Consider the following 144,179-nt stretch of genomic DNA (forward strand, 5'->3'; position numbering starts at 1 on the left):
GATAGCGAAAAAACTATTAGCAGATTTGTTGAAATAAGTACGCAATTTTCTGCATTAAATAATCTAATTTAAATATTAATTTTGATGAATTTAACGAAAGTAAAGCTAACAGTTTCAATCAATAATGTTTTTATATATTTTTTGTAACCGTTTTTATAATGAAGTAACCTTTGCAAAAACGGCTCCCATAAAAAATAAATCCCAAGTTGCGCGATGACTTTATATAAGATTTTATTAGATAACAAAAATCGAAGATATTTTATTGCTTTCCATTTTGTTGATCTTTAACCCCTTGACAGTGTGGCCCGCGTCCCGTTCGGGAAACTCAAACGTGCAGTATTTGTGTGAGAAATATGAGTTTTTCTATTTTGTGAAGCCCGAACTGAGTTCGTTTTCTTTTTCTGATAGACATTTAACACCTTTTTCACTATGTTCATAATATATGGCGATACTAGCTCCCTATTTTTCCATTTCAGTAGAGTTATCTTCTACAATTAATGATTGGGAATGAGGATTTTGCGTATTTAGTCGGTTCTCGTTATCTTTTTCGCGAATTTTATAAAAAATAAAAATAAAAATCTGCAATATCTGATACAGAGGATGATAAGTACTTTATAGGTTCTTCAGGATCAGATATCAACATTTCTAATGAAGATAAATGTAGCAGGTATTAAAGATAAATATAATAGTTATTGTAGTCATTAAAAAGTAAACGTAGCAGTTATTACATTTTAAAACTTCATTTTTTTAAAAAAATAACCGTTTTCTAACCTTTTTATTGATGCAAAAGCAAAATTAGGCAGGAAAAAAAATTTCTTATTATTTATGCATTTTTCTAAAATATATGTCACTCTCAAGGGGTTAAAATGATAATAATGAACAAAGAACAGCGGAATTGATTGAAAAATGTAAATCAATTTTGAATAAACAAAAAGACGTTCTTCAGATCATTCCTATTCCTCCCATTTTCATGTTTTTTTTCACAATTGAAGGTGTTTTTCTTGTAGTTTTAGAGACATTTACAACTTATCAACTGTAAAATTATGATGCAATTATCAGTTTACAAAACCAATAGCGTTCTTTTATTTCTGTATTCTAAGACACATCACATTAAGCGTAATTTCATTCTAGTTAAATTTTGTTCAAAGAAAGCGAAAATCAAAACACACACACAATGTTCATCCATAGAAATAGAGGGAGGAAAAACGTGACGTTTTGGTTTTTAAGAATTTGCAAGACACACACAACACAGTTGTAATTCCTAAATTATCATTAGCATGAACAATATTTCTTAGTTTCCGCTGCTTGTGGCGTGATGCCGAGTTTAGCACGTTACTTTCGTTAGTAAGTAAGTTTTGTTAGCGGAATATGTAAAACAACTCAAATTTTAGCATTTTAATGACTTTTGCATCGGCAAGAGATAGTTTGTTTTTAGTTGATGTTCACGTCATTCAAAAATTACAGATGAGTTGTTAATAGTTGTAAGAAAAGGCTACAAGATTTTTCCGATACTGTATCGAGCAGTATCGAGAAAATAATGGTTTTATTATTGATGCCATCTTCGAAGTAGATGTACATGAAAGAGAGTCTGAGATTCTTGTATATATATTCCAAAAAAAAAAAGATACACCGCAAATGATCATTATATCGATTGCAATATTTAGTTCGAAAAGTTAGATAAAAACACGTGATTAAGAAAAGTGGAAGTACTACGAAACAACGAGTTTATCGATTTCAACTCAAGATATCGTATTTACTATGCATGTCGATATTGATTGCATCTCATGTATAATGCGCATTGCTACAAATACTTCAAATGATGTGTATCATTAACTACCCTCACATGCGGATATAATTTAATGCACATCGTGTATCATTAGGATTACAAAGTACATGCATGAACAAAAAGCAGTATAGTCCATGGAGAACCTCAAATTTAGTTAGAGATATACCTTCTATGATTACTTAATGAGCGATATAGCTAGTATTGCAGTGAAAACACTACACTAAAAATAAAATGAATGCAAATTCAATAACTTCACGTAATTTCAATATGAGAGAAGCATACTTAGTTTACCATCATACAAAAACGTTTCAAAATTCTTGGAAAATATATTCAAATTCCAAAAAAGAAAAAAATTGAATATTTCGGGAATCCAAAAATCCATTTTTTACTTGGAAATTCCCAATCAATGATCTAAAATAACATTTAAATACTGATAATGCAATAAGTTAATATAGACATTCAAATTTAGGAAATCCACAAGAAGTTCATTGTGAACTGAACACTTCTCTTTCAAGATTGATTTTGAGAAAATTAATGAATATATTAACTATCTGTTACAGAACTCCTTCGCGTTCTTCCAGTGATCATCGTATCGTCAGATTTCACTGTAACTTTTCCTTGGCTAAGGTTGATAACAAAAGACTGGTTCCTTGTTTTCGAAGAACTAACTTTGATGTTCTGAGAGGAAGGTTAGCGGAAGTTTTCAAAGACCGGTTGGGATCAGAAGGGGTGGTAAGTCAATGGGAGGAATTTAGTACGAAGCTGTCCTCTGTTTTGCACGACGTCATTCCCTTTGTTCGAAAAAAGCGTGTTTGTACATCGCACCCTCTATGGTTCACGGATAGCGTGCGGAACCTATATCTTGAAAAGAAAAGAGCATTCAGAGTGTATGAAAGTGGACGAGGTGACCCATCAAGGAAGTTGAATCTAGGTTGGCAGATAACATTGGCTCTGACCCAAAATCATTTTTTCGATATGTCAATAATAGATGTAAGTGGACGGTTGGCCCCCTCTCGATAGGAGGCTCTAGGTTACAGAGCAATGTAGGCATGTGTAATGCTTTCAATGACTTTTTCGCGTCGGTTTTTAATGGAGATAATGATATTCGATGTACGGGTGTTGCATGGGGTAATAAAACCCTCAACGATATTCAAGTAGAAGACGTGGAGGTCCTAAATCTTCTAACAAATGTATCTGCAAGCAAAGCACCAGGACCAGATGATATCTATCCCAGGGTCCTCAGGGAATGTGCTAATGAATTGTTGGGTCCACTCGCACAGATATACAGGAGTAGTGTTGCTGAGGGTATCGTCCCGAGAGATTGGAAACTGGCTAACGTTGTTCCGATATTTAAGAAGGGTAGTAGAGAAGTGGTGTCAAATTATCGTCCAGTGAGTTTGACGAGCTCCCTCTAGAAAATTTTGGAAATTATCATCAAAAGTCAGTTTGTGAAGTGGATAGACGAGAATAATGTATTGTCGGATAATCAGCATGGGTTCAGGAAGGGGAAGTCATGTGTAACTAACCTCCTTTGCTTTTATGATCATGTGACTAAGGCTTTGGGTAAGAGCAAAAATGTAGATGTTGTTTACCTTGATTTCCAGAAGGCATTCGATCGGGTCCAACATGGTAAACTCTTGAAGCGTTTACACGAGATCGGAATTGGGGGTAACTTGCTGAATTGGACAGAATCGTGGTTAAGAAATAGGTCGCAGCGAGTTATGGTGAACGGGGAATTCTCTGGTTGGACAGACGTCAAAAGTGGAGTTCCTCAAGGAAGTGTCCTTGGCCCCATAATTTTTTCACTTTTATTTCTTTCTTTGGGATTACTAGCGAATTCGCAGATGATGTGAATTTAATGGGCGTAATCGGGAATCAAAGCGATAGGGAGTTGCTCCTGACCAGTCTACACAGGATTGCAGAATGGAGCATGACGTTTAGCGTTGATAAGTGCATGGTCGCTCATTTTGGTTCGAACAACCCACAGTTCTCTTACGAGTTGAATGGTGTCACTATCCCGGATGCAACTAATGTCACCGATTTGGGAATTCTCATTGACGAGCGGCTTAGGTTTTCTGAACATTGTTCAGCGGTGGTCAAAAAAGCGAATAGAATACTTGGTCTCATTTTCAAGAAGGTCTCTTCGCGTTCTCCTGAAGTCATTCTTCCGCTTTTTCGAGGTTTAGTTCGTCCTGGACTGGAGTATGCTGTAGGTTTTGGAGACCATACCTACAGAGGGACATAGACTTGGTTGAAGGGGTGCAGAGAAGAGCTACGCGTGTCCTTATTGGCACACAAGGCTTGAGTTATGAGGAGAGACTTCATTTTTTGAATATGTTCACATTGGATGAACGCAGGTGTCGAGGAGATATGATCGAAGTGTTCAAAATTTTCAATGGGATGGATAGGATGGACCATGGACTTTTAGTACACCGCCAATCGACTGCTTTTACAAGGGGACACCAGTATCGATTGGTGAGGGACAATGCAAGGTTATGGTGTCGCAGAGAATTTTTCTCTAATAGGGTTGTTAACAAATGGAATAGCTTACCCCCGGAGGTAGTAAATTGTAACACAATTGACATATTCAAAAAGAAATACGATAAACATGTTGGGGTAAATCGAGAAGCTTTCTATACTTAGAATAAGACAACCATAAGTATTCTTTATGGGCATTGTATAATATTTTATCACGTGTATATATTGTTTGTAATTTTTGTTAATTGTATTTTTAATTGGGTTGCTGTATTTTTGAAATATATGACATCCATATTTTTATGGGCATTTTTTTCTCAGCCACCTCGTTGGGCATTTTGCCTGTTGTGGCGTTGTATTCGTATTTGTGTTAGTTTCTGCGCAATATAGATAGCACTGCAGTGAAAACACTACACTAGAAATCGAGCAAATGCAAATTTATTAATTTCATGTAAAATTAACATGAAAAATTTATTAATTTACTCTCCTTATAACATCATATAGAAGTTTTTCTAATTTATTATATTCAAATACTAAGAAACTTAAAAAAATGTTCAAAAAATTTAAATCTAATATACAGGGTCTTTATAATTAATGTTTTACTTTGAAATGGCCATAAAAGGAAAACTACTGGACAAAATGCTATCAAACTTGGGAAAAATGATTTTAAACATGACAGAATGCTATCAGGTGTCATGGGATTCAGTTTTCCGCAAAAAAGAATAGTTCAAATACTCACCACGAGCGGGTAATGGCGCTGTTTGCAATATTGTTAAGCGAAATAAGACGAAGACATCGGTTAAAATGTTTTTAATCGTTTATAAAACGGGCTACAAAGCACGTTCAATGTGCCGTCCACCATTTTCTGAAAGCAAGTTAAATCGCATTACTGCGTTCTCAACAGTAGCTCTTAGCATATCAGGAGGAATGTTACGAACATGTCGGTGTATCGCATTTTTCATTCAGCCAAATTGTTTATGTTACCACCATAAACAGTGGGTTTGAGGTAACTCCATAGCCAGAAGTGACATGGGTTGAGGACTAGTGACCGGAGTGGCCAAGAAATGGGGAAGTGTCATTGCTATCGCATTCATAATAACACTTAGAGAGAAAAGCACCGTCTGGCGTGGATACAGACATCGTCGACTCGTAGCAATGAGAGCTCTGACGAGGAGGCTAAATTTTATAGCTGAAAAATGAAATACGTGTAAAACGCATTTGCATAATTCTAATATGAATTCCTCCTGCCATAAGCCATATAACCATTGCGATTTTGTATAACCCCACAAACAGTTTCGTTTTATAAACGATTAAAAACATTTTAAACCGATGTATTTATGTCTTATTTCGTTTAACGATATTGCATACAGCGCCATTCCCCGCTGGTGGTGAGTTTTTGAACTATTCTTTTTTTTTGTGGAAAATCGAATTCCATGACCTCCTATAGACTATTACCAGGTTAGATAACATTTTGTCCAGTAGTTTTGTTCTCCTTTGATGACCATTTCAAAGTTGAATTTTAATTATAAAGACAATGTGTTTGAGGCCTCAAAAAATTAATTTCTTACTTTAACATTCTCAATTAATAACCCGAAATCATGAAAAAATAATTTTTACGGCAAAGAAATTAATACAGTGACGCCTCACTTCAATGATACTCGATATATTTATAAATCCTTCTACAACAATATCTTTTCAAGTCTTGTTTGGAAATGTCTACACTCTAATGTTAAGCTGCTGCTTCTCGATATAATGGCAATCCCTTTACAACCATATTTTTCTTGGCAGCAACAATATGGTTGTATCGAGGTTTCACTGTAGCAAGAATTGCAGTAAAACCACTACACTAGACATCAATTAAATATACATTTATTAGATTTTACGCAATTTTCACACATGAAAAGTCTATTAATTTACCCTCATAGCATCATACAGAAATGCTTCAAAATTCTTGAAAAAAGAGATACTGAAACTCTAAAAATTAAAAAGAATTAAAACGAATATATTTCGGGTTTCTAAAAATTAATTTTTTACAGAAAAACTCTCAATTAACAGCATTAATCACACTAAGAAATTTTATGAGGCAAAAAAATAAATATAAAAATTCCAGAAATCCAACAAAAATTCATAGCAAACTCTTTCAGAATGATTTTGAGAAAATTAAGGAATATTAAAAACCAATTCTAGAAAATTACATTAGAATTGAGAAAGGCTGATAAATATAATCAAGCAAATGCATATCAAAATCAATATCGATCAATTCAAAGGAACAGTTAAATACAACGCAAATTTGTTTTCCTAATAATGTGTTCGAAAATTTCTTTTTTTTTGTATTAGAATATCAATGTTTGGCCGTAGGAAATTAATTTCCAATATGGAAAAACACAAAACCAAGATTATATTTTAAAAAAAATTTCTCCGTTAGAAATCAGAATATTGTTTTTTATGTGTCAGAGAACGAGAACTTATGTTGAAAATATTACAAGTCTATTCATTTACTACCCCCCATAACATCACACAGAAATGTTTCAAAATTTTTGAAAAAAGGTACTCAAGCTATAAATAATTTAAAAATTGTTAAAAAAAATTAAATCAAATAATTTGGGTATCCAATTACTACTAACTTTACTGTAAAACTCTCAATTAACAACATGAAATCAATCATATTACAAATTTTTGTGGCGCAAAAAAAAAAAAAAAATTATAAAAATTCAAGAAGTCCACAAAAATTCATTGTAAACCATAAAAAGCTTCTTAAACATTAAGAAAAAATTAAATATCAATTTTAAGAAATCGCATTAGAATTAAGATAATCAGGCAAACGCATATCAAAATCAATATCAATCAATTCGATGAAACATTTGATTACAACGCAAACATATTTTTTATAATAATGTTCAAAAGTTCCTTTTTTTTGATATCAGATTTCAATGTTTGGTGATGGTAAATTAATTTCCAATATCGAAAATCCCAAAACCAAGATTATATTAAGAAAAATCTTCTTTAAAAATCAGAATATTGTTTTTTATGTGTCAGAAATCTTATATTGAAAATCGCGGAAACTTAAGAAACGGAGAGATTTCCAGATACACGGTATATATATGCTTAGCATCAATTCGCAATATCGATTTTGTTTGACCACCGCCATCGCACTCCTCCGATTTGCACTTCTGAGTCAGTAGATGGCAGTAGATGCAAAGCAAGTCCTAGGAAATCTAGAAGCTAAAGTTAGACAAGAACCAACCTCCTTAGTGAAGCAGCAGCAGCACCTTGGACTTGGTTGATGAGATTGGCGTTTGGAAGCCTGTTGGGGGCAAAAACTTCTGCCGCTCGTTGCAAAAGTTCGTTTTTGCTGCAAAAATCTACCTCTTTCTCTCTCTCTCTCTCTCTCTCTCTCTCTGGATCTTTTTCGCTTTAAAGTAAAAGTTTCAAACTTAAAGTTGTCTGGAAAAGTGAATTAAAACTAACAAAAAAAACTTCTCTTAAACTTGAATTTAGAATTTTCTCTTCGTGTTCCGTGTGGTTCCGCAGATTTTCGAAGTCCAATAAAACTTTCTCGAGACTCGTATTTTAGCATATGCCTATATTGGACAAGTGGTCATTAGAAGAAATATTACGTAATTTGAATAAAGACCAACTTTTTGGTAAGTTAGTCAATTAATTTTTTGTTCATTTTGTTTCAATTTTTAAATTGATGTTTTTAGTTCTTTATCCATGAAAAATCTAACATTTTCATTGTTAAGTGAATTCATAATTTTTCTTTGACATTTTTATCTGCATATTTATACAATTTTAATCATGAAAATTATAAAAGAAAACAAACATATTTTGATAAATTTTTACTTCGTGCTAATGATTTTTTGTGTGAGTGGTATAAATATATTGAAAAATAATGATTAAGTGTGTTGTGTGTGAATATTTAATTATATAAGTTAGTTTTTTCACGTTTCCTTTAGTTCCGATACAATATTACTCCAATATTTCATTACATTTCTTTCAGTGTAGTTTTGATTACAGTAGAAGAAGAAAGTGAATATATTAAATGTTCTTTAATGACTTTTATGCATTTCTTATTATTATTCAACGTTTGAAAATTTGAAATAATACGGTATTTCTCATTTTTTTCGTATTTTTATTCATTTAGTATAATTTATTTTAGCATCAAATATTGAAAAAAAAACCACTTCTTTTAGTATCAAATAATGTGTGTGTGTATGATTGAGTCTTCATATTTAAATTTTAAATTAGTGTTGGAGTCTATTTAATAAAATGCATATATTCCTAAATAAATTGAAACAATTTTTTGATAGTTTTGATAACTATCCATCTCATATGTACGAATACTTATATTTATTCGATCAAAAGTTATTAAAGTACGGTAAAGTTCCATCTCTGATGAAACTCCTGAAGTTTAAAATATTTTCTGAAACAAATCTGTCATCCTCAGATGAGGATTACATGCTAATAACATGTAATTATGGCCGGGTAATTGTAAGTGAAACTTTATCTGTCCCCAGAGCGTACATAAAAGGGTTTAAACCTAGACTTGCAGTTTAAAGCCGATTCTAATGTCTCTTAATATGAAGTTGCACAAGCCTAATCAGATAACTACTTAGCAAATAGGTGGCAATATTTTAAAGCAATTTTGGCATTTATAAATGCAAATTGCAACAAAATGCTCGTATGTTCTAGGCAAGAGAAATATTACTTTTAAATGCCTAGAGTATAAAAACCACTTTTATAAATTTTCTTCAAATGAAATGACCTTCTTCAGGACCTTCATTTTTCATTGCGAATTAACTGTTTGTAGGAAGTGCTATATGCCTCTTATTAATTGTTTGACATTTGTTTTTAATTCACAATTTTTGTTCATGATAAAACTACTATACATACATATTTTATGTGATATTGGTTCTTCAGATTTTACAAACAAATTACAATCGCATGCTTTGCGACAGTCTCAAGAGAAGCTGTGTGTGTGTGTGTGTGAGCATCTTTTAAATAAATTTTTACGGCTCTAGCAAGATATTAGAGCAGTGCGATTTTGCTTGCAAAAATGGTTGCAATGTCAAATATTTTCACTTTCAAGAGTTCAGAGTTCGATCACCGTTCATAAATTTCTTCCTCTGACTTGGAAAATTACATTCGATTTAAGTTTTGATGTTATTTTACTTAAATGATAAGCTTGGGCCAACCTTATGATCAATTAGCCAGTGGTTGTCAAACCTTTGCTAACCGCTCCTCCTTGCCATAGTGATCGTTTAACCACGGCTCTTCAGAGTAGTTTAGAAAAGAACCATTTCAACCACGGACCAATTAGGTCAATTAGGCCAATTGGTCAATCCAAGCTTATCATTTGAGTTCAATGCAGAAAAATTTGAATTAAATGTTTTCGCGAGAGAAAAATATAGTTATAAACGATGAGACTGTGAATCCTAAACTTGAAATTGAAAAATACCCGACATTCCGATCATTTTTGCCAGCATATCACACTGCTGTCGGTGAGGGGCCATTCTAATATTTCGTCAGCATCGAGGTGGGGGGAGAGGGGATTTCGGATTTGCTGACTTTTGATGACAAGAGGGAGGGGGTGATTTGAATGATGTTTACGTCATTAACCATCCTTTATAAAAATATGAAATGTTCTTAATGACATCTTTACTGGGAATGCCAAAAATTGGAAAAAACCTTCCCCATGTTTGTGGGCACTTTAACCTACATTCCCCCTATTGATATAAGTCCTCTACAGACGTCTACAGAACCTCCTCCCCCCCGTTATGTCTCTCTAATTGGGGGGGGGGTCAGCTAAACTGGGTTGTGTCTACTCGGCGCGTTACATCCTTGAGTGATTTACTGGACTCGAGCACATAAGCGTTTACATGCTCTTCGAACTAGAGAGTTGTGGTCACCGATGGCGTGTGCATGGTAATCGGGAGGGGGGAGTGTCTGCTTTCACCCTGCCGCCACTGCTAATGATACAATTTTTCGTGAATGGTGGATTGCTGCCGCCCCTCCCCCTACCGTCTATGCTCCTGCTTGATGGGAAGGAGAAAACAAGCTGCGATGATTTTAATTAATAATTTCATAAATCGCATTGATAGCTAAATAGAAAAGAATTACTTCAAATTACTCATATGGTTGTTTTAAGCAACCGTCTGATCAATATCAGTAGAATTTAGAGAAACCATGATGAAGACGAGAGCTTAATGCTCTGCTGCAATATAGGTCGGTGTCAGAGTCAACGGGCGTCTCGTAGATCATGGTTTTCAGGATCCCCCACAAGAAGAGATACAGGCTAGATAAATCGGGCAATCGTAGTTATTTTTTGTTTATCATTCATTATTCGTTTATCCTGCAACTGATCTGGTTGAGGTTTCCAATCATATATTCCTATGTGATTCTGTTTTGTTTTTGTGTTTTCTACCTCCCCTAAAATTTGGACGTTGAGTTTAGAATCGTCCTGTATATAAAACAATAAATATAGCCATAAAATATTTCGAGAAAACTGTCAATATACCGAATCTAAAGTTTAAGATCTTCTAAAATGCATTTCAAATTCAATGGCATCATTCAAATACGATAAATCAAAAGTCAATTTCTCTTTTCGACAACTGAAAACTTCATGATATCAAAGATTCGAATTTCGAATAGCGTCTAATAAGCTTCTCTAAGCAAGCGTTTCTGGAACTTACAGAAACGCTTGCTTAGAGAAGCTTAGAACAGCATAAAACAGTACCGACAGGTAAACATTTCTCTTGCAAATTCAAACAGAGCTTACTGATCCATTAATTAGTTGTCCGAAATTACACGAAACAACAATGCTTCAATGATTTAACGAAGCAACTCCAGATGAGATCCCAAGAATTCGAGCATTACTGCCCTTAATTAGACACTCGGGAAATCTTTGATGAATTCTTCAAATAGACCATTCCAGAAGGCGGGTAAATAATCAAGAATGAGCCACCGTAATATACTTGTGCACAAAACATTTGCGATTTTTCCGTTTCTAGATGGTGCTTACTTCAATATGAAACACACATCCCTTCTTTCAAAATAAACTTTTATTTCTTTTACTTTATTCTTGACAATGGTTGAATATCACTATCTTCTCGATTTCAGGTACTTTTTCAATTTCAGCTATTGACCTTTTTTTTTCATTTTGGTGTATAATGCAAATTTCCCTCTTTTTCAAAACTAAGGCTCTCCTTGCACGGGAGTACTAATGTTCTTATGTATATCGAAAAACTCAGTTATCTAGGCGACCCAACACTTGTATTTCTACGGCACCACTGACTCAGATGAGAATATTAGAGAATTGGTGACCAGAATACCTACGCGACCGGTTGACCGATGGCTTCAGATGCTAGTTTTCTATTCAAGCTACTATAGAAACTCTGAAATACTCCTTAATATTCGTAGTTGGCGTTTTCACATATAGATGACGTTTCCACTCTCACGCTTGTTTTTGTGTATGTATGTAACTATGCAGTTGCTCACTTTTAGCTAGTTGTTCGTGTTCACCGTTCTCGTGTCAACATGTCTCACTGTTCTTTACGCTAATAAATGTCCAAGTTTTTGATAAATTTATCATCTATCTTCTCACTACGTACATGGAAATATCCTTGTGATTGTGTAGAAGTAAGAAACTGAAATATGCGTAATTTTTCCTCCGTCTCATTGGTTTTGAAGGGTGTTCAGTAGCACGGTGTGAGAAAAAAAACGACGGCAACTTGTGTCGTTTAGTAGACCCTTGGTCTTCGGACTACTCGAGATCGACTTGAGTATCTCCGTTTGAAGAGAGTCCATTTCTGCGAATCGACATAATAATTAGGCATATTGATCATTGTGATCAGGCTATCAATTTGATGGCTGCTAGTAACCTTCAGCAAACGGTTTCGACTTTAAATCTTTTGATGCATAAATTCGCCAAAGCACAGAAAATCTAAGCGATTTGGAGGCTGTTCAGGTTGTTGGCTTTAAATAGTTTCAGCGGAAGAATCTTCATTGAGGAAGCAGTTGTTGAGAATGTTTCATAAAATAATACTAGCTTGTGTTCTCTAAAGAAAAATGTTTATAGCTATTTTTTTAGCGTTTGAGTTTCTCATCGGTGGTAAACGTGAGTAACTCGACCGTAAATAAACCACTAGATTTGACCATTACCCACTAGCCAATCACCTACTTTCCTAACCCAATTTTCACTTATTTCCGGGTTCTATTTTATGAACAGTCTTCCCTTCGAATCGGAGCATGAAATCTTACCAAAAGAATGATGAGAAGAATATAAATGGGTTAAGTCTTCCCATCATCGGCCCTTAGGGTTTGCAGCAAGATGTATAGAAATGTGAGAGGGGGAAAATAAAGGAGTTGATTGGCTGAAAGTTATTTATTTGAGCCAATCAAATACTTCAATACATCTTTCGACGGAGGAAATGTAAATGCAAATTAATCATCCGCTTAGCAGATCGATCAATTAGGTAATATAGAAGGAGTTCTTAATGAAGTATTACTTAATGAATGAGTTCAGGGCTCAAAGTATGGTGATCGGGTTATTGAGCAGCAGAAGTTTTTGCTTTTTGTCCGGCTCGACAGGTGAACTAATACATAATATCGTAGGAACAATCTCTTGAGAGACTGAAAACTTGTGAATGAGTCTGTATGCATATTTTAGAAGTGCACCGCTTGTCCACGATTGTGCAATTTTTTTTAGTGGGAAAGCCCTATTTAGCCAATCACGTCGTTTCTTGGTTTACGATAATTCCCATAGCCGCAATATTGCACGATCTGTTGTGCGTTCGGTCACAAGGCTTCGTTATGTAATTACTAGTACAGTATTTGCACTGCCGTTCCGCAAGACATTTCAATGTGCAATCGCGCTATTTTCAATGCAATAGAAATGATTTTATTTTTTAAACCAACAAATTAATACATCTGAGAGCACTAACTGAAATATAAAAACAGCTAAAAGCGGATCACAGGATTTAAAGTTTCTGAAAATGTGATAGGAATTTATTGCAAATTTTAATTAAAAATTTATCAATGCATTTGTCCATAACAAATCGACTAAAAATAAACAGAAAAAATATTATGTGAAAAAATATCATGTAGGATAATAATCGTAAACAGCTATAAAATATTTGAATTTCTATTTAAATATCGGAAATAAAGATGCTAAAAAATTATGTTCGGATACAATTATGACGCTAAACTTAAAATTTCATCTCACACATTTGTCATGTTTGGAATGACAAATTTTTTCGAAATACATTTTAATCCCTAACGAGTTGTCGAAGCGCTTAATTTCGCACTATTTACTATTTTAGCGATAATTGAAAACTTTTCTAGCAGAAATTAGCGACGTCCCGTATTTAGGATCCCGATTTCCTGTATTTTTCTCGAGGAAGTAAGGTCAGCCTACGTTGCATTATACACACCTACGTCAGTAGATACACATGACAGGTAATTGGATAAGGATTTGCAGTTCTTGAATCAAATTTCAAACAGTTCATGATTCCAAGCCTTTCTCTGGAAACAGAACCGAAGGTTGGTGCAATAAAAATTCGATTATTGCCAGATTTTAAGCTTCATATCGAAAGTTTTATCTGTTTAACGCGTTCATTACATCCGAACTAACAAAAGTGATGTATTTTGGGGTTGGTGTCAAATTTCTGAGCAACAGAACACAGAGTTTGTAGACTTTTTTCAATCTTAGACGACTTTGAGAGACCATCGAAGGCATCTTCAAGCACTTTATTTCTAAATAGTTGAGGACATTTTTGTAACAAACTTCATTTTTTGGTAATAGACTCATTTAAATTTCAACAAAATATTTTGCTACTTGGTATTTTAATATTTTCTCCATAAAACTCCATTAATATGCTCTCCCTTGAAAATAAACACCATTTTCGTACAAAAATAATGCTTATCAAAAATAATAATAGATGTCAGAACGATGGTTTCTTTTTCAATATATTAGACACACCTTGGAAAATTTATCTTTATATTCAGCCCTGAAGCCATTAACTAAAGCAAAATAAAAAAAAGAAATATTCTTGCTTTTATATTTATCTCAAAGTTAATAGATTCAAGCAAGGGAAGTGTTAAATTGTATACGTTAATTAATGATTTTTTGGTTCAAGAGGGAGGGTAAAAGAATGAATCTAGACGCATTTTTCATGCCCAAGTGGTCAAGTGGCACGAATTTTCGCCGCTCGGGTTATGAACAATTATGATATGTTAGCTAATTAACGATTCTACGAAATTACGGAGACTATATTGTTAGAGAGAATAGCTTGTACTACAACTTGTAATAGCAATAGGTGAAGAAAAAAAATTATGAGAGTTTCGTGTTGCTTTATTTGATGTTGGATGTAAAAGAATACGCTTCTAGTTTACGCTCTACGGTAGTTTAAAATCTGCTTAATTTTATTCCTATATTTTTGCTCAAAAAAGAATTTATTTCTCGGGACGTTAAAATTTTTAAAAATGTCTCTGGAACTTTAGAATTTCCTCAGAGAAAAGGTCCAAGCCCCATTAATCCCTACCTTCGTTGAACAAACAGCGTTAGAGATTTTTCATAAAATTTTAATCTAAAGTTGCCATTTCGAATTACCGTAAATCCGCAAAATAAACCAAGTCATAGGAAATGAAAATATTTTCATGTAGTTCATTAATCTTATCGCATTTGATAAGCTTCAAATCGGGAAATTCTTTAATGCATTGAACTCGAATCGATTATTATATTTAAAGTGAGATGCCTCAATAAATCATTTGAAAGTAGAATTATGCTGTAAAAGCCTGTCTTTCTATGATTTTTGGGTTTTGATGACTTTTAATTCCATCTTAAGAGAACACTTTGTTAAGAGCTCACTTAACCCTGTGTCTTTTGAAACTCGGAGCTGTTGCAAAAACTTCAATGACTTTTTCAATCATCAGAAAAGGCATAATTTGCATATTTAGTTGAGATGCTGCAATTCAGCTAAAAGGCAGATACGTAATTCTCACACACTCTATTAAGTTTGGTTCTGAATCGGGAGTGTCACTTCCGATTATTACTCCCGAGAATTACGTATCTGCCTTCTAGTTAAATTGCAGCATCGCAACTAAATATGCAAATTATGCCTTTTCTGATGATTGAAAAAGTCATTGAAGTTTTTGCAACAGCTCCGAGTTTCAACTCCCCCTCAATTTATTAAATTTAAATATATTGTGGTATGAAATGGAATGTGTTGTTTTGAATGACGACGTTTTAAAAAGAAGTATGGTTCTATTAAAATTTAATGAAAAATGATAGTGACTTAACAATCAATATTTTGGATTAGAATCTCTAATAGGTATGATATTGTGATTTAAATGATTTCTCAAATGTTAAACTAGCGTAAGAAATCTCATTGTTATAAATATAAAATTCATATTGCAAAAATATCTCAGATTCAATTGTAGAAACTGCCACCATAAACAAGAGAGTTTAAACGAGTAATTACAGGAAAACTAATATTCCGCGACAAGCCTACGCCAAAAATTGAAATTTCTGGATAATTAAATATGCATCAATTTAAATTTTAAATAAAATCGAGCATATTCGTGTCGTACATTCAAACTTCATCCGTGAGAGAGTTTTGAACTCGATAAATGACTACAGCTCGACTAAAAAAGCAAACCGTTTTTTGAGCAACATGGGCTCCCGGGTCAAGTGATTTTTCTGAGGTCCTACTTGGCAAATTCTCAAAAAATTTCAACCAATTCTCATTTTTGTGAGACCCCCAGACACGGTCTGGGTGGGCCCATGCATTAATGCAATGACACTGACTGATGGTAATCACCCTTTTTAAATGTTGAATGTACACCGTATAGATGCATACTATTTCTGACCCATCTGACACTTATGGGTATTTTACTCAAAACATTAAAAAAGAAATTCACCTATATATTCATCGGTTTTAGAAGCGTATAATTTGTTTGCAAGTAAAAGTGATCTTGGCAACGGCTCGATTTCTTGTCCAGAATGAACTTTTAAGCATCATAAAACTCATTCGCACGCACACACCATGAGAAATTTATTGAGCGCGAATCGGCCTTGTTAATCTGTTCAAGCATTCAGTGTTCGTATCTGCATGTATCGATTTCCACTTCTATCATTAATATCTGTTATAGAATGGTGTAACTATTGAACACTTCTGTCTCCTTATATTGTATGTATTATCTCATCTAAGCAAATCAACGCGGTGGTATCTCCAGGACTGTCAACATCATTAACCTTTCCGGGAAGTTATCGGGTACCGTATGTGCCGTGATTGTCTCAACTGAGTCGTTAATTTATCACTTATAGTCGGAAAATTAATCTGCGATGAAATTTCGATTAGCGTTAGTTCGAGGGGACTTCAGCGTGAGTTTTACATTCTTTCCTCTAAAGTCGAATCTTTTCCGGTAATTTCAAGTTTAGCCCTTTAATTGGCATGCAATGAAATATCCAGAAGAGAACATTTTTGAGGGGCTAAATTTAGCAAATGAGGTGCCCTGAATGCTATTACATGACAAAAAAATTATTCCCCTGCGGCCTTCGGCGACCAACCTTCCTTACTCTTTGCATCATATCTTGTTAATTTCGTCCCACTTCGTCAGAGTATCACGAAAGTGGCACATAAAAGCACCAACTTACTGACGAATTTTACAATATTAAAACAACAAAAAAAACCAATGAGATTTATCAAGAACTCCACCCCCCGAGATGAGTCAACTTCCCGCATGGGGGGTCCCCAGCCTGGAGCTCTATTGCACCACCCATCCCGTTAGGACCACGAAAAATTTTAATTTGTAGTCATTTTACCAATGGTTAAAATCCAAGGCAACCAACCAAGGAGCGGGGAGCCAATACGCAGATTCTTGGTGGGCACCGTAAGTGAACTTATAGCGCGCTTCCGCTTTAGCAAACTCTTTACTCCTAAAGTAACAAAAACCAATGAGATCCATGAAGGACCCGTCGAAATGAAACATGTCAACTCCTCCATGGGGACCTTCCAGCTGGAGCCCTGTCACACTTCCTCCTGTGAATGTCACGAAAAAAAAATTGGGGGGGTCTCCAACCTGGAGGCCTGTCGGACTCCCCCCCCCCCCTGTGGGGGTCACGAAAATTTCCACTTATATTCATTTTACCAACAAATAAAACTCAGTATCTGGGTTAAATTTTCCCATGAAGGTATATGTCAAATGCTCCGCCCTAGGTAATAGGACCCTATTTGTTGGGAGCGCTGGGGATATATACATATAGATACTTCTCGGCACACACACATAATTTGGTCCCGATGGGTCAAACGGTTCTCGATATATTCAGGAGTTGAATGAAAACGTGACCCAAAATCGTAACCTATTTCCGTCACCGAGTTCCGTTGCATAGAAACGAGCATTTTTCAAGTTTGTGATTTTATATTACAGAGTAGATTAAAAAAAATATGGGCAGGGAACACACTGTACTATATGATTTACTTAGATTTGAATATAGTATAGAAATGTCATTTGCTGTTTGCAACTTACTTTGCTATGATTGTTGATGAATACACAGCAACATGTCTCCTCCACACATGGCATTTCTATCCAAAATGCAAGGGTGAAAAATCTTTCTTGCTTGACTTGTCAAGAAATAGGAAAGGAATGTGTCAGAGCAACACCATATATATCAGAAGGACTCTGCTCGAAGATCGTGACGTCACTGAAGTTATATATTTCACCTATAGTCATTGAATATACCGCAAAAAAAGGTGAAGATGTCGCATGCGTCGGACTGCTATATCTAATGGCTACGGGTGAAATAACTTCTTCAGTGACGTCACGAGCTTCGCGCGGCGGCCTTCTGCTATAAATGGTGTTGGTCAGGTCCATATAACAAGGGTGGTCTCATTAAACGCTGGAGTCGGTACCAGCCGACGTCACTCGTGACGCCATTACCCTGCAGAACCGAGTTCACCCGCTTTGACACCTTTGTTAGTTACGGTAGTTGGCAAAATCATTGTACTGCCCATTTTACAGAATTGTTTCCAAAATTATCATTTCAATTATTTCCATCGGTATCTGTTTATTTATTGGCTTAATTCGTTCAGCCATTTAAAATAAGAAGTGACAACTTACTCCATTGAGTGAACAACAACTCAAATGGAGTTGCACCTTCCATTAAGAAAATCTTTTTCGGACCCATTTCAGTTGAATCGAGGAAGGCAACTTTTATTGGGTTGATGGAGGGCTAACACGAGACAGATAATTTCAATTAACTTCTGAACTTTCTAATAATTTTTAATTACCTTTTTGTTTTCATTTGAATTAGGTGTATCTTTTAAAAGCCTTAGTTTAGACTTCATTATTACCAGTACAACTGCAACATAAAAACATGAGAAGCAAATATAAGCGTACTTTCAGTTTACTCGATCGAACATCTTATACTTGGACGCCCATATTTTACTAGTCTCTGGATCTTCAGGAAAATTATGATAAGCGACTTGCCAAGTTTCTTTGTCTTCCGAGAATTGTTCTTGCACGTTTTAATCGCACCAGAACTCATATTTGTTTATCACTGATTTACGCAAGAACCGCAAACAATATTAAAAATATCACCCGCGCATACCAGTGACATTAAAAAAAAAACAGTGAAAAAAATAAGCAACTAAAATTTAAAATAATCCTCTGCAATATAGCATTTTTTCAAGCTGATGTCGTCTGCGAGAAAAAAGTAGCAGGACCGTGACATCACAAAGCAGTTCCGACTAAGCCAAGGCGGCAAGCGCAACATCAAACAGAGGGAACAATCCTTACTATATAGCCCTGTACATGTGTACCTCTGACCCTTTTCTGCTGGTAATTATAAAAACTTCATGAACAGTTCACAAGTGAAAATCGAATGTTTAGGAGTTGCTTAAAAAGCATCAATGCAAAAACGAGCTCTAAATATAAAATGCGTTTACTTGAAAAATACAGACAATTCGCGCGATAAGTCCAACTCCGATAACTCGAATAGCTGTTTAAGTCGAAATTTCACTGTGAGCCCCAGAACTTTTTCCGTATTTTAGTGTAAATATTTTGCCTTATCTCGAAGTTTTCTTCTTTTAAGTCGAAGTTTTTGGAAATTTAAAGAGAGAATAGAATTTGGTACTTAGCAATAGAATTTAGCATTTGGCAATAGAATTCAGCTTTTAGCAATAGAATTTAGCATTTGGCAATAGAATTCAGCTTTTAGCGATAGAATTCAGCTTTTAGCGATAGAATTCAGCATTTTTATCAATAGATTTAGCCGATTGATTTAGTGGATTCATTTGTCTGCTTGAAAAAAGTGAATGACTTTCTCACAAAATAGAGACAGTCAGAAATCACTGCATTTTTTAACAGATATAATCATGTATACACTTTATTTATAATTCGTTTCATTTCTACGAGTATCATGTATGCGTCTGTTTCCATGATACGGTATGTACACACACGTCTAGTTTATTCCTAAATATTTTCTCATTCAATAATTAAATATTGTTTAATTAGAAAAACTTATCTTTTCAAATCTCTTCATGTCTAGCACTTTGGCATGTTCTACTAACATGATATTCGTAAATAGCACGGTCATTTTAATAAATATTTTTATTTTTTCGAATTCTTAAATTGGAATTCAGGATAAGTCGTACTAACGAAAACTCGGAAGTGTTTTGCCGGCCGCTGCACATTCGACTTATCAAGATTTGACTGCATAAGAAAACCAGGTTTCTTGAGAGGGACATTGCCAAATAAAGGGTTGAGGTAAAGAGATGTCCACAAACAAAAAGAAAGAGTAAATAATTCCCGGAAATCACGGTCATTACTATTTCTTTTCTTTTCGAGGTAACTTTCGAAAATTATCTTGAAGTCAACCATCAATTCAAAAAGGTGTCTGTCGTTTCCCTTAAGTATCTCGGGGACTGCAAAAATATATTGCTGATCGAATCCGGAAAAGAAGACAAATTGCAGATAGGGTAGAAGATAGCGAACAAAAAATAAATTGGAGTGCGAGAAATCTCAAATGATCTTGGAATGTATCTCTTGAGATTTGTTTCGCTTATTCTAGTTCAACTGGAAAAATAGCGTCAATTGAAAAGTTGCAGCTAAAGATTCTGTCGAAGTTCGGTTGTTCTGGTCTCTTCATTTCAATTTCACGATAGGAAATGAGAAATTTTACTAAACTTCCTGATAATTTCACGGTCGCTCAGGTCCAAGGTAAGAAACATCGATTTTGAGCACAATGTTAGCGATGGAACTTAATCCACATAAAGCGTGAGTTTCATTCTGATTAAGCCTCATAATTGTTTGTGACGAGTCTGACACCTTTTTCGTCTCGTTTACGATACAATAGTAATTTTTTGGTGCCATTATGTATCGCTAAGACAGATGACATTTTTGTAGTTGTTTTTTTCACCCTCAGCGATCATGTTTGTATGTTATTGCCTAAGATCAGTGGCATAAAAAAGCAACGATAATAAAAATGAGTACGTACCTACTCAGTATCTAAAAAACATAATCTATCGTTTTTTTTAAATTCGTATTTCATTATCTTTATTTATATCTGACTTTAATTGATAATTAAATACTGGATACGCATTCTTAAAATGCCTGAATCTAGATTTTGTAAGATCTCTTATCTTCATTTTTTTTAGTAACTCAATTACAGAAAATAATTTTAAATGGGCCTCAGATCTCAAACTTCTCTTGGAAAAACTCTGGATTTGCCTTTGTCTGGTTTTCGCAGTACCCTACCATAGCTGCAAAATATCTACCCCAGATTTTACAGGTTTATATTGACCAAAATATTCAAAAGGATATGAGCGCAATGGAAAATAGCATAAGAAACTCACACTACAGGTTTATTAAAACACATATCTTTGCGGAAGATTACGTACTCTCAAAAATTGATTTGTCGATTAAAAGGGTCCTCTTTCAATTGTAACACAATTGACACGTTTAAAAAGAAATACGATAAACATGTTGGGGTAAATCGAGAAGCTATCCATACTTAGAATAAGACAAACATAAGTATTCTTTATGGGCATTGTATAATATTTTATCATGTGTATATATTGTTTATAATTTTTGTTAATTGCATTTTTAATTGGGTTGCTGTATTTTTGAAATATATGACATCCATATTTTTATGGGCATCTTTTTCTCAGCCACCTCGTTGGGCATTTTGCCTGTTGTAGCGTTGTATTTGTATTTGTATAAGAACGTTGCAAAATTCTAGGGCAAAACTTTTAAAATATCCTGACAAAGATTGAAATTTCTGTAATTTGAAAAAATTGGAAACATGGTCTCATGTAATTTTGGAATGTCCGACTTACTACAGGAAAAATATTTTTCTAATATCCTGATAGATAATAATATACATTTCTTTCTAACATACAGACATAAAAAATACCACCAAATCGTAAACTTCCTCCTGTCTATCCTAAAACTAAGAAATTTCATTTTAGCAGAGAGCGAGCGCATATAGATGTTCTGAAAAATTCCTGAGAAAAAGAGAGTTAATATATATATATATATATATCTGCTATTTTATTCCCCTCAATCCCGCTTTCTATTGTTAATTTTCCCCCTTGGATAAATTTGTTTACTTCTTGTTCATTTTTTTTCCTTATTAATTTTTTTTCATTCTTTTTGTATTTTTCTGTTCAACTCTATGTTGCATCTCGGTTTTTAAACATGTTTAATGTATATGTCTGTATATGTGTATGTGGGGCCACAACTGGATGCTTGGTCACCCGGGGCCGGTGCGCACTTTGGCGCTCCCTTGTAGTGTTGAAGGAGAGATCTGAGAATAAATTCTGTGCCCCCTCCGGTCCAGGGCACGAGGCCCGCCTATTCCCCCTGGTTGCGGCCCAGTGTGTGTTCATTTATGTGCACAACTTTCTAGTTCTGACACTTGTGTATTTTTTTTTCTTTTAATCTTTAATATATATGTGTATATATTTCTTTTAATTTAGTCGAATGTGTAACCATGCGTGCTTCTCACCTGTGTCTATTATTATTATTATTTTTTTTGTTTTTGTTTTTACTCCCTCTTTTTGTTTGTACATATATTTATGTGTATATATATATTTTTTTTTCCATGCATGTATTTTATATAAAACAAAAATTTAACTGTTCATCTTGTTTGCTTGTAACGGGGCAATTGGCCCTAAACAATAAAGATTATTATTATATCTGACTTTATCAACAATTTCGCATTAATAACAACGATAGAACCACAGATAGAACCACAGAAATATATACAATTTTATTTATTCAATGCCAAAAACAAATGGATACCTCATTAAAAAAAATTCGAAACTACATGGGAACCGACTTATTTGGAAAAAAAATTATTTGACGTAATAATAAATAAACAACTCACAAAATGAAATTTTTTTATATTTTCAAGTTCTACATCAAATTTTTAAACATTCATTGCAAATATAAATAGGTACCCAAGATAAAATTTGTATTAATTTCTAAAAACCTGAAATATATCTATATAGCGTGCTGTTGCTTATCGTTTACAGAAATTTTGTTAGGCTCCAGGACGGATCGGTTGACCCCTAAGAGTTGTACAATGTACACTCATGTCCAAAAGTTAAGCATAATGCACAAACCACTACTCTGCACTGTACGTTCTGAGGCGTAAGCAAGATAGAATTTTCTGAGGGGGGCACACAAGATTAGGGAAGGGGAAGTACAAGAATCTCCTCTAAAGAAATTTTGAGTTACTAAGTTTTTAAAAGTATTTGTATTTGAATGCTGTTTTATTTATTTCATTTTTTTGTAATTACTTGAAATAAATAAATAAATAAATCTGAAATTTACAGAAATTTTTATTAAGATGACATGCAAAGGTGTTTTGTTTTGGTACTTTAATTTTTGTTAATTATTCAGAAATGTTTTCAATTTCTGATGGTTTGTGAAAGTGCACGTGTGCTTCCCTCTCCCATATGTCCCTCTTTGCGTACCTCAATGACCACGTCTTCGTCTTTTCTGACGGGGAAATCACCAAATGCAGTATACACCAGTGTTTCCTAAAGTGAACAATATCGCCCTCTGCGGGAAGAAAATAAATGCGGATACAATGCAAGATGTCGCTCAGGAACGGGGGAGCAATGAGAGAAAGTATTTTCTGATAGTGAACAAAAAGTTTTGGAAACTACTAATGATCTGCAATCTACACAAACCATATATGTACTGTACTTGGTGATTTCCCCGCCAGAATAGGTGGGGACTTGGTCATAGGAGTACGCATGGCGGTAAGCAAAGAAGGCATATGGGGGCGCCTGCTCTCTCACAAATCCATCAGAAATTTGAAATATTTTTGAGTAATTAAAAAAAATAAAATATGAAAAGAACACACTTTTGCTTGTCATCTTAATGAATATCTGTAAATTTAAAATACTTTTGGAAGATTAGTAACTCAAAATTTCTTTAGAAAAGATTCTTGTGCTTCCCCTTCCCAAATCTTGTGTACTCCCTCCGGAAATTCGATCCTGCGTACGCATCAGAATTATATGCACTTCTTTCCGAGTTCACCTCAGAATAACATTCCGAAAATAGCTGTTTCCGTGATTCCATTGTGCATAATGCTTAATGAATGTATGTTCTACTTTCGTTGTATTGTCTTTCTTTTGTACAGTCGAATCCCGTTTTAACGAATACAGTGATAGCGAAAATCTCGTTTTAACGAACACTTTTCTAATCCCCCAGATAAGTTTACATAGGAGCAATGCAAAAAACCTGGAATTCCTTTGTAACAAAATTTCGTTATAACGAAATGATTTTCCAGTCTCTTGGAATTCGTTATAATGGGATTCGACTGTATTTTTTTCTTGTATTGTATGTGCTTTCATGTGTTGTTTTTGCATTTGAAAAAGTGAATATTCAACAAAGGCGTTAATATCACTTAACGATTGAAATACTCACGAATTTTATGATCTCGTATTCTTTAATTTACTCGTCAACTACACTGGTGAAATAAATTAAGAGAATTTGCATATTTTATCGAATTTCATGAAAAGAACTGAACTGAATGTAAAACCACTGCTTCTAGACAAAAATGCTAATCTTGTACGTCAAATACGTAAGCGTACACGTGTGTGTGTAGACGGAGCCAGTAGAGAAACAGGCTTTACAAGCGCGCGTAAGTTAAGACGCATTTCGTTCGCTAGCACACCTCGGCGAATTTCTTGGTGTTATTTTGCAGCAATCGGTTAATTTCAAATTGTAACAGTAAAAATGAGTAACCACCAACGTTTAGATGATGGAATGAGGTGGCGAATTGTGGGGAGGCTAGAAGCAGGCCAATCTCAAGTCCAGATTTGTAGAGAGTTCAATTTAACGCCCAGCGTCGTGTGTAACTTATGGAAACAGTTCCAGGATACCGGATCCATCGAGAGAAAGCCTGGGCAAGGTCGTCCAAGAGCCACGACGGGCAGAGAAGATCGACATTTGTCGATTATAGCAAGGCGTAACAGGAGTGCTACAGCTTCTCAGCTCTCTCGTGACTTGTATGCAGGCACAGGAACCCGTGTATCAAGGGTGACTGTTTCCAAAAGACTTCATGAGAGAGGGTTGTTTGCAAGACCTGCTGTTTGCGTCCCGCTCACTTCTACGGACAGGAGAATCCGTTTATCATGGCGCAGAGAGCATAGAGATTGGAGTATGGATCAATGGGCGACCGTTCTCTTCACTGATGAGTCCCGGTTCAGCCTAAGCACCGATTCTCACCGTACGTTGATATGGAGAGAACCAGTTACCCGCTACCTACCCTCCAATGTCCGCGAAATCGACCATTATGGCGGAGGAGGTTTAATGGTCTGGGCAGGCATCATGTTGGATGGCCGCACACCTCTCCATGTCTTTGAAAGAGGCACTGTGACTGGTATGAGGTATAGGGATGAGGTCTTGGAGCCCTATGTTCGCCTTTTCAGGGGTGCAGTTGGCCCTGAGTTCATTTTAATGGACGACAACGCGAGGCCACATAGAGCTCTTCTGCTCAACGATTTTCTAGAGAGTGACGATATTCGCCGGATGGATTGGCCAGCCAGATCTCCAGACCTTAACCCTATAGAGCATGTCTGGGACGCTCTGGGGAGGGCAATTGCAACTCGCAACCCCCCCCCCCCCCCGGGAGCCATCCAGGTAATGAAAGCAGCGTTGCTGAACGAGTGGGACCAATTGCCACAGTAAATGATAAACTGCCTTATTTCAAGTATGAAATCACGCTGTGAGACCTGTATATCTGTAAGAGGGGACCATACCCCCTATTACCCCATCTATTAACCCATTATTTTGTTTATTCTGCAACCGCTGTTTCATACCTTCCGACTCCAACGAGTGTTACGTACGATCGTGCGTGTGTATTAAACAATTATTGAATGGTTATTTGTTTTGTATTGTATCAATGTATGTACATATCAAATTTCATTAAAATCGGTACAGTAGTTCTAGAGATAATCGACCAAGTCTGCAAATTCTCTTAATTTCTTACACCAGTGTACATTAAATATTGGTGATATAATGCATTGAAACTGAAAAATCTGGTCTGGTATAGAATGCAAAAAAAAGCTCGTTATAGCTTTAAAACTTTCTTCACAGCATTGATTTAATCTTCTTATAACTCCATATTACTTCAAATATATAATGCAGTATAAGTATAATTTCCCTCTTTATTATTCTTTTGAGAATTTCTTTTCTAAATTTTCTATGACATGCAATAAGAAGATTTTTTCATCATGTTTTCTTCTCTCATGTCTTTTCTCTTTAAGATAAATGTGTGTTAAGCTACAAATTCCAGATAATTACTTAATTAATTTAGTTTCTTAAAAAATGCAAGATAAAAAGAAGCAGCGAGTTCAGTCTTGCGATAAAATTGATTAGTATAACAGTTTCTTTGATTGTCTGATAGAATAATTTTTTTGGAACCGAACTGAATCAGTTTTCTTCAGGAATATCATACTATTTTTTATGTATTTTATCCAACTTAAAGCTGATTTTATTCATATTACAAGATTTTCATAGCCGAATTCTCGATCACTTAGCAAATACTTATCTTTTATAGCCACAGTGTGTGTTCTCAGAGGTGATGGTCAGTTCTAACAGAATAATATGCCACGAAACACGGTTTGAATCGTCAAGGAGTGATTTGAGGAGCAGTCTAGGTAATTTGGTGTTTGCCTGGTCTTTAAATTCATCCAAATGAAGCCATTTGAACATCCGTGGTTTAACCAAGTGGATTTGTGCTAATATACCCGCAATTTGTGAGAACTAAAAGACCAACTGGTATTATTGTAGTACCTGATGCTCCACGCTATCTATCTACACCTCATTAAATCCATATCTTGTGACGTAGACACAGTTTTGCCAGTTGGTCTTACAGCACATTTAATCTAGGAATTATTTTGGGAACTAAGTTGCCACAAGAGAGCTCAAATTGAGGTTAGAACACAAAAAAAAGTTGATATATTGAAGGGAAAAAGCAAGTTTATTGATTTATTGTCAAGAAAAACACCACCACGGTTCTCTTGAGTGGCCATAATGAGCAGGAAAAGCTCTCCAAACTACCTTCAAGAGACTCTGTAAATCATCTTTGGAACCGTAGTAAGTTTTCAACTCAATAAGGCACAATCCTTATATAAGATACATCAAAACATCCTCAGGTACTTACTTGTCCAATTGATCAAATGCTGCTATTAGGACTATCATACAGTCATTTCTTTTATTTCGCAGTATTTTATGCATGCTCATCCATGATCGAGTAGGAAATTGTTTACGAGTAAAATCAAGATATATATTGATACTTATCATTAGCGTCTGTCTAACGATGGTGCTGATGGTTCTTTGAATGAATGTCAGCAATTGTGTACGTATTTCAATTTCTATGAACTTAATACAGGGTGATTCTGAATTCATGTTATTGATCAAGTACATTAGAACAAACTTTTTCTCAACCGGCCTGTTTAGCATTATCGAAATAGAGTACTCTTAGGTAAAAATAACACAAGGAACTGCAGCAAATACCTTGTTCAAGGGTTTTTCTATTGACACACTAAAAAATGCATTTTATGTCTTTTAGGGTGGAATATTCATCCTGAGAAACTATGGTTATCATTTGCAACCTTGGTTTTGCACATGATGAAAGTATATACAAATCCTCAGAAGGATTTAATTAATTGAGTATGCGAACGCCCAAATATTTTGTAAAGTTGGTTTCTCAATGGGGAACATTTTTCCCTATTACTTTGCACCCACTGATAATCGGTAGAAAAGCTACTTCATTAAAAAAAAGTTATGGCATTTTAAAAAGGGTTTTAACGATTTCTACAATGCCGTGGAAAGGGTAAAGCCGCACAATGCCATCTATTTATAAAGAAATGCATTATAAATATAAAAATATGTATAAGGCATTTTAAAAAAAGGCTTTGAAAATAAATGCAAGGAAGTTTTATGGCAGTTCTTGCGTTCTTTTCTTCTCCAAATGGCACTTTTATCCGACATCACCTAAGTAGGCCACAAGAGCCTAAAAGCGTCACTCACGCTCATCCACTCTCTGACAAGAAAGATTTATCCTAGTGTGTTCTCTATCACCCCTAAAAGTTTGCGCACTATCGGTCCAGAATCTGCAGGCATTATTCTCAAATTATCTCTTTCAGTAACTTTGCTGCAGAACAATTGTCCAATTACGATACTGCTGTTCGTCTCAGTACATACGGGAACATCTTATGATGTTGTCAAGCGAAAACGTGAAGCTGAATGTCGTTCCAAGACAGCGCGTGGGTGTAGAAAGAGTGTCTTGTAACGCATTAAGCTCATTGTATAAGCGCAATAAATTATTGAAGTTCCCTGCTGAAAAGGTTATAGTTGGTGTAGTGTAACTTTGTTGAAAATTCATGACTTTAGATGCATCATTGCTCTTACGTGCCATGGACTCAATGTCCGCCTTAAGCTTATGCTACTGCATATAATAATTTGTCTCAATCAGTTTGTGAAATAAGCATTAGTTTTAGTCCTAACTGTTGAATATGTTAGATTTATTCCGTTTTAACAAATTTTGAACGTATTAGACAATGTTTTGATGATTTGAATGTTATTATTGTTTTTTCTTTCTTTTAGTAACATGCCAAATTTTCTCAAGTTCCGTGAATTAAACTAGTTTTTTCTTTCAGAGATATAACTGTTAAAATCACATTGAAATATTTCTAATTAAGTGAGCCGTAAAATGCTGAGATCACGTGAACTAAATAAGGACCGAAAATAGTCTTTCCAAATATGCACTATATATAGACAAATTAATATAATATTTGCAGACAAATAATATACAGGGTGGGTACTATCGACCGTTCAATCATTACACACGTGATTGTTTGGGAAAACTAATATCGAAAAGTGTTTCCGTTTTAGAATAGGATGACTATTCCGGGAATTATAACGTTTTGAATTTTTGCGACGTGTCATCAATTTTGTAATGGTCAGTTACGCGCCAAACACCCAATGAAGGCCAATTTGCCCCCCCCCCTCCCCCAGCTATCAGCGGGTTGTGCTTCTTGAAAGTACTCTGAAATATTCAATCCCGTTAGAAGCCAAGTTTGGTCTTCTTTCAAGAGATTGGCGCTTTTTCTTTTCATGTGGACTAATGTAATAACCTTGTTATTACGTGTTACCTTCATCCACTATATAGGAAAATTTATCAATAGATTTGAAAAGTTTAATGAGATCTATTCGAATTTTTTTTCCAACCATATCAACATTTTTTTTGCCAAAATATGCTAATTTGTTCTCTTTTACTGTTAAATGAAATCTTTTGAGGGAAAATGTATACACAGTGCATAGTGTTTACTGCGCTATCAGTTTTTTATCCTGTCGCCTTAATTAGACCACATGTTTATCAATAAAACAGAGCAATTTCAAAATTTCATTGAAATTTATGCACAAAAACTTCAATGACGAATGTAAAAATGGTAGCATGACAAAGGTGACTGGTAGAAGCAGGAAAATAATAACAATGATATTCAATCAGAAACTTTCAATCAAACTAATTATTTTATGAATTGACATATTCAAAACAATTAGTGGATTAATTAATTGGTGAATTAATTAATAATAAGTTCAGATTTTTTTTCTATTGATTATTCATAGAATTACATTTTCATACTAAATTCTACATGTTGCAATGGAAATTTTTCATTCCCATGTGACTGTAAGTGATTTTTATCGCGCTGAGATGTTGTCTTTTATGAAACCATGAAACCATGCTATGTGTCTTGATAAATTTACTTCATTTACTACAACTTTTACTACATTTTCACAAGAAAAATTTTGACGACTTCGAAATTTATTCCTGCCTACATGGTTCCGCAGAACTTGGTCCTTTTTTCATATGGAGGTTCATTTATCATTTATGGGGCGTATATATAATATGCCATTTTTCCACCCCTTTGAGATACTCTTGTATGTCGTTTCTCAACTTTTTCACGAAAATCCCCCTTCACTCTCATTTTTCACAATGAAAGTCCTCTCTATACCGTCTATTCTTCTTCATATGGCTTTGAACATTATTTCTTATACACACTCATACCATAAATGACATCCCACAGAAAACTTTAAACTGTATTTTTTGACTTCGTCATGATAATTTGCAACTGTGATCGATTTCATTCGACAGACTTATTGTGTTAATCTACTTAATTGTATTGCAGAATTACAATCAAAGGACGTGATATTGTGGCCTTTGTGTTTGTATTTGATACAACATGTAAATCTTCGAAAACTTCTAAATTGGAACTGGAAAAAAAATATCGTCTCAAAATTGTTGGTGATACTTTATTCATTTAGACGAGACAAATCAAATAAACAACCGACGTTGTGCAACACTTTTATCAAAGCAAAAACATTTTTAGTTTTGGGTATAACAACCGTGAAAAATTTGAAATATGCAAGGGGAAGAAACGGGTTTTCACACCCCAGAAGCACAACGATATCGATAGGATATCACACCGATACCGGTCTGACATCGGAACGTCGAATGGATACCGAACGTCGGAAAGAGGTAACCGAAATATCTTCTTTTTTTCCCCCAAAATAGTTTTACTCTCATTTTTACAGCATTTTGTTTCGAAGGAGAATATCTTGTACGATAGTTTAGTCCCTTTTAAAATAATCCAAATTTCTCCTGATTCTCTATGTCGAACTACGTCGACAAATGTATGCCATTTCTACGTCGAACGGTATCGGTAACGACTAGAGTGGTATTGAAATCTCTACATCGTTCTATATTGGTGTGCTACTGGGGCATCCTTATCTTTCTTCATTTCAGTTAGGGTCAACAGCTTTTTATCAGGTTCAAAAACACCAAGTTATACGTTCGGTTTATGTTCGGCGAATTTGGCAGGGTTATGAAGTAATGTTATCAATTTTTGAAGCATTTTTAATAACTCCGGAATCAGTGGTCAAGTCAAAAAACTCGAAAGACTTTTCCATATTAGTTTTTCTCAAGGAATCACGCGTGTAGTTATTGGGTGGTTGATTGTATTCAATAAGTATATTTTTTCGTATAAAATACTATAATAATAAGTAAAATACTATAATATTTTTTGCTAGCTTCTCAATTTAGTTACTTTCGAAGGAATAAGCACAAATTTTTAAATTTTCAGTGAAAATGAACTTAAAAAAAAATATCGTGTGATGTAAAGCGAGACATTTCAATTTTGGATCGTTACTTAGCATACTACTAGAATGATGAAAGAAGAGAAGAAGAATGTGATCAGAACCTTCGATCATAATTCTACAAGTTTGGTATTAGGGTGCGATTATATATAGTATATCCTGGTTTTTTTTCCGAATGAGGTAGTGGGTGTGGTTTACTCGTGTCTGGAAGGTGCTCATAGTGCATTTCTGCTGCTCAAACCGGTGGGAGGGGAAAAAGCGAAAAAAAAATGCTGACGTAAGGAAAAAAAAAGCAGATTCGAATGGGCTTTTACACTGTCGGCGTTGTATTCCCTTTCATCTTCCGAGCAATATTGGTTGCTCATTTGGTTACGTTCCCAGCCACATGTAATGCATCAAAAATTAGTTTCTTCTGCAAATTATTTCATCAAATCTATTTATAGTTTGAATTCTTCTCACATTTGTTCCAATTTTTTTTGCAATTACTATTTGATAAAATAGGCAATTTGCCAAACGATGTGGCAGAAAAAGTAGGAAAACAAATTGCCCACTCTTGTCGAGTTTTAGGTGCAGTATGTGCCTTCGAAAAGGTATGCTGATAACCAGGACCCGAATGTTGATAACATTTGGATTTTTATATTTTTTTTCACTCTGTTAGAGCATTTTTTTTAGTTTTGGGACATTTTTGGCATTTTCACGGTATTTTTTCACTTTTCAAATTTTTTGACAAGGGGAAAGATTGAAATAATTATATGAATACTAATTGCAGTGAGCACTAATGAAAAAATATGCTTGAATTTCTTTGAAAATAAAATAAAGGATGTGTTTTGGTTTTTTCGCTTCGTAACCATTTTGGCATGCACACACAGGATTTCATCGGTGGGGGGGGGGGGAGGAGGGTGTTTAATTTTTAGTTTTTTACTGGAAAAAACCCTATTCCCCCTCCTCCAGTACGGCAGTCATGTCCCCTTCGCATCTAGCAACAGAACCATCCGATCAGATGCTTCACGAGACTCCTAATACTGCATTTATTGTGAAAAAACAAAACGTAAGATTCGTCTTGGGCCCCCAAGTCGAAACCCTGCAACCCTACCCTTGGAGAGGCCATAACAACAGTTTTCCTAATCGATTCACGAATTATAACTCGTTTATTAGAAAAATTGTTATTTTTGATGAATCTAAACGAGAGAGAAAAAAAAAACTTGAGAAAAAAATTATTCTATAATTTTTTGATGCTGTCAACTCTTTCTTTCGACATATCGAAAATACTCAGTTCTTCAAGAGAACTTGTTTTACTACTTTGATAGCATTTTCTAGTAATTATTCAAGATTTTTAGAGCAACATCATCCGGGCGTTGGTGATAACATAGTAAATTATTTTCGTCACTAGCAATAATGAATGTAAGTAGTTTTCCGCTGAACGAGAATAGCTCGAATAATGATCACAAATTTGATTTAACACCTTGTAAATTATTAATTTTAATTTGATAATTTTACCTTGTCGGGCACCCGTGGGCCAGCTGTTGGCCACCCCTGCCATAAAGTATGAAAGTGGGGGGGGGGGGAGATTTATTATTTTTCCCCATCTATTCTAGGCCCAGCAAACTCGCCTCGAGAGAGAAGAGGTTCAGTTTAATAAATAATAATAATAAAGTTAATACAAACGTTTTTTTATTCGTTAATTAATAATATTTATAATTATAATCAATCTGTTGGATGAATTTAGAGGATTGAAAATCCCCCGATCACAAAATGGATGCATGTCAATGGTAAGATTGGTATGGTATTTACCTTTGACGGGTTTTTACCTCCTTTGAAAAAACCAAATATAGGCCTGGTATAATTATTTTATAATTATTAAAAATATTTCGATTATATAAGTTCTCCTTAACCAAACAAAAAAAACCAGATGTGGTGAATATCGTCATGTTTTTTCCTAACCACGAGCTGGTGTTGAACGATTCTCTGGATATTTTCAAATTTGCGAGAGTACCAAGTTTGAGTTTTCAAATGAAAATTGACAAATATCATTTTATTTTTAATCAATAAATCATTATCTTCTATCGCTCGCAATCTAGCTCAAATACAGTAGAACCTCTGGATAGCGGACACCCATGAGACCAAAACTTTTGTCCGATAACGGGGAATGTCCGCTATTGGGCAGGTACGATGAACAGTAGAACCTCTTTTATACGACTTTCACATTTATACGACGTTTCATTTCGGTCGCAATTGGTTCCTACACGTTACTGTATGTAAACGTGATTCGCCGGTGGTTATGCATAATCATCAATCGTCTCGATAAAGAAAGTTTGATTAAATTCACTTCAACTATCACTTTTACCGGTGATTATGTATAATTCCCAAATGAGGTTGATAAATATGGGGAAAATTATAACCTTTCCTGTCTTCATTAAACCCATTAATTATTTTTACCCGTACATGGTATGTGCACTACACGTATTTTACAATAAAAATTAAATTAAAATAAGTTTCAAGACGAAATAAGCGTTCATAACATTATCAATTATGTTGGCTTTCTTCACACGTATCAACATGTGCAAATAAAACCAACATTACCATCCGGAATCAGCATCCCGGACCATAGTTATGTTAAGTTAATCAAATAATTAATTGACGAATTGTCATATTTACCAATACAAGCTTGGGATTATACATAATCATCGTTGAGTGTGATAAATTCTCGATTTATGTACAAAACTTCACAAATTAGAGTTTGAAAAAAAATTAAATTTTGATTTTACTGTCCGCTATCGAGAGTTGTCCACCACCACAAATCAGAACATGGCTCCCAAAGAGGGATATAAGCGGTTAACGAAGTGTCCGTTACGGGGAATGAAATATATTAAAGCCCTATTTCACGGGACCGGGGATCCGAAAAGTGTCCGTTAAGGGAGGTGTCCGCTAACGGGGGTTCTACTGTGCTAAGTCTAACAAATGCGGAATCTTTAACCGGAAAGGAAAGAGATTTTCTTTCCGGGGTACTTTCTGCTTCTCATAGCCAGTTCACGTAAAGCGACGACACGCTATGTACATGAGTGGAGCATTTCCTTATTTCGATTGGCCCGATCGCTACTGATTGCCGGAATATTGGAAACATCAAGCAGTTTTTCCCGTTAGTCGCCCGCTTTAAAAGCTAATAAAATGTTGAAATTCTGATTTTTAAACAATAGGAGACGAAGCCGGGTTTCCAGAATCGGAAATACGGATGCACTATGTTCTCACCCTTACATTAAAGATGCTTCCGATTAGGTTTCTTGTCTGCATCAATAATGAGACGAATAAATATATGGCAGGTAGCTGATCTTCAGTGTATAGCTCCTGTCTTGTCTTCAAAACTTCTTGACTCTCCAAACTACAGTATATCGTATATTGTGGTGTCCGACTTCAAGGTCTTTTATGGTTTTCACCTTTGGGGCGCGAATACGCGACGATTTTCCCTTTAAAAAGTCTCACCACAGAGAGAAACAGGCCTACAACGGTACAATTATTCAACCATTGCACTTCACTGATAGTTAGAAAATTTGATGGCAGATGGCACATAACAAGCATTACGCAGTAATAAACTTCACGTTAGGTTCACAACACGTGCACACACATTCCAACTTGTGACAATTCGTTAGAAATTCCGCAAACGAATGTGGACGAATTGCAGATATGGTTTAGTAGTAGTAGTATAGTTTTAAGACAACCATAAATATTTTTTATGGCCATTGTATTTATATATAGTTTTTAGTTTTTATAATTGCATTTTTAATTGGGTTGCTATATTTTAGAAATATATGACATACGGGCATCTTTTTCTCAGCCACCTCGTAGGGCATTATGCCTATTGTGACTTTGTGTTTGTACGTCGTATACTCAGCAATGTCGTTTCACGCAAATCACCCGTATTCGCCGCGGGTTGATCAGTAGGTTCCTCTTATTCTCCTAGATAATGGGCAATTGGCTATTCTTAATTCCATTTACGATACAAAAGCCATTTTTTTAGACATCTAATTATATGGATATATCAGGTGCTTCGTATTTATTATCAGCCGTGCTCTTCCTACGAGTAACTAAATTCCAATTTAATGCTTCATGGTTTTTAGAGTATTTTGTCCCCCCCCCCCATGTTAAACGATCTCTATTCTTTCTTCAGTTTTTATGTAAATACTAAATCCCATGTTACCAATGAACTAGTTGAGATAATAAATACTTTTCTAGTTCTTAGGTGAACCGTTCATCCTTGTTTGTCGGTTTTTAACCTTTTGCATGCTACGCAGCAATCAATGAAAATGAAATGCGAGTTCCAAAAGAAAGCAGAAGTAGCTAAAAGTAGTCCCTTGCTGATTGTCAGTTTTTTTCACGGGCAATAGACAGACATTATCTGTACTGATTGATCAAAAATAACCGTTAGCATTTTTCTTTTCATTTCAATGTTGGAGCTTGAATTATTCTTCAACATAACTCCTATAAAGTTAAAATATTTTTCTGATATGGTATACTTGCATATTTGGTATCTGGGTCAAATATTTCAGATATTATATATGTCTTTCTTGCCCCGAATGAATATTCGATGGTGGAATGCCACTGATTATGAGCAACCTTGATCATACAAAAAGCGAAAACTGCAGAGATGCATGAAACTCTAGGCTATTATAGCGAAGCTGTCACTATGCGTAGCTTTTCGGTAAAACATATCATCGAAAGAAGTAAGTATATCATTCTTACACTAAGGCTTTAAGCAACTTATGCTTTACGAGACCTCATTACAGAAAGGGAATAATATTCAGGTTCACCAGATCCTGATGTATCCATCATGGCTGTCAAATTTAAAGCCCTCTTTAATATTTCGTCTATCGTGGTTCTTTTTTAAGCTTACAGAGTTTTCTCTTCTCGACAAGCTTTGACAAGAAGCCGTGTACTGATATATTCTTATTATAACGTATGTTCAGAGGATCGGGAAAAGCGATAATCCTTGGCACATTCAAATAACAGAGTTAACATTGCCGTCGAGGTTATACTCGTCATGTATATACATTAAAATGAGCTGATGCACCTGGAAAAGAGAGACGACTCCCGCTTGCGATAACAAGTGGTGCATATCGTCGTTGACGATGCCCCAAGGACGACATATCTATTCATCATCCACGAGATGCTCCGGCGTCTTGGCGCCCGGGAAAAAAGTTTTCTCGGGACTCTATATAATAGAGCCTTTTTCCCGTTTCTTATCCAAAAGCATAGATTGGTCCCCATTTTATTTTTATTTGACTCGGATATAAACCACCGCATTCCGGAAAAAGGAGCAAAGACCTGTACAATAGGTCGAAGGAGTAGATTTTTCTCCTACTTTTGTCACATTGCGATTCCTTTACGAGAACAAAATGTGGTTCCACTACATCTCCTGCCATTTCCAAGACCGAGGATTGAACAGGAATTGTTGATAATGGACGTGTAATCAACATTCAATCGTAGGCATTCAGCCAAAATGAGTACGAATAAAATTTATTGTGTGTGTGTGTAAGTTAGTCGTCAATGACTAGGGTATCCAAGTTCCTAAAATTCCAAAAAACGAGACACGTTTATCTTGAATAGCCCTTAACTGATAATGTAGGTAATATAGATGGCAGCAGAGAGAGAGAGAGAGCTACTGACACAAATAATCACGTACAATGGTCACAACATTTTAAGCCGTGTCCACACTCACAGAGCTCCGCAGAGCAAAAGCTAGTTTTGAGGCGTGTTTAGCACACGGGTGACTTTAATGGTCGATTTTGAGTAACCACACCCAAAACTTGCTTTTACGGTGTGGAATACCGCGGAGTGGGTGTGGACACGTTTTGACAAAATATGTTTAACTTTGTCTGCAACAGATAGTTTCACCAAAATAACTGTTTTTTCTTTTTAATATTCTTCCATTGCTGGGATTCTTGTATAAGAGACTCTTTTCCCTTAACCCTTTAACTGCTCCCATCGCTTTCGAATGATAACCTTAGTAGCCTGCTCACTCATTCATTGATGATTTGAATTGGTTTTTTTTAGATGAAATTCTCAAAATGAGGTATTGAGGTATAGATGTCGTACGAATATAAAGTATATTGTTTTTTCGTTTATTATTTCCCTTTGACAGATTTGCTCTTATTGTTCATTTATCCGATATTGCATGCATTCGATGTGTGTAGCATCTGTGAGTTTGATTGTCATCTATCTGTCACAAAAGAAAAGCGAAAAAAAATGTGTTTCGCCAGGGGCGTCGGAAGTGTTTCGAACCTGTGGGTGCCCGTCTTGAGATTCATGTAGGAAATTTCGATTTTTGAATCAATTCTGTGGGTGCTCGGACCCTTTCTACAAACTTCCGTGGGTGCTCGAGCACCCACAGCACCCCCAGCTCCGACGCCGCTGTGTTTCGCTTGAGCAGAGAAAGAGAAGCATATCTTCGACTATTTGCGCAGCCAAAGGGTTAATGTCTCTGATAGTCATAAATAATAACTCTTCTAGTTTAGAACGGCTTAGTTAGCTAAATTATAAGTGGACCTTCTAGTTTAAGCTGAATCTTGACGGAAGTAGCAAATACTATAATGAGGCCTTCGTATAAATTAATATTGTTCTGCAATTATTTACATTTTAAAAGAATATTTGTTTTCCATTGACAATGCAAAGGAAATGTAAATTTGAAAGTGTTGAATTTTTTAAAGTTTTTATTAAGGATCGAAAATTTTATTTTATTGATTTTTTTCTATCGAAATTGAAATACGGAACAAACTGGGACAATTTTTTACCGACTGTGAGAAAGTCCTGTATATACGGGACGTCTATACACCTTATGAAATACCTTGGCTCGGTTTTCTTTAAACATTTCTAAACCAAAACAAACTTTCCCAACTTGTGTTCCTCACAAAAAAAGATATTTTAAATATGATTAAAAATGCAATGAATAATTTATGAATGATAAGTTCCATGATTTGCATTTTTGCCAGCGAGTGGTTACATAAAGAAATCGTACACGTATTTGCATGCTTGAAATTTTCTCCCAGGAAACAGAAAGTTCCCATATGAGTGAGTGGATTGCACTAGAGACGCTATCATGCGGTGCAATCTATGGTTTGCATATTCTGCTCGAAAGGAGAGAAAGCTTCGGATATAAGTTGTCGAGTTTTCACAAATAGATTCAGTCTAGTTGCGGGAGTTTCGAGGCTTTCATCGGTTGAAATAAGGATATATATATAGTTTTTGGGGACTGAAATTTATCGCATCTCTATCCCTTTGTTTTGAATGTTTTTACCTCATTTGGTTATAAAAACATGAATGAAATAGTATTTCAATTTTTTTACGTTCAAATCAAGTGAGTTCGTTGACTTTTTTTAACCCTGTCATTGCCAATGACGGATCAACCATTTCTGAATTCCCTGACGTAGTTTTGTGATTTGACTAATTGAGTAAATATATGGACATCAGGAAAGAGATATAAGCCTAGTTGTTTCCGCTGTAAATTTGTATGCTCATGCTTGATATCACGAGAAAACAAATACAGGGATTCGTACCTACTTGTGTGGACGTGAAAGAAATATTACCAATTAATACAGCTGAGTTCTATTATTGTGACCATTTCCTGTGTGTTTCTGACACAGACTGTGAAGTAGCTAATGAAATAAAGGAATATTCGCGAACTGGAATGTTGCACATATAAAATGAAATGTTAGCTTTGGAAACGTTTTCTTATTGTCGTAGTTATAAACACACGATCAGATTCCGAAAAGAAGATACGAATGTCAAATTTAGCCAAGTATCACAATATATCTAAAACTAGCAGTTCGTGAAACATTCGCCTGCACCACCCACTAGACAAATGGCATCACTGCGATCAACTGAAGTACAGACAGTTGAGCACCAAGTGTTGTTTACCACTTGTGGTCACATTAATGTGACTCAATTGTATATATAATAAGCGTTTTTTCTCAGGAGAGATAATTTGCAATGAAGAAAAAACTTGGATTTTTGACCATTTTTAAGATAATAGGGTCATTCTTTAAACAACGAATGCCAATTAGACCAGGATCTAGTTCTTATAAACGATTTTTAGCATCATTTTCTACCAAGTCCGTCATCGAGAGATTGGTGTGCTAACTGCTCGGTGTAGAACCTATTTTTTGTAGCCATACGCTTGTTCGATCGTTCTGGTGCCGTTGTGTTTCGTCGAGTGGGAAGTAATACCACTGCATCAGACTGACATTTTGACAAGGACGGAGTGAGTTTCGATCGTTCTTGAGCGCATTAGAAGAATGTCTTATCGACTTGGGCTTACCACGCCCGAATAAACTTGGACCACGATTGGTTGACATAAGAAACTAAATGGAAGGATTAAACGTTGGCTGAAAATGGGATAAAGCAAAGCATCAACTGACAGCGGTTAATCTGCAGTAAAAATAAAGGAAAAGCGTCTTTTGATCTCGTTGATTTATTCTTGTGGCTTTAGTACAAGCTTTGGCTTTATCAACGGGATCAAAGTAATGTTTTTCCCTTGTCCAGCTTTGGAGAAGAGAACATTTATCATGTGTCATGGAAAAATGCTTTCTAGTGCCGGATACTCCCACATTAATTGCAACTGATCAAGCTACCAACTCGTACATGCCACGGGCTCCATTATCCGTTACGCCGTCATTAAATTTGGAAAAAAAAAGGTATTTTTTCTTTTAGTTTTGGTTTCTCCACTGGTTACGGTGAATTCAATCCCCATGATTATTCAGTAAAAAGGTTTAATTATCATTTTAGTCTTACATTTTGAGAAAAAAGAATGGACTCGACTTATGTCTAGACGACTTTCAAGTCCGTTCCGAGAAAATACTTTCTCCAGAAAGAGTTTATGGGTTATTTTCGGACGTATTTCGAGCTTATGTCAGCGTTTTGTTCATCAAGTAGCCATGAAAGCGAGTACGATTACCTTTCTCTTTGCTGGTATTAACTGTCAGAGCAAGGTGGCTGGGTCTAATAAATGGACTCCAAGGTACGCTTCAAATGTTTCCTGTAATGGGGGGGGGGGGGGCAGAATCAATAACTTAGCATTCGTGATGGTGGTGTCTTTTATGCTGACCTTAACTGATAGGCTTAATACACTTTTTTTGTATAAATCTAGGTCATCGTCCTCTTAATGCATGTAATTCAGTTATGCCCATGCAATTAATAGTTCGTTTTAAACGCCTCGGTAGAATTTCGGCGAAAGCTTAGTAATCACATTTGAGTTCAGATGCACTTAATACGATGCAGAAATTTGCTGAAATAGCAAGTTCAACAGGAAAGCAATGATTGAAGGCAATAATTTCAAGATTTTTTCAATTGTTTTGTATTACATGGCGATATTTTAGATATCATTTCACAGTGCTCTAGATGAGTTAAAATTTTCAAAATGTGATGAACATGGCATATATGCTTTTCCTATAGCGATTCCTTCTTAAAGAGTCTTTTTGACTGTAATGAGTGAATTGTTCGGCTCAATTGAAGTCGATGGATGAATGGTGCGCTCATGGTTTAAAAACATTGGTAGAATATCTTTGAAGAATTTTTTAACCAACTGCGTTACAAAGCACAGTTCAGTGATTATTAATAATTCTCCGCGTGCGTATTTAAATTATTAATTTTAGTGAGGATGAACAGCAAGTCAAAATACACATGAAACGTAGAAACAACACATTCTTATATTAAATAGAAGCATCAAATTGACGAGGAAGTTTTACAAACAATTGAATTCGATCAAAAATTACAATAACTGAGTTTATCACTAAACCTAATCCTTTACAAGGGTATAAAGGCGATATATCTCGTGCAAGAATAGCTGGAAAATTACTTCAAAGCTCTCACTTCTTTCCCAAACATCATCGTGGCGTTTCGTTGGTAACCCTATGAACGGAATTTTAATTTTTCCCCTTTACCTCATATTATTTTTTATTTTCTTTCTCACTCCCTCCTCTAGCGTAAGCAATGTGTAAATTGGTTTTCTGGAGTGAACATCATCTGAAAAGAGAAATGGTAAAAAAATAAATAAATAAATAAATAAATATATATATATATATATATATTACAGTCCCCATTACCGTTTTTACAAATACCGTTACAGTGAAAAAATCTCGTTTTAACGATAACTTTTCTAATCCCCCAGATAAGTTTATGTAGGAACAATGCAAAAATATGGAATTCCTTTATAACGAAATTTCGTTATCACGAAGTGATTTCTCTGGTCTCTTGGAGTTCGTTATAACGGAATTCGACTGTATTGCATATACAGAGTGTAGGGGAAATGTGTGGTGACGTATGGTTGATAAAGAACGGAAAATCTGTTTCACTCATCTCTATTACTTTTATTTACTAAATGTTAACAAAAATATCAATTTCCGAGATATGTCGCTGGTACTTCACTACAACAGCCAAAAGGTAGCATGTAAAGGGGTTAATATTGGTAAATATGATTGGAAAAAACACGTAAAAGGAAACATTTTCTCGTCGACTTATACAATGGTATTCCTAGACAAACGACAGAGGCTTAGTATGTAGTCTCATACTGAGATTTGACTGATGAATGAATCCCGAGGTAAAGATGACAATATCTCATATTGATCCATAGATATTGTCTGGAATGAGAGATCTTCTCTGGTGTAGATGAAGGACAAAAGTGAAGTCTCTCAACGTAATTCGTTTCCAACAGTACAAAAATACAAGCGTTATGACATAGTATCGAAATGCATCATTCTTTCCGAAATATAATCCTTCGCCAGTTCAGGATCGATATATAAAATTGATAAGCATTTAATCAAGAACCAAGGATAGTTTTTTATAATGTATATTATTGTAACAAGGAAATCCATCGAGAATTTTCTTCTTATACGATATCGATTGGCAGTCTGTAACTTATTTAGTCGAGCAAATATAGAAGCAGGTATTACATGGTAAGAAAAGATGGACTCTAGGGTCCAGCACGAACCTAGATGAGAAATTATAACTTTGCAGAATCGTTTCGAAAGCATTTGAAGTATCTGCTTTGGTTAAAAAGATCAAAATAAATAAGAAAATATGATTTTTTGAATCTAGCGTATAAAGATGAAGAAATCCCTAAGAGGCTTAAAATTCGATCTTTGAAATGATTCTAAGGAAAAAGACAATTTCTGTAACAATATATGATTGTTTTATTTTTTGAATACTTACTCTTTTGTTTTTGTATTTTACTATAAGGTATGTAGGAATGGATTTATAGCTCTGGAAAATTCTGAAAATAGGGAGTTGGCATATGAACTTGATTTCTTGCAATATTCAAAGAGATGAAGGATTTTTTCTATTTCATTTCTTAGGACATGTATTGCTTTGACCGAAATTTATTTTTGATGTAGTAAAATTATCTTGGATTGCTTGGGTTAGTTATATGTATATACCTATTCATATTTCATTAATTTTTCGTTCACCAAGATTCTCTGTGGCCTATCCCTTAGCCACGAATCAATCCGATTCAACAAGCAACATCTGATCCCAATCTCATGTAAACGCTTAAGAGTTTAACGTATTTGCCTCAATCGAATGCCTTTTGAAAATCCAAGTACAGAACCTCTAAATTTTTGACCTGCCCTAAAAATTTTATCAGGTCATCGTAAAAACAGAGGAGGTTGTTTACTCACGATTTTCCCTTCCTAAACAGATGATAGTTTTCCGGCAGTCCATTATTATGATCCATCCACTTCACCAAAGCTCCCCTTTTAATTACAATTTTCAGAATTTTTCAGACTTATAGTGCCTTTTGAAAATTGAACGATCTGAAACAAGAGGCGCACCGTTCAGTTAGAAACTCATTTTCAATAAATTCTGATCTTTTTTTCGGGTGATTCTGATTCCTCCATGTTTTTAAAGGACTGAATCAGTCTGAAAGAAATCTTCAGACACGTTTTTTGAATTCTCTCGCCGTTTCTCACAAAATGGTTTTTTTCGCGCTATTCAGATTATATATATAAGGCTATCTTGAAACTGCAGCATTTCCATATAAAGCTATTAGTTGAATATTAATGTAATATTTACAAAAGTTTCTGAAGATGAGTACTCCGGGATATATGGCTCTCGGAACATACGTTGTGCGTGTGTGTGAGTATATATACCAAGCTAGCACTTCTAGGAATACGTAAAATCCGCATAACAGATAACCAGAATCCGATTGAGATATCCTCCGGACGACGCATCAAGAGCATTGTGACACCATCAGCTTATATTCGGATTGAAAACTTTGTGTATTACTCGATAGAAATTTTGAAATGTCCGAAAATATATTTTGTATATATCGTAACTAACAAGAGAGAGGGATAAAAGGATATGAAATATATCGAAGATTATATCTATTCACTATATATTTCTGTTACTAGTAGACATCGACACACAAAGTTTGACATGACAAATACAAACTTGTCCGGTGAGAAATATATCGAAATATCATCTATTATTTAGCAGATTTATGAGATCGATTGTGTGAAAACTGATTTAAAAACCAAGTTTCTTTTTTTTCTTCTTCTTTATATATCTTTATACGCAGAATAATTTCAGAGAAATAATGTGACAATAAATAATTCAATCATGTAATTTTATTTCATCCAAACAATTAATTCTAATTTTTTTTTCTCTGAAAAATTATTCGAACTACCGATGTTGATACCAGTGATGAGTGTCTGTTTTCGTATATAAAATTGCCCAATAAAATTCAACACACTATATCATTCTGAGACTAAAAGTAAACATTTGCTGTGCATCTATGTTTAAAATACTTAATGATGTAATTCATTGTTCTTTAAGTTTTATGAACTTAATGTTGCCAAATTGATAAAGAAAATAAAAGCAACTCGGTTGTATAACACTCTTCATTGCACAAAAAGGTACAGTTTTCCCCTGCATTAGCCGGCATGCCGCCAAACTCGAACGACACCAAATTTTGAATGTTGGGGTCTGGTCTGTTCCTGACATGCCGGGAAAAGCGAGGTTTTAATGAAGATCGCAGTATGCATTCAGTCTTTCCAACAGATACCCTTTACGTTAGAGGTTCCGTAAGGAATATTAACGTGGGTATCTGTCTGGTAGTTCAAGTATGCATTCAGCCAATTCAATGGATTTCTATAATAAAGATATTTAAGAATTTTCCAGAATCTGTGATTCAAATTTCCCGACATGCCGGCGAATGCCGGGGAATACAGTATAACAGGGGAAAGACAATTTTAAAGTTCCATCCTTTGCGAATGTAACAATATTCAGCATTGAAAGTGCTTTTATTTGCAAAATATGAAATTGGTCTTTGCCACATTAAAATGAAAATTGTTTGAAGATTTTTTCAAACAGTTCGTTTGTCTGTCAGTGTTACATAGTTTCACCAACAACGAATGAAATAAAGAGGAAAATAAATGCATATATATTATTGATTTGACACTTGTTCTCTATTCTTATTGAATTAATCGTTTCCTTAAAGATCTTATCCTAAAAAGCTATAAGAAATATAGGATGGGTGAAAAGTTCATGACACATTTTGAAAATTAATCGAAAATCAATCAAGCGACATAAAAAAGGTGTTGCAGGTGTTGCATTAAAATATTTATTATGACGTTGAGTTTTTTAATAAGTTAAAAGTCATAAATATTTCCTCACAGATGGCGCTGTATCAAAAAGCTCGACATAAAACAGATTATGACACAAAAAGTGCATAGTAGTCTCTCAATGTTTGTTACCATTTTAGTTTATAATAATACTACATTTTAATATAAGCACCCTTTGTAGTTCTGGCTACATCTGAACTAAAAACTTGATTTCTACACACGTGTCTGCTAACATAGATTGGGGATGAGTATAATTTCAGATACTGAAACGCTGATTTCATTTTTCACTAATGATGGGTTCACTAATAAATGGTTCACTAATTTTCAGTCTTTGTGGGCCAGAAGACCCCTAATCCACACCATTTATATCACTTTTTTATGTGTTATGTCAGGTTATTTCGCTGCAGTGTCATCTGTGAATGAAATTTTGAACTATTCTGTTAAATGTATTTTTAAAAAATCTGCCCGCTATGATTAAAGTATTTTGGTGCAAACCGCACTTTTTATATGTCAATTTGAAAAATTTTATTATTTTTCAAAATGTGGAATGGACTTTTCACCGATTCTGCATTTAAAAATCTCTCTCTCTCTCTTCTTTTCCTCTAATCATCGCGATATTTCAATGGTTTTTTAACATATGAACGGAATTTGATTTCTTTACGATACGAAAATTAGTTTTTTGGAGTAAAAATCATGTGAGAAGAGAGGATACGGTTATAGAAGAGTCAAATATAAAATGTAAAAAAATAAAGGTAAGGGGGGCATATGAAAGAAGAAAAACCCCACTCCACTATGTTTTTTCGTTTCATTTCCTAAATGTTAACAAAGACATCAGTTTCGGCGATATATCGCTTGCAACATCGAGGTCATTGTCAACATCGTCGATGCAATACATTGTCGAAGAACCCGTAAGTAAAGGGGTTAAAAATAAAAACCAGGTTCTTTGATCCTCAACTTTTTCAAGATAGTCGATATTTTTAAATTAGAACGTATCTTAACAAGTAACTTTAGTAATACAACATAACGTTAAGCTAATTTAATTGAATATATAAAGTTAAAAAAGTGAGAATTACGTTTTTTCCTGAAGACAGACAAGCATTTTTGACACGGTGTCAGTAAAAAAAGTCACTTGGTACCGGTCCTCCGGAAAGTTTCTAAATCAATTTTCGGGAACTCTATAAGTTTATTCTCTTAAAACTCTTCTTCTAACCCATAAACAAACTCCAGTTACTCTATCAATTCTCGCGAACCAATTTATTTTGTACTAGAGAAATCCTTTCAAGTTCTATTTTTAGAAGTGTTAATGGGAAGAGTACAAGCTTAGTAATTACGAGATCAGACTTGGACGTGAATTGAATTTTTTTTACAGAATTCTTTTCGATAGATGTGTTCTCATTTCAATTTGAATGAGACCCACTTTCACTGTCACAGATATCTTACGTGACCTCTGGGAATTCCATTAAAAAAATGTGTAAAACAAGTAATTTGAAGATCGAATTTTTAGAGATTTTTTTTGTCAATGGGCAACCGATATTGAAAATATATATATCTATATTTGGGAGAATGGAAAACCCCGAATAACACTTCAGTAAAAAGTAAAGATTGTTTCTTTTCTTTGTTGTTTCAAAACCGTTGTGGGTATTATGAGGTTTCGAAGGTTTTTAGCAACTGGCTGTTGCGAAGATGAATTTTTTGGAAAGAGAGAAAATTCATCTTCGCAACAGCCGGTTGTTAAAAACCTTTGTATGGTAGCGAAGAGTGACGTCATTCTTGCATTATGAGGTAGATTTATTCGTGTTTAACTTTTAATGAATGCGATTATTTTTGGTTAATGCTCAGAATTTAAGGCTATGATTTCTATTAGATTAAATACAGTCGAACTTGGTTATAACGATCTAGATTGGTAACGTCAGTCATTTGTAAGGTCACTAATTGGTAGTGTCAGCTGATTCCCATGAAGAAGAATGGTAACGAGCTTTAGAAATGCAAATGCCATAACAGGCAAATTGCCCAGCGAGGTGGCTGAAAAAATTTGCATATAAAAAATATGAATGTCAAATAAAGCCAAACTACCCAATATAAAAGCATATATCAACAAAAAGAATTTGATAATATATAATACACTACCCACATAAAAAATATTATGGTTACCGTAACTAAGTATGGATAGCTTCTCGATTTATCCCACTATGTCCCACTCAATGAAAGCACAATGACCTCAGATGTAACGACACTTTTACGTCGCTTATGCTTGCATTTTTCCAAGAAAGTTTTAAATTATAGCTCAGAACATTCAATGTTTGTCTGTGGTTCTATTCATATCTAACGGTAAAAAAATATTTATTACATTTTTAACGCTGCAACTAACTTATTGGACTCAGAGCTGTCTTAAGAGCATCATGGGTTCCCCAGCCCAAGTCATTTTTCTGAGGCCCTACCAAGCGAATTAACTTGCATACCCCCGAAAATTTCAACTCCATCTCATTTTTGTGAGCCCCTGTTCTCTTGAGGGTCATGCCCGGGTGGGCCCATGCGTTAAGACGACACTGATTGAACTTGCTTATGATCGATATAAAAGACATTCCCGTATTTTTATTAATTTTCAAAACAAAAATTTCCCGTTTTTTAGTTAAGTTTACGCTAATTCTCAATCTTTACTATAACCGATGAAGATAATTTGCCTAATTTATAAATTATGTTGCCAAATGAATATAAATAATCATCTCACATATTTCGTCATATTTAGCTGTTTTTTTCCCGTCAAATACATTTTCATTCACTGCAATTTGCAGTAGCTCTCAATTTCTCGACGAGAGTTATTTATAAGAAATAATTGGTGATTTCGCCGACAATCGATGAAATTTTTGGTAAGAACCAGCACCTACCTGAATTTATGATCCGAATTTTTCGTTTTTTTCTGCATAAAATATGGTTACAGATTACATTTTCATGATAAATATTTGATTGCGCCTGATTATATATTTTATACATAAAAGGTCCTAAAAACAACAGACTAGGTAGCTTTTACTTCGGTTATAACGAGTATATCTTCTGTTATAATGAAAAAAAATTCAGGAAACTGATGTCATTTTTACCGAGTTTCAGTTTAAAAATTAAAATCAAAGTTGCATCATCGAAAACCCAAAATAATCTATAGATTATTTTGGGTTTTCGATGCTGGGACTTGTGCTGACCAGTTTAGAATATTTGATATTTCGTCAAAAATTACATTGATATCAACCATATTTTCAAATAAGTTTTCCACACGAGAGTTACTTTACTATATGCAATGACCGATGATATATATGGATAGCAAAATGACCCATGGTGTACGAACACGTCCATATCCTTGAAAATTCAAGTGTCTCTGACAAAAGAAAAAATAATAACCATTGAAGTCCAGTTTCTTTATTCCTCAGCACGTTTTCATCGCTCATATCGCATTCGATAAATACGCATGCAGCAATAACGTGACTATCGACTGCGGTATTTTCAACCATATTCCATTGACGGGAAACGCGATAAAACCATAAGCAATAAAAATCTCTTGAAATATTATCGGCTTCAAAGACATATGAGTATTCTGTGAAAATATTTACTTTTATGGATCTTATACGATTGATTTCGGAAACATTACGTCGTAATAAAACTATTTGAAAAGACTCTAGAAAAGAGTTCCGAATTCTTGGGATCTCGCAGACAGACGTCTTAGAGATTGGTAAAAATATAAAAAAATATAAATTATTGCCAAAATAATGGTGAATGCTATTCCTAAGAAATAGAAAGTGTGTATGTGTATAATTGTTTGGGTGTAACAGCGCAAATGGAACTCACACTGTGATATTTTAATCAAAAACATCAGGAAATATGCTGTAATTATTTAGAAAACGAAAAAAAAAACTTGACTAATGAAAAAATTTCCAAAGATTTATTTTATAAATCAACTTACTCGATTATTAATTACGCAATCAGTGTCCGGGGAGGAGCACATTACGACAATATCCGGAAATTAGATAGCATTTATAACAGAATAAGATCTCAAATAATAATAGATAATACCAAAATGCAGTGCCATACTATATCTCTAAGACAAAAAAAAACTACTTACACCGAATTATTAAATTTTTACAAATGATGAATATTTAACAAAAAATCAAACTAGAACCACAACTACAGGGTGTCTCAGCGAAAGGTTTACAAACTTCTAGGACGGGTAGGCTACGCCTAGACGGCTCGGAATCACATAGCAGTGCATGGTTGGAAATGCTTCCCTGATGCGGTAGGGTTCACGGGAAATATCAGAAGTGAAAGGACACCACGTAAGTGAACACGCGTTTTAATAAAAAATGTGCATCGAAAAAGTAACAGAGGTCAAGGGTGTGAAAAGTGTCATCCACGAGCTGTAATGCGGGTTTCACATCTCGGGCGCGTTGAATTTCAAACATTCTGTAAGATTCCGGGCATATCTAGGACTTCCCTGCAATGCTGGCAGCAAGTTCCTCGGTGCTGTCAACAGGGGTGTCATACACCAATGCTTTGATATGCTTCCAGTTTGGGGAAGAAGTAATCGAGGCATAATCCGGAGATCGAGCAGGCCAATGCACCAAACGCCCGGAACCACTGTTCCCGTACAATGTCATAACACGCCAGGGAAGATATATAAAGAAATATATGTGTAATGTTTATATTGCATTGTACTGATGTTCACAATGTAGGTAATTTAGTTATACTGTATAACTATATGACCTTTTCACAATGAGTAATTTAACTATATACAGTATACTGAAATCGTAAATACATGAACAAATATACAATATATCGTATCTAGTCTTTATACAAGGTGTTCTCTAAGTGCTAGCACGGCCTTTATCTCATCAACCGTCCGTCGTAGAGGTACGATTCATGTTTAAAAAAGCTCAACAGGCGTTCACAAATTACCCTGTACCAGTTTTGACAGTGGAAATACAGTATGTAACAAAATAAAATAAAAAATTATACGGTCCCCCTGCACTCCAACTTCCAATTAGAAAGTTGTTGTCCTGTATCTCTCTCCTGATGCCAATAACAAAAAATTCCATGTTTCCAAGTACAATATTCGCTTAGATATTCGAATTCAAAAATTGAAAAAAAAGATGGGGGAAAGAGCATGAATGAGGGAAAGAGCATGAATGAGGGAAAGCAGCGTTGTCCGTTAGTTTTTGTGTTCTTCCATAATTTTTCTCTGAGTTTTGAATACAAATATCTTGCCGAATATTGTTCTTAGAAACATGGAACTTCTTCTTCTGTCTTTCGAAGCCTCAGGAAACACAGAACAACAGTTAAATGCGGAAAAACTGTTTTATCCGCATTTGACGCTGTTCGTTCCCAAAATTCCTCCATTTTTCTAATTCGAATATCTCTGTGAATATTACACTTAGAAACATGGAATATTTTGTTGTTGGCATCAGGAGAGACAGGGCAACAACTTTCTAACTGGAAGTTATAGCACACGGGGCCGCATAAAAATTCAGATTTTTTATTTCGTGACACACTGTACTTCTACTCTCAAAATTAGTACAGGGTAATGTTTGAACGCCTGTTGAGCCTTTTTTAAATATGAATCGTACCTCAAAGACGGACGGTTGATGAGATAAAGGCCTTGCTAGCACTTACAGGACACCCTGTATAAGCTGAGCAGTTGCTTGAAACATATTCTAAATTCTAAGCCTGTAGACTTGCTGGAAGGACCTTTGGGTCCCTTGAGGTCACATAGTGTATATTTTTTGCGTCTGTATGCTTGTATTTATGTATATGTTTGTGCTTTGTTATATTAAAAAATATAGGTATATATACAAATAGAGGTGATGTTTCTTTAAAAAAATTGTGTATGTGTATGTTGGGTTCCTAAATGAAATATTTTTCATCAACCTCTCTCTCCATTTGTGATTGTAAATCATGACAATTTGTTTGCAAATTTGACGTTACTTTCGAAATTGATTTTTTCTTGGTATGTTTCTCTTTTATCGAGTAAGTGAACGACGCCGTAAGCAGATAATGAGCAGCAAATATTCCTCTCCGACTAATAATCGAAACTAATTTCGCTGTTACCGCAAAAAATCTCTCGCTCTTGCTTATCTGTAATTTGTGGATATAATGGGCAAAGATATTCGATTTCTCCGATTGCAACACCGATATGTCCTACGCCGAATATTTGGCTAATTTTTCCGAAGGCTTTTAAAAACAGTTTTTTTTTTCATTCCCAATCTATAATGAATGGCAGTTCGCTGCCATTAGAGAGAATCTTAATTTTGAAGGAATTCTAGATTTATAGAAATATTTCTTAATCATAATTTATAAAGAAAAAGTGCAATTTTTAACAATCGGAATTTCATAAACGAAGTAAAAATAAGCTATACTTTCGATAGCAAAATAATAACTAAATAGAAGTATTTAGTGGAAAATGCAGATGTATGCGGCAATTATCCTTCATAATTACTGGAGTATTTCGCAAACGTTTGCCAAGAAAAATATTTTTAATTAACAGTTTATACAACGGTGTCCTAACGTTATAAAATGACGTTCCTGTGACGGAAATGAATGAGAAATTTTCTCAGCTTGGGATTAATAAAATGTCTACTACTAATACTACTGTAGAATGCGCAAGCACTTCATAAATATATTCAAGGAAAAAATTCCAGAACATATTTCCATTCCGCAACAACTTTATCAGCATAGAACCATATAATTATGCAACTCATGAGAAATCATGCCACCCTTTAGCATTAAGAAAAGCGAGCCAAATAAGATTTAATTTTAAACCAAATGAATCTTGATTTAATGCTAAAAAAAAAAAATTAGCCATTCAGCTGTAACAAACTCATTTGAAATCTCTCTGAGTAAATAATGACCTCTTGTACTGCTTTTAATATTTATTTCATGAATTGAAAGAAATTGCCCATTACCAAAAGTTACCAATTGGCCATTGAAATATCCACTTAATTATTCACAGACCGCATCATTTTAATTACATTAATTCCTTGACTACAAGTTAAAAAAATGGCGTCATCTTTCTGTGAAAATGAACAAATAAGTCACAAGTAAGGCTAATTTAAGATTTGAATTTTTGTGGAACATATATGTCCTGTTAGTAGTCAAAGGATTAAATTAAGTTTAAAAATTGTTGATGCATATGTCAAACTGTATACAGGATGATTCAGAAAAGACGGGAAAAACTTTAAGAGGTGATAGTACACACCAATACAAACAATTGTTATCAAAGAATGCATAGTCTAACATGGAACGCTAACGCGCTATCGCGTTTCGAAACAGCAGCTCCGCAAACGTCAAAATGGCATTCCTGTTGAAATTTATCGGGAGAAAAAGAACACCATGCATGCAAATGTAACCTGGGGAAGAAGAAACCGTATGCAAATCTGGGTCACCGTGAATAGAAGGCGTGAACTCCAGCCCTGTGATGTTATTCCAGCGTGCAAAACCGTTCTAACAGTTGTAACGTACGGGGTAATAGCGCACTTTAGTTATACTGAGTCCGCGCCTTTTATGTGTGATGCAGATTTGCATACGGGTTCTTCTTCTTTCCCAGGTTACATTTGCATGCATGGTGATGTTTTTATCACGATAAATTTCAACACGAATGCCGTTTTAACGTTTGCGGACCGGCCGCTATCTAGCGGAGAGTGACATCATCCTCGGATAAGTCGCCATCTGGTGGCAGTGTCAGCAATTGTGAGCTTTGCCTGAGTAAGATCCGACCGTCCATGTGTGGTCCCGTTCAGTGCACACAAGCTTCGAAGAAAGATTGAGATATTCGTTCCCTTTGAGTTTAGTGGTCTAGGGCGTCCAGTCGGAAAGTGAAAGGACGTAAGTTGGGTTCCCCGCAAGGGCAGTTGAATTTTCTCTCGTTCCTAAATATATTTTCGCATCAGCCAGCTGTTAAAAACCTTCGTATGCATTCTTTGATCACAATTGTTTGTATTGGTGTGTACTATCACCTCTTAAAGTTTTTCCCATATTTTCTGAATCACCCTGTAAATCGATAATCGAAATGTGTTAACGGATTAATAAAAAATACAAAATTTTACTTTATGGGAGAAGTTAGTTTATGTGCTTTTAATTATTAAACTAATCACTTCTTAATCTTTTTGGGTGATTCTAATACCTCACAATTTTTTTAAAGGCACTAAATTAGTCTAAAAGAAATCTTCAGACATGTTTTGAATTCTTTCACCCCGTTTCTAACAAAATTGCTTTTTCCCGAGCTGTTAAGAGTGTGTATGTCAAACTATCTTAAAACTGCAGCATTTTCATATAAAGATGTTATTTAATATCAAGTACGTGTCATATTTACAAAAGTTTCTGAAGATGAGTACTCTGGGATATATGAATCTCGGAACATATGCTGTGCGTGTGTGTGAGTATATATCCCAAGCTAGTAGTTGTAGGAGTACATAAAATCCACATAACACAGACAACCGATTGAGATATTCTCCGGACGGCGCATCAAGAGCATTGCGACACCATCAGCGTATATTCAGATCGAAAATTGTGTGTATTACTCGATAGAAATGTCCAAAAATATATTTTGTATATCTAGAGAGAATGAAAAGAAATATAGAATATCGGAAGATTACCTATTCACTGTATTTCTGTTACTAGTAGATATTGACACAAAATTTAACATGAAAAATACAAGCTTTAGAAGCGGAGAATTTACAAAAGCGAACGAAATAAGATTTAATCTCAAATTAAAAAAAAAAATTTTGATTTCCCGCTAAAACAAAAAAAAAAAAAATAAGCCATTCAGCTGCAGCAAACTCATTTAAAATCTCTCTGTTTAAGGAATGACCTCCTTATACTGTCTTTAATATTTATTCGTAAATTGAAAGAAATTGTCCATTACTTACCAATGTTCATTGAAAAATCCCACTCAATTATTCAGATCCCATCATTTTAAATCCATGAAACCGAGTGAAAAAAAAGATATTCGTACTCTTGATATACATGACATCGATTTAATGTAAAACGTTGAATCGAACTAATGAAATGTTAACAGATTAATACAAAAATACAAAATTTCACTTTCCGGAAAAAGTTAACTTCTGTTTTTAATTATTCAGCTCATCACTTGTTAATTGACATTTTCTTTTACCTTTTGCAGTCACTCAAGTATGAAACATTCATTTGAATTTATGTTTTTCAATGTGAAAAATACGAAAAAAGCGTATGACTTAGATCAAATAGAAACATTAAAAAATTCATATTGCAACAACAGCTACTAAATTATTGAAGCATTTCTAGCGATTATAAATTTGCATAATTTCAGTTTAATTAAAACTGTGACAGATTCTTATTTCTCATTTGTTCTCTTTCGATGAAACTTTGGTATATTTAATATTATGAAGGATTTCAACTTGATTTTTTAGTTTTTTTTAATATAAAAAAATTAAAAATTGCAGAAAAATTTCATAAAACTTGAGATTCATCATATAACGCGTGTAGGGCCAATTACCAGTATTAAAAAAACGTATAACAGCGTTATTTCTAGAGCGAGTTTTCGAAAAAATTTGAATGATTATATGCAGATAAGAAAAACGAAATCGAGACTAATGTAAAAGCATTTTAACCATCGATTTACCATTTACTGTAGAAAAAACATTCAAAAAATATGCGTGTTGTTTTCTTTGTTATTTTTGTTTAGAATTACTTTCGGTGAACATTCTCGATTTTGTTTATGAAACCTCAAAGAATTATCGCTTAATAATTATTTCTTGAAGATTTCTTTAGGAATTATCAGTAACGAACGCTCGGTAGAGTTGTGTTTTTACGGATTCGGTTTGTATAAAGTAAGATTTCTAGGATATCTGCATATTCTATTCGTTTCATGTTTAGTCATAATGATTACTATTATAATCATATTATTTTGTTTCCTTTTTTTTGTTGGATTAAGAAACTTCGGTTTATTATTGCTCACGAATGTGAAGAGTATAAAAACCAAAAAAATTCCAAAACTATTATTATAGTAATATAGCATTCAAAAACTATTTAAAATACACTTACGTCAATGGCATGCAACGTTAATTAAAAAGGTAAATACTTTCATATCACTCATTTAATTACACGAAGGAAAGTATTTTCCAGAATATTCTATTATTATATTTTTTTGTTTGATTTTAAAACACAAGTATTGTCTGGCTTGGAATATTACCTAAATTGAGTGTTTGACTTGAAGACATCCGATTTCTTTATTATTGTAGATAATTATTGGGGAGAACTTAAAATAGGTAGTATGTCGGGTACTATTACTACTTAATTAATCAACTTAATTGGTTAGATAAACCTAAGTTCATTTTTCGAGTCATATTTCTTTCATGGTTACATAAAAATCCTAGAAAGAACAAACAAAAACAAGAAAATATCTCTTTTAATCTCTAAATTTGTTTGGTTTTTTCTTAAAATTTTCCTAACTTGGTAAATTAAACTGGATATGAATAGTTGATTGGAATTTTCAAAATGAGATAAAACTAGTTTCATCTGCTGAATTGCCGGAGATAATAATTTATCCTTAGTTTACCTTAACAAGCAATTCTCTTGTGGTTCTACCCAATCAGAGAACTGGAAGATTTATTGTATAGAATTAAAAGACAAATTGCTTTCTCTCTGTGCGTGTGAGTTTAAGTATCTTCTCTTTGGAACTTTATACTTGTTGTCAGAAACATTTTAGTGGTGTTTATTTTAGGAAGTTTCCGTGAAAACTCTCTAATAATTAAGATATTGAGGGAAATAGAGAGAGAGAGATTTGGTTTAGATTTTCATTTCTGCATTGAAATAGGATAGGTTTTCGTGTTTTCTCCTGATTTGTTTTCTTATGCATTTTTTAAAACTTAAAATTCATCTTTAGCATGCGGCAACCTTTGATCTTTTGAAGAGTCTTCAAGTTCTAGTTCTATCTTACGGGCGTTTTCAGTCCAAAGAGAGAGAGAGAGAGAGAGAGAGCAATTTCTTTTCAGTTTCGTTAAATTATTTTCGGTTGTAAATTTAATCTTACACTGAGGAGCCATTAAAGCCGTACAGACGAGCGTATGCAAATAAGGTAGAAATGCAAACAATCAACGTAACTCGATGCGGTGGTCAGCAGCACCTACTTAAAACAACAGGTAACTGGGGAAGCTGCTAGATTAGTTGATGTTGCTGCAATGGCAGGTTATCACTATCTAAATGACTTTGAACGTGGCTTAATAGTCGGCTCTCGTGAGATGGGTCACAGTATTTCCGAGGTAGAGATGAATTTGGATTTTCTCGCACGATCATCACAAGAGTTTAACGTGAATATAAGGAATCTAGAAAAAAATCAAATTTTCGACAAAGGTGCTGGCAGAAAAAGACCCTGAAGGAACGGGACCATCGACGGCTAACAAGAATCGTTTCACGAAATGCAAGTAGAAAGAGAGAGAACACTGCCTCAAATAGCTACAGATTTCAATGTTGGGGCATCAACAAGTGTCAGCGTGAGAACTGTAAACCTCGATATGCGCTTTCGAATCCAAAGGATCATTCGACAAGTTTTTTGTGCACTAGTTTTTCTGGCTTCTCGGTGTATTTGTCTTTTTGTAGTAAAAATATTAATCAATCATTAATTTTGTGACTTTCTTGAAATAAATCACGCGTTTTTTCTATTTAAATTTATTTATGCAACATGTTCTCAATTTCCTTAGTTTTTGAATTGCTGTGGACTTTCCTAGTTAGAGAGAGAGAGAGATCTCATTGCTTATTACAGTAAAACCTCTCTTTTGCGGACACCGACGGGACAAAAAAATTCGTCCGTAAAAGAGGGGTGACCCTCAGGTGTTTGAAATGCATACTTTTATTATACAGAGGGAAATTATTATTTGACCGTAAAAGATGGGTGACCGTAAAAGAGGGGTGTCCGTTAAGAGCGGTTTTACTGTGTATTTATAATATTTCATAACTGATCTTTGTTTCTGAAAAACCAATAATCAATTAATACAGGGCGGGCGGGAAACTGAGCAGAACAAGCTGTACATAGCTCACAGTTTATCGCCAAAAAGCAATTTTTGCCATTGTCTTCGATGAATGATGAAAACTAGAGATATAGAAACAGAAAACTATAATTGCAGCCCCTTTAGACCAGAGTCTCCCAAACTTTTTGTTCCATCGCCCCCTTCATCAGAAATTTTTTTCTCTCATCACCCCCCAACTCAAGTAAACCCATAGGATCCTATGTTAAATCAGTAGGTTCTATTGCCCCCTGGGACCATTCCATCGCCCACCAGGGGGCGATATTGCCCACTTTGGGAAACACTGGTTTAGACGGAGAGTTTCCTCACCAGTTGCACAATTCAACTATTGAGGTGCGTCTACATCTGCGTGCTATGCGTTGTCTTTGAGTGGTTTGCTGAAATTTCCCATCAACGTGCACGGATGCCACGAAATATTTCATTGCGAGCTAAGCAAAGTGCACTAGACGAACGTCAATCTTGGGAGAGCACATGAACGGTCAGTACACCAAAGAGACTTGAGTTAAGCCTATTAGATTTCGTATAACGGAGGCAGCGGTTCAATCGCAACAAGGTTGTGCGCGGTGCGAAAAGGAATTGAAGAAAAAAAAAGAAGGAAAGAGTGTGTGTGTGTGTGTGTGAAAGTCCACAAGTCCACGTATTCCTTTATTACCCCCACGGTCAACGAGTAAGCATATATAGTCGCACCTTCTTAAAGAGTCAAGGTTATCGACGATGGAACTGTTTCTTATCACTTTTATGAGGACAAGAATAAAAAGAAACAAACACGAGTTAATTACTATAGCAGTATGCTACAGTAACGTTGGCAAACTTGCACTATAGGTGCATTTGCACTATGAATTGAAAAAGCCGCTTTTTTTGACTGCAATCAGCTTGCACACAAAGTGTTAATCCCTCGAATCATAGATCGCACAAACATCAATGCTTCCGTACTTATTATAAGGGAAATATTAACCCTTTAAGCGGTTTTTAAAATTTTCCTGAGCATCATTATAACTGCCACAGTAAAACTTACTAAACCTTCTAGAAATTGCCATCCATTTCCAAGAAAAATATTTCGATTGTTAACAGCTGTTAAATGCTTTCCCTCCCCCCAGAACACAAAATAATAACAATAAAGACAACAAGGAAGAGAAAAACTATCCCTTCTGTTATTTATATGCTGTACAAAATAACACTATACTTTCTTTAAGGGAAAGGAAAAACATCGTCTCTCTTCCCTTCTGTTATCAGACTTTGAATAAAAGCTGACTCCACCTAAAGACAGTTGATTGACAGGACGGGGAGAAGGAAAACACATGTTATCAGGAGAAGAAAACTTAAACCGTAGCTGGGCTCGTAAATACCAAAATAAGAGTATTTTAAGGACCCGAGCTGTTTCGGAGTTGCCGATATGAGAGCGTTTTAAGAACCCGAAATATCTCAAGAGTGCCGCGCTGTAAGGGTTAAGAACAAAAAAGTTACGAACACGTCAACCCCCTTAATTCGTTTGGCCTCCAATGAACCTCTTATCTTCATAATGTGGACTGGTCATCCTTGGAACTACTCCGACGGTGGCTTCACACAAGTGTCACTCAAATAACACACTATAATCAAAGATTTGCAAGGATGAGAGAAATAAAAATGCCAAAATACTTTATAAAATAGCTTATTAACGATCTTATCTCATCAAAACTTTTCATAGCATGGAATTAGAAACATATATAAGAGACGTTCACTTACCTTATTATATTACGACATTTTTCTAGAAGAGAATATTATCAACAGTAGGTAGTTAACGCGGTGCAAAAAACAATTACTCTGAAAAAAGCATTTTCTTTCTTTTTTTTTTTGACATAAACTAAGAGGTAGCATTAAAGTTAATGCAGCAAGAGTACGGAAACCCTTAATTATGGTAGATTTTCCTTTTATGCAAATGACCTTTTTTTTGACATTTCATTAAATGGAGTCCCTCTCCTTTTTGTAGCAGGAAATCTCAAAGAAAACCACCGTAAAATGTATAATTAAAAACTTTCAACGCAGAGGTGTCTCAAACAAACTACTGAATTTACTTGGATTTTTACCGTAAATTCCAAAAGGGGCAGGAAAAACTAGTGAAGTAATCCCCACACAATCTTATAATATATTCTTCTTAATTTTAGTGTTTTGTATACTGAAAATTGATCCCAGCAAAAGAATTCATCATTAATTATATTATTGTTTTTCACTGGAGCATATTTCAGCATGGTATATTTATTCATCAACTCTTGCAGAAATTCTCATGACATCGAGCAATTACCATACTTGTAACAAGATATTGGATGAGCTTGTATGCATGTATTGTTCGAACATTTTGAAACGATTTTTGAATAAAAATGAACTTGAGTGGCAAAATTATCCTTAGAAGAGAGGTATATTCAAAACATCTAATTATATATTTAGTTGTAATACTTGCAAGAGAATTAAAATAATAGTTCTGTTTTGATTTAATTTGAAATCTTTCTGCACGTGTTTTGCCAGAAGGTGTACTGGGTAATTTCAGCAAGTAAATGTTAGTATATTTTGATAGAAATTAAAATTTGCAAGCGGAACAAACATTTGTAAACACGAGGATGCTCATTATCATGAGACATAAATTTGTCACGTCGTATCTTATGCATTTGTAACTATCTTACTTCTCAAGCCATTCATTTTCATTCACTTGGGTATATGAGGTGTTTAATAAAAGATGAGCTAAACTCTTGAAAACTAAAAATGAGAACACATCGTAGCATATATTTCTCCCATTTGAAAGCGCCATCTATACTGTAGCGCCGTACTGTATTTGCATGCTCCGAATTTTTTTGTTGAAAATTATTAATTCACGCGGATCCAATGGGATTAGATGGCAGTCACTACGATTATGATCTTCACATTTACGAGATAAAAAGACGTCAGGTTGACGTCATACGGAGAAAGACGACCGAATTTTCCCATTTTCCCGTCATACATAATTTTTAGGTTGAAGTTATTCAAAGGTGACCAAATTTTCGCGTCATCCACAACAGCAGGCTATTACTTTGATTGTAATCGTGTGAGCCAACACTATCTATAGCAAAAAGCCTCCGCGCGAAGCTCGTGATGCCACTGAAGAAGGTCATCTGACCTATAGCCATTCGATATAGCAGGCCCATAGACTTAAGATATAAATAGACCGCGCACGCTATTCATAAAACTTGTCGAACGTGAAGAAAAGATGAGCAGTATTGTCGGGGAAAGAACAGGTTCTGCGCTATTACATTTGGCGCGTTTTCGCAGAAGCTAGGATGTTGCTGTAACGAAATTTGACTCAATTCGATCAAGTTGATGAAAACTTTCCTTCATTTTTTCAATGAATTTCACTCATTTTTATGTGAAATATTTAGAGAGTATCAGATTTGAAAAAATAAATTCTATAAAATAAACAAATATTGGAAAACGGAATTTTTTTATTTTCCATTAAGGGATAATTCTTAATAATTTCTTAACACATGGGTTTTTAAATTTTAATTGAATATATAATATTTGAAGGAAGTGAATATAAACAGTATAAATTTCATGAAATAAATTTTTTTGGCACAGTTTTTAATAGCTTTCTAAATATCTATACACACACAGGAAACAAAATATTGTATACAACAAATATATAATGTTTATGTTACTGTAAATTTGATAAATCCGTAGTGCGCGTTATCTTCAGAAATTATGCATAATAGTTGGTAAATATATGCATAATTACCAATATTTTTAGTAAGTTTGATGAATTTCGTAGCATTTATCACTTTTTACGAATGAATCGAATAATTCTCAAAATGAAGTTAGTAAGTTTAATGAATATGGAAAAAATCCATGCTGAAATATCACTTTATTTCAACAACTTAGTTCTGTCCGTATGAGATGCGTGCACTACACATATTTCGCCATAAAAATTAAATTAATAATAAATGCGAAGATAGAGAGAGATTTTTTTCATCGGCTTAGTTCATGTTGGCTTTTGCTGTATTTATCAGCATATGCAAACATAACCGTTACGAAGAGGGGTAAAAATACTATTATTTTTAGAGGTTGTTATGCATTTTTATGCAAAACTGCAATTGTCTAGGGGGGGGGGGGAAGTTTTCCTCACATTCTATTTAAATAGAATATTTTTCATAAATTTCTCCTTCTGAAAAGCATATTTTCTTCCAAGTTGAGCAAAACTCGAATGAACTCACTAGCTCGCCAAATCTCGCCAAATCTTGCGGAGACGTATATTTCAGTTAAAACTTCATAAAACTCACAATTTCAATCATTTATTGCCAAAAATTCTATTAAAACATTTAATAATGATTCATGACATTTGAATTTTACCAAAATTTGGAACTTTAATTGAATTAAATCCAAAATGGAGTCGTTAAAAACTGAGATTACGTCAGAAATCCATTGCATCGTCAATTTAATATTCCAATTTTTAATTTATAAGAAGGGGAATAAGCAAAAAAGTATTCCTTTGTGAAAGGATAATGTTCCTCCTTTCCTAAACCGTTCCGAACATCCGAAAGCTGCACACGTGGTGACCATTCTAATGAAAAATAAGACAGCACTTGGAGATCGTCATACGAACAGCCATAAGGAAAGCATTGCCAGCGAGATTTCCTGACCAGCCTTTCGACCGGAGTCACGTGACTCCGGATCTTTGCTTCACATTGTAACCCCTCGCGCGCACTCTATAGTATTATTACTCTGTGAGCAGGCCGACGCATGCGCCATCTTTACGATTTTTTGTAGTATATCCAATGGTTATAGGTGAAATTATCTTCTTCAGTGACGTCACGAGCTTCGCGCAGAGGCCTGCTGCTATAGATGGTGTTGGTTGAGCGAGCTTCACCATCTTTCCTTCTCCATTACTGACCCAGAAGAGGTGAGTTGTTTCTCGCGGAAAACGTTATTGAAAGAAAAAGCATAACAGCAAGCGTGTTTTATGTCGCGTTCTTCTATCATTAGGTACTGCCATCCAATTTCTAACTTGGCAATGGAAAATTCGTAGTAAGTTTGTGTGTACTGCAGAGTTTCGCAAACTGTTCGCCAAAAACCTTCATCAGGGGCGTCATGGAAAAAGTTTGAGAACCCCCTGATGTAATGTATTTGGAAAACAAAATGTTTTTGTCGAAACTCGCCAATATCGGTGCCATAAGCAGAAGTAATATGCAGTGTAGTGAAAAAAAATTGTAAAAGTTCCATATTTTAAATCAAATACTGCAAACAAATTAATTATGTGAACTGGAAAGAGACAGCAAAAATATGAAAATTCAAATAGGAATGAAAAATTCAGATAGGAATTCAAAAATGAAAAAAGTTATAGCCAATGTCTAGGGCTCTCATCGAGGGGAACACCCTGACATTGGCTTAACACAGAACGTTTCTGAGAGCATTTCTTGGCCTCCATAGCCTAAAAAATCCAAATAGAAGCCAAAACAAATGTTTTTTGTCAAGTTGAAGAAAAGCAAAGTAGCAGTCGATATAAAAATATATAAAATAAATTCAGAAATTGCAACTACATACCATGTGCTAGTTCTTGGTATGGCGGGTTGTGTTCAAAGTGAACAGTTATAGTTATTGGTGTGAGGAGGAAGTAAATCCAAGGTGTAAGGAGGAAACCCATTGCATATTAATTAAATAATCTCAAAATAATCTTAATATGCAACGGGTTTCTTCCTTACACCTTGGACTTACTTCCTCCTCACACCATTAATTATAACTGTTCACTTTGAACACAACTCGCCATACCAAGGACTAGCACATGGTATGTACTTGCACGTTCTGCATCTATTTTATATATTTTTATATTGACTGCTACTTTGCTTTTTTTCAACTTGACAAAAACATTTGTTTTGACTTCTGTTTGGATTTTTTAGTCTATGGAGGCCAAGAAATGCTCTCAGAAACGTTTTGTGTTAAGCCAATGTCAGGGTGTTCCCCTCGGTGAGAGCCCTAGACACTGGCTATAACTTTTTCATTCTTGAATTCCTATCTGAATTTTTCATTCCTATTTGAATTTTTATATTTTTGCTATCTCTTTCCAGTTCACATAATTAATTTGGTTGCAGAATTTGATTTAAAATATGGAACTTTTACAATATATATATATATATATATATATAGACACCGTGACAACAGGCGCATGAATAAATATTTCTAAGCACATTCACATTTACTGTATATGGAAATGCGTCGAATTCCAATTTCTTCGAAGTTCCGTCGTATTGCACGTGATCTCAAAAGAAAAAAGGAAAATTCGCGGGTGTGTGTACAAGAATAGGAGCTTCCGATATTACATATATGGTGATTGCGTAAGCATATTTCGAAGACGAAAATATACAAAGACGTTGACGTGGAAAGAGTATAGCAAAATATAATTTTAAACTATATGTATGCAAAGTTAAGGTACGGGAATGCTGTCAGTCAGAAAAATAAACGGTTCGTTAAACAATACCTCGGCGTGTGAGGTGTGTGTACATGAACCAATCGATGGAACACGTCTTGAAATGTATGCAAATACAGTCACAAAAAACGAGTTATTTTACGGTTTATAGGAAATATTCTAAATATACAATATAACAATATTCTAAATATACAATATAACAATATTCTAAATATACAATATAGCAATATTCTAAATATACAATGTAACAATATTCTAAATATAGAATATTCTAAAATAAACCCATTGGTATTGACAATAAACTGCTTAAAACTTGAATATATAGGAATTAAAATAATATGTAAATGCATTTTATGAAAAATTTGTGAATATAGTAGACTGGGGTATAAGAAATGATTCGAGAAAATAAGACTGCGAAAATTGGATAGTCTTGACATTTAGACGTATGATCCAACCATTTCTTTTGTCTTAATGTTAAAGAAATAACTCGTTTTGGGAGGAATGTTCAAAAAATGCTTTCAATACTCCACTTATTATAAAACAGCGTTTCTTGTTTTGATAATTCTCTCAAAAGTTCCAAAAGTTTTGTTAAAATGTCTTTGTTTGGCGAGACATTAATCATTTTTGTCATGCGTGTCTAGTTTTATTTAAAAATTAGACATTTGTCATGGCCATGCAGTTATATGTATATATATATGGCAGGCCATGTATATATATATATAATGCTTAGTTCATCATATACCTTTGCAGTTGGTTCTTTTAAAAATGAACCGACGTTTTGAATGGAGCCTGAGTTGTGTGTGTGAGCAATATTTTTACCAACTAATTAAGATTCATATCCACATTCAACCCTTCAACAGCAAAAATAACTGGAGATTTACCATTTTTAACGCACAAAGAAAAAAAATATTTTCTTTCCCAGCCAGCACCTTTACTTCTTTTGAAAGAAAATAGATGGCGTTCGCAAGGAAAAGAAGGCTGTCGAGCCTTTGATCTGATAATAAACCAGTTTATTGACTCGTAACCCTGCCTTGTCAATATAAAAGTAGAGAACTAGAATATTTTAACGACATTTCAAGAACTCTAAAGCATCGACGATAATTTTAATAAAGCTGAGATTAAGCAGCTTGCTACTGCTGGGGGTAAGAGAGTGATATTAATAATAGTGATATATTGATTCTCAATGTCGATCAGAAAATGATAAGGTTTCTAAAAGAATGCTAAGCATTGAAACTGTCCTTAAATCCCCCCCCCCCCCCGAGCCAGTTCATCAAAATACTTTATTAGTCGTGGTCTAGCGGTAGTTTGTTTTCTTCTTTAAAAAATTGAACCTACACATTCATACGAACAAAATGCAACATCATTTTTGTTTCCTGACGACTGGAAGTGAATAAAAAAAAACTACCTTGTGCTGAATTGTGCTAGTAGACACGGGACTTTGAGACGCTCTCGTGTAAAATTACGTTTTTCCAATTCAAGTACATATTACTCCGGATCTACTAAACCGAATGGAATAATTTTTTATCCGTTTGTTTGGTATATAAAGAGCTTCATTTTGATCGCTTTAGTTTAACGGAATTTCATTACTTCAAAAGTTAGAAGAAGTGGAAGATATGGAAAAAATCGGTTTTTTATTTTTGTAATGCCATAAACATTATACTAATAGTGTTTCTTAAATAATAAGCGATAAACTGAAGCTCCTTATATACCAAACAAAACAAAACAAAAAAATCTAGATATGCAAACCCAGTGAGGAGAAACGTGTACCCAAAGTTGTGTAGTTTTCAATGGAATTTTGCAAACTACCCCTCCCCCCTTAAAGATATGTGTATATTAGAAACTCTTGCCGGTTATATTTTGAACTGTCTGTACGTGAATTTTTCATATTAAAACGAATGAATTTTTAGGATTTTGTTGGTCTGTCAATCGTTGTGGGAAAAATTCTTCGTCATGAAAGTCGGTTCACTATTTATCGATCTCTTGTCCGGTTGTCTCGTACTTTATAAAAGCTCTTTAAGTACAAAAGTTTCCGTGATCTTTCTCTTTGATTTTTATTTGCCTGGATAAAAATTGTTTCATATAAATGCCAAATAATTTTCACTTTTTGTTTTTTTGAGAATTAACATCAGATTTATCGGTATATCATTCTTTGGGATCAACTTAACGTGTATAGCTGTAGAGTGTTCGGGTAAGATTTGGGTGTAAAGATATACATTTTCGAGTATAATTTAAATTTGAGAACATTACTCAATAATAGGATTTACTAAATCACAAAAAAACTAAACGAATGAAAACTTTATCTACTTTTAATTTACCATTTATTTAAAAAAATGATTTAAGGGATCGCATACCCTTTAACATATGGGGAAAAGTTAAAATATTATTAAAAACACTATTTAACCATTGATTTATTACACATTTTTTTTTTCACATATTTTTGATTAAATATGCTATCCTATGCCAGAGAGAGAGAGTATGAAAATTTACATACCTCTAATACTTTTTTTTTAATTTTCAAAAATATATTAAAAACAGCTCACATGCATGATAAAATGACATGATATCAACGTAGTAACCACACAATATTGAAATTAAAATGAAGAAAAAAAAACGGTTCATTTTTCATATAAAATGAACTAAAAGATTTCAGGTCCATACATAAATATTTGATTTATCCAAAAAAAATTTGTTTTCAATTTTCGAAAACTTAAATTTAAAATAAGAATGAGTGAATGAAATTTAAATATTTTATTTCATTTTGTGAAATGAACCATTTTCTTCATTTTAAGTTCAATATTGTATGATTACATTGATGTCATGCCAGTTTATCATGCGTGCAAGCTGTTTTCTAATGGGGTTTTTTTGAAAATTAAAAAAAAATATTAAATACTAGAAGTAGGTAAAATTTTATACTTACATAGGATAGTATATTTAATCACAAATATGTGAAAAAATTTCTAATAAATCAATGGTTAAATAATATTTTTAATGATATTTTAACTTTTCCCCATGTTAAAGGGTATGTGACCCGACCCCTTAAGAACTAAAAAATGCAAAAAAGTGTCCCGCGTATGAGGATGGTATGAAATAGTCGGATAACATGAGGGGGGGGGATGAAAAAATTAACTTATATTGATCAAAAGCAAGATTCAATGAGACTACAACAATAAAAATACGACATTCATGGTTTGTTTTAATAGTTGATGTGATTATAAGGCCATAGTTTATTAACAAAAGTTTCAAATGCAATCTATTCTCTGCCTCAGAACCGTCAAGGTGGGGCCTACAGAAAACTGGACAAACATTATACCCAAACCTTCCCTCCTTTCGAAAAATTCTCGTCTTGAAAAGCTATTCTGCATCATCTTCAGGTACACCAGATATTTGGTATTGCATATAGCCCAACACATCTTGGAAAAAAATAACCCCTCATTTGAACGGAAAAAATTGCTAGCACAGAGCATAATCAAATACAACCCTTGTGATGTACGTCATGCTTAGTTTCAAATTATTGGGCACATTGCTAATAATTATGATAACTTACCTGCGTAAATTTCCGAAAATTTTAAAACAAGACGTCTTCTACAGTACACCTGTTGATGCTGACAATCGAGTGACACTGACTGTTGTAATTTATCACTGTTCCACTTGACAACAATGCTGACGGGGAAATAAACTCAATATTTCATGTTACCGAACTACTCTTAATATCTGACTTCCTCTTTATCGTAAACAGCTCAAGTTGCTTCACCAATAGGTTGCTCAATTTCGAATACTCACATAGAATTTTTTCTGACTATCGTAATAATGTTCTCGGAGAAATCAAGTCAATGAATGGTAGACGTTGGATTTACATATGTCGAACATGAAACAATTGTCGCTTCAATTCCTCTAGTAAGAAAAAAAGAACATTACCTTGTATTTCGAACTGAATTTTAAACTAGCAACTGTCCGAGTCTAGTGGTACACACTTCAGGTAAAGCCAGTCACGGCACGTTGTTTCATAGGGATTGCTTCTCCCATCTATTTATCTAGACTTCAGGAGTTTGAGCCTATTCACGACAAGTTTTCAGGCGACTGAATACTTCCTATTTCATAAAATGGATTGCTTCCGTCGTTTTCCTTTCAACTTCAAGTTTCTCTAGAGAGAGAGATAGACGTCTTCGTATTGCCTGGGTTTCGATTCCGAAATATCCCGAGAAACACGTCCTAAAATTTACCCTTTTATTCGAAAGTCTTTAAATCGAAGGAAAGCAACCAAACTAAACAAATAACTGGGACCGATAATGTTTAGTTTCATTTGTGTCCTATTTATATAGAGTAAAAGATAGAAGTTCTATAGATAAAAGCATCAAAACATCATTAGAGGACAGAAACTCAGCCGATTAATCTGTGGGAATCATCCGGAAGTAACCATCTTTCTCGATAGATACTAACAAACAATTGTTACATCGATGAACTTTTTTTCGGGATGAAAGGCAGTCATATATTTCAGTACTGACTCGACGTTCCTCTGGTGAATGGTATCATCAGGAGGTGTTTGCTGACAAGTTCCCAGCTGCTGGTTGAAATAACGCCAAATAATGATGAAATTAGGCGAGGAAAAAATCAAATTCTCCATATAACTGCTTTCTGTTCGGCAATGTTAAAGCGAGTTAAAAAAAATTTTGCTACCCGTTTTACCATTTAGCTACATTTTTTTTCTGTTGAGTCAAATTGCTGCAATTATTATATACAAAATCAGGAGGAAATCCTGCTTTCTGGTCTTAAAACTTTGGCAAAATGAGGCTGATTAATCACCATCGCACATCCTGACAAAGCTCCCAAGGGGCAGATTTGTCTCATTGGCCAATCCCTTTAGCCCCCCCCCCCCTCCTCCCGAGACCAAACAATGGGAGCGTTGCACGGTAAAACCTAACATCTATCTAATCAGTCTCAGTATAAGGGAATCAATTTCAGCATGGCAGCTTCATTCGAATCGAAACTAATCATAAATTTCGAATGAAATCCGGAATAAATGATTTTGTCAAAGTTGCAAAAGGAGCAAATATTTTCTGACGATTCAACTTATGAAGTTGGGAAATGTCGCGCTCACTCAAAACTATGACGGCTTTTTAGCTCCTTTTGTTCGGTGTTTCGGTTTGGCTCTTTAGCCAGTAAAACCATTCATCATTGAACGGTGTCCGAAAAAATCTGACTAGATAATTGATACATTATTCAAATAGTTCCTTAGAAAGTCATTTTTTTTAACACCGAAAAGCATCGAAGGTGATCTCCGTCCCCAAACGTTATAGATCGAGTTACGAATTGCACGTTAAAGTATTCCTTAACAGACTCACTATAGTAATTTTAGCGAAAATATTCAGGAATTTCTTAGCTCGTACAAGTTTATCTCACAGTTTACATTTCCTCCTTTTCTTAGAGCATTGTTTCGCCTCTTCACTCAAGCCATTAACACTTTGTATAAAAGCATAATGAGTTTTGAAAACTCTTCACGTCTAAAGATGGCTGGAGTAAATGCTCATTCATTTTCTCGCGTTTTACATGACATAACCTAGTTCTTGACAAGAAAAGAGTTGCTACTTCGTACATGAAAATCACGCGCTCTGCGTTTAGTTGGAATCTCAATGAAATGATGCGATGCCATACAGAGGCCGGTGTCACATTTTTCGTCAAGTATAAACGTAAGAGTTCTCCGGTTTTTATCGTGGTTGACTTTTATACAAATACCAAGGCCACAACAGGCCAATTGCCCAACTATGTGGCTGCAAAAAATTTGCCCATAAAAAATATGGATGTCAAATATAACCAAAATACCCAATATAAAAGCATATATTACCAAACATTTATCACCATTATATAAAAAAAATTAATAATATGTAATACACTGCCCATATAAAAAAGATTATAGTTTTATGTGGATAGTGTTCGATTCATCCCATTATATCTATCATGCTTCTTTTTAAACGTATCAATTGCGTTAGAATTCACAATCCCCGGAGGTAAGCTATTCCATTTATTAGCAACCCTATTCGAGAAAAACTCTCTCCGACACCACAACCTGGATTGTGGTGCCACACACCTCTTATATAATCAATAGTTATATACTCAGAGACAGTAACAATAAACTTCATCTAACTTGTAACCCAAAAATTTGTGTATTTGATGGAAGGGCACGGGACCGCTCACGTCGATAAGACATCTGCTTAATACAGTAAAACCCCTCTATTGCGGACACAGGTGGGACAAAAAAATCCGTCCGTAAAAGAGGGGTGACCGTTAATCAGGGGTTTGAAATGCATACCTTTATTATATAAGGGGAAATTATTACTTCTCCGTGAAAGAGGAGTGACCGCATCTGAGGAGTGTCCGTTAAGAAGGGTTTTACTGTATACTAATGAATGTTTCGACGTTTCATGAGTTCGAACAGCTCAGTCCTTGTTATAATCTTTCCTGAATAGATGCTCTACTTCTAGTTGAGGAAGTGAGATGGTGCTAAAATGACTGCACAAATATATGGTTAACGCAAACATTCTCCACACCAATCTTTAGATGATAAACTTAATAGGGAAAAGTAAACTATAAACTCTTTCTCGTGCAGATTCAGCCTCGTGTGAATTAAATAACCGCGCAGTGCGATAAGAATGATCAAATGATAAATAAGATTGTGCATTAGCACGAAACACAGCTACCGAAAAAGAACATACACAAACCTTTCGTGTTCATGGAGAATTTGACACCAATCCGTTGCCTAATCAACATTAAATTGTGACAATATATCCCACATACATACTAGGTATATTGTAAAATTTCACTAATGCGTATGTGCGATTCTTAGAAATTCGAGCGTTGAACTGCGAGGCAAATATGTACAGTCGAACTTGGTTAATTCGAAGTGCAAAGTCGCTAGAAAAATAGTCGAATTATATCCAAAATTTGAATAATCTAATTAATCTGTCCTGGATCTGTAAAATGACTACAAATTGCAATTTAATCATCAGCACTTAGGATGATAATTACCAATTATTGAAATTTTATCATTTGTTAAGAAATTCTTTTTCAAATTTTAATAACTTATAAGTGTAATATATATATAATTGATCTTATCTGCTAAACACATCATTCCATTGTTCTGCATATATATAATCAGCATCACTGCAGAAGTTTTTGACCATGCTCAAATCATGATTTACGGAAACAGTTCATGATCATACGTTACGAAACTGTTTCCCGAATTTCGTTTAGCATTCTTATGCTATCAAGGAAATATACTTCCATTAACGTATTACAATATATACGATACTTTTCTTAGTCTTAATGACGATAAAAAGATCCAGATTTTGAATGAAACTCCTTGATGCATAGGTTGAACAAGGTAATCGGTATTAAGTGGTACACGTTCTCGATGTGCACTCCAGCTGAACAATGTTAAAAGGGTATTAAATTATTGAAACAAAATAGAGAAAAACAGAATTTTCAAACTTTTATTTGTCTTCGAAAATGTGTTGTTTAACAACTTGATTTTTCCAAACTAAATTGCTCTTACAAAAATCATGATATTTTCCCTCCAGCTTCGAATTATCCAAAACATTAAAAAAAAAAGTGAATTATGCAAGAAATTTTAACATTAAATTAGATAAAAAGCTTAAGGGGAGTTAGTAAGAGTTCGAATTATCTGAAATTTGCATTACACAAGTTCTCTACTGTATAAGAAAAGGTTTAGATAGCCGATCAATTAAAATACAGCGTCATTCTACAATCCGGTGTTATAGGTAATAAGCAGCACCATGTAAATATGAACAAAAAAAATCTTCATATTAGATGCCATAAACAAACAAATGTGATGAGAATAGTCCAAAGTTGGATTCTAAGAGGATTGTATTTTATTTATAAGAGACATCGTTGTGTAGTTATTAGAGCTACTCCATTGACGCATATTGAAATGAAGTTCTTCATTAGGAATTCTCATCCTCAGAAAAACCAAGCCGAATGGAGCACAACCGCGTTAAGCCGGATCCACACCCCCAATACAACCTGCCGCCAAAAAAACCTGTTTTTTAGGTGTGACTGAGATGATTTTGCCATCAAAAACCGAATTTATGCAACTCGGAGTGGTGTAGAGCAGCGGGTGTAAAACTGGCTTTATTCTCTAATATGGTAAATTTTCAATTCTGTTTACTCCTGCTGAGGTGAATAGAGCAGTTTGTGCCATCACTGATAGCCTTTTTTAACATTATTACCCCCCACAACAATGAAAAATATATGTAAAACAAGTCACGGTATTCCTTTCCATCCAACAATGGATTTTAATGTTTATCATTCAGACTTGAATGATTGAAAAATGAATGAATGAAATTGACCGATTTGGAATTATTTAAATATTTTTCTCAGGGACAACAGAACATATGTGCTCATGTTGCTGAAGCAATACCAATCATTTTCATCGTATTGCTCAGCAACACTAATCCCCATTTAAACAGCTCATTGCACTGAAAGCCTTTTTGTAAGTTTTCATGGGAAAAAAAGTTTTAAATCGCTATCGATTTGCGTGATTTTTTCGCTTATTTTACGCATTGCCAACGGTCACCACATACTCCCCATCCTCCCCGGGAAACCTATCAATTCATGAAAAGCTTGCACATCCAAAAACGTCTGGCGCTAGCTCATAAGCCCTGGGGATGACAAAACAGGATTTGGCTAAAATGGAATCTGTAACCGAATGTGCCATTGTCATCTTCCCACCATTCCTTGTATTCATCCCTCCCCCTGTGATTTGCGTCCTGCTGAAATTGTAGAAAAAAAAACAGCGGTGTCCAATGCGAAGCCCGCGGGCACTATGGCACTAGATGTAGATTACAAACGAATATTCTGTGAGCAACTCTTACCAGATTTTTTTTCCTGGAACCAAACATTTCTATACGAGAAAAAAAATCAGGCTGTACACCCAACACATGCAATTAACAATATATTATACACATGCATTATACACATGCAATTGCCGCTGTGGTGGTCGAGTGGTTATAGTGCCGGACTCGTGATGCGAGGATCCGGGTTCGAACCCCACAGTGGTGGTCGGCTGAAGTTGGTTTTCTGTGGTTCCCAACTTCAAGGCGCAAATGCGAGCCGATCTCCCCGTTAAAAAGTCTCGCCACAGAGAGCAACAGTCCTACAACGGTAAATCATTCAACCATAACACTTCACTCGTAGTTAGTAAAACTGGGGGCAGATGACAGCACTACACATAACAAGCATTACACAGAAACAAACATTACGTCAGGTTGCACTACACGTACACGCACATTCCCGCATGTACCGATTCGTTGGGGGGGTTCCGCGGGGGGGGGGGGGGGTGCATGTGTGGTGTAGCAGTAGTAGGTAGGGGCTCGGGGATCCCTGATGTTCTTAAGTCAGCCACCTCGTTGGGCAATTTGCCTGTTGTGGTGTTGTATTTGTATTTGTATAATTGAATCTGTGTCTTTTTCTAAAACAGGCTACTCAGAGAAAAGAGAGCCTCTGTTAAGCATACAATGAGTAATGCGTGTAGGCAAAGATCCCTGGTTGTTTTTGAAAGGATATACAGTATATTTCCCACATATGAGAGGAAAAAACCTTTCTCTTGTTTCTCTACGGTACAGCAACCTTAATACTCATGCCTTCCCCGACACGAGGGTAGGGCCGACAGGGCACCAACCCTGAGGCCTGGGACAATTATAATTCTTTTTTGTTTTTCATGCCATAAATTCACTATAGAAGGGGCCCTGCTCTAGAATGTGGGGGCCATACCAATACTCACCAAGAAGTTATGGCACGGCAAATTTTTCTTCAAGTCATCTTTGTCCGTAATTCAGTTGCATATAGAATGGGACCTTTTATTGCTGTTCGTGTGCAACTATTTTTGTCTCATAGATAATAATCATAAATTTGCACTATTGGAATGATGAAACCATGGCCTCCACGAGGGTTGGGTTAAGAGGACTTCAGCCTGGGGGCTCAGGACAATTTTTAATTTTATTTTGCTTTTTCACACCATAAATTCACTGTACAGGAACCTGTGAAAAATTTAGCTGAGGCCCGACAAAGATGGCAGCATAGGGGCCCTACTACAGGATGTGGGGGCCATGGATAAAACACTCTCGTGCTGAGAAAACAAATGGACGATTACTTAAAAGAGATTTATTTCATAGTGACACATTGTGAATGAAGAACTTTAGATTCTACTTCACTCTAAGTAAGTTTGCTTTTATTTTTACACGAGGTTTTTTTTTGTACAATTAACTCTAGAAAAACGAAGTTCAGTCAGTTAAATAGGCTATGCTTACTTCTAAGTTCAGCAAAGGCCTTAACACGCTACACTGACGTGACGTCATTATCACGTCACGTTAGTGTAGTGTGTTGGCGTTTCACGCAAATCCTGCATCTAAATGAACAATTTGATATTTGAAAACTTTAAATACGTCGTCGTTTTATGTGCAAAAACAACAAAAATATGTTTTCGAAATAAATTCGTCTTCAGTAACAACTACACTGCATGGAACTCACCTAATCAAGGTGAGTTACATTTATTTTGTACGCCAATGTTCCAGATGTTACACAGTGGATCCCGCTTATAAAGTTTTTCAAAAAACCGTCATGAAAGAACATGGTAAGTGGCAAAACACTTTAAACGGGAAATCTCGATGAGTGTTAGCAAAAGCTGGGCCCACGAAAATAAGACACAAGAGATAAAAAATGAAAAATATCTTCAGGTGATTATATTTGTAAAAAAAAAAATTAAAATATTGAAAGAAAACACCTTGATATATGCTATTTTAATCAATTTCCGCTAATTTAAATGCTTTTTGAAAGTTGGTAACTCCGAATTTTTCTGAAAAAAATTTCTTGCCTGCCCCTTTTCTGCCCCCTCTAAAAGTCGATTCGATTCTTAGTACGTCTCTGGGAGGGAGAGCCCCTTCATCAGACATTATGGGGTCGTTGTTTTTTTTTGCAGTAAAAAACGGAAAAATCTTTGGAAATGAAAAAAAAAGACAAACCACACAAAAAATAATAACGTATAGGGAAGTTTTCCGTTGAGAAATAAACTTTACAAAATGTTTAGGCCTATCAAAGCTAAAATTATGGGCGAGAGATTAACGCAATATCTCGTCAATGGCACTTAAAGGGTTGAAGATACTGTGTGTAATTCATTAATTTAATAATTTGTCTGTTAACACGATTAATTATATTCAAAATTTGTTGATTGCAGATTCTATAATACATGCTTCTTGTGATAAAAATTTCTTATATGTTTCTAATAATGTTATAATTCAGTATAGAAATGTGAGAGAGATCTGCTTCAATCTTATTCTTCTTCCGGGATTCCAGGAAATGAGTTCAGATTCCCGGGAAATTCCCGCTTGAATTTTAGGTGTGTGTGGGATCTCGGGAGAGAAACCTTAATAGGGACAAGGGAATACACTTTTCTCCGACTAATATAAAAGATAACAGTTAATTCTATTGTGCTATCGCTTTGATACCCCTCTCCCCGATGTACCAGTTGTCTCCTCCTGAAAGAAATTTCTGACTACGACAATGATTGTACATGGCATAAGGGTGATAAGTTGTTTTTTTTTTGTCAGTTTCTAAACGTTTAATTTTTGTTATATTTCCATTTTTTCCTTTATTTATAAATACCTTTTTCGTGAGACCGGACTCCCTAGTCCCTCTCCCCTACTTTCGATCCTGGGTGACGACTAATTGTGCCTTCATTTCCCACTTAACTCTGTTGGCTGGAAATTGCTGTATGGTGATATATATGATCGGAATTCATGTAATAGTTTCGAGATTGATGTTAGAGGAAAAGGAGCATATTCTTACTGGTCTTCGCTTAAGATACATCTGCTTCCATATAGCCATAGGATATATTCATCAGTAGTGGGCCTTATTTTATAACATGAAGTGTTTCTGAAAGAAATTTGATATCGGCGTTAAGAAGCAGTTTATTACAGAACTTCCGTCTTTTTTTATGATTAACTTTGTATTAGCGATCTTGTGTCTCTCACAAATTGAAAATATTTCCTTTTGAGCTACAACCAAATTGGTCGAATGTACTATACCAGTGGTACCCAAATTGCACACCACGGTGCCCTGAGGCAGAAGCATACGCAGAGGGGGTAAAGGCTGGTGCCCCCCCCCCTCCCAAGCCAAAGAAAAGTTTGAGAAAATTAAAGATATTGTGAAAAAATTAAAATATCGAAAGAAAATACCGTTTGCATGCTATTTTAACCAATTTTAGTTAGTTAAAATGCTTTTTGAGGGTTGGTAACTCAATATTTTTCTGGAAAAAAATTCTTCGTGCCTCCTTCAAAAGTCGCTCCTGCTTATGCCCCTGCCATGGGGTGCTATGACATCTGTCCGTTTAAGCCTTACATATTTACGTACTTACTCTTGAAAAATAATAGTATCAGATGTAATCTTTTGTAGGTCGTCGCACCCTTTGGCGCATGTACTTAAATTAGTTACCTCTCATGTTATTTCTTAAATGCTATTAATTCTGTCCTTTATTATTATCGTCACCGTTTGTGACCAGAGACGAGCGCAGGAGAGAACATATAAGAGGCCCGTGCCCCCCCCCCCCCTCTCCTCCAAGACCATAAAAAATTAAAAAAATATATTTTCAAATAGTTTTTGTTCAAAAAAAACTTCAAATTGTAATTGTTATTGTAAAAAACTAAAATATCGAAAAAGAACAGCATTATACTGTATGTTATCTTTATCCTTTTTTGTTAATTTAAAATGATTTTTGGAGGTTTTAGTAGCCTCGTCGTCTCATGCGTGGTGCCAGATCTGGACTTGTCTGCTAGCATGGAAAAGGGTCCTTAAGTCCTGGGCAAATCAATTCTTTACGAATTTCGTTGGGGGGGGGGGAATCTTGCTTTGCGCCTATGATGATTTGCTGCCACTTAATTGTTTTTCGATTTGTCAAGTCCTGCTCATATACAGTATACGTGTACACTCATGTATCTGAGCGTATATATAACATTAATAGGCCTACATATACTGTGCGTAGGCTCAGACATATGCGCAGAACCGGACTTTGTGGGAAGGGCGCAGGGTATCTCTCCCACAGAAATTTTAAATCACTAACCTTCAAAAAGGATTTAAGATAAATCGAAAAGCATGCATATAAAGGTGTTTTCTTTCGCGCGCGATATTTTGGTTTTTTTTCAAAAAAATACTTTTAATTTTTGATCATCTTGGGACAGAAACGAGACTTCTATACCCCCCCCCCCGCACACACATAGGTTTTACCACATTTTACTGATGCAAAAATCTAACAAAAACTTCAAAAGTAGGTTGAATTACGCGTCATCACTGAAATCAAATACCGATTCGGGACAAAAAACGGGATATTCCACTTCAAAAAGGACGTATTTTTAATGGAAAATATATGTTAATATTATGACCTGTAAACAGAGAAATGTGGCACAAACTTTGAGCTACGCCAACCATTTTTGACTTCCGGAGTCCCTGCTTTTTCTTGATGACTCAGTCTACGTATTATCCCGTAATACTATTATTGTTGAAACTTCTCAACGTCTTGCAAATACAAATGAACCACAAAATCGAAAGTTTTTACATTGTTAAAAGAATTAAAAACAAGTAATGAAATAAAATTTATATACACAGTTGATCTCTGGATAGAGATAACAAAGAAACTCGCTGTTGGTATCAAATAGCGCTGTTTCGTCTCGTATCCCAAAGTGTTTGAATAATAAGCGTGATTCGTATCTCGGGAATATTTTAGCATGCTAATGAGACTTCAAACAGTTTAGATTCAACAAGCAAGCCTGTGTTGATTTATAGTGGGTCGTGTTTCATGGGAACTTGTGCAGCTGCGTTCTTAGGTAGGTATTCGATGAAAAATACTTTCAAAAACGATGCTAATCGTCCCAAGGAACGAATCCTTAGAAAACGAAGTTTGTCAAAGCTGGCGTGATTTTCCATTCTCGAGACAACCACCGAGAGAGGTTTAGTGTTACGACTCTCGGTATTATTATTAAATCTCACTAGAAGCTTACCACGCTAAATAGTATAAACACCTACGCAATTACACTGGGGAACAAATACACCTGTAAATAGGTATAAACATGAAACATTAGTGGGAATTTTTCACCCCATGAAATACTTATTTCACCTCACTTACTTTCAGCAGTAACTAAGGCTTACCCCGAGTGAATACGACTAACGATGTTTTAACCTCTTAATGACCACGGACTAAGTATTTCGTCCAAACGCTAATAGAATAAATTCCATCCAGAGTTCTATGCGCTTTCCTTCCTCTCTCTTCACCATCGCAAAACTTTATTGTAACACTATGAACGAAAGTTGTTTTTCATCCTTCCTCGGTTCTTCTACACACTTGTTGGTGATTTTTCCCCCACATATAATGTATCTTCCTATATACATGTAAGAGCGAAAGAGAACATGTAGGGTGAGGGTTAAAAGAGAAATATACAGTATATCCCCTTATCTGCTTATCTATTATACTATTTTTCTTTTTATATTTATTTATTTTTCTTCCCTCTTCCTTTTATTTTTTTTCTTTCCCCTTCTTCTTTATTTTTCTAACGTGTGGTTAGGTTAGGACAAGGTTACCAGATATATCGCCGATTCGTCAAATACAGATCATCCAAATTTATTGCCAAAAGCTTGTACGTAAAGGGATAAACAATACCAAATACTATTGGATTGTGGCTCAACTAGGGTTGTTGCATTGCAAAACTGGTAATGCAAAACAGTTTTTAGCAGTTCATTCCACATGCTTTCAATCGTCGATGGTTTACTCGCTGTGTTCTCGAGCCCAGGCAAGTGCATGGGTCTCTGGCTGTCAAAGGATATGCGTTTTATTTATTTATTTATTTAGTATTCAAACCTGTGAAAGGCCAAAAAACTCCAACTTCACTATGTGCACCATATAAACAGTCAATGAAAATGGAAAGAAAAAGCAATGATATTAGTAAAAACAATAAATTAATGAGACACACGAACATATGTTAGAAGGGAAAATGCATAAAAGATGCCACTAATAAACATGTTTAAAAAATCCTCGAATATATGTATAACAAACAATAAAATACACATGTATATATAAATGAAATTCAATATATGGTGAAATAAAGAATTTTAAAAAACTGCATATGTAATTTCAAATCAAAATAATATCACTCGTGAGAAAAAGCAGCAATATATCAGTAAAATGATTACACTCAAGAAACGCAAACAAAGGGGAAAAATACATAAGAAGATGACACCTATAAATAGGTTAAAAATATAAATAAATAAAATAAGTAAAAACCGAACACAACATACAATAAAATAAACATATACACACCAATGAAACTCAATATGATGAACCAAAATACATAGCACGTTAAAAATGATGAGATCAGAAGCGCTGAGAGAGTGAAAAAAATCTGTGATATATGGATGAACATACTATAGATCAAATGGCAATCAATTCCAAGTATGCATCGGAAGCTATGAAATTTAGCATTACCCCTGGCAGTTTGAACTTAAATTTGTAATGGATGTCTTCTCAGTGAAATGGTCTGGCAATAATTTCAAAGAATGGAGATAACTGACCCGTATAGACTGAGTTGTGCACAAGTTTGAAAGACAGCTTCAAGTTGGCCTCGCGATGACGCCATTCCAGAGTATCCATGACGTCCGTCCACTTTCTTTCCGATGGGACCCTCATCCAGCTGTATGGTATCAAAATGTAATGTTTGGCACAAGGGACGTACGATATAGCCTGGTCATCTTCAACAACAATTAATTAAGACTAATTGTCCTTCGTTTGCCCAATCACTCGTTATTCTGCCATACTCCTAACACTATCGAGCCAGAAAAACCAAGTTCTCTATTTCCGATATTGAATGATCCATGCGTTTTGCACCTATTATTTTGCCACTATCGAAGGCGTTTCAATAAGCATCCGTATCCTACTTCGATAGTCATAAAGACTAGTTTCACGACGACTGGCAATATATTTAGACATGAAAAAAAATTGAGAACAGAATTGAGAACTGTTTTACAAAATAAAAAGTCATATTTTATTTTTAAAAATGGAGATTCCTCAATGCAATTGAGTCAATATTTTTAAAGTCTTATCAGGGCTATAATTTATGTATAAACTAAGGATTTATTTTATTACTCTCAGTCTCACTTCTTCATTTTCAAAAAAAGAACAAGACTTATTATATTGAGCATTGCTTTTTCCTCACCGAAAAGGTGTTTTCACCACATAGTAGAATGACTCAAATTAATTAAAAAATATACGGGGTCTACGTTCGTTCAATTCTACAGCCGACAGCAAAGTATACGTACAATGACGTCAAAGTAAGGAAGGGTATTACTGAAAAAAAGAGTTAGCTTTAAGTTAATTAAAAGCGTCTTGCCGTGTGTTGTTTGTTCACCAACTGTAAACCGTATCAAGTCACAAGATGTTTTTTAATTAACATCCCTTTTCTACTCTGATAAAAAGAGGTACTGATTTTTATTCTTTAATATTGAATTTTCTATTTAATTATTCAGGATCTAAAATTGTTACTTTAGGGAAGAGCTATTGTAATGAATACAAGATGACACTGAATGTGCTTTACATAAAAGCGGGCATGGTTGCTCAGATCCATATATCGCCATTTGCACTCTGGTATACTAAACTTTGGGAGAGCCGTTATTACATCAAATCATAGTCCTGAAACCAAAAAAAAAATATTAGAACGCTATTTATACTATTGTTAGATGAGATTACCTTGTTCAAGTACTGTCTTAAACCCGAGTGGCGTTGTGGTAAGATGTTCGTCTACCACCGTAAATGTTACTGTCAAGTCCTAGGTTCAAACCGGCAGAAGAATATATATATAGATAATCGAATATTTTCCCTAGCGAGTTTGAGGGGACCACCGATAGATGGCGTCTCCATTTCTCACCCAACTCGCTAATGGCAGTAAATTGCAGTATAGCGATATGGTCGGAGCTGGTGTGTGGTGAAGTAGTATTGTCTTAAGCTTTCGTGGCCAAAGTTCAATGAAATATATTCAGTTTCTGGGTTGTTGTAAGGGTTCGGCTTCAAATCGTTCCATGAATGAGTTGGCTAACTTCTCATATAAGGAACAACTCGAATGGATTATATGTACGAAGCCTTTCTCGCTTGGCGCATAAACCTACGCTACTAAACCTCCGAAAAAGATTGCCACATATTTGGACTAAAGAAGTGAATTTTTCGAAGCATGGTCTAATATCCCGGAAACTGTTATGTATCTGTTTTCTAGTGCGTTTGTTTCAATTCCAAGTTCTCATTTATGGACGATAAAGCTAGACACAATCGTAAACATGCTGTTGATAAGATGGTGAAAAATGAGGCTAATTTCTGTAAATGTGCCTGTGTATTCTCTTGACCTAAATCCTATACACTATAGAGCAGTATTTCTCAACCAGGCTCCTACTGGATTCATTTCAGAATCCAGAGCAACTGTTCATAGAATTAGGGCCGTCTTTGCGCTTTTACCCATACAAATATGTTCTGGGGGCGTCATGTTCAAGAGGACTCTACATGATGAGATCTGGTACTATAGTTTTAGAGAATAAATATGTAATCTGTTACTTCTAGCTTGGTACGGTGAAGAATTGGGTGCTTCATCATCACCCATGGACCCACAATGTTGAGACAGCGTTGCATAGAGCCACTACAAGAGGGAACCTCATTGAACTCTAGCTAAGGGGTCTGGAGACCGAAGTTATTTGTAATATTTTTGTTCACAATAAATTTTCTTGAAAAATAAATTCGATGAACAAAGATGTAAAATAACCGCAAGTAATTAGTGCAGTAGCCGTAATAGTCACACACTTATGATATAAACAGCATTGGCTAAGCCCATTACCCGAAAGCTAACAACTTTTCACATTTGATAGGTTAATCAGTTAACGTCCATCACACATATCGACCATTATATATGTAATCTTTTCTCTATATTCTTATAATATACGAGGATATAGATAAGAGAAAGGTTAATCAAAACACTATGTGTCTAGCTATATCTAATATTTTATACTGTGTCCCTCGAGATGCCTTACATGTTGTTCTCTTTCGTACAACAAAAATAAGGGACTTCGGGCGAGAGAGAGAGGTATCTAAAGGTCACCAAATGATCCTGATCCACAAAAAATCAAGAACGAAAAGCAATAAATGAAGGACGATAAGCAGCAGAGAAGGATTTGAGGATGGTTCTATTTGATTGGTGGAAGTGATTTATGGGACCAGACATATACCATGAATGACATTCCTAGAAAAGTTATTACCTCTTTTTTTCCACTATATTCAGTAAAAATATTGGTTCTTACCGTGATCTCGAGGGTGAAGAAACTGATAAGATAACGCATTAAAATACTCAAATCACCGATATTTTCAGGTAATTCATCCATAAATTCTTATCATATCAAACATAATTTATAATACAAATACAACGCCACAACAGGCAAATTGCCCAACGAGGTGGCTGACTTAAGAACATCATGGATCCCCGAGCCATTTTTTGGAGGCCCTACCTACTACTGCTACACCCCAAATGCACCCCCCCCCACGGAACCCCCCAACGAATCGGTACATGCGGGAATGTGCGTGTACGTGTAGTGCAACCTGACGTAAAGTTTGTTTCTGTGTAATGTTTGTTATGTGTAGTGCTGCCATCTGCCACCATTTTTTTTCTAACTATGAGTGAAGTGTTATGATTGAATGATTTATCGTTGTAGGACTGTTGCTCTCTGTGGCGAGACTTTTTAACAGGGAGATCGGCTCGCATTTGCGCCTTGAAGTTGGGAACCACAGAAAACCAACTTCAGCCGACCACCACTGTGGGGTTCGAACCCGGATCCTCGCATCGCGAGTCCGGCACTATAACCACTCGACCACCACAGCGGCAATTAAGCGTAACTAATATTTAAAACTGTATCTAAGTCCACCAAATATTTTAATGAGCATCCTCCTAATTAGGTACTTATTTCATTAAATTTCTTTTAATCCAGAAAATAAATCACGTAATGTATATTAATTAAACAAATTAATAAGAAGGGAATATTCCAAAAATTCTTATTCAAATCCGATTCGCACACATGAATATTGATCGTGCTATTTATTATGCGACTGCTTGAGTATGAATTGGATGTCTCGTTCAATTACTGATATTTTTGTCTTGTTTTCAAGAGATTTGGGAGTGGGTTTTGGATTTGGGAGAGTCTTTTCACAAACTAAATTCAATTGAATGAATTTGATTCAATTACATGTATAATAAAAGTGTTTTATTGAATATTGTGACGGTCAAGGCCGACCGTATTCACGAATATAGGTGACGCGCCCGAGATTCGCTCTCGTGGCAGTCGTGTTCGAGAGTGGTTCGAACAAAGTTGTTGTGATGTCACCCACGCGGTGTATATGCTGTCGTAAGCCGGATTTTTTTCCCCCCAGATGTAAATTTTCAGTCCCTTGAAAATAAAAATATAGTAGTTTCAACCCTACGAGGCTACAATTTGACGCCCAACGTGAAATATGACGGTTTTTTTTCAACTCGAGGGAAATCGTCAGCGTTCAGCCTGAACGTACCTACAAATTGGCAAGTGAAACTTTCGTTGCAAAGGTCCGTCCGATGTTCGTTTCTACCTGAAAAGAATTCATCGCATCGGCTGTTTCGAAATTCGCGGAAGTGTTCGTCGAGTGTGAAAATGTTCGTCCGATGTTCGTTTTCAACCTGAAACGAAATTCGCGAAAGTGTTCGTTGAGTGTGAAAATGTTTAATGTTCGTTTTTTATTATGTCGTTCCGCACGTCTCAAAAGTGTAGACTTTTTTTTTTATTGTTATTGAAACATTCGTTTATATATAGTGTGACATGGCTTATTTAGTAAAAGGAAAGAAGCAAGACCTCATCATTCTAGCTCAAGCGTTGGGAGTAGCAGTGTCAACCGACATGACAGTCGTTCAGATAAAATCTGCAATAGTCAACCACGACGATTATGATGAGGACTTTATGAAAGAATTCCTGCTAACTGTCATCGATGAGAGAATTTCGGACTCTAAACGCCAAGATCAACGGGAACAAGCCACGCTTCAAGCGGAAAAGGAAATCGAAATCCGAAAGTTGGAAATGCAATTCGAACTTGAAAAACTCAAACTTCAACCGAAGTCGCTTATAACGGTGCCAGCTCTGTGTCAACGTCACCAGAATTTAGATTTTAACTTCATAAACTGCTCCCGAGTTTCGACGTTCAAAAGGATGACATATCCTTGTTTCTATCTCTCGCTGAACGGCAACTCAAATTGACGAAGGTCCCAGAAGAATTTTGGGTATCCCACCTCATCACAGTCCTGCCGAGTAGTGTAACATCGCTCATCGCACAGGAACCTGAAGATAAAGCATCTGATTATCAACATGTAAAAGGGGTCCTCCTGAAACGTTTCCGATTATCTGCTGAAAAATTCCGTCAACTGTTTGCTACTCACAAGGAATCGAAAGACAGTACTTGGCGTGATTACTATTTCGAGCTCAGGTCGTTCTTCGAGAACTGGTTAACTGAATCGAACATCACAACTTTCCATGGGTTAAAGGACTTGATCATTACCGACCAGATGAAAAAGAAAGTCCCTCCTGAATACAAAGAGCATCTAATGAATGAGTGGACAGAAGTAATCTCACCCACTGTTCTTGCCGATAAACTGGATGCCTATGACAATATCAGAAGTGTTTTCAACCGAAACAATTTTTCGAATAAACCCGAACAAGTTCGTAAAACTGTGCAACCCCAAAAATCCTTACCTTTACATGACAGATCGTCTATCGTTTGCTATGGATGTCGTATGCCAGGGTTCATCAAAGCAAAATGTCCAAATTGCTCTCCATCGACTGCGACAGCTGTGAAATCACCAAACAACGCTATTTTGTACAGCTGTCAACCCACAGACGCTCAGGTATCGCTACCGCTGATAAAAATTCAAGTATGTAAGATCGTGGTCTCATATGTATCGACACAGGTGCGACACACTCGGTTGCAGGGGAACTCTTATACAAGCTTTTTCTAAGTAAAAATGTACCAATGAATAGTGCCACCTCGACTATTTGTCTGGCTGATGGTACCCGGTCTATCAGCAAGGTCTATGAAGTCAACGTACCTGTACGCGTTGGAAAGCGAACTGTCAATACTACCTTTTTGGTGTTTCCAGAAGCAAAGGGTAACCGATCACTGCTGGGATTGGACTTCCTGACGGCAGCAGGCATCGCTGTGGATCTAAAGAGGAAATGTTGGTTTTTCAGTGACACTCCCCATCACCAATTCTCATTCCCACAGCTTTCAGCGGCTGAAGTGTGTGTGTGAATTGGATAGAATCGTGGTTGTGAGAAATAGGTCACAACCAATATGGTGAACGGGGAATTTTCTGTGATTGGACAAATGTTAAAAATAGAGTCCCTCAAGGAAGTGTCCTTGGTCTTATTCTTTTTTTACTCTTTATCGATAAAATCGATCATGGTATCGATGGGATTGTTAGAAATTTGCAGAAAACGTGAAGCTAATGGGGGTAGTCGGGAATCCAAGCGACAGGGAGATGCTCCAGACAAACTTGAATATGATTGCAGCTCAGTGTGAATAAATGCATGGCCGCTCATTTTGGTTCGAACAACCCACGTTTTACTTACGAGTTGAATGGTATTACTATTCTCGTTGCAACTAGGGTCACCAATTTGGAAATTCTCATTGACGAGTGGCAGAAATACGGCTTAGGTTTTCTCAACATTGTTCAGCGCTGGTCAAAAAAGCGAATAGAATGCTTTGTTTTATTCTTAGAAAGGTCTTGGAGACCATACCTACACAGGGACTAAAGGCTGAAACACACTACTATGACGTAATGTGTAACTACGTCACGTCAGATGGCGTGGGATCATATCAGACATTATACAGTGTGCACACTGCTCTGATGTTTTAAGAGATGCATTAAAGCCGAAACACACTACGATGACGAATTTGTGAAATCTTATTCGTGGAAATTCTGTGACGTGAAATTCCACATCACATAATTTCAACGAATCAGAATTTACATCTCTGGCATGACGTGAAATCACGTCACGTTAGTGTAGTGTGCTTCAGCCTTTACGCCATCATTCGAAGTGAAGTCATTGTGTGTGTTGGTAGCGATATCTACTACTGTACTATCGTTTTGAGAACTCGTAACTATTTTTGACTTCCAACACCCATCGATGTGAGACATGTTTTGAATGACCTTGATGAGGAAGAGGAATAAATGACTGCATTAATCGTTGCAGCAAAGTGTTCGAGAAGAACGTGGAGGCATCCCATACAGGGCCACCTTTACCATACATGGGGGGCCTATCGCAAAAATAATAGCTGGGAACCTTAGCTATAATTTTTTTTTTCTTCTGTGAAAGAGAGGAATCGAAAATTCAGAAAATGAAAACTTGAAATAAATGGAAGGAAAAAAAAAATTCAGAATTGGTGAAATATAGAATAATGGAAATATATAGAAAAACTACAACGTTACATCGATACAACGATAAATCTCTCTACAACGATATTTTTTCAAGTCTTGTTCAGAAATGTCTATATTCAAATGTTAAACTGCTGCCTCTCGATATAACGATAATCCCTCTACATCGGTATTATTCCTAGGTCCGCAGAGTATCGTTATATTGAGGTTTCACTGTAATTCCAGAACTGATGAAAATTCAAAGTTCCGGAATTAAAGAAAATCCAGAATTTTAAATTGATGAAAATTCAGAATTCCGGAATTGAAGAAAATTCAGAAATTATTAAAAAACAATTCGAGATATGGTGGAAATTCAGAACTATTTCTTTCTAAATGAAATGCAGATTTCCAGAATTTATGAAAGAAATTATTGCTACTGTAAATGCGGGACCCCCAAAACGCAGAGCCCGGTGCGACGGCACCTGTCTCACACCCTTAAGGGCGGCTCTGATCCCCATAAATGCAGATCAACAGCTGTCTGGTGAACCAACACCTTCTACAGCAGAAAGTCTCCGTACGAAGCTTTGACGTCACTACAGTCGTCTATTTCATCTGTAGCCATTGAATATAAAAGTCCGACGTATGTGTGTGAAATTTTTACTTTTTTTTTGCAGTATATTTATTCAATGACTATAGGTGAAATGGGTGACTTCAGTGACGTAACGAGCTTCGCGCGAAGGCTTACAAGGTCTTGCTATACAAGGTCTTGGTAGGGCCATACAGCAGAGAATTTGACCTAACGTGTTCGATAAGTTCCTCTTTCATCGTCGAAACGCAAACAAAAAACAAAATAAATGAAAACACGAAAACACCCAAATGAATCAGAACGCGAACAAGCAAAAACGAGGAAAACAAATATGGCGTCTTCCTATGCCATCACACGACTGACGAAAATCTGAAAGGTTTTGATTTTTTGCTGACACGTAATAAGGCGTGTTACGTCAGATTTCATAATTCGACAGAAGGTTCATAGGTGGAATTTATATCGCACACATTTCTAAGTGGTCTCACGTCACGTCAGAGTAGTGTGCACGGATTTTTGCGTATTGCGTCAGATTACATCATCCCAGACTTTACCACGTCACGTCAGCACAGTGTGAAAGTACCTACAGAAGACTCATTGGTGGAACTTTATATCTCACGCATTAACGTGTGGTACCACGTCAGCGTAGTGTAAGTGTTTCAGCATTTAGACTTGGTTGAGGGAGTGCAGAGAAGATCTACGCGTGCTCTTGTTGGCACGCAGGGCTTGAGCTATGAAGAAAGACTTGATTTCCTGAATATATATTCACATCGGAGGAATGCAGATGTCGGGGGGGGGGAATAATCGAAGTGTTTAAAGTTTTCAACGGGATGGATAGGATGGAGCATGAGTTATTAACACACCGTCAATATAGACTGCTTCGACGAGGGGACACCAGTATCATTTAGTAAGGCACAATTCCCGACTGGTGTCACGAAGAGTTTTTCCTCTAATAGTGTTGTGAATAAATTTAACAGCTTACCTTTCGAGGTAGTGAATTCTAACACAATTGATATGTTTAAAAAGAAGTACGATAGACATAGTGGGAGAAGCTATCCATACTCAGATAAGGCAACAATAATTTTTTTTATGGGCAGCGTATTTATATATTTATTTATTGGTTTTTTTCTTTTCGTGGTATGTACTTTTATATTCAGTATTTTGGTTATATTTGACATCCATATTTTTATGGGCATCTTTTTGTCAGCCACCTCGATGGGCAATTTGCCTGTTGTAGCCTTAGTATTTGTATATATGTAAAGAAAATATTTTATTTGGAATAATCGGAAAATCTGAGTTGAGTGACATACGGGCCGTTCAAGTATTACGTCAGCAAATTTCTAGCCATTTTTTACCCCCCCCCCCCTTGTCAGCAAAATTTCGTCATCAGCTCTGTCCCTCTGAATCCTAACGCATATTGTGTTGGGATCAGAGACGTACACGGGGGAGGGGGGGGGGCACGACGGTAAAAAAAAAATTAAATAAATTTAAATAAATTTAATTGAAATTTCGGAAGAAAATACCTTTATATGTTATTATAATCAATTTCTGTTAATTTCAATGTTATTTGAAGGCTATGAACTCAAAATTTATCTTTAATAAATTCATTGCGACCCACCCTCTAAGCCATATATGGTAAATCGCATAAAGGCCCTTGGCCCGCAGACAAAATGGAGGTTATCTGATGAGACCCCTGCTCTCTTCAAACGTAATTTTGTAAAAGTGAACTAAGCGGCACATTTACAGATCCCTTAAGCGACCCGTGGTACAATTCCAGAGCATTTTAGCGGCCCGTGGCGCATTTTCAGATCATTTAAATAACCCAGAACACAGTCCCAGAACACTTAAGCGATCCGTGACACATTTAGAGATCCCTTGAGTGACATGTGGCATAATTTTAGAGCACTTAAGTGGCCCCCAGTGCGGTTCTACATCACTCATGTTACCCGTGGCACATTCTCAGATTATTTAAGTGATCCGCGGCATATAATTACGGATCACTTGAGTGATGAGTGGCACAGTTCCACAGCACTTAAGCGGCCCAGACACATTTCCAGATCACTTAAATCCGCGAAACATTTAGAGATCACTAAAGTGGCTCTGTAGGGCACTTATCAATAGGGGGGAATGTTACTTCAAGTGCCCACAAACTATCGAAAGATTCTTCTCGTTTTTGGCGCACCGAGTATAATATGCCATTAAGAGTATTTCATATTTCCATAAAGGGTAGTTGATGACGTAAGCATCATCCAAACTCCCTTCCCCCCTTGTCATCAAAAGTCAGCAAATCGGAACCCCCCCCCCCCCGTCGATGCTAACGTATTACTTGAATGACCCCATATAAAAAATTTGAAAAATGCGCTCAAGTCTCATTAAATACGAAGAATATGGTTACCTTAGGTCTAATTAGAACTTTAGTGCATAAAATTCACACCCTGTGGTGCGGCAAAAATTACCGATTATTTGAAGCGTGTGAATTCGTATATCGTGATGTAATTGGAAATTGCTCGCAGAGAAAATTCGAGAACTGTGTGAAACGAATTTCAAATCTCGAATTTGGAGATGATGGACGCTTGACCAAACTCTGATGGAAGTCTCCGAAGTCCATCAGATTTCTCTCTAGTGATTTTTCACCCTTCAGTAAAAACGGTTTCTAGAAGCGTGCATTTACCTTATATTTTTGGAGAAACGGAACTATAATACCGATATATGTCAGTGAGGAAGAGAGAAGGAAATTGATTTTTTGCAGCTTTTACATAACTAGAAAAAAATTATTTTTGTTGAGCTTATGAGGTTCATTTCTTCATGAGATAAAACAAGATGTTATCAATAAGATATGTTATCATTTTCTAGAATGGAAAAGTATACTGCTGTTCAAAATTAAGAGATGAGATTAAATGAATTTTTTTCGAGTTTCGCCGAAATACCAGACGGGATTCAATAGAATTTGGTATGCATTTAAAGTAAAAGACAAAACAATTGATACAATTGAAATCTGAAAGTACTCACTCACATGATTGCAAGTAATGCTCATGACAGTCTGAATGCTCAAAACAAGAGGACAGCCTAGAGGATGCGTGGTCACCTCTAAAGTCGGTTTCACACCCGCAACTCTACGATCCTTTCAAAAACCTGTTATAAGGTGTGAAAATCTTCAAATTCAGACTCATCAGAATACTCATCAGAGTGAAAACATAATTTTCTGTAGATTGTCCGCCGCGGTAGATAATCCGCATTTGTTAATGTTTAACCGCTTTTTTAACCGATAATCCGCGATTATACAGAGGAAAAAACGGTATATGTTGCCATCTGGTGGTCCCAATGTCATTTACGAGCAATTAGCCAATTGTTGTCACTGTCCATCGCACGGTGCCGGTCAGCATATATATATACACGCTCCAAGGAAGAAATATTCTATCCGTCTTCATAGCTTAGTGGTAGAGCACTCATCTGACTGTGAAGGCAGAGAGACGAGTTCGTCTTTCCAAAAAACAAATACTATATATAAATTGTAAATATATTAATATGTAAAATTACTCAAGAAGTATTAATTATTCAAGTATTTATTATATATCAGTGTAATTATTATCTTTTAACTTCTATCGCCATAGGCGGAACCAGGAAAAGGGTGAAGGAAGCGATTCCCCGCCGTTCTGTAAAAAAAATTGTGTTATTGGCATAGGTGGGAGGGCAAGGATAAATATTCGTTCCCCCTTTTCACTATGCAACCTCGGTGATTCTCCTCCCCTCGTTCGAGGAGCCTATCTCCACTTATGTCAATCACACTATGCACGAGAAGGAATTCATAAATTTAGCTGGCACTGCAGTTTGCATTTACATCAAGAAAAGAAAACCGAAAACCAAATGGTAGAAAGGGTGGCTTTCAGCTAGAAAACAATTGACATTTAAATTTGGTTCAACAAATCTATCTCGAGCCTGCTGATTGGCGAAATTACTTACGGATGGATGAGAGGGCATACAATACGTTGCCCCAAATGTCACCGCAATGATCAAGAGAAATGACAGGAACGTGCGGAAAGACATCCAGTATAATCGATAACTCCGGTATATCGTCGAGGGCACGCTTTCTTCTAACTTTATCATTATAATCTTCATTCGTCTCTTACCACCTTTGCCGGCAACTACAGTGCGGCAACTGCCCCGAGTGACAAACTTTAGGGGTGGCAAATTTTAAGAGACAAAAAAAAAAAAATTCGTTATAAAATCATAGAATTTTACAGTGGTGGGATGGCAAAATCACATGTTCGCAACCCCCCCCCCCCCCACACACACACAAAAATCTAGTTATGGCCCTGCTTGCCACAGACAGAGCCTGTTTCTCATGTATTTAGAGCCCCCCCCCCATTTCTATACAACATGCCTTGAAGCATAGTTACGGGGTATTATTGTGTAACAAATTATGTATAATTACTATAAATAAATTCGGAAGTATGCGATGGTTTTTTACGTATTATCACCTTTATAAATTCAAAAAATCAACAAGATGGGAAAATGGCAATATTCTACAAAAAAGAGGAAGGAGACTAAAATATTGAAAAAAAAAATTGGAAGCCCTAAAAACTTGTGGGCTTTTGGCACATTCCCCGTTTGCCCATGCGAGAAACTGGTACTGGTTAAAGACATGGTTGTACTTTTCAATGACATCGAGTGTAGACGAGAATCTGACAGAGTCTATCAATTCTCACCAATTCATTTGACTTTCTCTCACGTGATAAGTTGTGGATTGGCGTGGGGACATTCGACCTGTTGTATCGCTCGTGTGTGTGTACCCCCCCCCCCCCCAAAGCGTTGCTTTAGACTTGCAATCTGAGCTTTGGATTGCCCCGCTTCATTACTTCATCAAAAGGTTGGCGGGTATACATTCTACGAAAGCAAGTGCATATATGCTCTTGCGCAAAGCTATAACGATACATCGACATTGCTGTACAAGTCCCGTGTGGTATCTTTCCATCGAGTTTAGTGGGTCACTTCTCGTTATGTTTCAGACATTTTAATGTAATTTGAACCACTTTTTAAAGCTTCATCTATTTATTGCTCAGCCAAAACAAAAACTTTTGCACTCGGAGGATTTAAAACTTTATCCGTCTTTTAAGAAAATGTGACTGAGATTACATTTATATATTATATATGTCGTACATAAAAGAACTAAAATTCCCTATAAAAGAAGATTGTCTACTGAAAAGTATTTGCGTAACATTTCTGTTTTTTTAACGTTCAATTTTTTACGTCTATCTTATATTCTGGTCTAATACGCTTTCTATATTGTTGTTTTAAAATTTTTCCGCGGATGTTCCAAACACTTCTCACGAAATCGTTGCGCATTATGTACTTTTAAGTTGTCTCGAAGTTTGTCATTTTCTGTACACCCTAAGAATGTAAATTTCCTGCTCACGTATACGCGTGAGGTCAGGCCATTATATGCTTAATATAGGGATGCGTGCATAGTTATTCGTTTATCACACGTATATTCCACTGAAAGATGTCAATGTTCTGTAAATATTACTGGATACGGCAGATGAAAGGTAAGTCTGCATTTCTCTATCGTAAAAATTCTAAAATAATGGGATTTCACACGCGATTCAACTACATCAGGTTAATAGTCGTTCAATGTTTGATCATTGCATATGTATTTATTCGAATATTCGATCTGAACATTTAGAGAGTGGTATTATTGTTGTTCAATAAACCACCTCAAAATCATGCCTTCAGTTGAATTTCTTATGTCTACACAAATTGAAAACGTCGAGACATCACTGTGGAGAGAGAGTTCTTATTTACTCTATCATAAGTTTTCGATAATAATACGGCACTAATTGAAGTTTTGAATTCGCGTATCTAGTGTGAATGTCATTTGCTTGACAACTTTTTTTTCCGAATAGAAATAATTAGCATTGTAGCAAAACACGCCAGAACTAAGACCTATTATAATTACTAACCAATAAATGGCCACTAAAAAAAAAAATACCAATCTCCGTTTCTTTTCTTTCACTAGCGATTTGAAAATATTTTGATGTTATAGGTCTTGAATGAGTTAGCGGTTGACACAGTGACATCAACAACATACTTTGTGTGCGTGATATTCTCTTTTCAAATTTATTTCGTGAATTATCTACCATCAATCAATGGCCGGCTTCTTTCGATCCTTCAACTGCAAACAAAACTTTGTGTTTTTGAAGCTATCGATTCTATCAATTTCTTTTCAATCTTGTACATAAGATTTTTAGAGTAAAAATTGGCCGTGAGTACGTTGGTATCTACATTATCTATATGTTACTGGCAAAGCCCGAAGTGCGGCCAATTCGCGAATTGGTAAATAGTTTTGACCAATGTCCGAATTGCAGAAACAATTTGGACTTTGAGCGGCCATTTAGCAAAGTGGCCGGAAATCCCTGACCAAAGATCGATGTACTGATGTAAGACGGCCCGGTAGGAGCCAAATCCGTTTTTTAATCTCCAACGTGTGATACATGTCTATATATAGCAACTGTATTGCAGATTAGAGCTCCATGTGACGAGAGCGAAAAGGTGAAAAATAATTATATAAACATAGTTTTCTCTCTCTCTTTCAAATTTTAGAGAGAAAAAAATTATTACCGCATCATGACTGTGATTTGGATGAGTTGCCATAACTAACGTGGACATAATTATCATGAAAAAACACTCCAACTTGACAATGATCCCGAATCATGTCTTTTGCTATCGGACTATGACCAGGTATCACTGTCCTCTTCGCGAACTGGCCGGGTCAATATCTAACGAAATTGTCCGATTCGTGAAGTGGGCGGCCCCGCCGCGAATTGGCCAATTTCAGACTTTGGCAGTAACACACATGATTGACTTTTTCTTAATGTCTCGTCAAACAAGCATGTGCGACCTTTGAAAGTCTTTATAAAAACTGCTCAGCTGCCACCATATTTGTTCAGTGGGACAAGTAACGGTCAGCGTGCTTACAGTCACGTCCAGTCATAATACTCGACAAATTTCTATTTCTCATGAGCATGAAGATTTCAGTATAAACATATACACCCAGACTATTATAGGCCTGAAGCATATTCTAGTGATGTCCTCGCATGAGTTCCTCCGATTTCCAATGTATCCTAAAATGGAGCTAATCCAGGAGATTTCAATATGATAAATCTGGGTAGCACTTGGCAGTCAAGTGGTTAGAAAGACAGCCAATTGATTCAATAGGGTTCAAACCATTCAGAATCAACTCTCAACTGCAGTTTTTTATGTAATGAGCCTTAGCAGTGAAAGATAGCGGGTGTCAGCCATACGAAGTCATATAAGTCAAAAGTGAAGAAGTCTGAGTAGCTTAACTGAGCTTAAAAAAACAACCAAATACAGCCGACCCTAGTTTTTATGAAGCCGTACAGACTTAATAATTAGTTCGAAAATCGAAAGTTCGAGAGACGATGAGAAAAATGCGGGAAATAAAAATGAGTTAGTGAATCACCTTTATTGATTTCCATAAGAACCACTTATTTTTGTTTGCTTCATCACAAACTTTTTGAAATAGTATACACATGTTTATTCCATAGAGTTGATTTAGGATAACATTTCACACGAATCCCGCTTCTCTGAAATATTTTCAGGATGGTGGAATGCCACTGAAACCACTTGCCTTTAAAACGATTGGAGGATTCAATGTAATTTTTTGAATCCCGTACTTTTTTTTGCAAATTCTGTCTTTGTAAGAGTTCGCACATTAATTTCTTTCAAAAAAAAACTTTGTTCTATCCATTGCCAAGCACAACCTTTGCCGTTTTGGAAAGACCAGACCAGACCAGACTTAAAATTTTACGATGGTGACTGGCCCTTAAATCGGGCCATTAGCCAACATAAGGGCTGGGGCCCCTTGGGGACCCCCGATGAAGGGACAGACAAGGGAGTAATGTATGTGTAGTTGTGAAAGTGCATGTATGAGAAGGGAAGGTTTGGGAATAATTCCTCTTTTGAAAAATCAATGGTCACAAAATGGTCTGTCGACTATTAATATTAAAATTAAAGAATTTTTTGCCGGTAAAATGCCACCACTGCCTTACGTTATTAGTATTATTATTATTAGCTTCGCTTGTGAAGAAGCCCGGTCGGGCGACGCTTTGATGTCGTCCTTGGCGTTTCTCATTGGTTGAGACGCTAACTCAGTTCCCTATTGGCTGGAACCTGTAAAAATACATATTTCATGCACAAAAATAAATGTTAGAAGGCAATGATGAAAAAAAGAGAAAGTATTAGTACGGTTATGCATGAAAGCTGGGAAAAAAACATAGAAACAACGATTAAGAGAAGAGAATTACGAACACGATTTTTTTTTTTTTTTTTTTGAAGGCACGAAAAAATTTTTAAGTTTTTTTGAAGAACGATTTTTTTGGTTTTTTGGACAGAAAAAAGATGGGGAAAGGAAAAAGAAAAAAGATCAAGAAGTATCCGATTAAATAGTGAATTTACGAGAAATTCAGAGGGAGGCCTAATCTTTTTTTTCTAGAATATTTCCTGCTTCCGCGAGAAATCTCTCAAAGACGGCTTGCCTCTCTTTTTTTGTTTTCAGTTTTAAAATGTCCTCGAAGCATATTTTCGCGAATTCGAAGACGTAATATGTCGAATTTGAGCATTCTGCCGAGTCATCCGTTGACGGTCCAGAAAGTTCAGCGCGGCTGATCGCTGATGGTGCCGGCGAGGGTGCGGCATCTCTTGACTGCTGCTCGGTGACTGGGCTGCTTTCGGCTATAGGCTTCGGGAAATTTTCTAAGTTTTTTCGTAAGTCCGTAGATCGAGTAGGTGAGCGGAAGTCCGTAGAGATTGGACTTGTGTTTCTGCTGGGCCCACTTTTCACGTTGGACTTGTCGATTTTCGCCGGTGTTGTTTGGCTCGATTTTTCAAAGTTCGGTTGATTTATCGATGGAATTGATATTCTTTTCCGCGGGGTTGATTTTACACCAGTACTGCTGTCTTTGTTCAGGACACTCCTGGGAATGAAGTCGGTGCTTTTGGCCGTCGGCTTTGCGTTCTGTGGTGACGAACGGTTGGTGTTCAATTTTTCCGGGCTTGTGTTTCCCGACTTCAGTTTCCGGAGTTCGGCTAAGAATGCACTGCATTTTTTAAAACTCGCTGGGTGTCCTTCAGAATTGCAATTTACGCAGAATGGCTGATCTTTTCCGCGAACTTTCGGGCACGGCTGACCATTATGTTGTCCCGTACATTTGATGCACCTTTCTTCGAACGTGCAGGCGTCCGCTCGGTGAGTCCAGCGCTGGCATCGGGTACACCTTTTGGGGTTCGGCCGATTTGGGTTTCGTCTAAAGGGTGCGAAACTTACTGAGATGTATTTCAGCACTTTGAGATCGGTGATTTGGCGGGACGAATGGTCACGGGGGAGAGTAATTTTCCAGAGCGGAATTTTCTTTCCTCGCGCCGATTTTCGCCTTGATTTGAGTTGGGAGATGCCAACGACGTTGTATGTCTTTTGTCGGCGTATGGGTGCTAAGGCCTTTTAGCACGACACTAAAGTTCTCGTTATTACGGTTGGAGAAATGCACAATTTCGACTTGTTGTTTGCGAAGAAAATTTACGGCTAGGTCGTAATCCGTTTTGCTGTGAAACTTAATCTTGTAGGATTCGCCTTCTAGTTTCACTGAAAAATTCTCCTCACAAATTTCGCGAAGGGGATCCGCGATCTGAAACCATCGGTCTTTGCCCGAAGCGCATACGGCTAGGCAGAGCGTTTCCTCCGTCGGCACCGGCTGGCTGTCACTCACCATGGGAGGCGTGGTGGCTTGCACTGGGACGCTTTTTGATTGGTCCTTTTTCGCCGTTTCGTTTGAAGGAACGCTGCCTGTCGCGGTGGATTCTGGGTCTTTTCCTGAAGTTGAATTTGTGAATACGACCGTTGGGATAAATTCTTGAGCAATTCCGGAATCTACTTTTCCTGGAGAGATCCTGGGGGTTGAGTTTCCCGATTCAGTTTTGGATGAATAAGTTTCGTCAAGTGTTACGAATCCAGCTGGGTTATTTGGGCCAGTGGTGTTTTGGCTTTCGCTGTTCAAGGTGAATGACAGCTTTTTTGTCCCAAGGTTTTCCAGGTTTTTCCTGATTTCGTTTCTTTTCATCTTAGCCAGTCCAGGGTACTCATCGTAGAAACACGAGCTTGGGAAGTTAATGAGATATTTTATACCTCCTTCCGTGAGATACTGCAGTCGTTTGATCTCTTTTGGCTCCTCTGTTTCCTTGATTTTCCCGAAGTCAATGAAGGCGTTCTGAAAGGTTAGACCCTTGTTACACGCTTTGGATGACGTGTTGTTAGCTTTTAGTAGAGAGCTATAGTCGTCTCCGATGCTTTCGAAGAAATTTTTCATTGACTGGACATGTTCTGTTATAGTCTTCTGCGATTTGAATTCCTCCACCAGTTTGTGCCAACCAAAGTTGTCTGGTTTTGCCACTATATCGTGAAAGAAACAAACTGGGATAATATCCATATCGTTTGAGTGGGCCATAACACGAAAAAGTTAAGAACTGCTAAAGTTGAGGGTAGAAAAATTTACATGGGTCCGACTGAGTACGGCCCGTAGAGCTAGGGTTGTGCTAGCATGGGGAGCAAAAGATTTGCGTGACCGTCACCATGGGTGTCTGGCGGCGTGTGATCGACTCTCAACTTGGAATGGCCTATCATACCATTTCTCTAACTAGCAGCTTATCCAATCATAATGTACCAATGACGAATTACGTTGTCAACGCATCTTCAAAATCCATGGTCATCCCCACCAACAATTGAGCCTTCCTTCTTGGCACGTGTTCGCGAAACACCTGTATGTTGGTGGTGACAAATTGATGAACTACCTTCTTCTATTTTCTCTCAAGACACGTAGAACGTCCGAATTGTAGTATGCTTTTGATTACAACAAACTCGGAGGCGGCTGAAAGAATAAAATGACCAAAAAAAATTGCGGATTAAAACGAAGTTCGTAAAATAGAGAGTCGATAGAAATGAGAGTTTATAAAATGGAGCAGATTTTAACATTATCTCTATGGCATGCTGTTCGGGACAGGACCAGTTCGTAAAAAAGAGCATGTTCGTAAAATCGAGCGTCGACTGTAGATTAAATCGCTTGTATAACGGCTTTGACGGAACACTGTTCACACAAGGCAAATTATGATTGTAAACACAAGCACTTTGAAACCTGTTTATCAAGTTTGCTCCTTAAATTTTAATTTTCTGATGAAATTATTTTTCTGAATGAATTTTCTATTCAAAATTGATTAATTTGTTTAACGATACTATTTACATTTTTAGCACAGAAGGATCAAAGTCAAACGTGACTGACAAACTACGTGGAAGCATCGCCGAACAACACAAGTTAATTAAAAAACTGTCATTCTATTATTTTATTAATTTCAATCGAAGTGGTAATCCTTCGATGGTGTCGTCGCATTCATACGCCACTGATAACACATAATGAAATAAAAAAAACTCGAAAATATGTGTTACATTGTACGTCACATGCATGATGGCAGCAGCAGCTTTTTTTAATAATTGAAGACAGGTGAGGAGGAAAAGATTGCTTATACTGTGAAATTTAGTTGGCCATAAATTATCACGAAAGAAAAAGTTTTTTATGTTTTCAAGATATTTTCCCTAGTTTCTAGATCTAGCAATATTCTACTGCTGTCGCCTCGACGCCATCTCTCGTCCTCAAGTTGAAATTGAACCGTGTTGAAACGGTTCTGAGACAAAAAGAAAATGAAGGAGTTAGAGAGTTCATATTCAAGCTACCCATGTCAACGTCTTTGGGTACATCCGTGACATGTTTTACCAACGGGGCTACAGTACTGTTAAATAAACCGAAGGAAAATCTTTGAAGCAATTCAATAATTGTGGAAAAAAAATTCGAATTCAAAAATTTAGTTAATGCAATTTAACCCCTCAATTGGCAAGCATTGAAATATCCGGAGGAGAAACATTTCGAGGGGTTATATATTAAGTATAAATAAACTATGAATATGAAATTTTGCTTGGTGACATGAATATTAGATTGGGTAACAGACTACAGTTTCTAATACTGAAATCGGATGAGATTATCTATCCGTAAATCATTTGGATGAATCGTCAAATAGTCGAGGTGGTTTCAAATAATCTTTTATTGGTGAACGGATCGTCACCATCTGATTGCAATGGCAACTTTACATTTCTTGGCTTTAATGGTGCAATCTGTTCTTAACCCATTAGCTGCCACGATCCCCATTTGGGGATTTAGGAATTTTACGTGTTTACGTTTACAACTTTTTGTGCATATATATAATTTATTCGGCCAAAAATTTCAAAAACAAATTGCCAGTTAATGGGTTAATTTCTGAAGATCTTTATCTAAATTACTTGATTGATTTTATGATCATATGCCTGTGTGAGTGGGCAGTTTTTTATTCTACCAATGTTGACAGAAAGGAAAAAAACAGTTGAAAACACCTTTGACTAAGGTGCAATGATTTGTAATCTGAATATGTATCTCAACTTAATGAATTTTTAAATGATCTGAACCATAGTTTCCCAAACTCTTTGTTCCATTACCCCCTTCTTCAGAAATTGTTTTCTCTCATCCTCCCCGAATTAAGCGAAGCCATAGGATAATGTTATATCCTATGTTATACTCGAAAACCTCATTTCCGTTTATCTTTAATTAATGTAGATTTTGAAAACGCTTTTGGGAGCTTGAATCACATAGTTTATGTGCTTTCGAAGTTTGGTCTGAATACCTGCTTTGTCAACCTAATTAGAGATATTTATAAAAAAAGCCAAGTGAAGCCGTGAGAACGGAATCCGGTTTGACGGATCACATTGATGTTCAAAAGGAGGAACGTTGAGTCCAAATTTGTTTTCATTCTACATTATTGAACTTATCCGACTAAATAAATCAGCTATCACCCCCTATCCAACTCGATAAAGACACATTCGTACATACATTACGGTTTACTGATGATCATCTGCGGGGTCATACTTGCGGATTCCCCCGTAAACTTGCAAAAAGAAAATTGATGAATTGAACACTTTTTGTTTGGACTTTCGCCAGTCAATTAATATGCGCAAAACAAAGATTATGGTTTGTAGACGCGGTGGACGCTTGACTCTATAACCAACGTTGGTTGTATAGGAACGACGAGCAGGAAGTAGTGTCAAATTATCGTAATGAACAGACTCCTGTTGAAGTTCTATTTGCGAATTCTAAACATGGAAAGTAATAGATTTCCCGAAAATTTTCCTGAAAAAACCTATACAATAAGCTTCCAAGGTCAGGATTATATATGCACTATAAAAGTCCTTTTATAAAACATGAAAAATTCAGCCAATAAGCTTATCGGTTGCATTTGCTCGAATGTAACCTATGAGCTTTATTGATTGGATTTTTTAAGTTTTAAAGAGAGATTTTATCAAACTTTCATAGTGTAATATCGGCCTTAACGGCTAAAATACCAAATTCAATCGGCTAACAACAATTCGGGGCATTTTAACGAGAGTGGATACAGTTTTTTAAAATTCACCCTCTATCTGCCATGATTAAGCATTACATGCCCTACCATGCGTCCTAAAACGGTTGATTTTGCAGGGTGAACAAAAAATTCTTCAGTTTTTACACACAAACTCTATAGATCAATAAAAACGCTTTCATGGATATCTAATAATCAACTCAGAAATACGTCTGAAGCGCGTATTAATATAGCCTCGTTTTAGTTGGCCAGCTATTAGACTGAGAAATAAATATTTCATAGTCGATCCTCTCTATATATGCAGCTTTTGTAATCTGCGTAAAAGTGAAACTTGCAAACACGTTTTTTTCGAATGTCAAACTTACAGAACTTTGCGGGATAATTATTTGCTCAGGAATGAATTTTAACCAAGCGCGAGTAACTCCAAAATCACACATATTTATTTTTTTCTTAACTGCTGTTTCAGACATCGATCCCTCTGAAAATTAAAACCAATTTATCAGAGCTCTGAATGATCCAGTCTTGTGTAATTGTGGTTTTATTTTTTTATTATTAATTTTTTTTGCATAATTATTCGTCGTGTTTTCGCTTAAGTATATAAAACCTATATGATTGTCTTTGTATGTACAATTTTCCAATTTTGTTTTTGATTTTTTGCGTTAAAATAAAATTGTATATTTCCACCTTTAAAATTGGCTCCGCCAAATTAAATAAAATTCCACTTCTAATATGATTTATGTAGATTTGAATAGTATAAAAATTTCATTTATTGTTTGCCAAATTACTTTTATATCATTTTTGAAAAATGCAGAGCAATATGTCTCCTCCACACGTGGCATTTCCCCCCCCAAAATTCAAGAGTGAAAAATCATTCTTAATTGGCTTGTAAAAAATAGGAGAGAGACGTGTACATTTGCGCCATTCTGCTAATAATTATAGAAACTTCGAACATTTTGGATACTTCACCAATTTTGCGAGCATGGGAAAATTATAATACGAGTGAATTCCCAGATATATTTCATAAAGATTTCTTATTCCGAGAGGCACTGTACATATTTCTCATTAATGTTTTTACTGTAAAAAAGTGCTTTGGCATCACGATTCTTTTTTTTTCTCTTGTTGTTTTTGCAAATCATATTAATTTCCTTATCTTTGAATATTGTATTTTTGTGTAATTCATTTTATTTTCGGTCTTCTTTGTATCGAATTCTCAATTTGTGTTTACATTGCGTATATATATTTTTGTATTATGTGTTTGTTTAATGATTTTTTTTTTAACTTGTAAATTTTTGACGAATTATTATTTATTTTACTTTTCTTTTATATTTACTTTTGGTATTTTTTATGTCCGTGGTGGTTTCCCATCTCTGTAATTGGGCTCAGCCTGTTGAAATGTGTAAATAAATAAATAAATTTCATATATAAACCGCTCACAAGTTCAGGAGTTGTTTATAAGCATCAATGCCAAAACGAGCTCAAAATATATATAGTGCCTGTATTTGAAAAAATATAATAAACTCACTTTGTGTGCTTGAGAGCATTACTGCCAAATAAAGGATTAATAAAAACGTGTCGCAGTTCAACTTACGTCACTTCCTAAGAAGACCGTGACATTTTAATCTTTCACTAAACGAAACATATAGTTTAGAGCTTATTTCGATTTTGGTTGCATTAATAAATCCATCTGAGATTCGTACCCAGGTGTTTTGAATTCCAGTTTCCGGCTGTCAGGTGGCGACAGTTGTATTTTTGATGGCTAAGTTACACTCTTTAAATGCCTTTTATGGAATTTTCATGGATATCACGCAATAAAACTTTCCCACTCTTAAGTGTAACAAAATCTTTTGTACCAATGGTATCCATGAACTCTTTTCCCATTTGGTGCGACCTTAACTCTATTGCTTATGCTGAATGAGAAACATTAAGGGAAAATGTTACCGATTGGTGACTTATCACACACGTCATGCACTTGATGAACGTACACTCAAAACGAAAGCCCCATTTAAGATTTTCGAATAGAAATCAAATAAATGGTTCGAAGCGTAAAAGAAATCTCTACTTTCAGTCATAAAAACGAAAGCCATAATCAAATCTTTCGCTCTAAATCACACTTTATCGGAATTTTCGTGTTTCTAGGGACTCGACTATTCAATAAATGGTCAGTTCACGTCCGGTTAGGAAGCCTTGAAGGTCATCGTGAAAAAAATCGAATAACAGTTTTGCCTTTTGAGTTTGAATCGAGAGAAACATAACGTGCCAAAATCAATTAACTGAATCTGAAACTAGTTATTTCCCAGAAAATAACTTCATGTTCTCTCGTGAGTGAGTTGTCACGTGGAAATAATTGGTAAGATGATTCCAAATTAGATCGTCCTTGTCACACTACGGTTATTTTAGGCACACGAGAACTAATTATTTAGAGGACCTATAATTATTTTCCTTGAATCAATGACGTCATTCAAACACAAATTTTTAAGTACAGGGTCAGGCATATATTCACGAAATATTTCAATCTATTATCTCTCTCTCTATATATATATATATATATATACATACACACAATTTACATTAGTGTATATATATACACTTCAAATCGTAATAAAAATCTATTGGACCAAAAGTTCCTAAGTTCGGAAATTGTTTTAAAGGAACCATATGAGATTTTGAAAGAAAATCATTCGAAAGGTCACAACCCCAGAGAGGTATTAAAATTATAAAACAAATGATGTTCAGGCTATTGGTTATCCAATGTGCAATCCATCATTTTTTACAAGGTGAAAAAGCAAAGTATTGCATTTTCTACTGTAGCTCAAATGTATCAGCCGATGCTGATACGTTTGAGCATACATGTAGTCGATCTATCAGTGAATATTTTGTTTTTCAGATCCCGCAAATATCACAATAGCCACAATAAATGTCGCTTTGGGATGTCCTCGAATCAGAGTCACCTGGACTACTTCACTACACACCAACTCCAGTCATATCGCTATACTGCAATTTACTGCCGTTAACAAGTGGGGTTGAAAATGAAGGTTCCATCTATGGGTGGTTGCCTCAATCCGTTAAGAACAATATCTTGTTATCTATATTCTTCCCCCGGCACCTGATGGCAACCTTAGGTAGACGGTGGTAGACGAGCATCTTAAGGCACGTATACATTACGGAGCATGTAATATGTAAGCATTCGCAATTGGTTGTTCAGTAATTTGTACCGTGTTGTGAACGATTCTTGAGCTGTTTGAGCTGGACCCACCGGCAATCGGTTTTTTCAATGAATACAAAGGAAAAAAAGAACACAACGGAAATTTGTGTACACACGAATGGATTAGAACCACTGCTGGAGGTCGTACGTTACAACAAGACCGGCATGCTAAAGTATACGCGCCTTTATCACCACGCCACTCCAGCATTTATTCACCTGGACTGGAATCCGATGACCGAGATGGCCAGTCAACGGGAAATAGTCGAGCAATAACCCCGTTTTATCGTGAAATTAAGCCTAAAACCACAAGAAGTATATAAGAAATATATTAGTTTATAACTTATTCTCTGAAATCAATATAATACTGGTGAATTCATCAAACAGTATCATTTCTATCTTGAAGGTGGCATTCCAAAATGGTTTTTCTTTAGGAAATGAAATTTCCTGACCTCTTTTATACCATTTTTGAATTTGGATACTTTTAGTCCAGAATTTTTAATTTTATAGAAGCTTCAAAGTTTAATTATGGTCACTCGGTATATTATCTTTTCCATTATTTTTCTTATTGCAAAGTTTCCAACGCGGATATAACTCCAGTAAATCAAACAACCAAATGGATTCGAGTTTAATATGGCAACATCAGTGAGTATAAAGTTTTCCTTTGTTCAATATCTGATACATGGAACGATCTTTTCTATTAACGATCGTCTTGAAAGAAACCGAGTTCACGAAAGAAAATACGTTGCGTTGTTCAATATGGCGATCAAGCTTTAGTTTTCCGTGTTTACTATTTTTCATTTTCTTTAAAGGTTTTAAGTTGACACTTGACGTAATGAGAACATAAATCTGGACCCCCCCCCCCCCGCTGAGAACAAACGCGAAATGTATCGTAAAAAATTGGATTTCATTCATTTTACTTAAAAAATTATTAACACAAGTTGAAGTAGAATTTAAATTCTAATTATAACAATAGACTCGATGGAGCGTAAAGAGAGCTGTCACATAGTTTACGCGATGGCTTTTCATGCCAAAGGCTAGAATTTGATTCCACCGACCAGACAGTGGTCATCCAATATAATTGGTTTTCGCGGTTTTCTAACTTCGAAGCGCAAATGCGAGGTTTGGTTGCATTTTAAAACCACTATTCACCACTTATAGAGTAACTCACAAAACTTCAATAAACGTGACTGAATATCAAATACTGAGCCTATTCATACTAAACCTCAACTCTATGGCATAGTGTTTCCCTAAAGGTGTGCCGCAACACTTTAAGGTGTCGTGAAAAAAATCGGACATTTTCAAAACTAAAATACGCTTATCGCTCTCTGAGAAGATCTAAAAAATGCAAATAAAATAAAATACTTTAAAAAATTCTATTGGTTTTTTCTCGTTTTATACTATCCAGAAGAATTTCGTGTCTGAAATCAGATTCGATGGCAGAATGACGTTCAAAACTTGCACACAAAAAAGCCATCGTCGAGATAAATCTGTCAATATGAAATTTTTTCATGTTTCTGCCAATGGAAACTTCTTTGCTTCTCCTTCCATGACGTTACAGAAAAATGATCTGATGTTTTCTCAAATGGCATCCGATATCTCCGTTGCTCAAATTACTCATATGATGATTCTTCGACTGCTTTTTTGAGCGAAAATATCTATAGACATGATATCTTACCTTCAAGATCGTTTTCATCGTAACTTAGTCCAATTTTATATTCTAAAATGACACTACTAAGAAGGAAATGGTGGGAGTACAAAATTGAATTCATAGCCATATATAAAAATGCATGTATTTACATACCTGATAGGAACATTGTGTAAATATAGAAAGAAATTTAATATTTTTCAAGTTTTTATGCTATCCCCAGTTAGATCATATCGGTTGATTTTCATAACATACTGTATAACGTTAAAGTAAACCACGCAGAATGATTTGAAACTGATAGTACACACGATGATTCAGTTGCTACGTTAGAGTGAACTGTTAGACACCATTTAAAGCCGGTTCCTCACACCCATAGCACTATGCGACGCCGAGCAGCACAAAAACTTGTTTCTCAGGTGGGGGCTGAGGGAATTTTTCAGTCAAAAACTGGTTTTTGGCCAACTTGTCTGAGCCCCCCCCCCCCCCGGTATTAGATAGTCTTAGAAATTCTTCACTTTTTTTACGTTTACGGCATTCCTGGGGAGAATGGGATAAAAAATGCAAATATCATGTGACATCATCAAATGTCTCGACATACATTAAAATTCAATTTTTTCCCGTTCCTAAAACAATAAAATTTATTGTCTTGAGAAGGATCAAAATATTTATGGCCTAAAACCAATAAAAACAGTTATAATTTTGAAAAACAAACAAAATTAATGCAAATCATTTTGATTCCATTATTAAATGAAAGTAAAGACTATTATATACTTCCATTAATAAAATTAAATTACCTTTTAATAAGAAAACGAATCACTTTCGCAATAGCAATTGACTATGTTAGAAAATAGGAGTCGTTTTTTTTTTCTTTCCTGCTCATAAATAATTACGCTTTTCAATTTTCAAATGAATTACAGACATTTGTGGAGAAGAGGTAGAAGAATTTTTAAATATTTTGTTCCTAAAAATAGAAAATCACACAAAAAATAATTTTTCGTGGGAGTCATCTATCTATCTATCTATCTATCTATCTATATATATATATAAAATTGATTTTCTGTGTGTCTGTGTGTCTGTGTGTGTGTATGTTCTCTATACAAATCTACAATTTTAGATCGATCGTCGCCAAATTTTGCATATATACCAAATGGGACCCGACTTGAACGATAGGCTACTTTAAAATTTCGTCAGACCAGGGCAAATGCCCCAAACGGGCAAAAAACTGTCGGGCAACAATGGTTTTCGGGCCTTAACAATCACTTTCCGAACGTTTACTTTGGTTACCGTGGTTCCCTGGCAATGCGTTTCAGACGTGTATATGTCTTTACAACGGTTTGTCACTTCTTTAATCCTGTTAGTATATGTATAATAGTTTATGCCTTTATAATGGTTTGCCACATTTTCAATATACTCTCAGTAATGAGGCTTTTTGAATAGACGTTATAATCAGCATCGCTTTGAGGGTCAAGAAAAGGGTGATCCTCATAGAAATCAGTATTAAAATTGCCGATTTAACTGCATAAATACGGAAATTTAGTGGGGGGGGGGGTTTCCTGCCACATCAATAATTTTAAAAATTAAATTGAATTCTCGATTTTTGAAATATTGAATTCGCTTGGAGATACGAAGCCCAGAAAATTAAATATGAATAATTTGCCGGATCTACTTTTGAGTTGGATATCCATGCAATAGCATTGTGATTTCAACTTTTTATCTATATCTTCTCAAGCATAAAAATTAATGTGTCTCCGTATTGTCTTTTGATATTTATTTGCATAAATTCATATAGTTTAGGATGTTTTTAAAATTAGTTTTGGGCCCCGTAAAGTGCATCGAAAAAATTCCACAGCTTTAATTAAGCATTTTTGGAAGCTGAAACAGGCAGAGATGGATAACTTGAAGTTCAGGGGGAGGGAATCGAAATTCCTAGCACCCATCAAAAAAAAAAAGGGGTGGGGACTATTCATTTCTATGTTTCTTTAAATTTAGATTTGTTTATTTCATGAGTCGCGCAGGACGTCGCCATATTGGGTATCTTTAGACACGGTTTGCATGTCCCTCAAAGAAAGAGGGAGATATCGCATGATCCAAAAAGCCTCATTGAAGAAAACCCGGGCAGCGCCGGGTATTATAGCTAGTTTGTTATAATTTCGTTCGATCTCTTTCGATTACTTTATTCTGTTCAAATGCGAAATTAATGACATAGTTTGACGGTAGAAAGTGCCAAATGACATTCGTATACAATGACTTCAATGGATGGAAGAATTGTGTGATTTTCTGAAATGGTAGTATTAGTGTGTGACTATCATTATTATCTCTTATTAGAGTCATTATCATTTTTTGCGACTTTCGTGTTTGATAGTTATATTTAAATACGCAAGGTGTCCAGTTATTCAGACTTTGCCTCAATAACTCGAACTCGAGTTCAGTGCGAAAGTTCGTGTACTTGATTTTGCTGGTCTTGCTCTTTGCGCCATCTATTGAAAATTGATGACATTGAATACTATGAAGTGTCACCTAAGCCCCAAAATAAATGCATTATGTAGTTTGCATTCCAGTGTAAATTAGTGCAATTTATTTTCACCTCGTCATTTTGAAACTAGCTGGAGGGAAAGAACCGCAATCAAATTTCGTAACAAATCGGGAAATTCCAGATTTAACCTTTTCACTGCCAATTTTAGAACCTGTATGGGACTATGGTACATATATGTCCCGGTAGGAGTGAATAGGTTAAACCCGTGTGTTGAAGACAGTCAATGCAATGGCCTATGTAGGCTACCTTCATCAACTTATAAGTTTCGGATTTTGCGATTGGAAACAGATTTTGATATCAGTTTTCTCTTTTTTCTGCTCGCATCAAAAAAAGTGAGATGAAAAATTTCAAGATAAATAAATGGCAATAACTCTCCATGGAATGCAAATATTTAGGATGGCAGGGTGTTTACTAACACTACAAGGTACCCAGCGCCACAAATGTATTGTAGTGGCACAGCAAACAAAACCACTGAGACCAATTCTGTAGGGCAGGCGTTATAATTCTCACAATTTCGCAGTTACTGTGACCGAAAAGTTAGCATTTTCTGCGTCGGTAATTAGCCCACAATGGATTTGCTTTGATATCTCGCTATGTATGGTGAAAAATACCATAGCTATAAATTGCAGCAACATTTACTTCCGTAACGCAATTCATCAAGGCAAAAGAATTTCAATGAACATATTGAACTATATGAGGCGGAAAAAGCACTTTTTTGTGAGTTGTATCTAATAAATTGATGGTGCACATTCATACATCAACTTTAAAGCGAACATATATAAAAAATTAGGACGGTCAGTTTTCTAGCTGAACAAGTGATTGTTGACCCATGAGACAAGGGCATAGTTTGGTTTGGATTCGGTAGTCATTTACTTTCCTCTTTTTACGAGCATTTCTTCTGATATCATTCTCTAGTTGTATTTTCCTGTTCACAGAGCAATCAATGGCAGAAGGAAGCGAAGATGACGATTACGCTGTTGATGACCAGTTGAGCGGAAGTGATTCTAAAATAGGAACACCATTAGTCGACTGCCCCGGATGTCTTTTGCTTAATATCAGCAACGACAGTGCAGCTCACGATTATATCTTCAACCGATCCGACATCAAGATATGCTTGGTACTTGCCTATACGTTTGTCTTCTGCTGCTGCTTTTTTGGTAAGTTCAGAATATCAGTTTAGAATACCTATGGTATGTTTATGCTATTAGCAGGGTTGGACTTCGGTAGGTGTGAGGGTGTGATCGCATCGGGCCGCAATGCCGTATAAAACCAGATTTTAGTACATTTATTATGTATTACATTTTGACTAACTGCTTAACAAAGCCGGCTTCAAATTATGTCTACTTACAGATATGTCATATGAAAATATGTGACTTACTACTTATAGCAAATCAACATATGGACACGAGCCCATTGAGTTGTATGGGCATTACTTTTTAACAAGTCCTTGAGCTAAATTTTAGCTGGTTTCTTTTACTGATTTTCCAGGAAATTTATAGTTCGGCTTGAGGGATTTAAAATATGTGAGATCGATCACTGGGGCACCCAGGCTATAATCGTGTCAGCCTTCTCTTTGTGAGGGCTATGGTTTTCACAGCAGCATGATCCCCCGGGTTCTCCGAGGTCCTTACTTATAAGTAAGACTTGGATTTCTATGTCTTAGCATATTTCTTTATTTTTCTGCATATTTTGCTATTTTTACGTGATAGAGCACATTGTCAAAATTTTAAGGCATATTTTGCATATTTCTTAAAATTTTCGATAAAAAGTACTTTTTTTCCCCGCTACTCCAATCGCATTTCAGACTGGTTTTTTTTCGGTTCGCGCCTCTGGCGAGAGCTCTTAGGGATAGGATTTTTATGCACTATAAATGGTACGTCATTGCGATTGGTAAAAAATCCTGAAGTTCAGGTTCTTCAACTAATCAGCAATGACATTGGAATTTTAGAGCAGAGGTTCTCAACCTTTTTTAACTCGCGGAGCCCTTTCTGGTATATAATGTCTATGGGGCGGAGCCCCGTAGGCATATTTTTTATTTATTCATCAAAGTCGCTGATTTATTTTTATTATTCAAAAACATTTATAATTATTTTTTTTTCAAATTTACAGTTTTTCATATTTTCCTGGAGCGGCGGTTGAGAACCGCTGTTTTAGAGCATAAAAGTACTATCCCTTCAACGACACTGGTGGTTGGCTTTAAATAGATTAATCATCTGGCAATGGTAACTCGTGGGAAAAATGGCTATAAAATTGGTAAACGGGAGGAATTTTTTAGCGTTTGTGGGGAATTTGAGATTTTTATCAAATAAAAAGAATAATTATTTAAACATTTTTTTTCATTTTGAATTTTGTGCAATGCTTTTCTATAGCTAAATATAGTACTTGGCTAGGTATTTTTACCTACAGTGGCTGCACATTAATTCTGAATTTGTTTTCAAAAACTTACTCAAAAGGGAAATTTTTGATGGAAATAATCGCTCGATGGCATCAGTTGATAAAACAAAGAATTTTTGTTCATACAATAAGTAATGGTTCAAAATAGTTTAGACTGCTTTAACACTTTTCATTATGATATACTAATGTCATTTGAGATAGGACTGAAAAATAATTTTTAGGACATATTTTTTCGTTCTATAGGGCATATTTACAGTTTTTTAAGATCATAAATGCATTTTTTAGAAGTTTTAGAGCATAAAAATCCTAGCCTTAAAAAATGAATTTTTACTCTGGACCTATGCATGCATATAACTCTGCCCTGTCACAACCCATTGTGGTGTGGGAGCAGATATACAGTATAGATATTTTAGAGGACCGCAAAACCGTTTTCGCACCGGGCCACTAAATATCCAGCTAAAAAGTCATTTGACGTTTGAAATATCCATGGAATATGAACGCACTACGTCATTTTAACAATACAATTAACTTAACAATGCTGTCTACAACATCGTAGAATATCTTCAGGTTTAAAAACGAATAAGAGCTGATGCGTAGAACCATTTGATTGACGAACATTGTTCTTATTGTCATTTACTACTATCGAGAATAATTGGAATGATTTTTGTAATTTTCTTCTTTTTGTTTTGGTTTTAAATATTATAAGTACTTGAAATATGTGTTGGAAATGGTGATTACATGAAATGGAAATGGTTATTAAAAGGTAAAAGTGATTTTAAGCAAAATGGTTATTATGACTTTTTTTATGCTTATTATGACTTTTTTTATGCTTATTATGACTTTTTTTATGCTTATTATGACTTTTTTTATGCTTACTATGTGATTTTAAGCAAAATGGTTATTATGACTTTTTATGGTTATTATGTGATTTTAGGCAAAATGGTTATTATGACTTTTTATGGTTATTATGTGATTTTAAGCAAAATGGTTATTATGATTTTTCAATAGCTTGAAGAAAGTTTTTTTTGAAAAATTAACAGTACCGGCCGGCCCTGAGGATTTTAAAACCCGATGAAACGTGAAAATTCAAACAGATTTATGGAATTTTTTATTACCGAGTATAATCAAGAGTTCTATATTGTATTTTTTTCTTTTTTTTCTGAATACAGTAAAACTTCCATACAGGCGGCCACCTCTATTCCATGACCAAATTGCATTTGCTGTCAATTTTTCTTAGAACGGACAATGGGCTTCATAGACATAAAACAAAAACTATCCCTATTCCTCGGTCCCCTCTGCATGCAGTCGACGGCCAACCTCTCCGCGGCCACTTCCTTATGAATTAAGAGTTGACAAAAATAAGTTTTTGTACTTTTTCCTCTTAATGCATCAAGACCTGATAGTTCTCTTTGTATAACCTTTTCACAAACTTTATAATTCTTATACACATCAGCATAAATACCTTTTAGGATGAATCGGAGTTTTGGTCATGTGTGACACTATCTGGTCAGAAACATTTCTAATAGGATGAAAAAGGCTAATGCTGTGCGGTTAATCCTAGCTGATACGAAAATGTAAAAAATTTGCCCCTGGGGGAGGGGAACGAGCTATATCTACGATCTTTACTGAATACGTAAAAGATGTGAAAGTTTTGGCTACGCCGAAAATTTCTTCACTTTTTAGCACACAGAGATACAGTAGAACAATAGTGAAAGTAAAAGAATGCGAGGGAAGAATATGTACAGTAATTACTATAAGAAAAGAAGAACATTGAGAACCGTTATTTTGACACGCCCCCCACCCCCCAAATGTCTTTTTCCTGTTTACCATCGTAGAACTTCTATTCGGCGGTCCCCTCCGCAGACGGCCACTTTTTTACAGAACGTCAAGGGGCCGTCTTAGAGAAGTTTCAGTGTTTTCATAAAGATAAAAACAATCAATATGAAGAAAGGAAAAACAGCAGTTTTTGCAAACGATATATTTTATACAATATACTGTGTGGGTAGAAAATTAAGAATAAGGAAGCATCATTAATATTGGTTTGCAACTTATATAGAAGAAGATTTCCACTTTTATTTGCTATACTAATAATAATAAGTGGTGCTGTGTGTGATAATAATCGATGGTATCCGAAACTTTCGCCTCAGACAAAGAACTCCAAATTTAAGTATTTTTTTCTTTTTGATTTTGGTTAAAATATTTGTTGAACATATTAAAATCATTATTGATTAAACGACTTATCCAGTTACGAAAACAATATGAAGCTCTATTTTTCTATCATTATTTTTGCCAATAAACATGCATAAACATACATTTTTGCGTATTATTAAAGTTTTACGTTGTACTTAATTTTTTTATAGCTTTTTCGAATTATATTTTTAGGAAACTTGTTGGTCATGTCGGTGGTGATATTGCATAGGAGGATGAGAACTGTGACCAACTTCTTCTTAACAAATTTGGCTGTCGCTGATTTGTGCGTTGGTCTCTTCTGCGTTTATCAGAACTTATCGTTCTATTTAACAACTCACTGGGCATTCGGAGAATTTTTGTGCAAAATGTATCATTTCATACACAGCTTAAGTTACACGGCATCGATTGCAATTCTGATAGTTATCTCCATCGAAAGATACGTTGCTATTGTTCATCCTATGCTCAGTAAACAGGTGAGTTCAACCGAAGTCCCCTTTAAGAATGAATCCAACGAGTGAAAATATTTTGCAATTTTTTCTACTTCGACGTGCTAACATTATTCCATTATATCAGTTTCCAAATAATGATTTCGATGGACAGATAGTGTTAGTAAGAGCAGAAGCCCTTCTATGATGCGATCATCAAAATAGTGTTTTCCGTCAAATTAACACTCTAAAATTTTATCAAGTAATTTTTGAATTTATTAACACAAGAAGTTTTAATATCTTTCTAGATAATTTTAAGTTTGCCAGTGAATCATATAATGTCTCGCTAATGGCCTGTAATTTCGTATACTTATGAAGAATTGCTTATGTAAAGCATTTAGCTCTAACAGAATTCAAATCATGCCAAAACGCACCAAAAGTTGATAAAACATTCTTTAACTTAAGGTTTGGACAAAAAAATTGAAGCTACATTGAAGTTAGTTGGCAACCTTAACATGAAATAATTTGTCATCATTACAAATTATATACACGCATACGTTGTCCGAAAACTAAATATGCACTTCTTAGAATATACGTCATTCACACAATCATTAATCAATCAAAAAAGTGGTGAGTATTGTAAAAGGTTGTATGAATGTTGCTAATACAGGATTGGATTGAAGGTAAGTGCGTTTTAATTTTCTTGTACCTCTAGTGTCAGAATATTTCGTGAATGAAAGGTTCGGTGAGTATGTAATAAATTTGATTTTGCAATTAAGAGAGAAGAGTAAGGCATAGAGTGGAATCGTTTTTTCTCAGCACAGTTACATATTGCAAGGCAGGTTTTTGTCCAAATTGATAGAAACCTGTTTTTTAGGGTCAATATTGATCTCTCGTCAATTATTGAAAAAGTTTTGTTTATTCATGAAAGAAACAATTTATTTATTTATTTTAGGTCATGACACTTCGCCGACTCCGTATTGTCAGCGCGACAGTTTGGTTCGCCAGTGCACTATACTGCAGCCCGCGCATGATCATGTACGGTACAATTCAAGTTCCGTCAGCATCGGGAAATAAAGAGACTATATGCATTCTTTTACGATCCTTTTATGATTCGAAAACATATGATCTAGTGAATTTTGTCATGTGTTTTCTGATTCCTTTGGCTGTAATGACAGTCCTTTACTTCGTTATCTGTCTTCGTTTATGGCGAAGCAATCAGGTTGCTAAACATTACAACAACACGCTTTATATGGCCCACAGGGCTAGCGTTACTAGTCATCTAAGCCGAACAGGAACGTCATACCAGATGCAGGAATTCCGCACTCTTAATAGGCATTCGACCGATTTCGAAGAATTGACGGACAAGAAGAGATCGGCTAATGGTAATTCTTTGAAACCAACGGACATCATTGTACATGATGGGTCATACAGCATGACCGTCAAAAGACAAAGGGGACTTAGCTCAGACATCCATTCCGGTTCAGGCAGAACATCAAAAAATAACGTCTTGAAGTCACGCAGGAAAGTTATCCGACTGCTTGTGTCAGTGGTGCTGACATTCGCTTGCTGTAATTTGCCGTTTCACGCAAGAAAGCTTTGGCAAAACTGGTCACCACAATACGACGGAACAAGCACATCATCGGTCATTCTTACTATAACCACAACTCTCATACTATATATGAATTCTGGCATAAATCCTTTGTTATATGCTCTTTTGTCCGAAAAATTTCGAGCTTCTATGGCTGATGTTCTTCTTTGCAGATTGGGTAGAAATCGCAAAAATCGAGCAAAAACTAGATCGTTTATAAGAAGCGAACACAATTCAATGACTGTTCGAAGTATCAGCATATCTCAGGAAGACATCGATAGGAAAGCAGATTGACTCAAGCAACTGTGCTTTAAAAAAAAAACTTCCACGTGAACATTGCATACTTCATTACAGCGCACAAATGAGCTCAAGACAGATGGCATTCTATCAATACCCGAGATTAAAATCAGTAAAACATACGTATTGAATACCTATTTACTTGAGCACAACATTATCCATCTGGGGCCAAACTCAGAAAATTAGATTCTTAATCATTTACCTTGCATTTTATAATCTATGAGAACTTAGTTCCATATCAATGTAATCATTTTTAAAAAAACGATACTCCCGTTTGGCACCATGAAAGGAATGCAATTCGAATAAAGAAGCCATCCTTCTATATAGGGAGTGTTCCGTAACGACCGTGTAAACTCTGCAATACAATAATTGTGTGTGTACTCTACGTTTGGAGGTAAATAAAAAGCATCCAAAGAATGACTTTACGAAACAAGTTTTACGACTTGTTTTAACAGGTTCTCATTGGTTTACCGACAAAGGGACTTTGTGAAACAGATTCGACGACTTGCTTAAACAGGTTTTCGTTGCTCTACCGCCAAGGCGCCAACGCAAATCACTCGTTGACATGGTGGAGCCAAATCGTACGTATTATCAATTAGCGGGGTGCTTGTTTCAATTTCGTAGCAGGATGTGGTGTCATAAATTATGCTTCCAGTTTTTTCTGGAAATTATGGTATGGGGTTCTTTGGAAATTTTTGATATCTACTTCTCGAGCGAAAATTCTTCTGCAGATTTCATGTGTCTGTTATGGGAAATCCGTGTGTGTTATTTCTTCTCGAGTAGACATGCACCAAAACGTCCAGGATACCAGAATTCGCTAATCAGAGTAAAATGTAATCAATCGAAATTTAATTTTAATATGAAGCTCTTCCAAGGAACTATGTACTTATAAGTGTTCGATAAAAAATATAGAAGAACGATATCGGACTTCAAAATTTTTTAATCATACAGTATATTTATCACTTCGCTTGTATATAAAAGACTGCGTCTTCAAATGGGTCATAGTGACGCGCTCAAATGACACAAAAACTCATTTGTGAACATTTAAAGACTTGGGAACAACAAGATGTAGAGACTCTAGCATATGTCTGTTTAACCGAATTCGATCAACTGCTCAAAATGTTCTAAGAACATGTAAACCCTGTGCATGTGAGTAGAAACCGAAATTTGTACTACTGTATATAATGGCTTTAATCTAATATGTGCATGCACCCGCATTTTATAATTTAAAAATATCGGAGAAAATGGGCATGTTACCACAAAAATGCTTGATGTTGTTCGCTTATCGTTGTCAAATTGTGTACGTCAATTAATTTCTTATGTACTTCTCGGGATGATTTAGACCAAAGACGCTATACGAAAAAGAATGAAATGCATGATCATAATAAAAATTATTGTCTCTCTCAGAGTATTATATTCATTTATTAATAAATTTTCATTCATTTAAGTTATTCGAACATATTTTAATCTCTCTAATTTTTCTAATTTGTGTTTATTTTTTTAATACATATTGTTTAACCACTATTTAAATGTTAAAGTATTTAAAATATTTTTCTAGGAAAAATTCAATTATTAGTTATCATTTATAACCATTAGAGTATCAAAACATTTTATGACTAATGGTAAAATATGGTTCGTATAATCAACTGAAAAAACTCTAAAAATATAAATTACTAAATTAATGTCTGAATCCGCTTCAGAAAATGATTATATGCGTATATTTTATTATGGATATTAATGATTAATGGGGCTCTTTAATTTTGTAATTCAAAACGCATAACATTTTTCAAAACATTTGAAAATTAGAAATTACAGAATTTTTTCATATTGCTTTGTACTTTAAATCCATATTAATGCAGGGTGCCTATAAAGGCCACTTTAATTCGGTGGCACAAGACCTATAGTTTAGGACTTGGACCTATAGTTTTCGAATAAAATGCGAAAAATATTTATGATGTCGCATTCTGAGCACGGAATCGGAACCCTGCCAATCTGGTACTAAACACCGCCGAACCACCGAGCGGCTTAAGGGTACGAACACGGTGTACGCTGGTTTCCGATTCTGCAAGTCGGTGCCTTTACGGATTGTTACAAAAATCTGAAATTGAGGATTTTAACCAATCAGCAAATATATGCCGACTTATATGTATATATATGTGTGTGTGTGTGTGTGTGTGTGTGTGTTTGCACCCGAACGTAGGCGATGGAGCACCGAGAACATGTTTGAACATGCACCGTATGCGACGTTAGGAATTTTATTTTGCATTTTGGAAGGAAACTATTCGTATTGGTTTTTTGGGCTTTCTTTACCTACTTGGAGTGAGGATTATCATTCCACAAACCAGTCTATAAAAGATATATCAATTACAGTTAATCTGTAACAGCAGAATGTATGAGATCAGATGGCTGAATCTTTTGGCTCAAAGAAATTACAAAGTGATCCAAAACCCACGCAACCCACTATGAAATATTAAATATGTACTCTTCTAAATGAAAAACTTTTTTTGTAATTTCCATGCATACTGATACTCTCAGTAGCGTTTAGTTCGTTGTGTGGTCAAAGTATCAAACAAAGACATTGTATTATTGAGCAATATTTCCCAACTTGTTCCTTTGTAGCCATTATTCAGGCGTTCAATAAGGATTTTTCTAATGTTTCTGCACGCAACAAGACAACAATCCTCCGATTACAATTCCGGTTTCAAAAAACTGGAAATTGTGGGGACTGGAAGGGAAGTGGATATCTATCTCTACAAGACTAGCAAGAAATACATGAAGCGGAAAACATAATTTCGAGCTTACCTTCAAAGAATGTAAGAAAGCTGGCATAAGAGAGACCCATGAACACATGCTACTAAGTAGCACGAAATCATGCCACTTTTGAGCATATACACCCAATGACATCATTGGTAATATTTTCACGAATGTTACCAATAATCTCATTGGGTGCATGCATATGCACGAAAGTAGCATGCTTTTGCGCTCCTTAGTAGCATGTGTATCACTGGCCTTACAGATGGATTTGTCTATGGGACTGCCAACAGAGACACCTCAAGAAATTGAAGTTTAACACTTATCGTGTTCGTGCTGTCCAGGAAATGAAAGCGCCTGATTAAATTGAACATTGAAGTTATTGTCGATGGCTGAGATTCTTCATTGAGGAAAATGATATTGGTAAACTTTTGATTCTGTGTTTTTCACAGATGAAGACGGTTGTCATCTAAGAGACTGCGTTAATTTACTCAAAGTAGCAGAATTCGGTGCACCGAAAATTAATTTGTGTGTTTAAATTCAAAAAGAACATTCAATTAGAGGTTAAAGAGGTAAGCGCGCTCTGAGAAAAATGCCCACAAACCTGATAAAAAAATCTGCGCTTCTATTCACGAAAGAGGCGCACATTTTGACCATATGTTGCGATATTTTTTCGCCAATGCTGTTTTTGTATCCATAAATGTTGCTACATTAGAACAACTATAGTTTTTTGATTTATTTCTTAGGACATTTTCAAAAATGAAATACTTTATACCGTGTTGTGCTTGACTTTTGGATCACTCTGTATAATGTAGCTAATGAACAAGCTATCAGGTGAAAAATACACTTGTACCTAAGAGGATACTACATTGATAGATTCGAATGCGAAAACCCTTATTCAAATGGATAGCGATTATTACATGAGGATATACAAATATATCCGAGGAAAGATTAGAGTAAGATGTTTTAGAAGAATAAAAATCATAGACACGTGATAAAATATGTATGACAGCAGAATGAATATAAAAGGCCATTTGGCTTGGTCTGAAGTCCTGGAAGGAAACACTTTATAGACAGCAATACCGCAAAACGAACGTATTTGTGTGTATGACAGTACTTGAACAAATGTAAGAATGTACGAGCGTATATACTTCAAATGCACTCTCGAGCCATGAATATTTCAATCGCAATAGCATGAAAATTTAACTTTGTTTTGAAAAGTCCTGAGTTGGCACCAGATATAAAATCAAAATATTTTATTACGCGACAGAATTTTTCAAGCCTATTATTTCCAATGCTTTCATCTTTTTCGTGGATATTTAAAGACACAAATAATAACTGAGGATATAAAGCGTGTCATGGATTGTATGTAACATGCCACACGACCATTGTTGAAAATCCAAGAAAGTATTCGATTTTTCTCAAGCTATAATAGTTGAGGAGACGGCAGTTTTGTACTACCAGATTATTCAACTGAAAATACATACAGGGTGGTCATAAAATAACTTTGCCGATATAAAAGTTCCTAGTGGCCGCAAAAATCAACGAATGCGAATAAAATTTGAGATATTGATGTTTCAAAGTATACGCTCAAGAACGAAAAGAGCAAAAATTTTAAATCTCGCGGTTACGGTTACAGCAACAAAATTTCAAAAATTTGGAATGGCAACACTCAATTTTATGTATTTTCAAGTGATCGGTGCAGTAAAAAACCATGAATGGCGTTAGAACGGTACCTGTTTCCCTATAAACGCTGGTACAGGACGCAGACAAAGAAAGATCTCAGTAAGGGATTTTTGCTCTAATCCCTCGGAATGCCAGTGCCAGAAGTGGAATGCGGAAGTTGCATTGGTTGTTTTCACATGTTTCTTTGACCACGTCTAGCGCCGACGTTTATGATATTACAGGTACCATTCCAACGCCATTTACGACTTTTTTACTGCACCGATCACTTCGCAATGCATAAAAGTGAGTGTCGCCATATGAAGTTTTCGAAATTTTGTTGCTCTAACCGTAATCGTGAGAGCTAGGTTTTGTTTCTCTACTCATTCTCGAGTGCATACTTTGAAACATCTATGTCTTGAATTTCATTCTCATTCGTTGATTTTTGCGGCCACTAGGGGCTCGTATAAAAACAAAATTATTTTATGACCACGCAGTATGTTGTCTCATTTCATCATTTTCGTCGTACCAAAGCCCTTATGTAGAACTGAACTGACATTCATAGTTCCTGACAGATCTAGAACGGTTTTTATTTTCACATCTTTCACTGAGTGGGTGGTGCGGGATCAGTCGGATATTTCAGTGGCAGTCACGTGCTTGTCCAATAGTCTCGATGCCATCTTTTTCCCACAAATGGAAGTAAGGTGGATACTTTGACAGTGACTGTTCATTAATATATTAAGCGTAGCTATAGTTCAAATGAAGAAGCAACGAGAACTGTATAAAAAATACACAGCACGTTTTCAACAGCTAAATGTAGTGATTTTTGCACCGCAGTACGGGTGATGTTACAAGAGTATTCGATCAACATGGCAGTAGGCATTCGGAGAGACGAGGTCTATCTACTTAATAGAACATGTACCTAGTACACATTAATCTGCAGAATTTCTAACGAATCGGTACACGTCGGAACGTGTTATGTGAGTGTATGCTAGGAAGTACTGGAACACCCACCTTACAGTATGGCTATGCACAACATGACTATCTCACTTCTTTTGCTCTGTCTTCTTCAAAACGCATCTGAAAGTAATGAGATCATACTCGGACGCTGAGGTGAAGTACATCGTAAATGATAGGCGGATCTCACATCATAAGGCCTATAAGAAGCATGTACACCATCTAAACATCTAAAACGGGGGGCTTCAACCTTTCTCTAGTCGCGAGCACTGTCCATGTTTATCATTAAACGAAGAGTACCCTTACGGGAACGTTGACATACGTATGCTTGCAATCTTTCATAATTCTAGTTCTCGAATGCAATTTCTGCAGGGTGTTCAATCGTAGCGATGGTGTTCAATAGTGCTCACTAGCACAAAATCGGGGCTTTAGGGAGCACCAGGGTTGCGAGCAACAGGTTGAAGATGGCTGGTCTGAAACAATTGGATCTCTGTTTTCAAGACTATGGCAAGTATTCCTAATTGACAAGTTTACTTCATCGCCGAGAACTTTCGTCACCTTTTCATTTGATCAACCCTCATATTATTGGCCATTCATCGTAAATTTTTAGTGAAAATCTTGAGGAGAAAAAAACACGTAGGAGAGATGACTTCAAACGTACATATCTCCTTGAGTACAAAACTTTTACTTCTGTATTTTCAATGTTTACCTTGCACTATTCTTCTCGAAATAGTTTTGAATTCACGAATGAATTTCTTGGAAGGATCTTCATATGATTGGATATTGCTTATTGTTTCGCGCATGCAAAATTTGAAAAAAAGAGGGAGAAAAAGGAAACGCATCAGATGTATACAGAGATAGTAATGCAATTTGAACGAATATGACGACATCTGTGTTTTTAAGGTATTCATCTCTTTTCTTTATTTGCGAGAAGAAAGAAAATTCTTCTATTTGGCTGCATATGAAGGTGTGTGTATGTATATATACATATATACGAACGAGTAATATTCTTTCCATGTGAGTCGGAACGAAATGAAATTCCACTTTCTTCGTCGAGAGTTTGAATTTTTCCTTAAAAATAACTCAGGGGGGGGGGAAATTTCAGGGGGTGGACTTTTGTTTCTTTCAGTTCAATGGTTTCACACACTCTCTCACTAGCATGGAAAAGCATCATTTCTCTCTCACAATATACGTAATATATACTCAGACACATATTGTACAATAAAAACTGAAGCAGATGTTGCATCAAATTCAATTCACACGGACAGCGAATAAATAAGTACAGGACAAAAGAAAATGGGGGAGGTCGATTTGTTTAGAAGAACGAAAAATAGAACTCACAGAATCCATGGATTTGATTGAAAATATCACTTCATGCATCCGCTTTCACTCGAATTTTCATTTCTTTTGATATTACGAATAGTGATCGTCTTGCTTTTCAAAAATTGTTCTTTATAATGCAAATTTATGTCTTTTGTATTGAGTTATCTAGCAAACCGGTACGACCTTTTCCCAATTGGTAGAATATCCGGATAGTGAAAGAGAAGCAATCATGGGTACTAAAGTGGCTCAGACAGCTGCAGTAAAGGCTAAACAGCCTTTGGAGGATTGTCGAAAGAGAGGAGGGGATGGTGCCAACACAGGGCAAGGAAAAGGCATTGGGAATTTTTAAGGTGGATCCACATGCATATTACTCGTGTCCGTCAGGAACTCGTCTGGCTTTGGCTTTTGTTCTTTTGGTAAATGTCTACATTATTTCATTTGCCGTCAGTCTTCAGCTCAGTAGAATCAAGAATGACAATCAATCAACACATGACGCTCTTTGTGAATCACATTGCTTTATTTGGCCAAGTAATGTTGTTTGCCTAAAGCCCTAATGAGGTCACTGAGAAAAGAAGTTCATCATCCGAATTCCCTAACAATAAATATAATATGTAACACCGGAATAAATGTAACACCGGAGGATTAATCACCAAGTGCAGTGGATAGCTACAATGCTCTCGGTCAGTCATAGAACAGTTAAAACATTGTTTTTTAATTACCACCCGCCCGAGGATCCCTTGGTCGAACACCGAGGCAAGTAATGATCCCAGAATATATAGCCGGTTGCTATATTTTCACTGAAACTTTCAGCTTTTTCTGAAACACATCCCGTGGATCCCTTAGCAAACTCCTGCGGACCACCTTTTGAAGACTACTGGTGGATAGAAAGTCAAATAAATGCGCAGACATCTGAAAAATACAACCCCCCCCCCCCAGCTTGTTTTAAAAATACTTTGTCAAACGGTCTTCAATTAAAAAATAGTTCTCGTACATCACACACACACACACATAACTTAATAGCTAGTGGTAACTAGGAATGAATTTCGTCGCCATAGGTCGATGAGTTATCGACCTATGGCGACGAAATTCATTCCTAGATTTCATGAGTTTGCAAATCACTCAGTCCTTGTCATAAATAATTCTGACACAAAGATAATTTTCACTTATGGGGAACAGATGGTGCCAAAAGGGCTCATGGCTGCCTCTAAAAATCCACATCGAAGTAATCCACATAGGCCAACATCTCGGTACATATAATGAAAATCATTCAAAATTGGCTGAAAACTTTTGGTTCTCGTGTGCATTGCTATGGTGTGATGAGAATAATAAATTTATAACGTATAAATAATGTACTTACATGAATTTGGAGTATTCAATTACTCGTATAAATAATATACAGGCAATTGAATAGTCCAGATAGTCATAAAAGAATTGGAGCGCAGTAAGCCGTTTCAACGTCTCTACAGGTAGTTTCAACTGCTATTTGATGGCTTTAAGTTTTTATGAGCAGATTATTTCATTGTCAAGGTTCTTCTCTGTTAGGAGATCATTTGAGAGTTTACTAATTTTATCGATTAACTTTAAAATTTAAGTAAAAATTAACTTAAAGGGTCGGCCGTGAAGGGGGGAGGGCTGATCCAGGTTCCCGATCTAGGAATATAGCATCTTGGGATTAATTCACTCATTTTATAATAACACAATATGTCAAGAACCAAACTCAGATTTCTTTCATTCAAAATAAACACCTCATTTAATTGATAATATTCATCATTGATTTTTAGGGACCCCTGAATTATAGAATAAAATAATATTACATCGATATGAAACTCGGAAGGAATGGGAGTAAATTAAGCCCGGCGGCATCCCCCCGGAAAAAAGGGGGGAACTACAATTTAATTTTAGCGAAAGGCGGGTCCGAGAGTCGGATACCCTCATCGGACGTGGGCATGAGAAAGATGGTCTGGCGGCAGATCCGCACGGTGCATTTCCGCATAGGGGAGATTTTGTACACATTTCCGCACAATCAAGCCCCTTCCCAAGTATCATCTTTTTTTTTCTTTCTAACCCCTACTTTCTTTTATTGCTTTCCTGAAGTAGACAGGAGTTGTATAGGGGCTGTATCCACATTACATTAGTGTAATTTACTTCAACTATTTTTTTTTATCACTCGAGAGAATGCCGAATTTTTGGAATATTTCACTCCAAACTATTTTTTACCCATAAATGTTACGGGAAGTTGCTAAAGTTGTGATTATGCATAATCACTGATAGCCTCGGTAAATTGAATGAATTTTAATGTGTTTATCATTTTACCGGCGATTATTCATAATTCCTAATTGAAGTCTGTATATTTGATAAATGTAAAAAAAATTATCATTTCTCTTGTTTTCATTTAACCTGTTTATTAGTTTGCGATACGTCCACGACACGTATTTTTCCATAAAAATTAAATTAAAATAAGCGTCGACAGATTTTCTTCACACACATAATTACGCACAAATAAAACCAGCATTACCGATCGAATGCATAATTTTTGGTAAATTCAATTAATTCGTTGACGATTTATTGTATTTACCAATACGACCTTACGAACTGGAGAACATACATAATCACCGATAAATGTGACGAAGTCTTGGTATATGAACAGAATCTATTAAACTAACCAAAATGGTTAAGCATAATGGATCAGAATTTGCATTTATAAAAAGGTCTCTTCGCGTTCTCCTAGAGGCATTCTTCCGCTTTTCTGAGTCTTATTTCGTCGTGCACTGGAGTATGCCGTAAGGTTTTGGACACTATACCTACAGAGAGACATAGACTTGGTTGATGGCGTGCAGAGAAGTGCTGTGCGTGCCCTTGTTGGCACACAAGGCTTGAGCTATGAAAAAAAAAACTTAATTTCTTGAATGTGTTTACGTTGGAGAAACGCAGTTGGTGGGAGTATGTAATCAAAGTGTTTATATAAAATTTTCATTGGGATGGATAGGATGGATTTTGAGTTATTAATACACCGTCAATCAACTGCTTCGACAAGGGGACGCAATATCGTTTATTAAGGAAAAATTCCAGATTGTGTGGTGACACAGGGAGGTTTTCTCTAGTAGGGCTGTCAATGAAATAGACAGCCCCCGGGGTTGTGAATTCTAACACAAAGGAAATACGATAGACATAGTGGGATAGATCGAGAAGCTATTCATACTTAAATAAGACAACCATAATCTTTTTATGTGGGCAGTGTATTATATACAGTATTATTAATTTTTTTTTGGTGACATATGCTTTTATATTGGGTATTTTAGTTATATTTGACATCCATATTTTTTATGGGCATAATGTTTTCAGCCATCTCTTCGGGCAATTTGCCTGTCGTGGCCTTTGTATGTTTATATAATTACCGAATTTTTCACTTTTACCGTAACCTGTGTATGAATATTAGATATAATACGTTGTACACGTGTGTGTTAATCATTATGCTTTCTTTGATCCAGCCCACACGATGCCTCAGTCGTTGGCAGGAGAGAGAGAGATAGGCCACATGAAAAACAAATCTTCCTAAAATAGCTTGTCGTCTAACTGGACATCAGTCATGTTGAATACACATTTTAGGACATCAGGATAAACTCATAAAATAAATCAATAATTTACCGATTTGAAATCTGAATATTTATGCTGATAAAGAATCATCATTGTTTACAAAATATTTAAACCCTTTTCTTTCTTCAAATGAAGTTTTGTCCCTCCGCCCATTTCCTCCGGAAAAAATCGTTCGGAGGTGTACGTCCTAAAATTTATCACACTTATTGATTTAGCGTGTAAAATTAATTTGAATCCTCAACATAAATATTATAATTGAAAATTGTGTGAAATGCAAAATTTTTACTTTCTTGTCTGAAAAAACCTTGTTTTAAAATTTTTCAAAAGCACATTTACATGATGCAGGAAAAAAAAGCGGAGCTCCAAATGAGAAATAATTATTAAATAATAACCGCGCGCACGTGCGTGAATTTGCCTGCAAAATATTTTTTTTATGTAGAAAATATAGTTTATTAAGAAAGAAAGAAAAAAAACACAATATATATAAATATTGTGTTTTTTTATTATGGAAATAAAAATAATTTTTATTTTTATAATTATTTTACAATTAAGAAAAAAAATTTATATGTACAATAAATTTCATTTATTAATTCAAAAATAATTCTGTGCTATAATGAAAAAGCATGAAGAATATTTCGGTTGAAAAAGAGAAACATGGTTAATAAAATCTAATTAGCTATGAAGTATTGTGATCATTTTTTCTTTGAATATTTTTTTTATTTCCCGGTTATACATGTTAAAACACATACTAAACTTCTGTTGCAAAAGTTTACTCCAATTTTGCAATATAAGCTAGAGACTCCAAACATTTTTTGATATCCTTCGTGCTTGCATAATTAAGCAGAATGTGTGAAATACGTCTGTCCAGTTTAGCGTACCTTGTGCATCTTTTTTGCCCTCTAAATCCACCTCTGCTCGACTCATGTAGAAGTCACTGTATTTAGATTCCTCTTTCATACCCAGGATCAGTATTCTGATATTTGGATTTGGTTTAGCCATAATGGAATTGAATCTCTTATGCCATCCTTCTAAGGCGTTGTTTGTTCTGTGTTTTCTTCTTTTATTACAATTCCAAATATTGTTTTCAACACCAAATTTTTTAACCACTCTTTTACAAAGTAATCATAAAATTCTTGCAATTTCGGGTTTGTAGGAGAGTTTTCCTGGATGGATAGGCACCCGTTATCTACATCTTCCAATGGTAGATGTGCTAATGCTGCACACATACGCACATGTAATCTGACTTCATCATTGCTCTTGTAATAATTTACGAGCCCTAAGGACTGTACGTGCCGCCATAGACATTGGTTGAAATGGAAATTGCATCCGAAAATTTTGGTTAGTGGGAAGAGTCTTTCTAGATCCTTTATTGATGCAATTTCAAAATCTACAGTCACTGACTGAGGATTCCATCTGGCTTCTTTTAAAACAGTAAATAGTTTTGCATAAGAATCCTCCGGTTTTTTTTTTCAAGCAAAGCAAAAACTATAGAAACTATTGTGACTTCTTCATCATTCCTACTTATGTCAGCATGAATCGTATACAACTGATAAAACTGCTTACTACAACTTTTAAAAGTCCCATCTGCGAAAAAGTTCTTGAAGCTTTGAAGACGATTTCGGCCTTTGTCACTAGCAAATACTATAAATCTACAGCAAACGTGATGGTTTCAAGCGTGCGACACTGTCTGTACAGCAGCCATCTACAATCTTTTGCACGCGAGCGTCATGGTGCTCAAGAGTTCTCGATCCTTTGTGACGCGGTAACGTCTTCGACTATCGAACCTTTCAAGTTTCGTTAATGGATGTATTTCGAACTTTTGCAGATATTTCCTGTATATATACTGTATATTGTGGATTGAAATACAGTACTCTTGCTAATCCGACACATATCAAACCGGAGTGTGCCGGATTACCGAAATCACCCGAATACCGAAAGTTAATTGAAAAAATCCATTTAAATAATATAAAATTCTTTGCAAAGACATGAACCACTCGTAAAAACGCCGGATTACTGGACTGGCTGGACTAGCACACCGCCGGAGTCTAATGTAAAAATTTTGCAAACAAATCAAAACCCCTAAAATATCAGTGAAATTTTCAGTTTTAGAGGTACAAATAGAACTCATCTCGATTTGAAGAGAAATGTGTCCATGTGTCAAATTTGAAAACATGCTATGGATATTGCGGTAAGCCAATAAAGAACGGGAAAGGGGGGGATTATATAGTGAACAAGGGGGGGGGGCGATTATTCACCTACACCCTTTTACCTATTGAAGAATTTATTGAAGAATCAATTTCATGTAGTACGTAGGAAAAAAAGGTAAGATATTTTACTGCGCCTACTGTGCCAGCCTCAGAAGGAAACGTTGTGATTTGGAGTTTTTTTTCTGTTGTTCTGATCTACGGTAAAAAAATAAAGTGAATATATATTTTAATATATACAATAATGATGTATCCACCTATTAAAGGTTGTTTTCTTTTATTTATATATTTAAATTATGAGAAATTAGTTGAAAAAGCGCGAGTCAAAGATTATTTCAGTGCCACAATTTCATGAGGATACAACCCCTCTTATAACTTCAGGCCATTTATGGTAGAGAAGAAAAGAGGAAGAGACAGGAATAAAAAAAGAAAAAGAGAGACAAGAAGGACCTTTGTTTTCGCAAGTGCGGGAATGGGCTGTGCGGAATCGTCACCAAATTCCCCATGCGCGGAAATGCACCGTGCGGAACTGTCGATACACCGAGAAAGATATCACATTACCGTTGGTAGAAGATCGAAGACGGGTCGAATAGTCTATGCGGAGATGGAATTGGCAAGTTCGACGACTTCGTTGCGAAGGGCTCCGCTGGGCCCGGGTGGCGACGATGGAGTCATAAGATAGAATTTTTGTTGATGGCCAACTTCAGACAACGATGTGGCCATTGGATATGAAATTTCTGGTGACTGGTCAGCTTCGGACAACTATGTGGTCATTGGATGTGGAATTTTATGGTGATGGCTAGCATCGGACAACGATGTGGTCATTGGATGACCCGCTTCGGATCCTTGGGTGGTCAGGAACAGTAGCAGTGGATCCTAGTCGAGTGGATCCTATGGTCGAGGGTCGAGGACATATGGGAAAGTTCATCTTCCATACGACGAAGTGGAGTCCCTATACTTAAGGGTTTTTTTATTTCTCAGCCTCAGGACTTAAGAGCGTCCCGGAGCATACGTGCTCTCCACACATTTTTTGTCAATCAAAAACCCGTTTTTTCTCTATCCGACGCTCTAAGCGTTCTCTCATTCAAATATCATTGGTCACGTGACCGAGGTTCATTGGTAGTTGCCACCGTCAAAAAAAACTGTTTCTCTTTAGAAAGCACATGTTTTTTTCTGCGTTAGCTACACCTTTTTCTGGAAGCGGTGCGTTATGGAGAGCACCTTTTCTTTTCTCGAGACAACTGCATACGAAGGCCAAGTTTACAAGGGGTGTTGAATGGTGGTCTCCTCTCCCTGGCACCAGTCATGTGCAAGAAAGAAGCAAAGGAATGGCGGAGGGATTAAATGTATAACATTCATAATATGCATATTTTCTTGCTGGTGTAATTCAAAATAATTGTAAACAGAATAACTAGAGGAAATTGAGGAAACAATGTGTAATCGTAATAATATATAATATAATAATAATATACATTCCATTTTTCAACACCATATTCTCCTTCACGAATTGTTTATATGTTTGATATCGTGTTTGTTTTGTTTTGCCATGTTAACTTTGCAGCGTCGAGGCGAAAATCTTTGCCGATAACTGTTCGAAGAGAATTTTATACTTCCATTAAATATAACGCCGGCTAAAAGTTCGGCGAAGATAAATCCCTATCCTTTAGCCTCAAGTGTTGGACTGATGAGAACGTGTTGCGTGAAAACGTGGGTGCTTAAAAGAATTAATTGGATAACGAGTAAGCCTATAGGGGTTGGAATTTTCGAAAATAATTACATTAGTACTTAATTCACCTCCGTGTAAATGAATTGATTACTTTAGCATCGATGCGATGTGCTCCTTTAGATCATAATTTCCCATGCTTTTTGTTCCATTGCTCTCTTCTTCAAAAAATTTTCCTTCTGATCGCCCCTCAAGTCAAGCTTACACATAGGATTCTATACTAAATCCAAAGCTTCTACCGTCCCTCTGGACCTTTCCATCGCCCTCGGGGCTGATATTGCTCACTTCAGAAAACATTGCTTTAGATAATTGTTTAATGGATGAACAAACTTTTTCATAGATTTTTCTGTTTCAAACGTATATATATAGCTGACTTCGAAATAACAACAATATATATATATATACATATATATATATATATATATATATCCTTTAAATGATATTTCTACTAGGTAATCACAATTAATGTTACAGCTTAGAACACAACAGTAGAACGGAAACTACTACGCCACAGGTTTTCAAATTTGGAAATGGTGCAAATGAAGAAATAAAATTTTATGTTGAGGAAAAAATAGTTCAAAAGTACAGAGGAAGAATGTCATCATTTATCGTGTTAACATCACAAATTAGTTGGAGCTGAAAAATGGGATTCACTGATATCTTGCTTTGAGCTATATTGGCTTTCACCTTGTTGCAGCAAATGTTCCTAACTTGACTATCATTCATAACATATGTTATAGAGTCAATAATACATCAATAAACCCTGGTTGTTTCCCCTGGTATGGTGCTTTTCTAACAAACACTTTTCTTGCAGAGCATAAAACTTCATGACTTTGTTCATTACTGTTTGAGCTTTTCATTTTATTTAGATTTGAACTCGAAACTTTAATTACGATCACACTGTATGATAATTCGCAGGATTACTTATTTTGAATCAATTATCATCCCGGAGATTTAATGTCCTGGAAGTTTACTGTTTCGTCCGTGAGAGAGAGAAACCCCATTATTATTCGTGTTTGGCACGTGTCTGCAGAACTATGTATTATAATTAAGGAAGTTTTCTTCATTTTTCTCGGACACATCAACAACAACCATTCATATCGTTCATATATGATCATTAATTTTTCTTTTTATCAGTTGATTACTTCACATGACATAGTTTCCTGGATGCGGATTAAAAAAAAGCTACTCGGAAAGATATTAATTGTCGACAGTCACGCTAACAACAAATTCACTTGCTTCAACTCAAGATGAAGAAAACAATTTCAAACAAGTCAGCAAAGAATATTATTAATAGAATTTTAAAAACATTCAAACCCGTTGTGAGAAATTGCTTCAAAAAAATTGCTACTTATTTATTTAATTTTTGAAGAGATAATTAATTAGAATTTAAATATTCAAAATCGATTTTTACACTGAATTCTATTTTGCATCAAGCCTATCAAAAGAAAAATAATTTCGCTTATAATTATAAGAAACAAACATTTTCAACTATAAAATATCTGATTAAATTCAAAATAAACCAATTGTTCTACAATAGCCACCAATTGCAATATAATCTAAGGTCAAGAGAATTTCACAACCCACACAATTTGCCAATATCTTCCCTGACGTAGAAGTATTATACAAATACAAATACAACGCCACAACAGGCAAATTGCCCAACGAGGTGGCTGACTTTAAGAACATCATGGATCCCCGAGCCCCTACCTACTACTGCTACACCACACATGCACCCCCCCCCGAGCGGAACCCCCCCCCCCCAACGAATCGGTACATGCGGGAATGTGCGTGTACGTGTAGTGCAACCTGACGTAAAGTTTGTTTCTGTGTAATGCTTGTTATGTGTAGTGCTGCCATCTGCCCCCAGTTTTACTAACTATGCGTGAAGTGTTATGGTTGAATGATTTACCGTTGTAGGACTGTTGCTCTCTGTGGCGAGACTTTTTAACGGGGAGATCGGCTCGCATTTGCGCCTTAAAGTTGGGAACCACAGAAAACCAACTTCAGCCGACCACCACTGTGGGGTTCGAACCCGGATCCTCGCATCACGAGTCCGGCACTATAACCACTCGACCACCACAGCGGCCACAGCGGCTTATTAAAACCAGAAGTGACTGATTATTCCACATCATGTGACATCGGACGATCCTATTCTCTTCTTCCAGGTCAGTGCTTCTCAACCTATGACCAGCGGACAAGAAGTGGTCCGTGGCTCAAGTGGTTCGCAACAGACTTGATAATTCAATATTAATTGAATGAAAAATTATTCAATTGTGAAATTGATATTAGTAATATTTTTGGGGTTCAAATGAAAACAGTTATACCTACATACTTCAGATGACCCTATTTCATCGAAGAAAAAACGAGAAATCATGGTCTTAAATACGGTATATCACTAACTGACGTCAAAACAGGCATTTCCCAATAAAATTGCTAATCATTGCTTAATTTACTTAAATTAAAAGTTATTGCGAATCACAGTAAACAAAAATGTATTTCACGGAAAAATGTCAACCCGATGATTACATTTCTGTCATAGATGATAGATATCTTGCCATACGGACCAGAAATTGTCTTCAAGAAAGAAACTCAAATGTTCATATCTGACACGTTAAGTAGAGACTGTGATCCCGAAATCTGTGATGAATCATCACCGGACATGCATCTTAAAGTACACATTCTACTTCCGTTGACTACTTCTAAACTGAAAGTGCTTATCAAGTGCTGTGAAGCAAGACGAGGAGCTGACTAAACTGGTCGAATTGGTTCGAGAGGGGTGGCCAGACAAAATAGATGAAGTACCACCTTGCCTTCGGAAGTACTGGACATTTCGGGATGAATTTGCATATTATGAAAATATCTTGTTGGGCAGATAAAGTGTCATCATACCTCCTGCGTTCAGAAATGCAACGCTCAAATGCAATCATATGGGACGGTTTGGTATTCAACGGCACTGTTACGGTATGAATAAAGATATCACAGAGTGCGTCCAAAAGTGCAAAGTCTGTCAGTACCACCAACGAGTTAAGGTAGAAGAACCCATCATACTCAATGAGATATCTACAAGACCGTGACAATCACTTTCAATGGATATCTTCTATTTAAATGAATTCAATTATCTGGTGATTGCAGATAGCTGTTCAGGATTCGTCAATTTCAGTCTTCCTGGAAATTTGTCATCCTTTTCAGTTATCCAAGCTCTAAAGCAGTGATTCCCAACGTAGGCGTTAACGTCCCCTGGGGGGAGATAGAATGTTCCGGAGGGGCAGTAGAGGCTACGGGTATAATATAGGATCCTATGGGTTAGATTGTGTTGGGGGACGAGGAGAAAAAATGGAAGAAAAAAATTTCTGAAGAAGTTGGCGATGGGGGACAAAAAAGGTTGGGAAACTATGCTCTAAAGAAATGGTTTGCAGTTCATGGGATTCCTGTCAAAATAAGATGTAATGAAGAAAGCCAGATGGTTTCAATAGAGGTATAAAATTTCGCTAAAGAATGGAATTTTGCTATAGAAACATCTAGTCCCTATCGCAAATGTTCTCATAGGTTAGCTGAAAGGTATGCTCAAGAAGAAAAGAACTTGATAGTAAAGTGTATTGCTGACAAGGCAGACATTTATTTAGCATTATTGAACCACACAAACACTCCAAGAAGAGATTTGGGTTTTCCAGCACACGAAGACTTCTGGGTCACAGAACCAAAGGAGCATTTGTAACAACAGACAAATTGCTGAAGCCACAGCTGATCCAGAATGTCCACCAGAAGCTCACAGCTCAAAGAAATCAAAATAAAGAATATAGAGATAGAAGGACAAAATCCCAGCCAGAGTTTTCAGTGGAGCGACAAGTACTGGTTCGAAAGGGTCACAGAAACTGGTGATATACGATGAAAGAGATGGCACTAAGATACTAACCCCACGAGCATCTACCAAAAGAAAAAAGAAATGCTTTCGCACCGAATGGTTGATGGAAAATGATAAATACGAGATGAAAGAATTGTCGTTTGTTGACAAGTTATTACTTCTCTGAACTTCAAGAAGTTAAAAATATTCATGATGTGCTTCGTTCTCCCCATCTTTCAAACTATCTTTCCTCCAATTTTTACATTGAGTTTTACGAGATTTAAAAAGAAATGATTCATTTTTAGGAAATACTTTAAAGATAAAACGTTTTTGAAAGGGTCAACATATATGGAAGCTCAACAAGTCAAAAGCTTTCCATTAATGCCTGACTTGTCTTGTTGTCTTGGGCGTTCTTAAATTTTTCCTTTTACTCACTCTTCAACCTTTTTTCTTTGATTGGATATTTGTTCAAAGGACTACATAGAGAGAACAGTCTTAAAAGTTAAAAAAATTCTCCTGACGTTACCTTAAATGTCTATTCTTATTCACGTATTGGGTCGGGTTTAAACAGGTCTTTCCAATATTCGGAGACTGGTTAAAATACAAACGTGACTCTGAAAATCCAAATAAATCAATCACTCTGCGAAGATAACTTACTTCGAGGTGTTAAATAATCAACCGAAAACTTTGTTCGTAGAGAAAGTTTCATTAATGAAAGATAAGATGCATTTTTTTAAAAAATCAGTATTTCATTGAAGAGTGAAATTTCAAGATTGGGGATTGAGACGATTTTTTCGAAGTCTTTACCTACATTTGAGTTGTGAAATTGTTTTAGACTTTGAGCTAGCCCTAGGATCTTGCTTCAAGATGTAAAAAGCCTCAGTGAGAGTGTTTTTGAGCTCGTGCAGTGTCGTAGGACATGATTTGTAGAGAACAAGGACAATCTGAAATCTACTCGTATAAGCTCATGACAGAATAATTACTGACTGTTCCCTCATGATGCGTGTATTTCGATATTTATTCCAAAATAAATTGTTCGGTTAATTATTGAACACACGGTACATATTCATGATGTTTGCAATGCCAATGGGATTTGACTAACGACTCTGCATTTTACTCATTAATCGATGAGTTTTATATGATTATGGAAGTATCCGGATTGAATGTGTAAATTGAAATAATCACAATCAACTAGGAGAGCTTCTATAACTTCTCAAGAGGTTTTGATTTGTTAGTTTTGTCGGACACAGAATGATCCCATCGTTGGAAATTGCTCTGAATGACATCGACCGTATATATATTTTTTGCATCGTTATCGTCGCAGGTTACCAAGTCAGGGTAGAATTGGGAATTGCAATTAACTAATCTACTACGCGTCTTCGGAACTAGCTCGCCCAGCCATCTTTACGCTAACTAGTTAGAGCTCAATTAGTCTGGGAGCTTGAGTCTTCCAATCACGAACTTTCCAGACGGAATAATTTGTCTTGCTAGTTGCAGGTGCCAGAAATAAACAGAGTACAAGATAACTATGATGTTCTATTTCTCTCAGCAACTGTAGATCCTGTTAAACGAATTATACGTCGTCGATGTTTGCCTCCAGTAAATCAAAAGCGATCGATTACCAACGAAAGTTCCAACGAATGATTCTGTATCTCGAAATATTTATCTTATGATTATAACTTGACATCAGAGTAGTCCCGTTTTACTAACTGCCACTTAATATAAAGTATCATTCCATTCATTGATGAAATGAATTATCCAGAACGTTCTCATACGTTTGACAGAGATCGTTACCATCATGGATAATGAAGTTTATATCTTAGAAGATTAACACAAACGGTTACTGACGTGACAGAACCAGGATATTTTTGATTTGATATTCAAACCATTTATGAAGTTTTGGCATGTTTCTTGTGATATTTTCTAGTTAAAAATCTGACCTTCTATATAGCTTTTTGTTTGCATGGGAGTATCAAAAGATTGAAATTAAGAAACCTTGTAAGTAGTCGTATCATGCTCTAGATACGTTTCATGCTTCGAAGCATTCAGTTAGAGATCCGTGAAACCCCGTTCTGACTCATCCGTCATCTTTAAGCGAAAGTGTGACGCTAGTGTCATCGCTATAGCCAATTGCTGTTCCGTATCCTGTTCTTTTTTTTTTAACGATTAGAGTCACTGCGAACAACAACAAAAAAAAACCCAGTTTTTTATTCTTTGTAGCAACTTGCGTTCAGTGAAGGACTGTTTAAATTCATCCTATAATTGTGTAACCATCTTCACGTCATCTATCTTCTACAAGTAGTATATATCTGTTTCACGTATATGCCAAGTATATCTGTTTCACGAAAGCTTTTAACAAGCTCACACACACCAGACTGGACAGAACCAACGCCTCGAACGTCCGTTAATACATTAGGCGGATGTTTCATAGACTTCATCCAAATATTTGTTCAACTGATGTCTGGTTAGGGCCAAATATTTCTTTCTATGATCTTTTACGAATCCAGTTTAAGCAGTGGCTTATGGAGACATATAAATAAGTTCTCTTTAGGAATTTTTTAACAATGGAAAAAATTTTATAAACTCATATTTTGTGAAGAAAAAATTTCCAAATAAGTTCAATGAGTGTCTTTGCTACAGGTTTCGAAAGATAAATGCATCCAATATCTTTCTATAATAGTCATATAATAAGAATAATAACATATCTTGAAATCCAGCCAAAAACGTTCTTCGAGGAATTCCGTTTTAAGTTAAAAGAAGGAAGAATATTGCAATTTCAGTTTGAACGTGAAACGCATGTTGTATGTATGATGAGAGAACATTTTCCCCGAAAAAGTGCCCGTAAATTGTCTCAAGAATAACTCTTTACTACCGTTGAAACTTTACTCATAAAATTTTGTGTCCTGTATTATGAAATTCTGTAATTTAAAAATACGTGTCTAGGAGCTGGATTTCAGGAAATAAAACCCTATACGTGAGATTCTTGAACAATCTCCCCTTTCATCCGCTGTTCATCAGTTGAGGCAAATGAAGCCTAATAAAAGTTTTTGAGAACTACATAATTATTGTTATTGGTCATGGTTCACTCGAAAAATTTAGTAAAGCACTGGTATAAGATGTCTATTCCTTCAAACTGGAAAATTTCGAGTCCACTTGCCAAGATTTTGTACCCACAAAGCACCATTTTTGTTTCACATATGACGATTTTCATGCATTCAGATGAGTCAGTTAAAAATAAATTCACGGGTTTATAAGAAACAGCTGAAAATTGAAAAGCCATGTTAGCTAGTGAAAACATTGAACGGCGTTGGAATGGTACCTGTAAAACGATAAACGCAAAGAAACGTGGAAACAAACAATGCCGATCACATTACTGCCGCACAAAGTTCCCCACCGAAGAGTTGGCGCACCAACAACTTGGCAAGATCTTTCTTCGACTGCATCCTGCGCTGGGTTTATGGTACTACAGGTACCGTTTCCAATGCCAGCATCCATGGTTTTTCATTGCACTGATCACTTAGCAATGCATAAAAGTGACCGTTGCCTTTTGAATTTTTCGGAATTTTGTTGCTCTAACTATAATCCTGAGATCCGGGTTTTTGTTTTTTCTTTATTCCCGAGCGCATACTTAGAAACACCGATATCTCGAATTTCATTCGCATTCGTTGATTTTTGTGACCTCTAGGGGCTGGTATATCGGCAATACAAAGTCATATCTGGGTTCTTCATCAGGGGCAAAAACACCACAGAGATTGGCAGAAATTTGCAAACGTTTCTAATAGTACTTTGACCTTAAGCCTAAACAGAAGTAGGCCTACTGTACTGTAACTGTAAGACCAGTCAGTCGTGGCCCAAGCTCTGTCCCATGAGGGATATAAGCCTTTTACCCCGAAGGGTTGGACCACGCTGGAGAGAGCTGACTGCGCCGGGCCGAAGGGCCCGTGTTCCCAGCCCCCCGGCACGGCACCCCCAGCCCTCGGTTCCTATGATTGAAGCTCCAGGCCGTGAGACCCGGTCCCCCTACCCCCATCGCCCGGAGCAACTTTCAGCCCCCCATCCCAGGGCAAGCCCGGTAGAAGCCTACAACCCAAGCAGACGCCGAAGCCGCCGCCGGTCACGCTCCCATCGACCCGATCCCAGAAACCTCCTGGATGTTTTATTTTTCACTTCGGACAATTTACAGTATTTATATTGAACACTTATGAAACTTGTAACCGCTAGCGGCGCGGCATTTGCCTATAATGGGTGCGGTTATCACACTGTTTCTGAGTTGCCGCGCGATACATGCCGTCCGGGCGCAACTTATTCTTAGCGAGTGTCTCTGATTTTCCAGGTCGGGTGCTGGGTCCTTGTTTCTTCGGTTGTTTGTCTCAGGTGAGCCCTCGAAAAGTCTATGTGGCCAGCCCAGAAGCTGGACCACTGCTGCTTTGGCTGGTTGGCTCGGGTGAGCCTTCATTATGTCTGTGTGGCCAGCTCAGGTGCTGGGCCACTGCTACTTCGGCTGATTGGCTCAAGTGAGCCCGCGGTTTGTCTTTGTGGCCAGCCCTGGTGCTGGACCACTGCTGTCTCTACTGATTTTACACAATGCCACTACTGTTCATTTGTGAGCGAGGATGCGGTAGTATTACAGGTATATCAATACATGATACAGTATTAATTCACGTTTACTCGGATCAGAAGATTATATACATTTATACGATGCAGAAAAACGTATTATATACACGAGAATCCTTAAGCACAATGACAATGTTTGCAATGTATACACTGTAATTTAGTCTCAAAAATAGCAACAATTACATACGAAGGAAAACATCACAAATAAGACGATGCAGAAATAAATAAAACAAATACTTTTAAAATTGCTTACCAATGATAACGCTGCAATTATTTCCTGTGATGGAACAGGAATCATTTCATGTGATAAACTCTTCCATCGTTAATATTATATCACACTATACAAGGTGTCCTGTAAGTGCTAGCACGGCCTTTATCTCATCAACCGTCCGTCGTAGAAGAATCATTCCAATTTAAAAAATGCTCAACAGGTATTCAAAAATTACACTGTGCCAGTTTTGAGAGTGAAAATACAGTGTGTAACAAAATAAAAAAATCTGAATTTCTATACGGTCCCCTAGTGCTCTAACATCTAATAAGAAAATTGTTGCCGAAAACAGTCTGCCCTGATGCCAACAAAAAAAATTCCATGTTTGTAAGTGCAATATTCCCAGAGATATTCGAATTTGAAAAAGTGAGGAAATCTAATAAAGAACAGCGTTAAATGCGGAAAAGTTGTTTTACCCACCATTTAACGCAGTTCTTTATCAGATTTCCTCCGTTTTCCAAATTCGAATATCTCTGTGAATATTGCACTTACAAACATGGAATTTTTTTCGTAGGCATCAGGAGAGACGGGGCTACAACTTTATAATTCGAAGTTTGAGCACAGGGGGACCATATAAAAATTTATGTTTTTTTTATTTTGTTACACACTAACAGAACTAATACAGGGTAAGTTTTTTAACACCTGTTGAGAATTTGTGACGGACGGTTGATGAGATAAAGGCCATGCTAGCACTTACAGGACACCCTGTATATTCTAGCTGCCTTTGACGCTGATATTGGTATGTTATTATGTGTATTTTTTGAACTAAAAACGGTTATATCTATATAATTCACTCTGCTAAGTTTTATTTCTGCTCAGATATATATACACTGCTCAAAACAAGTAGGGGAGCAAGCAAAAAAGTGAAGAAAACCGTGCGAGACAGCCACGTATTGGCATACAATGGATAGTACACGCGTATCAATGCGCAATACAGAAAAAAGACGTACAAAAATTTGGAATTAAGCTTTAATTCTTTGAAAATATGGAAAAAACATGAAAAGATGATTTAGGGCAACAATTTGGTTACATGTAAACGATAAAAAAAAGTACTGTTTAGGCATGGTGCATGGGTTTTAATAGGGCGTGTGGTCTCCTCGAACAGCTAAGACTGCTGCACACCTGTTTGTCATGGATGCGATGAGGTTATCGATCAGACTTTGGGGAATACTGTTCCACACCTCAAGAAGTGCAATCTGCAAGTCTCGGACAGTAACAGGTGGCCTTGGTCGCGCAGCAATGCGTCGTCCGAGCATGTCCGAGAGCACGCTGGCCATTCCATACGCTGTATTGTTTCAGCTTCAAGCATGTTCTCCACCAGACGCGCTCTATGCGGTCAGGCATTATCATCCTGGAAAACAAAGGAATCTCCAATGGCTCCAGCGTAAGGGATGACATGAGGTCGCAGTATCTCATCTGCATACCTTCGGGCCGTCAAAGTGCCATTCCGAATAATATACAGGTCCGTACGTCCGCCTATGCTGATTCCACCCCATACCATCCAACCAGCTCGTCTGTATTGTGACCTTTCACGAACGAATGCGGGGTTATTTCGAGTGCCCCTGTCCCTCCATACCAGAACACGTCGGGTGTCACGCTCCAGACTGAATCGGGACTCGTCTGTAAACAGCACTTGGCTCCAATCATGTTGCTCCCAATCTCGATGTTCAGCAGCCCATCTTCTTCGGGCCGCACGGTGGCGTGGGGTCAACGGAATGCAGACCATCGGCCTACGTGCATAGAGCCCTCCCTCATGAAGCCGATTACGTACTGTTTGGCTGGAGACCCTTCGTCCTGTTGCCAAGAGCAACCGTCTTTGCAGCTGCGTAGCATTCTCTGTTCTGTTTCGACGGGCTGTTAACCGTATATACCGGTCATCAGTTGCTGTAGTGGCGCGTGGCCGACCTTGCCCTGGTCGACGTCTAACATTTCCTGTTTCTTGGAATCGATTCCACAGCCTTGCAACAACACTTCTGGCGACTCCAACAGCGTCCGCGACACTACGTTGTGTTTGCCCGGATTCCAGTCTGCCTTAAACACGCCATGCCATGGATTCCGGTAAATCACGTTGTTGAGACATCCTCAAGTCACCTTGTCTCAAAAAAAAAATACTGCGCGATCGAATGTCACAGTTACGGCAGTAAAACAGACGTTTCTGCACCATCCCGATTTCTGCCCTTATCTCCTTTTTCTGGTTTTTGACGTCATGAACTTTGATTTGCATATGAAGTTTTCTTCTTCCGTTTCCTGCTAGGCTTTAAATTATGGATGATTCATTTTATGTTACTTATCGGTATACATCTTTGCCTAATTTTGTTAAAACCATGTGCTCCCCTAATTGTTTTGAGCAGTGTATATATAAATAGCTTTTATTATTTTACATTTCCTTATTTTATTATTATTTATATTATTTATTTTTTATTTTATTTTTTGGCGTTTGATGATTCACACAGATATGCGAAAATATTACCATTACCACGCATAAGGTGTTTTTTAGGCAAGATATCGTTTTCTATGTCTATATAATAACACGGTGAACTATACCACGTCAATCATGCGGATATATCTCAGTTTTTGATAAAAATGGTAATGTCCGATCTTTTCTTTTGTTACAAAACCTGTAAAAAACCCTATCGGAGAAACTTGACACTGACTGCTTCGAAATGTGGCAAAGAGAAATGATGCCCTTCACGAAAACAGAAGCAATTTTCACTGAAAGAAATGATTCTTTCAGGTGAAACCACAGTTCTCACTCCGATGGCAAGTGTTAGTGTAGCATAAACAAGGACCAGCCTGTGAACTTTCCATAACTCATCACTATATATTTCCAAGTACATAAAGTTTGAGATTTCAAAATGGGGTCATTCGTTTTGTTTTCTATTGACCGGAAAAAAACCGGTTATGAAAAAATGATGGTCATTCATTCTTTTAAAATGAAAAGTTCAAAAAAGCGTTAGATCCCATCTAACAAAACTGATACCGATGCTATGTGTGAAATAAAAGAGTCAAACTCGGTTATGTAACGACACCTCGGATATAATTTCAATAACTGGTTGACCAGGCTGATTCCCTATGTTAATGGGCTTGCTTATAACGTCGATAACAACGCACCGACAAAAGATATAACGACACTTTTTCAACTTTCTTTGCTTGAACATAATTTGCATGATTCGCCCATAATACAGTAAATATGACTATAAATATTCATCTCACATATTAATCATGTTGAATTTTTTGTTTTTAGTGAAATACATTTTTACTCACAACAGGCTTCCTGTAGCACTTTACTTCCCGTCAAGAGTCGTTTATTCGCAATAACTGGCAATTTCGTCGACGACTGATAACCTTTATGGCGAGAATTGGCGAAAATCTTAATTTCCTGTATTGATAAAATATAGTCACCCCCAATCATACACACCACACACACCATGAAATAACAACTTGGTGTATACTATTTTATTGCATCTACTTATACTTTTAAAGCTTAAAAAGTTTTGGAAAAGTCAACCTCGGTTGTAACAACATCTCGGTTATAACAGCAGAATTTCGTGGAATCTTCGATGTCATTATAACCGAGTTTGTAAGTATATGACTCCTTTCACCACAAACATTTATGGTAAGATCAACCAGCAACTCCAGCACACTTTTGCAGGGAAAACTTCAAAAAAAATATTTTTTAGGTAAAACATGGCTTTTTGAAAATAAAATTTTATTGTTCACAAAATTTATTTGCTTTTTTTTCCTTCTATCATTTTGTTTCTTTTCACATAAATAAAACTCGAATTTTATATATATATATATACAGATAAAGTTTCGCATTTCGCCATTCCAAAACTTTATAAAACAATTCCCAGTATGTGCACATTAATGGTTTTTTGTGCCACAGTATTCACTAAAATCTGTAAAGATGTAAAGATTTATAACAAATTGTGAGATTTGTGTAAACAATATTTATCCACAGACACCAAAAACTTTAATTTGTGCCACATACTTCTTGAAATATAGCGTTGAAAATATTTTCGTTTCGTTAGGTTAAGACATTTCGGTAATGCGGAGCATTTAGTAAAATAGCTGGCTCAAAAGACGTAAAAATGTCTCAAATCACCAAAATCATGCTCTTCTTCACCTTAAATTGATGATTTGTATCGAAGGTAGAAAAATTCTTATCAGCTAATCGCAAATATTTCATCATTATCAGCGTACAAAAAAAATTTCTCACCATTATAATCACGCAAAACGGTTGATTCTTAAATATTTCAATCGCTCCTTTGTATAATTATGGGTGTTTCGAGAATGAAAATGATTGACGAATCTTTGAATTCTTCTGATTATTTGTCATTGAAAAAAGTGAAACGATAAATAAAATTCTAAAAGAAATTCAAAAGCGAAATAGTCAACGAATGAATAATGGAATCCGTCAAAAAATATTTATTAAAGGAAAAACAATAAAGTATTGAAGAAGACAAATGAAGGAATCGACGCAAAGTTTATACATACAATTTTCCTCACCAATTTTTTTTCCCAAAAAATAGGAAATTTTCATTTCTTATCTCACGGTTGAACAAAGAATAAACAAAAATATCAAAAATACGAACAACCACCAATCAATCTTTCATCGGTTTTTTTTTGTCTCCTTTTTGACGACAATTTCACTCCATGTGAATTCTTCCAATACTTTTGTGTTTTCTATTCTAAATATTTTCGCCCCTTTTCCCAAAAATATTGAACGATAAATTCTTATTTCACTTCTTTTTAGATTTTTTTTAAACATTTTATCGGAAAAAGATTGTAAAACAGGGAAATGAGTTTTCCGGATTGATTTGGTAGAATGGTTTTATTTTAAAATAAGGAATACTCACGAATCAAGCATGAAGGAGTGTGATCATAATTAATGTTTCATTTTAAAACTCGTATAAAACGAAAACCAATGGATCAAAGTTTTCTCAATTCGGAAGTACTATAGAAAACTCATGGATTTTTATGGGGTACTTCAGAAAGGACTCCCTAACTTTGAAATGACACCATGTGAAAACACAGATGGTAAGACAATACAAGTGGTAAGTTTGCTAAGCAGGCTTATAATTTAAATATGCAAGTTTACAAAAATAATTATAATTTTAACTTATAGGTGGCGTCACAGTCATTTGATTTCGACTTCTTTCTGTGGAGCCACTTGAAAATCCTTGTTCACAGCAAGAGTCCTCAAACGCTATATCAACTTGAACAGTTTATCTGTGGGGAAAACGCATCCATTACAGTAAACGCATTGCAGGAAAGTGGCTTTAAAACACGCTTTTCACTTTTTGTCATAGCAAGACAAGGCGACCAGTTCGAATCCATCATTTTGTTATTTGACCAAAGTACAGGAAATACAATATAAACCCCCCCCCCCCTTCAAAAGACATTTCCTCGAGACCGTGGCATCGTCAATTAGCCAAAGTTTTAATTTATTTCACAAACCAGTGTTGAAATTTCACCCCTGCACATGAAACAAACTACATTTTTCATCTTTCTATCCATCACCGTTTCCAAGTTATGTCATATTAAAGTTAGGGAGTCCTGTCTGAAACACCCTGTATATGTTCTGTAAAGATAAATAATCCATAGAAGCCGATTGGGTGATAAAACTGGATTGTAAGACACCTCTCAAAAACTTTCATGATTTAAATTTTTACATCTTCGGAACACCAGTTTCAATTTCATAAGTGAATAGGACTATACCCCTAGGCTGCGGGAATAGTCGCAAAAATGCTGCTCTCAAAACGGCTGGGTAAAAAATTCCTTTTTTTTTCAGTTGTCTTGTGAAAGACAGATGGTACTCAAACTCACATAAGTTGCAAATGCAGTGATGCCTCGGCTAACGAAGATAATTCGTTCCGGAATCACGTTCGTTAGCCGAAAACTTCTTAAGCCGAGGTATCACTGTGCAGTGAAACCATCTAAAACGGGTACTTCGAGACAGAAACCTGTCTTCGACGGAATCAAAAATAGTCCCTTCACTAATTAATGCTTTTATGTGTGTTGTATGTGCATCAGGAGCGTAGCCAGAAATTTCGTTCGGGGGGGGACCACTTTCATTTCGAGGGGGGACGAAAGAGACAGAACAATGGATTTGGCCATCTTTTCCCCTTTTTTCGGTCATTTTCTCACATTTCGGGGGGGGGGGGGACCAGACCCCCAAGTCCCCCCCCCCTCGCTACGCCCTTGATGTGCATCTTTATAAAATGGAAACCTGTCTAAAATGGAATATTATTTCAGTCTCTTGACGTTCCACATTCGTAGAGATTTCATTGTATAATACAATCGAAAAAAAAAGTATAATACAAACAGGGAATCTGGGTTTGAAACCACAATTATCAACGAAAGAGCAGGCGGTGGGAAAGAAGGAACTCTACCACCAATCAACAACTAACAATTATCCCGCATAGTACAAGCAAATCTGTTAGAAAATAGAGAGATAATAAAGAAAAACTAGAATATATATATATATATGCGTACGCCATCTATATGTTACTTTAAGAACTTCATGTTAAAATTTTCTTTGAAAAATAAAATCCAGATCATCCCCCTATAAGATACTATTCTCATCATCTCTGGATGGTGGGAGAACGCTGAAGGTTAAATCAAAGTTTAACCCTTTGCGATCGGGAAAATTTCTCTGATGGGCGTACCAACTAGTCGGAGCAAGTTTGGCTTTTAAGAGTTATTTCTCCCGAAAAATACGCTGCCTTTTGGCCAATTTTTTCCACGATTATGGGAAATGTTCCACAAGTTACCATCACTGCTAGCCTCGTAAGCTCGCCAGGTGATCATGAATGGCATCATGCGGCACCGACTTATAAAACGACTTGCGAATGTCGCCACTGTGCGGCATCGACCGCAAAGGGTTAATATGACCATCCTGTGTGTGTACTATAGTTAATTTTTTATAATGTTTTTATGGATTATATAATTTCGCGAGATTATTCGAATGAATTTATCACCACAAGGCTTCGAAATAAGTGTCGACGTGTATCACTCTACATGACACTCACCATGACATACGAAATCACTCAAATGCCACGTAACCCCATTAACCAACAGCAATGGCTTCATCTTAATACAATTTCGAAATAATTGATATTGTCGGAATCTTAGCAACGGATGAAAGACACGCATTCTTGCTCTTAACTAGAGAATTGTCACCTCATAAGGTTTTTGTGACGGATGCTTTTGCTGATTGGACGTCGATTAAACTTCCTACTCCGACGATGACTGCAGGATAATCGTGTTTGATTCCGATGCATGTGTGAATTAAAAAGTTCAAACTAGGTGATGTAAAAAGGTAATTAGTGCAGAGAATGGTACAAAATCAATATAATGAATGCAGTAGTTCCGGAGTTG

At 35.9% G+C, this 144,179-nt stretch overlaps 1 protein-coding gene across 2 annotated transcripts; it reads left to right on the top strand.

The window, feature by feature from the left end:
• The first annotated feature begins 7,523 nt into the window (after positions 1–7,523).
• On the top strand, positions 7,524–115,259 carry LOC149072138 (trissin receptor-like). Of its 2 annotated transcripts, XM_089246854.1 has the most exons (5): positions 7,843–7,905; positions 26,340–26,439; positions 107,895–108,116; positions 111,736–112,016; positions 112,924–115,259. In XM_089246854.1, the coding sequence occupies exons 2-5, from the start codon at positions 26,364–26,366 to the stop codon at positions 113,851–113,853; spliced, it is 1,509 nt and encodes a 502-aa protein (XP_089102980.1). In that variant the 5' UTR covers positions 7,843–7,905; positions 26,340–26,363; the 3' UTR covers positions 113,854–115,259. The 2 variants fall into 2 exon arrangements, with proteins under 2 accessions (XP_089102981.1, XP_089102980.1); XM_089246855.1 differs by lacking the exon at positions 26,340–26,439 and having other exon boundaries at positions 7,524–7,905.
• Positions 115,260–144,179: the final 28,920 nt, after the last annotated feature.

This window comes from Pholcus phalangioides, unplaced genomic scaffold, assembly GCF_987345545.1.
Source record: "Pholcus phalangioides strain wild (caught in Gottingen) unplaced genomic scaffold, Ppha-v1.0 ptg000017l_1, whole genome shotgun sequence".
NCBI lineage: Eukaryota > Metazoa > Arthropoda > Arachnida > Araneae > Pholcidae > Pholcus > Pholcus phalangioides.

Coding starts and splice junctions, on each gene's coding strand:
- LOC149072138 (XM_089246854.1), top strand. CDS start 26,364: ATGGTCAGTTCTAACAGAATAATATGCCACGAAACACGGTTTGAATCG. Junction 26,440..107,894: donor TGATTTGAGGAGCAGTCTAG/GTAATTTGGTGT, acceptor TCCTGTTCACAG/AGCAATCAATGGCAGAAGGA. Junction 112,017..112,923: donor ATCCTATGCTCAGTAAACAG/GTGAGTTCAACC, acceptor TATTTATTTTAG/GTCATGACACTTCGCCGACT.